Genomic DNA, 144179 nt, shown 5'->3' on the forward strand with positions numbered 1-144179 from the left:
TAGCAAAAAATCTGTTCATGTTTTATATGGCTTCATTTATTGGCTCAACATGGAACAGATCTACATGGCAGTTGCTGCGACCCCTCTAGAAAGTGAAAGTTAAGCTTGTGTGTGACAGACTGGCATGAGTTATGAGGTATCTGTTTTGCAACTCTTGTTGTGCTATGTGAGTGGAGGGTGTCATGAAAGCATTTCTACGGGAACACAAAGTGCCTGTGTTTTTCTGTGTTTGCGAAAGCCTTCCCTTCCTCCCTCTTCCGCTTCGTGCCGACACACACGGCACCACACAGTTTGGTCGACCCCGTGCAGCTTGAACAGAAATACATTTTTAAAAAAAGAGGAAAAAATGGCTGCTTCTCATCGAAATCACACATGACAGGAAGGAGAAAGTGAGAGCGTGCAGAAGGTTGCACGTTGTACGGAAATTTTAACGCATGCACACGCGCGCACGCACGCACACATAGTTCAGTTCCAAATGAGAAAATTGTAATTAGTTCATGGTTTTATATTTGTAAATAAATTGTTATTTTGATGTGAAATAACCCCTTTTTGTGTTGTTTATGTTGGTTTAGTTGTTTCGATATTTGTGTCCAAGTGAAAGTTGCTTGAAATGTATCTTTTCACAAAAAGATGGTTTTCTCCCCTTTTTAGTTGGGAACTGATATTTTCCTGAAACTTACCTATGTTCGACTGCTGATTACTACAGAACCCAAAAAGGTAGAAACAAACCTTTTTTTCTGATGAAAGACAAGAGTCTAATGTTTCTTTTGGTAGGTTCCATGTTTATAGAACCACAGAAAACAGATCAGTGTTCATCTAAAGTGGCTGGTACTGAAAAGTGGCTGGGATTGAAGGAGTTCATAATTAGTCATTTTTTAATTATTATTTATATTTTACTTGTTTTTTGATTAATTCTGTTTATTTTCCAACTTACATCTCGCTGTGACTTCCCTTGCGCCTTCTTCCATACCTGCCGCCGTCGCTTTTCACCGCAGCGGTACGAAGCGACGTGGCACCCGTTGCAAAATCTCGCCGTGACAGAGCCACCGTGCGCGCTCGCCCGCCACTTTTCATTCCCCCTCGCCCGGCGCGCTCAATCGCTTCGCCTTCGCTTCCCATCAGCGTTTGGCAGGCGGCTCTAAACACTTCAACACAATTTCACCGCCTGCCTCGCATGCCGGGTTGCTCCCGGAACGGGCAGCGTTCCAGCGCGTGTGACAGGATGCTGCAAACGCACGTCGGATACCGACGGTCACTGAGACCGGTGACACGGCTAATAGTCTAACAGCAATTGGTCTTCTTCCTTGTCAAGCCCTTTTCCCAAATACGTCATTTTAAAACGGATGCCAGGAACAAGGAAGGAGCTGCTGCCTATAACGGTGTCGCTAATAAAGTGCTGGACGGTATCGTAAGAAAGCCAACATCGAGAAGCAGTCGTACAAAGTCAAAAAGATGTGTGATCTCGCCAATACAAGACGGCTGCTGCCTCTTGTGAACATTCTGTCTCACGAAAGCTTCCTCTAACTGTGTCGTCCAGGCTCTTCGGAACCGTGTCTGTCTTAGAACCGACGCGCTGAGCTTGATGTGGGCTGGCTGCGGCCCAGCAGGGATCCACAATGCAGCAGAACTCGGTGACGGAGCAGCTCAGGTCCGTTAAAAATGCAACACAGGCACTTTTTTCAGTCGTAGGGAGGAGGGAAAAAAACTGTCCCTGTACTCTGAGTGAACTTGCAGTCTGCAGAGGGATTTATGGAGATGAGACCATCCCAGAAGCTCCTCCCGTAGCCGCCGGGTCAACAGCAGAAACTCTGCACAGTCCCGAGTGTGGCGACTGTTTGTTGATTTGTGCCAGCGTTTAACTTTGGCTCCGTTTGCTTGACACTCGACATATTGATTAGTTTGGACCTGACAGCACGCTGGAGAACCTCAGTTACACTTTGATCAGGGCTTGTCTGGCAACTCCCTGGCTGCCTTTTTCCACCTATCACAGGACAAATCCTGTCATGTGGAAGAAATACTTCATGCTTTTGGGACCTCTGGCCTGGATCGCTGGAACAGTCAGGCGATATCAAGTCTCTCGTTGGTCCTGCTGCACGAGTGCTGACGAGAACTAGGACAAGAGATAATGCGAGTCAGGGTGAGGCTGGGCCACATCAAATATTCCACAAAAAAGGGTTTCAAGAACGGTAATCGCTCGTTTCGCGGCTAATCGGTTCCAGACCCGACCACGATGAGTTAATTAGGATTTCTTACTTACAAATGGAATATTTTGGTAGATAGAGCACAGAAAACCTGTGTTACGACCTTCTAAATATGCGTTTTAACATTATTAGAGACACAAAAAAACACCCTTTTAGTCACCTTTACTCTCCTATTATCCAAAATAGTAGACATATAAGGATAAAATTTGACATAAATAAGACATAATAGAGACTCACACACATTAGTGTTGTCGGAGTTCCTTGCTGTTGTTCTTTTTGTACTTCCTGTTCTGTGCAGGACTGTCTGTGTTGGCTGTTGTCTCAATGTAGCATTACTGACACCTAGCGACCAGTGTAGAATACTACATATCATCACAACGTCTTTGAATGCATCTTCTGAATGCCTTATATTTGTATTTTAGTGCATTTAGTCATTGTTATGCTTGGAAATGCTTTATTTAGGCCAAAAAAGACCCAACATTTGCTTCAATGTGCATATTTTTGGACTAATAAAAGGCTGTGTGGCTGATCCAATCTTCTCAGTCTTTATAGTGAACAGATCAGAACGTGAACATAGGCTTCTGTCATGCCTACATGGCTTCCTCTTCGACGGCGTCACAACTGTTTTGTTGCTCAAGCTGCTCACGTTACGTGTTAGGATTTAACGTAGCTGTCGTCCCCGTAGTAGAAGTCACCGTATGCGTGTTGTGCTGTCATTTCTGTGTTGTCGCTGCAGCTTCTTCCTCCGACCGTCTCTTGAGGGACTCATTTGGCCACAGTGCGTATAATATTCATATAGAACACACACTAACACTAAACTTTGATGTCAAGCAGGGGGGCCACACCTCAAGGGTCGCAGTTTTGAGACCCCTGATTGAACGTATTGTGGTCAAAGCCATCAAACAAGCGTCAGCACCCTCTCCAGTCCACAAAGGTGAAGCCCTTGCGCCGTGCGGATCAAAGCGGGATTATTAAACGCGAGGAAGGCGGCGGCGGCAGCTCAAAGCTGACACTGACATCAAGGCGTTGTGAGGGGGAGGACTCCACACGCTGGAAGTGCTACCAACTTCTCAATCGCAGCTCTGGAGAAACAGCCACCCCCACCCCCGTTACCTTTGCAGCATCAAGAATTTAAAAAAAGCTTTTTAATCTTCTGTGCGCGGAATAATAGCGTGTGTGTCTCCAGCTGTCTGCTGGCATAACCTCGCTGACGTCCTTTGTAAGCAAGCGTCAGCAACAACAAAGCGTGGCTTTTAAATGAAAAGTAACCTTTTTGCGGGGCGACGGCTTAGACAGAATATCCATAGCCCAGCGATCATCCTTATATACCGGTATAAATTCTTCCAGTGATAAGAGAATACAGTAACTTATACGGGTATAAATGATCAGCGGAAACGAGCCGAGTTGATGACAGCATGTAGGGCCCTGTGATTTCCATCTTAACGGGATCGCGCAATCGCACAATAAAAACGGGATTCATTGTTAAACGTGACATTTCACGGAAATGCTGTCATCGTGAGGAGAAGGAACGTTTGTGTGGGGAAGTATTTAACCAGCGGACCGCTCAATCTTGGCACAATCATTAATCACTTAATCCTTAATCACAAGCACAGGCAAAATGACTGTACTGGGCAGTACTGGACAAAATAGTCCACTGATGTATTGCATCAATAATTATAAGGATTTTTGCATTTCAGTAACGGACATTTTATTCACCAACCCATGAAGCAAAAATAAGTGTAAAATGAGCAGATGTGGAGCAAGAGACCATAATATGCAAAGCTTGCAAAGCAATGCTGATGGCAAAAGGTGGGAACACGGCAAATTTATTCTACCACCTCAAGCGCAAACACAGAGCTGAGTAGGAAGAGTGAAGCGTGAGACAGAGTCAGCGAGTCAGCGAGTCAGCGAGTCAGCGAGTCAGCGAGCACGTCCACGCTTGCTCAGTCAAAAATACAAAACACTTAGTTTGGTAGACACTGAATGCACTTGCTGTACTGCAGCTTGTTACCAATACATCAATAAATGTGCTTTACAATTTGAGACAAGTGTGTTTACTTAAATGGGTTAAGGTTTGACTTCGCTGAATTGAATTATATCGTCATATTGCGATACATCCCAAAAACATTGTGATAAATGCTAATGTCCATATCCCCCAACCCTCTGAAACCTACCAAAAGAAAGATTAGACTCTCGTCTTTCATCAGGAAAAAAGTGTATTTCTTCCTTTTTCCATTCTTTAGGAATCAGCAGTAGAAGTTTCAGGAAAATATCAGTTCCCGACTAAAAGAGGGAGAAAACCAGCTTACATTTCAAGCCTAACTTTCACTTTCACATATCTTTTACATCAAAATGACAAATTATTTACAAATGTAACACCATGAACTATTTTCACATTTGGAACTAAACTGTGTGTGTGCACGCGGGCGTGTGCGTGTGCATGAAAATGTCCCTACAATGTGGAACCTCCTGCACTCTACACTCCACGCTCTCTCACGTCCTCCTTGCTGTGGAGCGTGTTAATGCATGCAAAAGAGCCATGCCGAGCTCCTATCAAATGCACTTTTGTGTGCACGCGTGTGCGCGCTTGCACACACGCACGCGTGCACACACGCAGTTCCAAATTAGCTCCAAATGGAAAAATTGTAAATAGTTTATGGTGTTATATTTGCAAATAAATGGTCACTGTGATGTAAAACAACCCCTCTTTTGTGTTGTTTATGTTGTGGTATAGTTGTTATTTGAGCTGTCACAAAAGCAACAAATATTTGTGTCAGAGTGAAAGTTATGCTTCAAATGTATCTCTTCCCTGTTTTAGTCGGGAACTGATATTTTCGATACAGTCCGATTTGATTCGATACGATTCAACAGTTACATTCGTTGATGCAGCCATGAATCTCACATGATAAAATAAAAAAGACAATTGTAGAAAAGTGTCATTCTTACAGTATTTTCAAATGTGTAAAGGAGCACATCATGTCTGCAGGCATGCTGTGAGGCAGGGGGTCCCCAACCACCCAAACTTTAAGGCATAATCATTTGAAAAAAACAAACGGTGAAAATAAAATACTTTGTAAATAACTGCATCAAATTTTATGTACATGGATATCAATTCTGGAAATATGGGCCATCATTTTGTTCCAAAAATAATATACAGTTAGAAATCCCCTAGTTTTTGCATGTTTAAGTTGTGAGCGCCGTCTTGTCCCACTGTTTGACGGTCCTTGAACGCACCTTCTACGTTCTTCCACGATGCACTATACAGTATTTTTTCCCTTTTTCTTTCACCTCATGCGTGCTCCCAAACACTGATACTATGTGGGAATGCATAAAGGTAAGATTAGATGAGACCTTATTAAGTGCTAATGTGCATACTTGTTCTGTGTAAAACAAAGTCCAGGCCGGAACTGGTGGATGGTGGCTGTGTATTCCTTTACAGCTTTTAATTTGATGTTGTTGCTGTCATAGTTTTACACAATACATCACAAATAAGATCAATGAGATGGCTATAATGGACGTATTTTTTGCTGATGTGTTGAAAATCTTTCCCGGTGACCAGCTAGCGCGCTGCTAACGCTAGTTACATCCATTCTGCTAAGCTACAGAGAAAGCGTGACAATCCTTTCGCCGGCAGCCCAGACGGCCTGTCAAGCGACTGCTAGTCTTGCGATACCCGGTGCATGTCTCTACAATCGTAAGAATTAATGGCTGCCGCCCCCCAGCAGCAGCTGTGTTTTTGTGTTTCCCGCATGTTTGACTTTAGATGCTTTCAGCGCCTGGAGGTGGGACCTGGCGAGACGTGTCCTACGTCCCCCGTTGACCTGTTAAGTTTGTTAATGGATATTTGAAAGGCTATGTCAAAGATCGGGAAATAAAGTGTGTCCAGAGGTAAGAGCACCCCCCTCCTGATGAAAACCTGATGAACACCTGATGAAACGTGCATTAAACACATCTCGCTCCACGCCGCCGCCGCCGCCGCCGCCGTCGCCCTTTTCAATACAATCCACTCGTCTGCCTTCCGCACACCACCTCTAATATCTTATGGAATTAAAGCGCTGACAGGTTATCATAATCCAATTTCAGAGACAATGTCGGCGAGCACCTCGCGGCGCTCCGAGGGGGCCGCGTCGGAATGGAATATGCACCCGGCGGATTAAATTACGCAGGGAGAAATAATTAGGAGCGACATTAGAAAATATCTTTTTGTGTTATTGTGAGTGTCGCACTGCATTGTGCACTCGTCAACAGCCAGGTTGGGGGTGGGGGGTCGGTTGTTGTGTTGTTGTAGGCATTCTGCAAAATGTGCACTCAAAATAACGTTACTCTCTGATGGAGTAAGCCCCCTTTTTGTTTATTTCCTGTCAGGGAGGGCACGCCGCCATGATGACTCCACACCGCCTTCAAGCATCGCACGGGAATCGGAACGTGATTTCTCATCAAACATTCGCCAAGGCTAATCGACAACATTGTATACATTTGCACAAAGCTATGCTACCTTCACTATTACTGCGGCACCTCGCTTTTCCTCATCAATTCTTTCCAAAAAGTCAGACGGACACCCAAAAATATGAAGAAAAAAGGGAATCTATATGAAAAGAGTGTTGTGACGGTTTAAGAACCTACTGCAAAAAAAAAACACTAGTCAAAGATCCTCAGGTGCAGGACATGCAGTTGACAGCTCTGGCTTTTTGATCGATGGCTAGCGTGGTGGGCTCTCACTCGGGGGGTGGTGGTTGGAGCCCAGGGGAGGACGGGACGGGTGACACTCACTCACTGGCCACTTTAGTACGTGCAAGCAAGATGGCGGTGTTCTTTGTTGAAATAGAAGAGCGCAGGTCACTTCCTGTTCCCTTCCTCTTGCTCTTTATTGACGTGTTTGTTCTAATTATTCCCCGCTCGCCATCTCCGGCCGCTCCGTGGGCTAGCACAGGCATCTCTTTGATTAGCAGCCGGCGCGCCGCTCGCCGCCGATAACAACGCCGCCCCCGCCCCCTGCGAGATGCAGCAAATTGTTGCTCTTTGGTTAGCCGTCTTTAAATATTTTACAACACGAGGCTTTGAAAGATCCACAAAGGGCCAACGCTGGGAATTTCAACGACAGGACATGAATAAAGATTCTCCGCTTCGCCGCTTTCATCAGCCGGGGGCCGGGAGGGACGCCGACGACGCCGGTCATAAATATGGTTTTGATTTTCAGAGCGGCGCGAAGCACGAGGCGACGACGGCGGTGGCAGTGGCGAGGACATTAGCCGCATCGATTCCGTCTGCTCGATGCAAGAAAACGGGCGGTGACCTTTCGCTCGTTTGCAGGCGTTAAAGTTCCTCTGCGGCGGTCTTGGCCGGGTAGGGGGAGCATTAACACAAATTACCTGCCGCCATTAAAGGCCCGCATCAATTCCAGCTTGTGCTGCCATTACTGACCGCACGTTAAAACGCTGCAAAGCCATTGTCACACACACACACACACACACACACACACACACACATAAAAGATATGTGTGGCGGCTAAAGCACGCAAGGGAGCAGCGTGACGGCTATTACACTCGCTCTGATTTACAGCCGTGGCCATCAAGACACCAACCTTCTGTCACAGTCCAACAGATATATCTGACCCCCCCGCTGTGCCTCAGACAGGTGATTACACGCCTACCTGCGTGTGCTGTCACACTAAACATGTCATTGTTTGCCTGAGAAATGGACAAAAGTCTCGGGACACAGTCCTGGATCACACGTCCTTACATCATCGCTAACCAAGATCCCATGTATCGTTCGAGACTCCTCATCAACCGTCTACGTCAGCCTCATCAAGCATCCACTGCTTCCATGTTCGGTCCGATCGCCCACGCCCGTGTTCGTCTTCCAATCAATGTCACGGAATGAGTTCTATTCCCGGCGCGCGATAATAAAGGATCCGTCACATTACGTGCGCTCCAATTCAGCGCCTAATCTCATTAGAATTACAACCACATTCTGACAGCAACGCCTGAGTGAAGTGTGAAAGAGAAAGGAGGATAAATAAAATAAACGCCCCGCGCTGACGCCTGACGAGCTGCAGGCTCTCATTGTGGGAACATTCTGCTGGATCGCATCTAATTGGAGTCCTTTATTCTGGGACATCTTCAGCTGAACCTGCATACTCGCGGTTCAGCATTCGCAACCCCCGCAAAAATAGCTAAGATAACCAAGGATGTTAAAAAAAAAGGTGAGAATTCCCTTACTGTGAAGGTGAGCAAATCAACCTCCTGCCTGTGACGTTAACGGCCTGTCGTAACTTCCCCCGGGCTCACGTGAAGACACCTGAAACGCAAAGTGCAAAAGGTTTGTCGGATACAGCGGCTGCTCGGAGCGTGTGCCCGACTACAGTGCACCTTGCTGGGCCACGCCAGGTGGCGCCTCCTGCTCTATACTTCGGTTCTCCTGACCTCCGTAGCGGCACACCGGTTACTCGTAGCATGTGTCCGAATACAGTGCACCTTGCTGGGCCACAGCAGGTGGCTCCCTCCGCTCTATACTCTGGTTCTCCTGATAGTCATGATGTGCTAGTAATGTCATATTTGATTAGGACAAATCAACAGGTACAGTTGGTCAAACCCTAATTTGTTCCAGTCCTTCTTACCCCAAGGTGCACAAACTACACTTAAATCTAAATTGTATTTAAAAAGTTATTGTACAAAAAAGATATTGTGCATTGTCATTTATTTTATTTGTGCGAAAATTCTAAATTTTCTGATTAACATCTCCATAATCAGGCCATTCACTGGTAGAACACACTCATATGCAAAGCAACACTATTTTATAGGCATGTATAGCCCGTAAGGCATGCTGGGAAGCCCATGTGCACACTTCCCCAACAGGAAGTTAGCCAGCATACCTTGCGGGTTATAAATTGGCATGACATAGCATTGTTCTGCTTTGCGTGTTCTTGTTATTCTTGAGTGAGGGAGGCGTTTTTTTTCTGAGAAGGCAACAACCAGCGTAACAGGCTAAGAGGCTGGAAGACACGAGCATCCATTGCTAACAGGCAAATCGTTGATTAGGCTCCTCATGGTCCCTAAAACCTGCTTCCGGGGGGCGTCTGTAATCGAGCAAAGCTGGTGCTGAGCTGTATGCCGTGCTTTTCTACCTTCAAGGTACTCAAAGTCAGCACATTTACGTACTGATGACGCAGCATCAGGAGCAAGCGGGTGTTCGGTATGTTGCCCAAGGGTACTTCTACATGGCCACGGGACGGCAGAGGATCGAAGTAGCAACCGACCACTCAACCGCCTGAGTTTATTTATCCAAGAAAGGCAAACTTGGGTGCGTTTCTGAGAAAGGAAAGACGAGTTATTATGGCGGACGGTGTCAGCGTCAGCAACCTCCCACCATCGGGCTTGGCAAGGCGGGCCGGCGTCGCCCTGGCAACCGTGCGGCGCAGCAGCACCGCCGCGGGGACGGGCCGGGTGGGCGTCACGCCTCCGCCGCTGAAGCAGGAGGTGATAATTGTCTTGGCAACTGCTGTCAGGGCGCCTCGCGTCGCGTCATCATCATCATCAGCTGGGCGTCGCTCGCCCCGTCATGAGGCCTCTGCGTTGGGCATCGCTTTAACGAGAACTGAGAGCACGCAACTGTTTTCGTTCGCTCCCAAGGAAATGTTGTCAGCGTCAGTTTGTCGGATGTTTTGGCAAGGGAAGTGAACCTTCCCCATCCTTCCATCGTCTCTGAACTGGTTTCCGACGGTTTTGCCCCCAACCCCAACCAACCAGTTTGCCCTGCTTCTCAGCCAATCACAGTCGTGGGTGTCATTGGCGCGAGTTGCCCCAGCATATGGCTCCCTGAAGGCGTCATCGGGTCGTCCTACCCCCTCAGAGGCCGTCCATCTGCAGAGCTCCCAGGGATGACTGGTTAGGAGGCCCCCTGGTTAGGAGTGTTGGGAAAGCAGGTCCATTGTCCTCGGGGTGGCATGTTGGCATGGTAACATGAAGGTTGCTGGTTCGATCCCCCCTCCCATTTACCTCGGAGTCCAGCCATTCCCCCTGGTGGAGTGCATTAGGGTCAGCTGACATGGACTCCTACTGTACTTGTATTTCTGACAGCGTTTGTCAGAAGAAGTTTGCAAGTTGTTGCAGAGGCGTTTGTGGAGGAGAGAGAGAGAGAGAGAGAGAGAGAGAGAGAGAGCGGCGAGTCGGACGTTCCGTCTGTCAGACTGCGGCTTCATTCCCCCCGCGGAACAACACACAACAAACATGATCTGGCTTGTTTCTTCTAAACGAACAAAAAGTGAAGAGGAGAGAAGGCGAAGAAAACAATGCCCGCCACCTCCCTATCCCCCCCTCCCACAACTTTGTGCCGGATGCTAATTTTCGTTTTAATTGCGTCAGGCCTCCTTTTGTCACATGTGAGAAACGTGTACGTGTGAGGGTGTTGATTAGAGGAAGTAAAAATACAGCATGTAGGATTTTTATGCTAATTACCCTTTAAACCTCGCTCACGTCAGCCGCCTTGCCTAATTAGCATGTTTCCGACAGCGGCGAGGAGAAGTGAGAGGATGGCGCGATCGGGCCGCTCTACGGCTGAATTAGCCGCGGTTTTTTTTCTTCTTCTTCTTCTTCTCGCCGGGTTCCCGCTTCCTCTCCCAGCCAGCCGCCTCCGCTCGCTATCAAGCCTGCGTGAGTTGGAAGGAACTCTCTCCTCCTCGCCATCAATCCATCTGCGGCGCCCCGACCATCCGTCTCCGCTGTCTGTCAGCCGCTTTCTAGCACTTTCCTCCTCTGCCATCCCTCGCCCCCCACCCTCCCATCTGCCGCCATCGACACCCTCCTCACGCTTCCCACATCTGTGTCGGTCCAATTACCACGAAATATTAATGGCGGAACTCGGCCTCATCCATCTTTGTTCAATTAGACACACCGGACAAATATTAGGAACACCAGCGCAGCCTCTGGCGCCAAAGTGCGTGCTCGTGTGGGGTGACGAGTACAAAACTGACATTTTCCACATCATCGCCTTAAAACAATAACCCACAAATGTAGCGCAGTTATGATGGTACAGTCAAACCTCCTCCAAAAAGTCAGAACACAACTCAAATGTAGAAAAAAAACTGCAGCTGAGTTTTTTTAATTGTAAAAATGTAATCTGTTAACACAACTTTTTTGTTTCCTGATATCAGAATCATATAGGCTCCAAAAAATCCATATCGGTCGGGTCCTACTCATCAAAAGCAGGTACAGTGGTCCCTTGTTTATCGAGGGGTTACGTTCCAAAAGTGTTTGCCCCCTTCCTGATTTCTTATTTTTTTGCATGTTTGTCCCACTTCAATGTTTCAGATCATCAAACAAATGTAAATATTAGTCAATGACAACACAACTCAACACAAAATGCAGTTTTTTAATGAAACTTTTTATTATTGAGGGAGAAAAAAATCCAAAGCTACATGGCCCTGTGTGAAAAAGTGATTGCCCCCCCCCCTTTTAAAACTTAAATGAGATGAATTGAGATCTATCAGTGTGGAAAAGGTTATAAAGCCTTTTCTAAAACTTTAGGACTCCAGCTAACCACAGTGAGAGCCATTATCCACAAATGTACAAAACATGGAACAATGGTGAACCTTCCCAGGAGTGGCCGGCCAACCAAAATGACCCCAAGAGCGCAGCCACGACTCATCCGAGAGGTCACAAAAGACCCCACAACAACATCCAAAGAACTGCAGGCCTCACTTGCCTCAGTTAAGGTCAGTGTTCATGACTCCACCATAAGAAAGACACTGGGCAAAAACGGCCTGCATGGCAGAGTTCCAAGACCAAAACCACTGCTGAACAAGAACAACATTAAGGCTCGTCTCAGTTTTTGCCTGCTGAGATAGGCTCCAGCATACCCGCAACCCTAATGAGGAGAAGCGTTATAGAAAATGGATGGATAGATGGACATCTTGATGATCCCAAGACCTTTGGGGAAATACTCAAAAGTCTAACTTTTTGGAAGGTGTGTGTCCCATTACATCTGGCGTGAAAGTAACGCCGCATTTCAGAAAAAGAACATCATAGCAACAGTAAAACATGCTGGTGGTAGTGTGATGGTCTTCAGGACCTGGAAGACTTGCTGTGATAAATGGAAGCATGAATTGTGCTGAAGGAGAATGTTGGTGACCTCAAGCTGAAAGCAACTTGGGTTCTGCAGCAGGACAATGATCCAAAACACACCAGCAAGTCCACAGACTTTGGAGTGGTCTAGTCCAAGTCCTGACCTGAATCCTATTGAGATGCTGTGGCATGACCTTAAAAAGGAAAAGCCTCCAATGTGGCTGAATGACAACAATTCTGCTAAATTCCTCCCCAGCGCTGGAAGAGACTCATTGCAAGTTATCACAAACGCTTGATTGCAGTTGTTGCTGCTAAGGGGGGCCCAACCACTTATTAGCTTTAGGGGGCAATCACTTTTTCACACAGGACCATGTAGCTTTGGATTGTTTTTCTCCCTTAATAATAAAAAGTTTCATTTAAAAAGTGCATTTTGTGTTGAGTTGTGTTGTCATTGACTAATATTTACATTTGTTGGATGATCTGAAACATTGAAGTGGGACAAACATGCAAAAAAAAAGAAATCAGGGAGCGGGGCACCACTGTATCTGTTATTGGAATTTTCATTCTCTAAAATTGGAATGGGCCTACTGAATTAAAAAAAAAGCACACTGAGTCACCAACGTGTGGGCTGCTTTGTTTGGACGCTCAATTCCGCAGAATGATACGGCCGAGTTTGTTACATGCGATTTTTGGTCTGGGACGACATTTTGGCAAATTTTTTTTGTCCAAAACATGATCTTACGGAAACCTGAGGTTTTGAGTGTGTTTGTGTGATGTGTTTGGTGAGAAATGAAGAACACTTTAAAGGAGTGTGTTTGCTTTGTGGCTATTCCAACACATGTTAGCGTGAAGCGGACGTTAGCGTTGACGGCGGGCTGCGTGGTCGTGCACGCACACGTTTGTAGGAGTTAAAAACGGACAGCGGGCCTGAAAGCGAGACAGTATTGGAGACAGATAGAACAGCCGTCTCCCATGGCAACCTTGGTGTAGGCGCATGTGTGGGCTGAAGTTATTTCCTCTCCTCCTCGCTGCTCTGTTTACTTGCTCTCGGTTCCGGGCGGACTCTCAAGTTCACGCTGTACTCTGCGCTGCGTTTACTTTTCTTTTTTTTTGGCTTAACACCTAGACTGACCGCTGCAGACGCCATATCTGCCGTCAAGGTTGCGGCTAAAAGCCGGCAGCGTTCGGACTGTCAATTTACAGCTTGAGTGCCTCCAAGGTTAGCTCGCTGCCAGCGTGGGACTTGTCGGGTTCCACCTGGCTGATGGAGGCGCCAGCAGCGGGTCAGGACTCCACATCGCACGCGCACACACACGGCTTCACATCCTGAGAAGCTTTCCTGAATGAACGGAACCGGCGGACTGCGTTCATTTGTCGCCTACCTCGCAAAGACAAAGAGATTTGTTTCGGCCTCAATGGGCATAATTGCCTCTAATTGCCTTCCGCCGGCTGAATGTATGCTGGCAATTTGGAAACAGACGCGAAAAGTGATGGAGTGATGAAGCGCGAGATGAAATTGCTACCAAACACAAAATTACCAACAATAAATTTGTTCAAGTGAATACATCACAGAAACAAAACCATTAGCATGTTGCTTCCTATACATGACTGTGGATCCTTGCATATTCACCTGTCAGCATTCACTACCCCGCACATTGGTGGATTTCTAACAAAACCTGTCTTTATTTATGGGAAAACTATGCTTAATCGCCATGATTAGGCCGTTTATTGACGGAAAGCCGTCTACATTGGAAAAGCTCGAGCTGCACAGAAAGTACAGTAATCCCTCGCCACCGTCCACTTGAAATTCCTCAACTTCACTCTATCCCGGTTTGTAAAATATAGTACTTAACAAATCTTGTTGTTTTGTGTTTAAATACGGCCTATCTTTATTCCAAAAATATGCATATTTCAGCAAATGTTATGTAGATGATGTGATGATATGTAGTAGTAGCATACTGTATGTAGTGCAGCATATGTAGTATGCTGCACTGGTCACCAGGTGTCAGTAATGTTATATTGTTGAGACAACAGCCAGTGCAGGAAGTACTGTACAGAACAGGAAGTAAAAAAAGGAACAAGAAGAAGAAACTCTCTCGATGCTAACGTGTGTAAGTCCATGTTATGTCAACTATATTGGGTAAAGGAATGAAAAAGGCAACAATAGGGCTGTTATTTCATGTCTACAGGGCTCTAACAATTAAAAAAACTGTATTTAGAAGGTTTTAAACACGTTTTTTATGTCTTATATGTCTTACTTTATCTTATTATGTCGACTATATTAGGTAATAGGAGTGTAAAGGTGACTATAGGGATGTTATTTCATGTCTAGAGGGCACTAATAATGTTAAAAACTGCATTTATAAGGTTGTAAATCTTTTTTGTGTGCTCTAACTACCAAATTATTCCATTTATAAATAAGGAATCCTACTTTGCGGAGATTCACTTATCACGGTCAGGTTGTGGAACCAATTAACCGCCATAAAATGAGGGATTAGTGTCGTCAGAGGCAAACGTGACATTAATACCAGTTTGATATTTACACCTCACTGACACTTGACAAACCAACAGCAGCTTCAAGATTCAAGAGAGTTTTATTGTCATGTGCATGGTAAACAGCAGTTATACCATGCAATGAAAATCTTATTCTGTTCATTCTCCCAAGGAAAAGAAAGAAAAACACAAGAAAGAATAAGAACATAAGAAACATAAACACATATACATAAATACCAAGAAATTAAGCAACAACAGAAGAGACATTAATGCAAGTAAATAATACAAATAAATAAATAAGTAAATAAAGTGCTATGAGTGTGTGTTGCGTGTGGCGTGTCTGAGTGCTTCATTGAGAAGCCTGATGGCCTGTGGGTAAAAGCTGTTTGCCAGCCTTGTGGTCCTGGACTTCAAACTCCTGTAGCGTCTGCCTGACGGTAGGAGTGTGAATAATGAGTGTTGTGGATGTGTGCTGTCCTTGATGAGGTTGTGTGTTCTGCGTAGGACTCTAGTTTTATAAATGTCTTGCAGTGAGGGGAGGGCTGCCCCAACAATGTTCTGTGAGGTCTTGATCACCCGCTGGAGTGCCTTCCTATCACGTGTTGTACAGTTACCGTACCAAACAGTGATGGAGGCGGTAAGGACACTTTCGATGGTGCATCTGTAGAAGCAACTCAGGATTGTGGTGGACATGCCAAATTTCCTCAGTCTTCTCAGGAAGTACAGTCTCCTTTGGGACTTCTTCAGAATTTGTTGGGTGTTGTGAGACCAGGTGAGGTCCTCGCTGATGTGTGTGCCAAGGAACTTGAAGGTTTTCACCCTCTCCACCTCAGTCTCACCAATAAACAGGGGTCTATGTGGCTCCTTTTCCCTTGTTCTTGGGTCGATGATCATCTCTTTAGTCTTATCTGTATTGAGAAGGAGATTGTTATCACGACACCAAGCTATGAGGTCCGCCACCTCTCTTCTGTATGATGTTTCAACACCACCAGTGATCAGTCCGATGACTGTAGTGTCATCCGCAAATTTAATGATGCTGGTGTTGTTCTGGGAGGCCACGCAATCGTAGGTGAAGAGCGTGTAGAGGAGTGGACTCAGCACACACCCCTGTGGGGTCCCAGTGCTCACAATTCTTGAGCTGGATGTGCGGTTGAGGACTCTGACTGACTGGGGTCTGCCTGTGAGAAAGTTAAACACCCAGTTACAGAGGGAGGGAGACAGGCCAAGTGTGAGGAGCTTATTTGTGAGTTTGTGGGGGCAGACTGTATTAAAAGCAGAGCTATAGTCTATAAATAGCATTCTGACGTATGTGTCCTGGCCCTGTAGGTGAGAAAGGGCTGTGTGGATGGCAGTGTTGACTGCATCATCCGTGGACCGGTTCTGGCGATATGCAAACTGTAGAGGGTCCACAGTTGCCGCCGGGATGCTCTTTTTGATGTGGGTCATGACTATTCTTTCAAAGCACTTCATAACAATAGGAGTGAGTGCTATAGGGCGATAGTCATTCAAGCAGGTCACGTTGCTCTTCTTGGGTACGGGCACTATGGTGGTGGACTTAAAGCAGGTCGGTACAGATGCTTGTGCAAGCGACAGGTTAAATATGTCAGCAAGCACATCAGCTAGCTCTGATGAGCAAACCCGAAGTGCACGTCCTGAGATGTTGTCTGGGCCTGCTGCTTTTCGTGGGTTTGTTTTGTTTAGAACCCTGCGCACATCAGCTGATGTCACCATGAGAGGTGCGTCCTGTGTGCTCCCCAGGTTCAGCCACCCTCTCTGCTCATCAGAAGTTTGGGTGTCAAAGCGGGCATAGAACTCGTTCAGCTCATCTGGAAGTGTGGTTTGGCTGGACGTGGCTACGCTACTCTGCTGTCGATAGTCTGTGATGTGCTGGAGCCCCGCCCACATGCGCCGAGGGTCTGAGGTGGAATAGTAGCCCTCCAGCTTCTGTCTGTACTGTCTTTTGGCCTCTCGTATGGACCTCCTCAGGTCATATCTGGCCTTTTTGTAGTCATCAGCGGTGCCCATGACAAATGCGGTCGAACGAGCACGTAGCTTAGCCCTTACATCACAGTTCATCCACTGTTTTTGGTTAGGGTATTTTCTGTAATACTTGGTGGTGGTAACAGTCTCTATACATGTGCTAATGTAGCCAGTAACAGCAGAAGCATATTCATCCAAATCAACAGTACAATCTTCCCTCCCCGCTGCAGTTTTAAACACATCCCAGTTTGTGCAGCCAAAGCAGTCCTGAAGTACTTGATCAGTTTCTTCATTCCATACTTTAACTGCTGTACTTACAGGGGGAGCTTTTTTGAGAAGTTGTCTGTACGTTGGATAAAGGAATATAGAGATGTGGTCAGCCTTTCCAAAGTGGGGTCTTGGAACAGCCTTCAAAGCACCTTTCATGTTGCAGTAGACTTGGTCCAGGATGTTATTTTCCCTTGTGGGAAAGCTCACATGCTGGTAATATTTGGGGAGGACAGTCCTGAGGTTACAGTGGTTGAAATCGCCAGATATAATGAATACAGCGTCTGGGTGTTTGGTCTCGTGTTTATCGATGATGTCATGCAGGAGGCCTAGTGCATTAGCAGTGTTAGCTCGTGGTGGGATGTAAACAGCAGTTAAATACACAGCGCTAAACTCACGAGGTAAATAAAAAGGTCTGCATTTCACCATCAGCAGCTCAATGTCCTGCGAGCAGTGCTTTTCCATCGTCTGTACGTCTGTGCACCACCGTTTGTTTACGTAAACACAGACGCCGCCACCTCTGTGTTTACCAGACGCTAAAGTCCGATCTCCCCGGTAAGCAGCAAATGATTCCAACTGGATCGCCGAGTCCGGTATATCCTCCGTCAGCCAGGTTTCTGTGAAGGTGAGGACACAGCATTCCCTGATCTCACATTGAGCTGTAATCCTTGCTCGTAGTTCGTCCATCTTGTTTTCAAGAGAGCGGACGTTGGCTAGCAGCAAGCTTGGTAGCGGTGGCCTAGTCGCTCTAGCTTTTAGCCTAGCATGCAGGCCGGCTCGCTTGCCTCGTTTACGCCTCGGATGCTTTGCTCGCCGGGTATTCAGCTCACCGGGGCCGCAGGCTGCTGCGTTCTCCCGGCGCAGAAGAAAGGCAAAGTCTGAGAGGCTAAATGAAAGTTCATGGTGAACCCTGCCGATGTTCAAAAGTGTCTCCCTGTTGTAATGTACTGCGTGAGTGTGTTGAATGTCCAAAATGAACAATAAAATAGCAAAAAATAGAAAAACACGGGAGAGTGTCACAGAGACGTCTGCCACGGAGGGCGCCATCTTTTTTTGAAAGTCAAGTCAACTGACTACCTCGCTCACAGTGCAACCAAAACAACACAACAAGTGACACGTGGAATACACAATGGAAGTGTATCACGCCGACTATTAGTGTGTAATCGTTTATTGTGATACCTGCATCGTGGCGCTGTTACATTGTGTGGTATTTTTCTGCGCTGGTTTGTGCCACAGACGTTGGCACCAGGCTTGATTAGAGTGTCAAAAACAGACATTTTTTTGGGCGCTTCAATTACTTGTGCTTTTTCTTCATTCACTGAGGAGGCAAACAACGGGGATTTACTGTATTTAAAAATGATTCCATGTTATTGAGACCATTTAAATGGATTTTTAGAATAACACATAACAGTTGAGTCACATTTGAAAATCTTAATTTCCATCAAGAGACTTTATTATTTATTCATTTCTCTTTGCAAGAAGACAGAAATAAATCATCTGTTCTTTTTATTATTGACTCAAGTGAAGTCAAATTGCTTCTCAAAGGTGTTCATGAAAGCCTTGAAATAGACTTTCCTGTATTGGCATCTAAATTGGCTGCTAAAAGCTGCTACTTAATATTATCCAAAAAAAATGCAGATTGATTGGAGGAATTATTTTAGGCTACGTCCACACCGATACGGATATTTGAAAAAGGCATATTTTTCATACGTTTTGGCCACACGCAAATGTAGGTTGTTGTTTGGAAAGCTTTTTGGTATGTCCATCCATCCATCTTCTACCGCTTAAGCGAGGTGGGGTCGCGGGGGCAGCAGCCTAAGCAGGGAAGCTCAGACTGCCCTCTCCCCGGCCGCTTCGTCCAGGTCCTTCCGGCAGATCCCAAGGTGTTCCCGGGCCAGTTGAGAGACACAGACTCTCCAACGTGTTCTGGATCTTCCCGGAGGTCTCCTACCAGACGGACGTGCCCTGAACACCTTCCCAGGGAGGCGTCCGGGAGGCATCCTGACCAGACGGCCGAGCCAGCTCACCTGGCTCCTCTCAATGTGGAGGAAGTGTCTCCCGGATGTCAGTGCTTCTCACCTTATCTCTAAGGGAGAGCCCAGCCACCCTCCCAAGAAAACTCAATTCGGCCGCTTGTACCTGCCATTTTGTCCTTACGGTCACTACCCAAAGCTCCTGACCATAGGTGAAGGTAGGAACCAAGTTCAACCGGTAAATTGAGAGCTTTGCCTTTCAGCATCAGAGTCCGCATCACTGCAGACGCTGCACCATTGCGCCTGCCCATCTCGTGTTCCATCCTTCCCTCACTCGTGAACAAAACCCAGAGGTACTTAAACTCCTCCACTTGGGGCAGGATCTCATCCCTGACCCGGAGATGGCATTCCACCCGGATGTCGTTCTCCATGGCTTCACCGAACTCCTCCCGTGTCCACGTTTTTGCCTCAGCGACCGCCAGAGCCGAAGACCGCTTGGCCTGCCGGTACCTGTCAGCTGCCTACGGAGGCCCATGAGCCAGAAAGGCCTGATAGGACTCCTCCTTCAGCTTGACGGCATCCCTGACCACTGGTCTTTTTGGTTTGTGTCATAAGTGTATGCTCCATTATCTGCCTAGCTTCTGGTCTCTCCTAATGTGGCGTTTTAGCACAGTGGCATTTTGTTTTTTGCTCATTCAATACCAAAGACGTATTTATACGTTTTTTTAAAACCCGAACACTCGCTCATAAGAGGTGATGACGCAACTTCACACTAATAGAAGTTACTGTCACTGCAGTTCTAAGCCATAAAAACGGTCACAAGGTGGCAGAAGTGTATGGATAAGAGCTCGGCATGGATCTTTTGCATGTACAGTATTTACACACTCAACAGCACAGAAGAGCGTGGAGGAGTGTGGCGTGCAGAAGGTTACGCATTGTAGGGAAACTGTAATGTATGCACAGGCACACACGCGCGTGCACACACACAGTTTAGTTCCAAATGTGAAAATTGTAAATAGTACATGTTATATTTGTAAATAAACTGGTATTTTGATGGAAAACAACCTCTTTCTGAGCTGTCACAAAAGCAAAAAAATAATTGTGTCAAAGTGAAACTTATGCTTGAAATGTATCTTTTCACAAAAAGCCGGTTTTCTCCCTTTTTGTAGTCAGGAACTGATATTTCCCTGAAACTTACCTATGTTCTACTGCTGACTACTAAAGAACACAAAAAGGTAGAAACAAGGAATTGTCTCAAGGGGACCCTGGCCAATACCTTAAATTCCTGTTGTTTCTGTAAAGGTTGTGCGTGGAACCATTCGGAGACATCACAGAAAACGATCGTCAGCCGCCGTGATCCCGAAGTCACGTGACCTCGCTTGGGGTGTAGGCTGACGTCAGGTACTCGCATGCGGCGGCCATGTTGGGCTATTTTGAGCTCTGCCTTTAACCTTTCCACGCAGGTGCTGAGATTTGTGACCTTTCTGGTGCCCGTACAAAAACACCACCCCCCCAGCAGTACCCCACCCCCACTCTGCTTCTGCTCGTTGTCGTTAGCGAGCGCCGCTGAGCGCCGTGTGCCTGCTGCTGTCCTGACGGCGTGCAGGAAACAGGATTTGACAGACGCGCTGGTGAAGATTAGCCGTGTGTGGACAGTTATTGCCTCACGCGCAATAAGAGGCGCCATCACTCACTTTTAAAGGTCAGTGTGCTGAAACAAGGGGGCGCCGGCGGGCCGCAAATCACCGTACAAAAGAGCCACGGGGGACTGGTGGTGTGGAGGGGAGGGCGAAAGAGGGACAGGGATGGACACGCCGGGTGCCCATCCACCTGCTGACCTCTCCTGCACCAGCCTCAGCAGTATGGCCTGCGCTGTCTTCACCCCCTGTGATGCGTTCACTGTCTTGCTATTTCTAACCACGCCAGTGCAGCAGTGACAGTGATGATGACGGTTTCATTGAAGAGGAAGTGAATGGAAGTGTCAGGAAAGTAACTTACATATTGTGTGAATGTTGACAGCAGCGACAATGCCGCATGGTCACTCCCCTGCAGATGTGTAAAATGATATACAATCATTTCTCAATCACTACCCTCGCATGCACACATCCTGTATTAGCGCAATACAGTCAGCGTGAACACTGTTCACAAACGGGAAACAACTTCTTCCACATCAAGGTCATTTCTCGGTTCTTAAATAGCCGACTGGCAGCCCCGGCATATGCCTGCTTCACCCAGACCCTGCAACTTAGCAGCTTTTTTTCCTCTGAAAATAGACCGCTTTTTCCACAGAAAACACATCTCCTTCTGTCTTGGAGTGTTGCGATCTGCTCAAAGACACGTCTGCAGTTTGAGGGAGAAAGTGCTCCGCTCGTCTTTCTCTTTTCTGTGCGTTCTAAAGATATAAATGCAGCTAAAAAGAGGCAGCTAAGAATGCACGTGGAGGGACGCACCTACTCCGCTTATAAAGCCTTCTGAAAAAACCTCCAAAATGCGCCGACAATGCTCCATTTCCATAAGGTGACTGCATATTAATCAAGCTACAGCAACATTGTTATTATTATCATTAAAAGTTAAGTATTAAATGATTACAAATTTAAAATGGAAAAATATACTTAAGTATGTAGTTTGTGCACATCTGTACATAAGAAGGACTGGAACAAATTAGGATTGGACCAAGTGTACCTGTTGATTTATCCTAATGAAATATGATGACATTACTAGTAGCACATCACTACTACCAGGAGAACCAGAGTATAGAGGGGAGGGAACCACCTGCTGTGCCCCAGCAAGGTGCACTGTATTTGGGCACACGCTACGAGCGGGCGGTGTGACACCGAGGAGGTCTCTGGCAAACCTTTTTCACTTTTCAAACGCTGCAGCGCTGGCGTTTCAGGTGGCTGACAAGGTTTTTTATGTGCTCAATGTTTTTTTTTCCCCTTTATCGCAGAGTATTTGGTACAACAAAATGCCTTTCTCTGAAAGTGAACGTTTGTTTACAAGTGAGCTCCGAGGAAGTTATGACAGGCCATTGACATCACAGGCAGTAGAAAAAAGGAGCACTTGATTTGCTCACCCGCACAGTAAAGGTGGGTAATCTCGCCTCATTGGAGTGTTTTTTTGTAATTATTGGAGCTAATTTGAATGTGAAGGGATTTATCGGTATGACATCATAATTCCCTCATATGGACCCAATAATGACGGTGCACCCTAGACATTAGCTTACATGACATTACCTTAACACTGCATGAAGTCATGAAGTCAGCCATGGCATCATAGCGTGAAAAAAAAGTTATCCTCCCATTCCGTGTGGAAGTGGTAAGTTTTTGGCCAGAAGAAATAAATTCAAGGCTAACTGGTTAGCTCCCTAGCTGGCTAGCTAGCGGCCGTCTCGAGTTCTTGCAGCATAAGAGTTGGGCAACGCATTGTAAACAAAGAATAATAGGAGTGTAAAGGTGACTATAGGGGTGTTATTTCATGTCTACAGGGCTGTAATAATGTTAAAAAGCGTATTAAGAAAGTCGTAAAAAGGTTTTCTATGCTCTAACTACAAAAATATTCCATTTATTAACATTGAATCCTATATCGTGGAAATTCATTTGGCGCAATCGGGTCTGGAACCAATTAACCGCTACAAACAAGGGACAAGTTTACTTGTACTACTGTTATTAAAAGCCCACAGTTTTTACATGTTTATGACTTTATACTTCACTTATTATGTTTTTCCATCCAGACTTGAGGTGTTGCACTTTGTTGGGCGGTCCTTGAACGCGCCGTAGTTGCAGTGAGACGTCGAGTGAGTCATGCATTAGTGGCGAGTAGCTGCACATTTTATACTCTGAAAGTGTTTACTACATGGGCGAGGCATATTTAGGGCCTACATCTGACCTATGTCAACTGAAGGGAGAAGGGTTCTGGAGCGGAATCTCATGTAATATCTAATTTCCGAATGAGTGGAATGGTTGGAGTCGGTTGAGAAATGTGCCAATCGTCGTGCAAAATGAGATGAGCGTTTATTCGTTATTTATGCAGCCCATACGGAAACATTGCAACACTTCCCGAATCTCTTTTTCTTCAAAGCCTTCTTCACCCACACACCACACCACACACAACCAGGCTTGTAACCATTACTGCCCTCCGCAGCATACGCCCTGAATTGCAGCTCAGGAGTCTCACCTGAGTGGATCTTCGAAGCAAACTCCCACACCGCACAGCAAAGACTAAAATGACCTGAAAATATAAATAGTTACAAATGATTTGAGCACTTTGTCTATGACATGGTTCAAATGGGTTGAGAAATGTGAGAAATACGCAACGTTGCAAAATGAAGCATTCATTTTCAATGGGAAAAATGTTGTGGAAATTTGTGGAAATCTGGGAATGTTTTGAAATATCTGAACGATGCTTAAGCATGCTTTTATTGGAAATGTTGATTTGAAATCTCTAAGTCAGGCTAGCAGGAGGGTTTTGAGGGGGAGGAGCGAGCCGTGTGTCAAAAAGAGACATCTTTAGGGGCGTATCAATTACTCACAGTTTTTCGCCACTTGCTAGTGGCCCAGGAATGTAACCCACATGAAAATCGTGGATCTACTGCAAGGTGTCCAAACTACTGCCAGAGGGACATTTGCACCCCGCAGCTCGTTTTCTACTGGCCCGCAGCACATTGCAGAAATTAAATTAACCAAAACAATTTCAACAATGAACGAAATCTACATGGCCCTGCCCTGTCTAAAGCTTTGGGACTCCACCTAAGAGGTCACAAAAGACCCCACAACAACATCCAAAGAACTGCAGGCCTCACTTGCCTCAGTTAAGGTCAGTGTTCATGTCTTGGAAAGTTTGTGTCCCATTACATCTGGTGTAAAAGTAACGCAGAGTTTCAGAAAAAGATCATCATAGCAACAGTAAAACATGCTGGTGGTAGTGTGATGGTCTTCAGGACCTGGAAGACTTGCTGTGATAAATGGAAGCATGAATTGTGCTGAAGGAGAATGTCGGTGACCTCAAGCTGAAAGCAGCTTGGGTTCTGCAGCAGGACAATGATCCAAAACACACCAGCAAGTCCACCTCTGAATGGATGAACACTTTGGAGTGGTCTAGTCCAAGTCCTGACCTGAATCCTATTGAGATGCTGTGGCATGACCTTAAAAAGGAAAAGCCTCCAATGTGGCTGAATGACAACAATTCTGCTAAATTCCTCCCCAGCGCTGGAAGAGACTCATTGCAAGTTGATTGCAGTTGTTGCTGCTAAGGGGGGGCCCACCAAGGTTTGGGGGTTTAAGTTACTAATTCATACGTGTAATTGGCTCCATCAGTAACTAAGTTACAATTATTGTCAACATTTTTGGAGACCAAATAAACCACTGTTTTGATAACATATAATATTATTAATAATATTATAATGCAGTATTTCCTTTAATATGTTTTTTTTCCATTGTTGTAAAGTTGTAGAATTGCCATTTGTGACATGTATTTTCTGATACGCAATTTGTACTGGTTAACATTTGCAGCATATCTTGAAATGCTGGCTTTTCAGCCGTATTAAAGAGCAGCGTTTCTTTTGCCACGACTTTCTGTGAACTCACACTGTTTTGCGTCGTTCCGTTTGTATTTACATTTTTGACCAAACGTCTCAGTGGGTGTTGACTTGATACGTATTTTTTATTTTTTCCCCCAGATGGGGTGGGTTGGATGTGTTTGAGGTGGGCTGATGATGAATACATGATTAATTAATGTATTTATTTATATTTTAAAAAGCCTATATAGTGTTCTTGCTCTCCTAATGAAATCATCTTGATGTTATGAAGTCTTCTGACGTACTGCGCACACATGCGTAAAAAAATAAATAAATCAATACGTCTTCCAGCAGGTCGCCACAACCTGAATGTGAATAAACAGTCGTACATTTCAGCTGAGAATCGATGCGAGCAGCAGGATGAATGACACACTGAGGCACCTGAACACACCGCAGTTCGTGTGTGTGTGTGTGTGCGTGTGTGCGTCTCAGTGGATCAATATGTGTGATGGATTAGTGACGGCTGCGGCACACTGGAGACACGCGCTATCAAACAACGACACTTCCTATTCAGACCGGCCTCCATCACCCTCTGACAGTCACAGCTTGTTTTTTCTCGCCGCCTTCGGGGGGGGGGGGGGGGGGGGGGGGGGGGGGAAGCAGACGCTCGGCTCGGCGCTCCCGCTGACCCGCTGACATTTGAGTGTGTTTTTTGTGGCGCTCTGCCCCGAAAGCGATGCCTGGCACAATGGTCGTCACGGCTAATCGATGACATGCGGCGTGCGGGGCTGCGGAGGTGCAAAGGTCTGGACCCCTCGCCGTGTCCTCAGGTGATATTGATGATGAAGACAGTTTAAGAGATGAAAGCATCGCTCTTTGTTGGTAAATGATACACAATCCTAGTCACCAAGTGTTCTTTCAAACCTTTATTAACACCACAAACTACACACCGTGTACCGCCTGGCCCAAATTCACTAGCACTCAAGTACAGAACTTTCCAAAAGTCACACAGAGGGGAGGTCCAGCCTGAAGGAGCTCATTAAATGCAAGTGTGGCTGGGAGATATTCCACATTCATACATTTGTCACCAACTCCCATAAGACGTTTTTACATTGGAAATCAGCTGAAGCCGTCGAAGAGGAAGGTGACAGCCGGCTCCCAACAGGAAGTGGCAGCCAGATGAAGGCCCTGGGAAACATCAGCTGTGTTTAGGCTGCAGAGATTTTACCCTTAAGTCTCTCTTTTTTTTGCAGCTGACAACAAAATGCCGAGAAGACTGAAGAACAAAAATAACCGCCCGTGACCCGAACGGAGCGAGACGCGGCAAACGTTCGTTCGGCTGAAGTGTTTTTAAAAGTTATATGATAAACCCACGCAACGGCTGCCAAGAATATTTAAATATGAAGATGATCTGTGGCGACAAGCAGTTCCACCTTTCCAAAGTGACATTGGCAACTACTGGCCTGGAGGGATGCGTACAGAAACTTGGTGTCATGATGAGACCACTGCATATGTAAGCGGTAGTAAACGAACTGAAGAACTAAGTACCGTAAATTGCGGTGTATAAGCCGCACACACTAAATTTTGAGAAAAAAATGATTTTGTTCTTGTATAAGTGGCACCGGTGTATAAGCCGCCCTTGTCCACGTCATAAAATGGCATATTGTGGTGCGCAAAAGTCCGTGAGGACCAGTCATCACTTCATTTTACTGGAGCCAATCATGAGCTATAAATAAACTCACAACGAGCTTGTCAACCCCATGGAAATTGCAAGAGGTCATTACTCAATATAACAGCCTGACTCACGGTGTCATCTTACAAACAGCATTATATTCATCACACAGCAACTTAACACTCTAATGTTATACCTCAGAAATATACAAACATTTTAAAGTTTTCCCATAATGCATTTCGTTTGAGAAAACCATTTCATCGGAGAAGCATAAAAAATAATCTCTGGCTCCCTCCACCAGAGCCCAAAGCCCAGAGGGAAGCTGGCGTCATTGGAGCGCCCCAATGCATGCATTGCTCAGATGCAATGCCTTATGGGAAAACTTTAAAATGTTGTTTTTTTGTTTTTACTCATATTAGGACATGTTTGTATATTTGTATATATATGCCTTTTGAGTGTTAAGTCACTGTGTGATGAATCTCGTGTTGTTAGTAAAGTGTTCTCAGTAAGATGACACCGTGAGTCAGACTGTTATGTTGTTATACTGTTACATATAATGACCTCCTGCGTTTTCCAATGGGTCGACAAGCTTGTTGTGAGTGCACTGATAGCTCGTGATTGGCTTCTGCCACATAAAGAGCTACCATTTCCTCATTGACTAGCAAGCGAACAGTATTTCAACAATTAGTAGTAGTTGTGAAGAAAGGAGATGTCAGGGGTTAAAAGTTAAAGAAAAAAGCAGCAATTTATGCAGTAGCGGAATTTACGGTAAATATGAGGTACAATCATTGCCTCCTAATTCCAGCTTTGTTTGTTTTTTGTTTCTGTTGTGAATTTACATTACATGAAATTGAAAAAAATACATAAAATTAAATTATGAGCTGTTAAAAACCTACGAGTTACCAGCAGCAACTAAATTATTTAATTTGCTGCGTTAAAGTTTTTCATGTGGATTGAACTTAAATTACGTGGTGTCTTTAAACGTAAATGGATACCGTATAATCTTGCCCTGTAACTTATGTTTCTGTCAATAAAATATAGTAAAAAATGGGCATATTTCAGACACAGATGCAAAGAGTGATTAACTCATTCAATCCCAGCCATCTTTCAAAAGACAAGCCCTTCAGTAGCGGCCATTTTAGACCATTTGGACTGATCTTCAAGGCACAGAATATTGTGTTGTATGGCTATATAAACATGGAACCTAGCAAAAGAAACATTAGACTCCCGTTTTTCATCAGGAAAAAAATGCTTGTTTCTATCTTTTTGCATTCTTTAGTAATCAGCAGGAGAACATAGGTAAGTTTCAGGAAAATATCAGTTCCCAACTAAAAAAGGAGAAAAGCAGCTTTTTGTGAAAAGATACATTTGAAGCATAACTTTCACTTTGACACATTTTTTTTTGTTTTTGTGACAGCTCACATATCTAAACAACTATACCAACATAAACAACACACGAAAGGGGTTGTTTTACATCAAAATAACAATTTATTTACAAATATAACACCATCAACTATTTACAGTTTTCACATTTGGAACTGAACTGTGTGTACATGTGCGCTTGTGTGTGCATGTGCGCATTAAAATTTCCCTACAATGCGTAACCTTCTGCACGCTACACTCCTCCGCGCTCTCTCACTTCCTCCTTCCTGTCATGTGTCTTTTTTTCCATTAAAATTCACATGCCGAGCTCTTATCAAATGCACTTCTGTGGCGGCCTTGTGGCCGTTTTTTATGGCTTGAAACTGCTCTAAAAGTGACATCTTTCAGTGTGCACTTACATTATCACCTCTCTTTGCCTCTGGCGCAAAAAAACGTTCTTTGGTACTGAATGACTTTTGACAGCCTAAATGTAATTATTTAATGAAATCAAATATTTACATTCCGCATTGTTGCTGGATAGTTGTCTTTTTTTTTTAAAGAACCGATTCAAAAGGTACCGATTTGGCGCCGTTATCATACAATATCAAAACGATACCAACCCTACTCCAGCGTTGTCAGTGGTGTAGTTTGTCGGTTGGGTTTGTGAGTTTAGGCTGTTGACCTCAGCTCTTCCGGTGCGCGTCCAACATGCCCTCCGTCCACCGGATGAAAGAATTCAGTCACCCTGGTAGCAGGTGTGAGATGTGAGCGGTTCAGAGCAGATGCTTCCCGCCTTAATTAGCCGAGACAAGGCTAACTGGTCTGTGATGGAGGAGCCGGGCGCCGCAGCTGGGACCCGACAAGCGGCGGCGTCCAAAAGAGCGCGCTTTGATGTATTCAAATATATTCATAGCTAAGTCTGTCAAATGTCAAGTGAGCTAATCTGGAAGATGGAAGGTGCCGGATGAGAGAGGAGCGGCGTCCAGGAGCATGGTTGTCAAGGCAGCCAATCAGGTGACAGAGTCCAAAGCAGGGTGGGATATCAGACACAGGAGCAATGACTGATGAGTCGTGTTGGATCTGGTCAACCAGGAAGGCCATTTTGTAAACACAAAGCTGAGCTTTCTTGTTGTTTTGAGGCCACCCTGAGGTGGGAAAAAGATTTAAAATGCCTGACGTTGTTTTTTTCAGGACGTGCTGGCCAACTTCCCTGTGGCCTCCTCACATTCCGTCATCGCTCCTTCCCTCCTCCAGCGCCACTTTCATCTCTGCGGCTGCTTTTCCGCAGCGTTCTCTTGAATCGATGGGACGCCCCGGCGCACTTTCTCTGAGCCAACGCGCACCCCCCCCCATCCCCAAACCACCGTCGACCCCGTAACCCCGCCCTCGGGCGTAGTCACGTGAACTCTCTGACTCAACACTCTCGGGAGGTCCTCCTCTCAGCAGGCCGCCGCCCACTTCCTGCTCAGCTGGCGGTTAGCAAGGTGAAGCATCATGGTGGGCGACGGGCCAAAAGAGGGGGCGGATGGAGAGGGGGAGGGGGTGAGTCAGGGAGGGATGTGAAAAGAGGCGCCAAGGGGGCACGGAAATCGATGAAGCCGTGCAACGGCTTTGTAGCTCATGTTCCCACACACACACACACACACACACACACACACACACACACACACACACACACACACACACACACACGCCTGGCATTCACAGCTGTCCGTGCATGTCACAAGTTAAATGTTTCCTGTGTTAGCCAGGGGTGGGCGAGCGCAAAATGAATCTCATGGCCCCACGCTGACGTGCTTCCGAGTCTTAACTTCAACTCTGTCGTAATTAAAGCGGCCGTTTAACGCTCGGCGCGGGAGATTTCTAAAGGAGATCCTTCTCTTATTTCGACGGGCGCGTGTCGCCAAAGGTCTCGTGTTGCTTTTAAAATGTCATCCCGCTAGAAAAGCGGCGGTGATATTTAAAAAGGAGAGCCGTGAAGAGGCTGCGAGAACACTCTGCTCGCCTGCTTGTTGGGCTTTGATTTCAACAACAATCGTAAAGGAGGGCCACGTTCTGAATGGCTGGCCACTAAAATGACGAGGATACCAAAATGTGTTCAATTATTTCCCCAAAGGAAATCATGTAAGTCCAATTAATCCATGCAGACACCCAAAAATATGATTAAAAAAATACAGTTATAGAGGAAACAATGTGAAATAATTAGAAAGGATGAATGAAATCACTTTTGCCTTCAATGAGGAGACACTTGTTGGTGAATACGCGAGGAGCGGCCAGTGAGGAGGGGAGAATCTTAGTTATAGTTAAGTTCGAGCTAACAAGTCCTCCGCACGCTTATCCCCTGATGGGTGTCTGGCATGCGAGTCCGCCGTGATCGTCTCTGTCCCTCGCGTACGTGGTTTCCTACATGAACGAACATTGTAGCTCGTGCGTACCCCCTGTTTCAAATGATGCCAACCTCTCTTTGTTTGGTGGCCCCTCCCCTTCTGCTACGCAGCCAAGATGGCGACTATTGAATGTGACAAGTGAACTAACATCCGGGTACTGACAAGGCACTGCATTTCCAAAGGTGCTTAGGCACTCAAAATTAGGGTGACCAAAGGTCCTGTTTCCCCAGGACATGTCCTGTCTTCACATCCTGATTTTCATTGTTGTTCAAATGAAAATAAATATATTTTTTGTTTGTTGATGTAATATCTTTACCACGGACATCATTACACTGAAAAGCTTGAGACAGCTATATTTGTTAAAGCTGGATTTAGCTACTATTATTCATTTGTATTTTTATGATTTTTTTGTATTAATCATTTGTCCAGTAAGACTTGAAATGACAGCTGTGATTTTCTTACATTTTTCTTTTTCCTCCTCTGTCTCTCTTTTTTTTAATTCCAGAGAGTTTTAAGTTATTTTTGCACCCTAAAAACATATAAAAAATATTTTATTTTTGTAGGGCATTTCAATATGTATTATTTAAACATGAACTATTTTATATATGTATAGAACAGTATATAATTTAAATTAATTATTTAAAATAAATTACTTAATGGAAATATTTAACTCATTCAATCCCAACCATTTTTCCAAAAACAAGCCCTTCAGTGGCGGCCATTTTAGACCATTTGGACTGATCTTTGAAGGCACACAGAATATTGTGTTGTATGGTTATATAAACATGGAACCTACCAAAAGAAACATTAGACTCCCATCTTTCATCAGGAATAAAAGTTTGTTTCTACCTTTTTCCATTCTTTAGTAATCAGCAGGAGAACATAGGTAAGTTTCAGGAAAATATCAGTTCCCAACTAAAAAGGGAGAAAAACAGCTTTTTGTTAAAAGATACATTTAAAGCATAACTTCCACTCTGACACAAATATTTTTTGCTCTTGTGACAGCTCAAATATCTAAACAACTATACCAACATAAACAACACAAAAAGGGTTGTTTTACATCAAAATAACAATTTAGTTACAAATATAACACCATCAACTATTTACAATTTTCACATTTGGAATGTGTGTGCATGCGTGTGTGCGTGTGCATGCGTAAAAATGTCCCTACAATGCATAACCTTCTGCACGCTCCACTCCTCCACTCTCTCTCACTTCCTCCTTCCTGTCATGTGCGTTTTTTTCCACTCAAATTCACACGTGGAGCTCTTATCAAATGCACTTCTGCCACCTTGTGGCCGTTTTTATGGCTTAAAACTGCAGTGACGGAGACACCTATTATTGTGCAGTTGCGTCATCACATCTTTTTGCCTCTCGCGTAAAAAAAAAAAAAATTCAAAGATATATAAATAACTCTTTGCGATCGGGCGTTAGGGTTTAAAAAAAAGTATAGACTAAATACTTCCTTGGTATTGAATGAGTTAATACACTGAATGATTCCAACTGTGTTCTTCAAGCATGACATGATTAATCAACTTTGCTTAAATATAAGCAAAAAACATAAATCAGTGTATTTGTCATCAAAATAGTAGCCATGCCAAAATGTTGTGTTGCTGCCGGATGTTTACAGTTTCCAAGTGATGCTGTAAGTTTATTTTCTTTTCCAAAAAAACGAAGGTTTAAGGCAACAATGGATGAAGCGAGTGCAGAGAAGGACAGACCGACTCGAGTTCTGTCCTTTGCAGTGATCATTTCTTCAAAGGAACACCTTTACAAGAAGCGTTTGGCTTGAAAGTACGCTATAAACGCATTTTGAAAAAGGGATGCTCTACAAGTGACATCTATTAGTGTGCATTTATTTGCGTCATCACCTATTTTTGACTCGCGCAAAAAAACGTAAAAGACGTATAAATACTCTTTACATACGTTGTTGGTATTGAAAGAGTTGATTATTGTAATCAGAAAAAAAATGTGTAAACTGTGAGAAGCTTATGTAAATGTGTCTTTGGTTACAGATTATTTGTATTTTATTAATATTATATTGTTGTTTTATAATGATATGAAATGAATATAAAAATGGAACATAAAATACAAATTAAATAACAACTAATTACATTCTACAAAATATGTATATATGATATGAAATACTTAATAATTACATGTTTTCATTTTTGTTGCATCCGTACTTTAAATGTATTAAAATGATAAAGCATCTTTATCTATCCCCTTGCATTCACCCAACTCAAAAGTCTGCAAGTGCTCGTGTACAAAAATAAAAGTTTGTGGGCATAATGAAGAGTAGGGTTATAATATTAATATATTGTTACTATGACAATGACTACTTAAAAAACGGAATGAATTAATGGGGGTGGGGACACCACTGGACTGTCATGCACACCCACGCTCACATGCACTTTCTCTGACGAGCAACCTCCGCACACTTCACCGGCCGCAGAGCGCCACGAGGGCCCTCCGCTCTGCAGCCATGATGATGATGGCGCCACCCCATCATCTCTGCCGTGTGTGTGTGTGCGGGCGCGTGCACGCGCACACAAGAGCCTCCATTAGGGCTTGCGCACGAGGGCCTTGGTGGGGTCTCTTAGTCGTTGCAATCTGACTATGTGAGCGCCAGGCCTCGCCGTGACGGCTCCCACGCGGCGAACGCATGCCGAAAAGCGCTCAATGAGGATTACCCCTCCCCCCCACCTTTTCCCCGACTTGTGTAGTTGTGAAGCGTGCGAGGGCTCTTAGATGTAATGGCTTCTAATGGAATCTAGTCAGCGAGCGGCGATGGAGAGCCAGAATGCAGACTAATGTCTGTGTGCACTTCGCCCTTAATTCTGTCAACGCAATTACCTGCCTCAGTAGCGCTTTGTGTGACATCTATATGCATATGTTTTAGTCCGCACGCTACGCGGATATTAAAAAGGTTTACCCTCCTTCTTGGCGCCGACATAAAGAGAAGTCGTGGGAGGTTTTATTTTGCTGCTGAAAGCGATTCACGCTCACCTAACACAGCTTCTCCCGCTGCTCCGCACCTATACCATGTCAGCACATAACATCCTTGCCCGCAGCTCATTCCTCTTTAGGAGGAACTTTCTTTTTTTAACGCGGGAAGCTGTTGGTGGCTCGTAAATGGCGGCCGCGAAGGAGACGACCCAGCAGGCGGCTCTGTAACTGAGCTGTCCTGAAAAGGGGTGGGGGCGGGGTGGGGCGGACAAGTCCGGAAAAAGCGTCTCCTTCGCCCTGACGTATGCAGCCTATAAATAACGGGCGAGAAAACATCAGCAGAGACAAAATAACGTGGAGCCTAGTGTATGACACCGGCCAACACTGCATGTGCATACAGCAGTTAAAAATGAACGGTGAAAAACGATTACCACGTATCCCACCTGGCATGCTTTCTAGCGCATTCCAATACACCGGTGGTTAAAAGCAGAATTACAGTGCAGCTTAGTGTTTGATAAATGTCAAAATCACTCATCAAGGGCTCTTTATATATACAGTAATCCCTCGTTAATCACACTTAATTGGTTCCAGACCCAACTGTGATAAGTGAACTTCCGCAAAGTTGGGTTCTTTACTTATGAAAGGCATTTTTTGGTATTTAAGGAAAAGAAAAGCTGTTTACGACCTTCTAAAAACACTTTTTAACATCATTAGAGCCCTCTACAGATGAAATAACACCCCCATAGTCACCTTACTACTCCTATTACCTAATATAGTAGACATAATAAGAGAAAATAAGAGACGTTTGGCATAGAAAATCTGTTCACGACCTTCTAAATACACTTTTTAACATTATTAGAGCCATCTAGACATGAAATAACATCCTTGTAGTCACCTTTACACTCCTATTACCAATATAGTAGACATAAGAGAAAATAAGACATAAATAAGACCTGTACAGTAACATTGCTGACACCTAGTGGCCAGTGTAGAATACTACATATCATCACAAGGTCTTTGAATGCATCTGTACAGCATAGCCCACAATTGTTACACGTTTATGTCTTTGTGCTTCACTCATAATGCTTTTTCGTCAAGCGTTGAAGATTTTGCACTTTGTTCGGCAGTCCTTCAACGCAGCTTGTGTGGCGTGACATGTCGATCCGGCCTCAAAACATGCAGAGAGGCCAACACAAGTTCATATATGATTCCAAATGGTTACTGGAATGACAACAGGCAAGCGGTGTGGGTTATGTAGACGCGGCTTCTAAGCTAAAGTCTACACTGTGACTCCCAATCCATGTGTTCATCCATCATCTTATTTTATCATTCATTAGGTGAGTAGCTAGAAATTTTATTATCCACGATATCTTTTTGTAGAAAGTCACGTATATGTAAAAAGGAAGCTGAGTCATGTTGTTCATGTTGGGGGAGGGGGGAAAGCCAAGTGCACAAGCTTCCACGAGCTGCGGCCATGTGATCCACACTGGCTAAGATGGCACAGGTCGGTGGAGAGGGCGCTCCTCATCACCTGTTTACTAGAGGATGAATGACTTTTATTCCTTATTTGCCGTGCAGGCAAAGCGACAGCGCGGTATTTGGCATTAAATGCACGTTAGGAGGAGGAGGAGGAAGATCACAAGTTGACACATTGACAGATGTCTTTGATTCACCTGATAGCCTCCGCACCAGCGCTCCAAGCCACCACCGACAATCAACTCTCTTTACTTTGTCAAGCCTTTTATTCAATTATTAATCTACTTATTTATTCATCTTCACGGCTCAGCGTCGCTCCATTGAGCCAGCAGATGCTTGTTGTGGGGGTTAATTAGCGACTTCAAACAGCAATAACTGCAGAGATGGCCAAATGCTATGACACACACACACACACACACACACACACAACTGTAGTCTAATTCTCCACTGAGATGCCTGTAATACCTGATCCTGCCTGGATGATAGACGGGGGCGCTGTTTGGGCATTGTCAAAAGTCACATTGTCAAAACGGGATCATAATTATGATGGAGTATTATTAGGGGCACATTTAAAAAAAAAAATGAAAATTTGAGATTACGAGAAGAAAGTCGTTCATTTACAAGAATAATGCTGCAAATACGAGATATAAATATGAGGAAAAAAAGTAGTAATATTATGTGAATAAAGACGTAAATTTACGACTTTTCTTCTGGTAAATTTGAAAGAAAGAAAACTCTGAGATTGCGAGAAAAAAATTGAAACTTTACAAGAAAAATGTTAAATTTATGACAATATAGTTGTAAATTTATGAGAAAAAAATTGTAAATTTACGAGAATAAAGTCATAAATTTACCAGAAAAAAAGTTGTACATTTACAAAAACGAAGCTGTAAATGTACAACTTTTTTCTCATTAATGTATGATTTTATTAGGAAAAAAAGTCACAAAGTACAAGAAAAATGTCATAAATTTATGAGAATTAAGTCGTACATTTACGAGAAAAAATGTTGTAAATTTACAACAAAAAAGTTGAAAAATAAAGTTTTTTTCTCTAAATGTATAACTTTATTCGGGCCACATTGGAAAAAAAATCGGAGACTACGAGAAATAAAGTTGTAAATTTACGAGGAAAAAAGTTGTAAATTGATGAGAATAAAGTGTTAATATGAGGTGTGATGGTGTCACACGTGTGAGGGAAAATAGAGCACCGCTCTTCAGGAAGGAAGGAAACTTTCCTCTTGCTTCTGGCAAGCTTTTATTCATGACGTGGCAGCAAAACAGAGCAGCTGAACACAAGCAGATTAGCATGTCTAGCCTTTCTTGCTTCCGCCTTCCTTACCCCGCCCCCTCCACATGCCCAACGCCAAATGTCACACAAGTCCCCCCTTTCATAGCCGTCTGAGGCAATGCCTGTTACGATGGAGTATTAAAATCTTTTACAGGCTGAACTAAAGCTCTCGGAACTCATCCCTTTTGGAGCCTTTCGGTCCTTGCTGTTGGACAAAGAGCGTGAGACCACAGAACAGTGCCTTTGTTTTAAATAGCTTTTTATGGATTTTATTACTAATCACTTGCATTTTACAAAGTATGTGTGTTAATATACATTGTATGTAATCTTTTAGATTTGTATATTTTATCCCTTGTGACGTGTGCTGCTGACCTCTTGGCCAGGTCACCCTTGTAAAAGAGATCCTGATCTCAATGGGTTTTTTCTATCTGGTTAAATAAAGGTTAAAAAAAAATAATAATAATAATCTGAGATTTTGAGATAAAAGTCATAATATTATGAGAATAAAGTCGCAATTTTACGAGAAAATTTACGAGAAAATATGTTATAATAATACGAGAAAAAAGTCGTAATATTACGAGAATAAAGTTACAGTTTTACAAAAAAAGTCGTAATATTACGTGAATAAAGTCGTGAAATTATGAGAAAAAAGTCTGAATATTACAATAAAGTTGTACATTTCCGAGAATAAGGTCATAAATTTACAAGAAAAAAAGCTGTAAATTTACGAGAATAAAGTCAAAAATGTCGTAAATAGTCGTAAATTTGAGAAAAAAAAAGTCGTAATATTATGAGAATTTCTAAATTTATGAGAAAAAAGCCGTAATATTATGAGAGAAAGTCGCAATTTCACGAGAATATATGTCGTAAAATAAGTGAGAAAAAAGTTGTAATATTACGAGAATGAAGTCGTACATTTACGAGTAAAAAAGTCATAATGCAGTAATATGAAAAAGTTTAGGCACCCCTGCTAATTTTCAAGCTTTTCCTTTATAAATCACTGGTTGTTCGGATCAGCAATTTCAGTTAAATATATCACATAGCAGACATGTGAGAATTTAAATGAAGTTTATAGGATTTACAGAAAGTGTGCTATAATTATTTAAACAAACGTAGGATGCATAAATTTGGGCACCACAAGAGAAAAATGACATTAATATATAGTAGATCCTGATTTTGCAGAAATAACAGCCTTTAAACGCTTCCTAAAGCTTCCAATGAGGATCTGGGTTCCGGTTGAAGGTATTTTGGACCGTTCTTCTTTACAAAACATCTCCAGTTGAGTCAGGTTCGATGGTTTCCAAGCATGGACAGCCCGCTTTAAATCACACCACAGATTTTCAATGATATTCAGGTCTGGGGACTGAGATGGCCATTCCAGAACGTTGTACTTGTTCCTCTGCATGAATGCCTTTATGGAATTTGAGCAGTGTCAATGCAGGGTCAGGGTCAATGTCTCGTTGAAGGATCCAGCCCCGGCCCAACTTCAACTTTGTCACTGATTCCTGAACATTGTTTGCAGGAATCTGATGATACTGACTGGAATCCATGCGACTTCAACTTGAACAAGATTGCCAGTACCTGCACTGGCCACACAGCTCCACAGCATGATGGAACCACTTCCAAATGTTACTGTTTGTCTTGGAATGCTGTGTTCTTCATCCGCCATGCATACCGCCCCTTGTTATGTCCACATAACGCCATTTTAGTTTCATCAGTCCACAGGTCAGTTTCATTATTCCAAAATGAAGCTGGCTTGTCCAAATGTGCTTTAGCAAACCTCAAGCCACTCCGTTTGTGGCATGTGTGCAGAAAAGGCTTCTTCCGCATTATTCTCCCATGCAGCATCCCCTTGAGCAAAGTGCGTTGAATAGTTGAACAGTGACACCATCTGCAGCAAGATCATGTTGCAGGTCTTTGGAGCTGGTCTGTGGGTTGAGTTGGACTTTTCTCAGCTGTTGAAAGCTGGGATCTCTGAGCTAGCTTTTTGTATCCTTCCCCTAAATCATCATGTTGAACAATCTTTGCATTCGGGTCATTGGACGGTTGTTTTGAGGCTCCCATGTTGCTCTTCAGAGAAGATGCAGAGAGGAGAACAACTTGCAATTGGCCACCTTAAATACCCTTTCTCGTGACTGGCTTCACCTGTGTATGTAGGTCAAGGGTCAATGAGCTTACCAAACACATTTTGTGTTCCAATAATTAGTGCTAAAGGTATCCAAATCCGCATAGTGGTCTAGTGGTTAGCACGTTGGCCAATACAGGAACAGCCTGGAGATCGGGAAGACCTGGGTTCGATTCTCCCCCGTGTGCGTGTGCGCGTGGGTTTTCTCCGGGCACTCCGGCTTCCTCCCACATTCCAAAAACATACAGGTGAGGTTAATTGACGACTCTAAACTGTCCATAGGTATGAATGTGAGTGTGAATGGTTGTTTGTCTATATGTGCCCTGCCATTGGCTGGCGACCAGTCCAGGGTGTACCCCGCCTGTCGCCCGAAGTCAGCTGAGGATGAAGCGGTATAGAAAATAGATGGATGGTATCCAAATCGCAAATCTACGCACCTGCCTACTTTTGTTTAAATAATTATTGCAAACTTTCTGTAAATCCTATAAACTTCATTTCACTTCTCACATATCACTGTGTTCGTCGGCTGTGTGATATATTTAACTTTAAATTGCTGATCCGAACAACCAGTGATTTACAAAGCAAAATCTTGAAAATTATCAGGGGTGCCCAAAATTTTTCATAGCACTGTATTACAAGAAAAAAGTTGTAATATTACAAGAATAAAGTCGTACATTTACGCGTAAAAAAGTCGTAACGTTACAAGAATAAAGTTGTAGTATTCCAAGAATTAAGTCGTAAATTTACGAGTAAAATATTCGTAATAATACAAGAAGAAAGTCATAATATTATGAGAATAGAGTCGTAAATTTACCATTTAAAAAAGACGTAATATTACAAGAATAAAGTTGTAAGTTTACGAGTAAAAAAGTTGTAATATTACAAAAATAAAGTGATAATATTATGAGAATATAGTCATAATATTACAAGAATAAAAAATGTCATATTATGAGATTAAAGTCAGAAATTTACGAGTAAAAAAGTCGTAATATTACAAGTTGTATATCTATGAGAATAATGTCGTAAATTAACGAGAAAATAAGTCGACTTTATTCTTGAAATGTCTTTTTTTTTATTTGCAACGTTTTTTACTCAGTAAATACTGAGTACAGTACTGATAAATACTAAATACTGATAAACACTGAGTAAATATCAGTATTTACTCCGCCGTAAATACTGATATTGGTCCGATTGATATCGGCTTGGCAAGATGGTGCCCTCTGTGGCAGACGTCTCTGTTTCATTCTTTGTTTTTTTTCCTATTTATTGTTATTTTATTGTTCATATTGGACATTCAACGCACTCACGCTGGGGCAGCCCTCCCCCCACTGCCAGACATTTATAAATCTAGAGTCCTACGAATAACAAGCAACCTCATCAAGGAGTTTGAAGTCCAGGACCACAAGGCTGGCAAACAGCTTTTACCCACAGGCCATCAGGCTTCTCAACGAAGCACTCACAGACTCAGAGCACTTTATTTATTTTTTTATTCATTTATTGGTATACAGTAAATGTCTCTTCTGTCTTGTTGCTTAATTTTTTGCTATTAATGTTTCTTTTGTTCTTATTCTTTTTCTTGTGTTTTCTTTCTTTTCTTGGGAGAATGAACAGAACAAGAATTTCATTGCATAGTATAACTGCCTGTTTTACTGTGCATATGACAATAAAACTCTTGAATCTTGAATCTAAGATGCCTGTAATACCTGATCCTGCCTGTATGATAGACGGGGGCGGTGTTTGGGCATTGTCAAAAGCCATCAAAGGTACCATAATAACGATTCACACTTGTCGCATACCTAAAGGGGCGCAGCTAGAGGCTTCCGCACTGTGATGTCTCGTTGTTTACAAAACTGACACCATCCTGTTATTTATTCGTGGCGACCCAATTATTTATTGATATGAAATCACATCGTAATAAGAGTGTCTGGATGGCACTTCAACTTTCATTTTAGGGGTGTGCCAATTTGATATTAGTATCGGTCCGATATCAGCAAAAAAAACAAAAAACAAACAAACAAACAAAAGAGAATTGTATTACATCGGCCTACATCTAAAATCTCCGATATCGGCACTCCAATAGAAGCAGCCCATTCCAGGCTCCGCCCCCCAGCACTTCTAGCATGTGGATCCAGCATGCAGTGCTCCAGAATTAGCAAGGAGCAGCAGCGGCCATCCAGCCATGCACAAGTCCCCTGCAGTGGCACAGAGGCAGGGAATCAGTCATCAGTCTTACTCACGGTGCAAAGCAAAACATAAACAAGGAGCAGGTAAGCTAACTACATGCCATGTGGGTAACAACTACAAGCACTACCAACAAACACGTAACTTTAAGTGTTATTTAAAAGGTGCACGCAAGGCATGCGGGGTACTCTAGTGGCAACTCCTTCAACTTGACTGTGCCACTCGGTGGATGAGGGTGGAATTACAACCCCGAGTCCCAGCAAACCTTCGGGAAGATCACGAGATGTGTGTTCGCTTGTAACAAGATGGTTCTGATGGCATTAGCATGATGCTCCCACAAGCTGCAACGCCCCCCGAGGCAGGGAGGTCTCAAGAAGGTTCACGCAGTTGACTGACCTCGTCCTGGAGCGCTAACATTGGGAAGTTGCAAACTGACGACGGCGCCCTCACGCTTCTCAGCGGTTTGTCATATGAAATGGCAAAGCAGGGGTGTCCAAACCTTTTCACATGGTGAGAAACGAAAGGATATTTTGTAAAGCAACACATGTAGATATGCTAACAGGTTCTATATATATATATATATATATATATATATATATATGAAGAAACTGATCAAGTACTTCAGGACTGCTTTGGCTGCACAAACTGGGATGTGTTTAAAACTGCAGCGGGGAGGGAAGATTGTACTGTTGATTTGGATGAATATGCTTCTGCTGTTACTGGCTACATTAGCACATGCATAGAGACTGTTAGCACCACCAAGTATTACAGAAAATACCCTAACCAAAAACAGTGGATGAACTGTGATGTAAGGGCTAAGCTACGTGCTCGTTCGACTGCATTTGTCATGGGCACCGCTGATGACTACAAAAAGGCCAGATATGACCTGAGGAGGTCCATACGAGAGGCCAAAAGACAGTACAGACAGAAGCTGGAGGGCTACTATTCCACCTCAGACCCTCGGCGCATGTGGGCGGGGCTCCAGCACATCACAGACTATCGACAGCGGAGTAGCGTAGCCACGTCCAGCCAAACCACACTTCCAGATGAGCTGAATGAGTTCTATGCCCGCTTTGACACCCAAACTCCTGATGAGCAGAGAGGGTGGCTGAACCTGGGGAGCACACAGGACTCACCTCTCATGGTGACATCAGCTGATGTGCGCAGGGTTCTAAACAAAACAAATCCACGAAAAGCAGCAGGGCCAGACAACATCCCAGGACGTGCACTTCGGGTTTGCTCATCAGAGCTAGATGATGTGCTTGCTGACATATTTAACCTGTCGCTTGCACAAGCATCTGTACCGACCTGCTTTAAGTCCACCACCATAGTGCCCGTACCCAAGAAGAGCAACGTGACCTGCTTGAATGGCTATCGCCCTATAGCACTCACTCCTATTGTTATGAAGTGCTTTGAAAGAATAGTCATGACCCACATCAAAAAGAGCATCCCAGCGGCAACTGTGGACCCTCTACAGTTTGCATATCGCCAGAACCGGTCCACGGATGATGCAGTCAACACTGCCATCCACACAGCCCTTTCTCACCTACAGGGCCAGGACACATACGTCAGAATGCTATTTATAGACTATAGCTCTGCTTTTAATACAGTCAGCCCCCACAAACTCACAAATAAGCTCCTCACACTTGGCCTGTCTCCCTCCCTCTGTAACTGGGTGTTTAACTTTCTCACAGGCAGACCCCAGTCAGTCAGAGTCCACAATCGCACATCCAGCTCAAGAATTGTGAGCACTGGGACCCCACAGGGGTGTGTGCTGAGTCCACTCCTCTACACGCTCTTCACCTACGATTGCGTGGCCTCCCAGAACAACACCAGCATCATTAAATTTGCGGATGACACTACAGTCATCGGACTGATCACTGGTGGTGTTGAAACATCATACGGAAGAGAGGTGGAGGACCTCATAGCTTGGTGTCGTGCTAACAATCTCCTTCTCAATACAGATAAGACTAAAGAGATGATCATCGACCCAAGAACAAGGGAAAAGGAGCCGCATAGACCCCTGTTTATTGATGAGACTGAGGTGGAGAGGGTGAAAACCTTCAAGTTCCTTGGCACACACATCAGCGAGGACCTCACCTGGTCTCACAACACCCAACAAATTCTGAAGAAGTCCCAAAGGAGACTGTACTTCCTGAGAAGACTGAGGAAATTTGGCATGCCCGCCACAATCCTGAGTTGCTTCTACAGATGCACTACCGAAAGTGTCCTTACCGCCTCCATCACTGTTTGGTACGGTAACTGTACAACACGTGATAGGAAGGCACTCCAGCGGGTGATCAAGACCTCACAGAACATTGTTGGGGCAGCCCTCCCCTCACTGCAAGACATTTATAAAACTAGAGTCCTACGCAGAACACACAACCTCATCAAGGACAGCACACATCCACAACACTCATTATTCACACTCCTACCGTCAGGCAGACGCTACAGGAGTTTGAAGTCCAGGACCACAAGGCTGGCAAACAGCTTTTACCCACAGGCCATCAGGCTCCTCAACGAAGCACTCGCACACGCCGCACGCAACACACGCACACACTCATAGCACTTTATTTATTTATTTATTTATTTGCATTATTTACTTGTATTAATGTCTCTTCTGTTGTTGTTGCTTAATTTATTGGTATATATGTTTATGTTTTTGTTTGTTTATGTGTTTATGTTTCTTATGTTCTTATTCTTTCTTGTGTTTTCTTTCTTTTCTTGGGAGAATGAACAGGATAAGATTTTCATTGCATGGTATAACTGCTGTTTTACTATGCACATGACAATAAACTCTCTTGAATCTTGAATCTTGAATATAGTGGTGTAAAAAGTGATTTCCCCCTAAAGCTAATAAGTGGTTGGCCCCCCTTAGCAGCAACAACTGCAATCAGGCATTTGTGATAACTTGCAATGAGTCTCTTCCAGTGCAGAATTTAGCAGAATTGTTGTCATTCAGCCACATTGGAGGCTTTTCCTTTTTAAGGTCATGCCACAGCATCTCAATAGGATTCAGGTCAGGACTTGGACTAGACCACTCCAAAGTGTTCATCCATTCAGAGGTGGACTTGCTGGTGTGTTTTGGATCATTGTCCTGCTGCAGAACCCAAGTTGCTTTCAGCTTGAGGTCACCAACATTCTCCTTCAGCAGAATTCATGCTTCCATTTATCACAGCAAGTCTTCCAGGTCCTGAAGACCATCACACTACCACCACCACATTTTACTGTTGCTATGATGTTCTTTTTCTGAAATGCGGCGTTACTTTCACGCCAGATGTAATGGGACACACACCTTCCAAAAAGTTCAGCTTTTGAGTATTTTCCCAAAGGTCTTGGGGATCATCAAGATGTTTTCTGTCAAAATTGAGACGAGCCTTAATGTTGTTTTTGTTCAGCAGTGGTTTTGGTCTTGGAACTCTGCCATGCAGGCCGTTTTTGCCCAGCGTCTTTCTTATGAGGCAAGTGAGGCCTGCAGTTCCTTGGATGTTGTTGTGGGGTCTTTTGTGACCTTTTGGGGTCATTTTGGTTGGCCGGCCGATCCTGGGAAGGTTCACCACTGTTCCGTCTTTTGGCCATTTGTGGATAATGGCTGGAGTCCCAAAGTTTTAGATTCAAGATTCAAGATGCACAATGAAACAGGCAGTTATACTATGCAATGAAATTCTTATTTTGTTCATTCTCCCAAAAAAGAAAGAAAACACAAGAAAATGAACAAGAACAGAAGAAACATTAATACCAATAAAAGAAGAAACATTAATAACAATAAATTAAGCAACAACAACAGAAGAGACATTAATACAAATAAATAATACAAACAAATAAATAAATAAATAAATAAATAAATAAATAATAAATAATAAAAACACTTTAACTGCTGTACTTACAGGGGGAGCTTGTTTAAGAAGTTGTCTGTATGTTGGATAAAGGAATATAGAGATGTGGTCAGCCTTTCCAAAGTGGGGTCTTGGAACAGCCTTCAAAGCACCTTTCATGTTGCAGTAGACTTGGTCCAGGATGTTATTTTCCCTTGTGGGAAAGCTCACATGCTGGTAATATTTGGGGAGGACAGTCCTGAGGTTACAGTGGTTGAAATCGCCAGATATAATGAATACAGCGTCCGGGTGTTTGGTCTCGTGTTTATCAATGATGTCATGCAGGAGGCCTAGTGCGTTAGCGGTGTTAGCTCGTGGTGGGATGTAAACAGCAGTTAAATACACAGCGCTAAACTCACGAGGCAAATAAAAAGGTCTGCATTTCACCATCAGCAGCTCAATGTCCTGCGAGCAGTGCTTTTCCATCGTCTGTACGTCTGTGCACCACCGTTTGTTCAAGTAAACACAGACGCCGCCGCCTCTGTGTTTACCAGACGCCGACGTGCGATCTCCCAGGTAAGCAGCAAATGTTTCCAACTGGATCGCCGAGTCCGGTATATCCTCCGTCAGCCAGGTTTCTGTGAAGCTGAGGACACAGCATTCCCTGATCTCACGTTGAGCTGTAATCCTTGCTTTTAGTTCATCCATTTTATTTTCAAGAGAGCGAACGTTAGCTAGCAGCAGGCTTGGTAGCGGTGGCCTAGTCGCTCTAGCTTTTAGCCTAGCATGCAGGCCGCCCCTCTTGCCTCGTTTCCGCCTCGGATGCTTTGCTCGCCGGGTATTCAGCTCACCAGGCCCGCAGGCTGCTGCGTTCTCCCGACGTAGAAGAAAGCCAAAGTCGGAGAGGCTAAATGAAAGTTCATGCCGATGTTCAAAAGTGTCTCTCTGTTGTAGGTTACAGCGTGAGTGTGTTGAATGTTCAATATGAACAGTAAAATAACAACAAATAGAGAAAAACAGGAGAGTGAAACAGAGACGTCTGCCACGGTGGGCGCCATCTTGGTTACTTGGTTAGAAATGGCTTTATAACCTTTTCCACACTTCCATCTCAATTCGTCTCAGTTAAGTTCCGTTTTAACAGAGGGGTGCAATCACTTCTTCACAAAGGGGCTTGTAGGTTTGGACTTTTTTCTCCCTTAAAAACTGCATTGTGTGTTGAGTTGTGTTGTCATTGACTAATATTGACATCCACTGTAGGTGAAAAAGACAGTATTATTGCTGTTGTTTTTGCAAAAATTGTAAACTTTTTTCTTAAATAATCTTTGTAAATTTCTTCTCATAAAATTACAACTTTACTGCCATAATATTATAACTTTTTTCCCGAGCTAATTTTCCAAAAATGACACCTTTATTTTATTTTCTTTGTTTCTCACATTACAACTTTTTCCTTCATATTTCATCTCTATGCTACTAAAATGACATTATTTGTCCTCATAATAAAGTTTATTCTTGTAAAATTACAGCTTTTCTCATTTCTGCTCATTTCTCATTTTCCTCATATCACAAGTTTATTTTCGAAAAATTGTAGTTTTTTTTCCCCTGGTAGAATATGAGTTTTTCTCTTAATATGTTGACTTTATTCTCCTAAAATTACATCTTTTTTTCCCCTTTTTGCTGTTTTTTTTAACTTTTTTCTTGTAAATTCACTTCTAATTATGATTTTATTCCCGTAATATTTTGACTATATTTTCGTAACATAAGAACTTTTGTCATACGCTAATTTTCCAAAATGTACAACTTTTATTCGTTATTTTATTTGTATAATATTCTGGCTTTAAAAACTATTTTTCCTCATAATATCACAAATGTATTCTTTTTTCTCGTAATATTTTGACTTTATTTTTGTAAAATTGATGCTGATTCTTCCATTTTTTTTAGTTTTCTTGTTAAAATTATATTTTTCGGATGTGCCACAGGCCTTAAAAAAAAACATCCACGGGCCACCAGTGGACACCCCTGGGGTAAAAGGAAAAAGAAAAGCAAGACAAAAGCAGGAAAGTGAACAAACAAGTGCACAAAAGGAGAGGGAGAATGACAAGCGGACCTCCTCCGAGTGCTTTTCACCAGCCTGCCAAAAGCGAGACTCATCCGAACGGCCTGAATCCCAGAAACTGGCACTCCGACTGAGCACTAACAGAAGCAGCCAAACAGGAGCTGCCGGAGAACTTAAAAAATAAAAAGACATAGCTTTCCTTTAGGACTAAAATAAATAGTCGACCATCAAGCTGATGCCAACAAATTCAATCAGCAGCCCGATCTCCTAAAAGGACACGTTAGGAAATAAAAAGCGCGAGACAGCGTTCATATTTCCAGGCTGTCACGCGGAGTGTGTGCAGGGTAAACAAGACAACGAGCATCCGTGGATCAATGTGGCTCCTGCTGCAAATGTCACTCCAGCGCCATCATTAATCTTTGGCCACCAAACACAACAAAGAACTTCGGGAGATATCGGCTGCAGATGAATAGTGCCCCTCCCCTTGCCTCAAAACAAAAGCAAGTTGCTTCCGTCGCCACAGCTCGACTCCAAGACTGCCGTCACACCTCCCCCTGCAGGCCAGCGTGAGCACGGCACAGCGGGAATGTCACACGTGCCAAAGTTAAAGAAAGCAATTAGCCGACAGTTGGCACGTCCCGCTACAGGATGACTAATGGCCGGCGGGGCGGGGCGGGGCAGGGCAGGTGGCGAGTGTCGAGCGCTGATAAATTCCACGCTCCCTTATTGGCACAATGGCTAACTCCTAAAGGAGGGGACGGGGGGGCATGTTTCCGAGGAGAGGCGACGGCCCATAGGAGGTGTCAAAGATAAACGCGGATTGACAGCCGAGCGTGGCGGCTAAATGCTAATGCGCTGGCTGACATTTGCCATGGCGGCCTCGGTTAGCTTAGATGCTGCCAAGTAGCCAAAAATACCAGAAGCGCCGCCCCCTCACCTCCTACCTTCAGTCCTTACGATGAAGGAGAGCTGGAGGAGGAGGAGAAGATGTCTTCATCAGGCGACACTAACAGGCAACGCTGCAAATAAACCTGCAATACAGTCCAGCACGAGGGGCTCGCTCCTCCCACCTCCAAACCCTCCTGCTCGCTTGACATTCTTTTCAGTTTAAGGATCAACATTTGCAATAAAAGTCATTTTGCCGTTGTTGTTTAATCCCTAAACAAGCCTCAGACGCTTCTTAAAAAGCTCTCCTGTTGCTGATAACCCCCACCCCCTCAACTTGGCCACCCCCAGGCTGATTCCAATCTCCATCCTCCATTTCCTCAAGCTGCCCAACCATCACATCCATGCCTGACTTTTCCGGCTGGAGTCATGCGCCTCAGCCTCTTTCCGCTCGCTCGCTCGGGCGTGCTGCGTCTAATTTGCGGTATTTTTAAGCACCGAGGGCCACCTTGGATGGAATCTAATTAGCGGGCGAGTGTGCCGAGCAGGAAGTCAGTGAGCTGCACGAGCTGGAGAAGAAGAGCGTGCGCACGTGTGTGACGCCTAATGCGTTGTGACGCGCTTGCACACACATTTGTGCACATCTACACCTTCCTTCGTAGCGAGTGAACGACGGCGATTAACTCTTTCAATACCAAAGACGCACTTATCTGTTTTTAGAATCCCAAAAGCCCGATCCCAACAACGTATTTATACGTCTTTTTTTGCACGAGAGGCAAAAAGAGGTGATGATGCAACTCTGCACTAATGTGTTCACATTTCAGAGAACACAAGCCACAAAAACGGCCACGAGGGGGCAGAAGTGATCTGATAAGTGATTGGATCTCACACATGACAGGGAGGAGGAAAATGAGAGAGAGTGGAGGAGCGCAGCTATAGAAGGTTACGCATTGTAGGGAAATTTTAAGGCATGTGCACGCGCGCACACGCGTGTACACACGTAGTTCAGTTCAGTGAAAATTGCAAATGGTGTTATATTTGGAAATAAAATGTTATTTTGATGTAAAAAAAAAAACAACTTTTTGCGTTATGTTGGTTTAGTGCTTTTTGATATTTGAGATGCCACAAAAGCAAAACATTGTTGTGTCAAGGTGAAAGTTATGCTTTTCACAAAAAGCTGTTTTTCTCCGTTTTTGAGTCGGGAACTGATATTTTCCTGAAACCTACCTATGTTATTGCAGCTGGAACTCATTGATGCGTTACCGCACTCATTTTTATTGCAGACGTTGATCTGAAATGGGAGAGTTGGGAATGAGTCGTATACAAAAGACAGGTTCTACGAGCGGTGGAGGAGTTTCCATGCAGAGATAATTGTCAGTATCTGGCATCATCTGGCCTTGGTGGAGGCCTGTAGTGTAGCTGCGGTGTATGGAGGTATTATGGGGTGTGAGCGCGTCGGGTGTGTGACCCCAGTTAGCAGAGAGCAGTATTGTTTTGGGAATTAGCTGAAGACACATTGAGAAGAGATTAGCCCTCTCAGGCGACATAATCAGATTTTGGACCCCCGAGCGCTGATCTCATCTGCTGAACGCCGCCGCCTCCGCCTCGCCTTCTCTTCCCCTTCCCCCCACTTTCGCCTGTCCGTCCTTCCTTCCTTCCTTGCTTCCTTCCGTCCTTCTCTTTGGACTTTTGCTAAACGAGCTGTTGTTGCTCGTTAGCGCCTTGGAGGGGGCATGACAATGAGTCCACATTAAAGGCCTGCGAGTCGCTCGGCAGGTTTGTTGTGATGCCTCCCCCCTCCCCCACACCCACTACCGACTTTACACACACACACACACACACCAACACGTAATGATGGAGTGTGGGTGTTGCTTTTATGACGCGCCGCCGTAATTAAAAACGCCACTCTGTTTGACAGGCTGGCGATATTGGGGGGTGGGGGAGGGGGGGTGTAATGGGAGGTGGACGGAGGAGAGGGCATGGAGGGGAAGGCCAGTCTGGTGCGGCGGACCTTTCTTTAATGAGGATCCTAATCAACCCTGCAGAAGCTGCCCTGAGACCCCCCCTGCTTCATTAGACCAGGAAAACCTGACGGCCAGTCGTGTTGGGGGCTGGGGGCTTTGTAAGGGAGGGGGTGGGGCTGAGTCAGAGGAGGAAAGAAAAGTTTTTACCCTTTCAGGCTTTCATTTTCCAAACACGGAAGCATAGCTAGCCGTCGTTCATCAGTGGTTCCATTCACAGCTAACATTATAAGGGGGGGTGTAACAATACGCCTTTAAACATCAAATTAGAGCATCTAGTGGGTCATTTGTATGAAAAATGGCTCATTTACGTCAACATGTGTTATTTAGTGCCCGCAAGGCATGCTGGGTACTCCAGACACTACAATGCAGCGAGATAGTAGACGTTAGCGCCATCATTACGCCGCGTTAAAACACGCATGTGTGACTTCCTGTTCAGTGCAAAGTAAGCTTCAAAATAAAAGCATGGCACAGTTAACCTGGGTTCTACCACAGCAACTAAGAGAATGCACCCATTGATTGTTAGTACATGTACAAAACCCCCAATAAAACAGAACATAAAACGTAAGTATTGCACACAAAAGAGGAACAGAGAGTTTTTTGGAGACTATAAGAGGAGAGAGGGCAGACTAAAAATTCCATCAATACGCTTCCCACACCAAGAAAAAAGGTAGCGGTACTGATCGGCTCATAGGCCAAGTCACGGCTGCCATCAATCCTCTGATTGGCTGTCTCCATGGCTCAACGCGGCTGCCAGACCCTTTGATACAGCTGTGCGAGTGTGCAACACTGGCATGTTAGCAAGCGCTGCAGCATCTTCCGGTGGGCTACAAAAAGAGTCCCACGACTAGACTGTGATGTGCCTTTTCCCCTGCGCTAGTCGACGATACACGAGATTGGGTCTACGAGAACGAGATGAGATTTTAACACGACTTTTAAGAAAAGTGCAATGAAAAAATATACTGCAACATACTGCAATCTACTCATTTGATTGCTACGACATTACCTTGCATCGCTCCTAAGGAGGCTACACTCTTCTGCACCCTGTGTGGATGCTACCGGCCCCACCTGACAAGAGGGCTCACTCCGTTCATGCCGTTGTTCTATGCAACAAACGCGCCATGGTGCTGAAAGCACAGTTGACTACTCTCCCTGCACATTTGAGGCAAGAGACGGGGAAAACAGACACGCATGCACCTGGCAATGTCTTCTTTACCCACTTCACTTTCATCGATTGTGTCATTCTGGTGTCCACGAGAAATCTTGGCATGTTTTAAACTCGCGAGATCTTGGGATCTTGTATGAGCGCCACATCCACACAAAAAATAATCTGAGATTTAACCAAAAAAAAAAAGTCGTAAATGTATGAGAAACAAACTCTTAATATTACGAGAATAATATTAGTAAGTTATTAGTAGTATTAGTAAGAGTTTTTCTCATGAATTTACGACTTTATTCTCGTAATATTAAGAGTTTATTCTTGGAAATTTACGACTATATTCTTGTAAAATGAGTTTTTTTCTTGAAAACTTACAACTTTTTTTTCTTGTAATACTACGAGTTTTTCTCATAAATTTACAACTTTATTCTCATAAATTTACTACTTTGTTCTCATAAATTTACAACTTTATCGTCGTAATATTGCGAGTTTTTTCTCGTACATTTCGACATTATGAATTTCCGACTTCATTCTCGTAATATTTAGAGGTTTTTCTTGTGAATTTACGTATTTGTTCTCAGAAATTTAATACTTTATTTTCGTAGTATTACGAGTTTTTTCCCGTAAATTTCCGACTTTATTCTCGTAATATTAAGAGTTTTTTCTTGTCAATATACGACTATATTCTTGTAATTTCTTGAAAATGTACGACTTTTTTTCTTGTATTATGAGTTTTTTCTCATAAATGTACAACTTTATAAATTTACAAATTTATTCTTGTAAATTTAGTATTTTATTCTCGTAGTATTACGAGTTTTTTCTCATGAATTTATGAGTTTATGCTCGTAATATTAAGACTTTATTCTTGTAAATTTACGACTATATTCTCGTAATATGAGTTTTTTTTTTTTTTAATTACTACTTTTATTCTTGTAATATTATGAGTTTTTTCTCATAAATTTACGACTTTATTCTCGTAAATTTACTACGGTACTTTATTTTCGTGATATTGCAAGTTTTTTCTTGTTCATTTACGACATTATAAATTTACAACTTTATTCTTGTAATTTTACTACTTTATTCTCGTAGTATGACGAATTTTTTCTCAAGAATTTACGTCTTTATTCTCATAATATTAAGACTTTATCCTTGTAAATTTACGACTTTATTCTTGTAGTATCGTAAGGTTTTTCTCGTAAATGTATTACTTTATTCTCGCCAATTTACGACTTTATTTTCAAAATCTCAGATTATCTTAATACTCCGTCATAACAGGCATTGCCTGAGACGGAGGGGGCGGGGGTTAAGGAAGGCGGAAGTGAGAAGGGCTAGCCATGCTAATCTGTTTGTGCTCAACTGCTGTGTTTTACTGCCATGTTATAAATAAAAGCTTGCCTGAAGCAAGAGGAAAGCTTCCTTCCCTCCTGAAGAGCTATGCTCTATTTTCCCTCTGACACGTATGACCAGTCCAGGGTGTACCCCGCCTCTCGCCCAAAGTCAGCTGGGATAGGCTCCAGCATACCTGCGACCCTAGTGAGGATAAGCGCCATAGAAGATGGATGGATGGATGGACGTACGACACCATCACACCTAATATTAACACTTTATTCTTATACATTGAACACTTTATTCTCCTAAATGTACCACTTTTTTTCTCGTAAATTTTCGACTTTATTCTCGAAATCTGAGATTTTTTGTTTCAATGTGAAACTAATACTTTGTCGTAACACCTCTAGCAGTGTTTATGGACCAAAATTCCCTTTTTAAATAATTTACGGCAGCACATTTTCATCAAGATGTGTTTGCTTTTTAGTGAGCGGAATAAAAAAAAATAAGACAACACAACTGACATCTACATGGCCTTCCATTGCATTTTGGTAAAGATCTGGGTAAAGTGCACATTTTCATCCCGGTCTGCTTGATTTTTTAAACTCTACTTTTATTCCTTTACAAGTGACGCTCTGGTTTGATGAGAAAAAGAGTGTTTCACAGCGGTTATTTGCATGGCATTAATGCATAATAAGAATATTTTGGTGGTGTATTCTGTCGGCTCCACTTGGCCTCTGCCCACGGCAAACACTCCTCACGGTGCGCATCATTTAAATTCCGCTCCTCTAAATAAACATCGGCGCTCGGAGGTCGTCGTCGCCACATTAAAATACTCACCTGTTTTATTGAACTAAATTATGAAGTGCAAACAGCTATTTTTAATCCCAAACGTGGCAGCGCTCCACCGCCAAAAATCGATGCAAAAAAAAATTGCCGCCTAATAAGATTTGTGCATTTAATAAGCAAATGATTCTCAATCATAAAGCGCTTGCCAAAGCAATTAGTGATGCATTAGAACTTTGTGATACATTATCTTCTGTTGCCAGCCTGCGGGGGAGCTGTGCAATCAAACATTAATTATTCATTGGGTAATTAAGTTCATAGGTGTTTCTCTCTGACCTACCGTCAAAAGATGCCATGTCTTGCAATACCACGTATGTCCACAAGCGGCGACAGTGAGTTACAAGACAAATGCTGCTGCACATTGGTGGATTTTTCATCCAAAAAACTTTTTTCTTTTCCCCCTCTGACAATATCATTTTAGATCATAAAAATTAACTTTTGACAACAAGAAGATCATTCATTCGGGCTGTCAATGAAGACAGGAGCTGAGACAATAAACGTCAAGCTTTTGACAGCATCACTTCAAGTTTGAGGAATCTTTTCTCTTCCTCTTTAAAACACGACACGAGGGAGGACTGAAAGCATCGGTGAAATAATGAGCTCTAAATGTACCTCTCCTCTCTATGTCAGCCATCTTTGACGCCGTCGTGGCACGCTGCTGCCACCTGAAGGCCAACGACCGCCCTGCAGCACCTCAAGTAGTAACTCTGCCAAGGCTTCTTGCCTAGTAAATAATACAAAATAATAACTTTAATAACTAGATTTACTTAATTAATTAATTATAATTACTATATTTTTTTATTAATTCAGCTAAATACATTTGTTTCATATAATTTTATTAAATAAATAAATAGAATAAATAAATAATATAACAAATAAATAATAATAAATATTATAACAAGAACAGGAAAAATAATAAGTAGCTTCCCCATCCAAAAAAAAAAAGGTTGGCATAAACAATAGAGGAAGCTTGTCTCATCTTTAATTCAAAGTTGTGGACCAGAACCAGAACGGCGTGTTGGTCTTTTCTGTGCCACACGGGACTGGAAGGTCTTTGATGGGATGAGTTGCAAAAAGCAGCGAGCAAAGCGGGAATCTTTTGTGCTGCGAGCGAGCGACTTGATCATCACAAACATCAGCAGCGAGCTGCTGCAAGCCGACATCAAGAAGCAGAAGAACGTTCAGGATCAAAAGTGCAATGAACCCGCCCAACAACAACACCACCCACAGCTTCTCTAACCAGAAGAACAGCAACACCGTGCTATGCTGCTGCGCAAGAATATTCCGCATGATTCACTGAGAATTCAAGGCAAATACATGTGAGGCTGTGATTGTCACCTTATTAGTCGTGTTGGAAGCATACAAGCCCACCAGCTGAGGCCAAGAGGGGAAGAGGAGCACAGGGAGGGAGGAGCCTGTTATGTCCAGCGTCCATCCATCCATCAGCTGGACCCTGTGCCGCCCCCTCGTCTCGTCTCGTCTCGTCTAATGAGGCGCCTTTTTCACCCCACGCAGTGCAAGGGTCACTGAACACCTCGCCAACTCTGTCCATTGTTTTCTTACTGAAAGCAATTACAACATTAAGACCACGATGTAAACAATTAGCTTGGCCTTCTTTTTCTTTATAATTATCTTTATAATCTGTATGACTGCATTAAATCATTCAACAAGAAAAACGTCATTTTTTATTGTAATTATTTTTATTCTTTTAATTATTAAGTTCATTATTAGTTTTATTTAGAATTTTTTTATATATATAATAATTAAATACAAATATTAAAAAAAACTTTAAGCACATGAAAATGTGGACTATTATCAGTATTAGCGTGGTAATTTTCATTGCTAGTGAAAAAAACGAAAGTCGGCCACAATAAAATGGGAAATGTAGAAAAACCGTGCTCCAACTGGCTACTTAAAACACGCCAGTGATGACAATAATCAGTGTCAATAGCTTATTATTTAAAATAAATGTACTGAGCTTGAGAAATGTGAGATAACATACGTAAGGAAACAAACAGCAGACATACTTAATTGTTCATGCTAATTTTACCTGTTTGCTAGGTCCAATGAATCGAAACGACAACAATCAAGTCCGGTTTAAAATCGTTAACGACTACCTGACAAATTTAACAGATGAAACGCTGTCAAAATGTAAACATTCTGAGTCACTAATCACCTGTAGGGGCGCAGCTATCTGCTAACGAGCAAACTGGAAGTTAGCAACTCAATGACCTACAATAATCGGACAAACCGGAAGTAAAGTTGGCTTTGTCGGTGTAAGGCCAAAAAGTATCGTCCGTAAAGGCAAACCTCCACAATAAAGTATGAAATTCAGAAAACCCCGGAAGTATAACTCGACATCGTCGTGTAAGGGAAAATTTCACATATAAAACGGAACTGGAGGAAAATACTAAACCGTGACTGTCACTGCTTACTTCTAATACATCCGCGATGAAAATTATCAGTGAGTATATCTTATTATTTAAATAAATGTACTGGGTTTGAGATGTGTGAGCTAAATTACGGAAGGAAAAATTATTTGTGGTGTCACGCTGCCCTCTTATGGATGGAGTGACACACTTCGTGTGCCAGACCCCAAGCAAACTTGTTTTGTGCATAGAATTCAGTACCGATGCGTTTAAATGTTTTTTTAATTAATTCCATCTGACAGCTGCTTTGTTTTTACAAGGTTGTAAAAAAAAGCACACAAATGCAATAAAACACACTCCTACTCGCAAATCGCTTGGTGTCTCAAAGTATTTCATGTTTACGGTCACGGCAACACAAAACACTCGTGTGTTGCGTTGCTGATAATGGACCCCCACTTCCTGTGTGAAGGTCAAACAACCCTTCCCTGAGGATGATATTTTCTCACTCTGCTCACACACGACGCCATGTGTTTCCACAGCCTTTGTGCAATATGGAGACTATATTAGACTATTCATTTTGACAAAATGGAATCCTCATCTGGTCACACGAAAGTCATCATTTATACTGTACGTGGAGGAGGAAGAGTATTTGTGACAGCCAGGGGAGAGTGTGTGTGTGTGTGTGTGTGTGTGTGTGTGTGTGCGTGTGCGTGTGTTTTCAACATACATAACCACACACTGTTTTGTAGGCCAATATTTTTAATCCGGTAAAGGGCGCCCTCCTCCGGTTGATACCGGTACAACACGTTTCATGAATAAAATGCATATTTTAAAAAATAAATACAATACAATAAAATAAACGTGATACTTGATGCTCAAGTCTTCTTAACACGTAATGATATATCAATATTCATACAATATAAATATATCCATCTCCTTTTATGAATTTATTTCTATATTAATAGTAATATTCATTTCCTCCAATACACGATCTTTGGTGTTGCAAGGTGTCCTACATTTCCTGCCGCGCTATGTGAGATTAGAGCGTTCCGAACCCGAACCAAAATCAGTGTCATGTGTAATGGGTACGTGAACGCAATCTATGGCTATTTGGCTATTTCCGGTGCTGGTCCCCACAATGAGAGGACACGCAACACCTTTAAGACGTCGAAGCCCACCACTGCTGCACTTGCGAGCACCCACCACTTGTGTCAGAGATCGGGTAAGTGTTGGGGGGGGGGGTCGTCCCAGGTTGTCCAAGTGTCTATGTCCAAATGCATTCGAACCTCAATCCATGTGACGTGAACGCACACAAACCGCAAATTGTCAATACCAGACTCCATAGACTAAAGCAACCATACAAAGTTGCGTCGTATTTACTTTAAAATAGATGCTTCAATCGACACACAAACAACATATGTAAGCCACCAGAAGACGTCGTTGTACTCGGCATCAAAATAAGCCCTTTTTAAAGAACGCTTATGTCCAAAATATGAATATGTTTGAGGCTTCTCTCTTGTTTTGGCGGACGGATGTGGTGTGTGTAGCAAAGCGGGGCAATTGAAAATGTAAACATGTTCCATCAAAGCGCACCTCCTAGCTTGGTGTTTGTGCTTGCCGAATGGAAAGGTTACACAAAGTGGTGTGTTATACTTGGGTAGCTTTTGTGTTGTAATCGTGTACTCATTTACGGGCATAAACATATTTAAATTGATTACTATCACAAAGGAGTTTGGACATTCCGCGAGCTTATCGGACCAAGACGTCAAGCGCAAGATGCACGATGTTGTCACAGATACAACTACAAGATGCATCGTGTCCTGACAAAATTATCCTCTGATTATGTTTTTTGGTGATGATATTTAATATGCACCCCCGCGCGCCGCACCCGCTGCAAGCAGGGTCTCAACCAAGCCCCCCTCCCATTTTTTATGCCAAGCAAAGCAAAATATGTCACAAGTGAGTCTGCTTAACATTCACTAACCTGGTCGTGACAATGTGATACTATAATAATAATAATAATAATAATAATAATAATAATAATAATAATAATAATAGCGGAATGTTATTAGTATTCATGCTTGAGAAATAACAGCAAACACTGGCTTGTTGATGCTGTCAAATTGTTATTTTTTTATTAAGAGTGTGGTTTTAAGAGTTATTTGTTGCTGACATGCAGGTTTCCTAGTAAGTTAGAAGGTTTACAATTATGAACTGTTATGAAAAGTTAAAGTGCTTCAATTTTGGAAATTTGATAGGAGAGTATGTGTCAAGTTAGCCAAAGTCAAAGCCACACTCACCGGAAGCTTTTAATTACTGCCGTCAGAATAAATTGACGACATCCCACCAGTTAATAGAAGGTTAACTAGCGTGCAGTAAAGAAACCAAGAATGATCAAGAATCATGGCTGGTATACGTCTTCGTATTTAACCTTATAGGTCGATCTTTCTTGTTTCGTACAATCCTTGAGTCCGACGCTAACCGGAAGCACTTGGTGTGTATTTGCTCTGACTGAATGCGATCAGAATGCGGAGCAGCTGATCTTCGAGCGCGTCTAAAAATAATCAACTTTTCTCTCCTCTCTGTTCGCTCCATAATTGAACTTTTTGTCGTCTTTGTGTTGTTTGTTTTACCGCACCTTTTTCGGCAGGAATGAAAGTGTTCCCGTGAGGATTTACAATCACCTTACCGAGGTAAGAAAAGCTGTACTTAAATTTCCAATTTGTACTTTCGAGCAAAGACTTCGTGACTTAGTGTTTTTTCTTATGGACTACTTGTGAGTCCATCTTTTGCAAAGACTTAAATGTGACAGTTGTGGTCTTACTGGAGATTTATTTTGTTTGCCTTGTTTGATACATTTGCAGTGTGTGTAGATATTTTAGAATGGAGGGTGTCAAGTGTCAACGACAGCGCAACAGTCACTCACGTTGCTTTTCCCATAAAACAACACTTTACCGATTTTTTTCATATAAAGTCTCCTTTTCATTGTCTTTATATAACTTTTTTTTTTTACCTGTATAGGTACATTAAGTACCTTTTTATAACAGCGAGAAGTTTAATTAAATGGCGTAGAAAGTAATTAATTTGACCTCATCAAATATGGCCGCCAGTTACCAGACGCCATATTTGTTTACATTCTAGATGTTTTTTGTTGAATCAGAATAAAAAACGTTGTCATTGTACAGAGTACAACAAAAACTATGTACAAAACCTATTCAGTGTAACATAAAAGACTAAAGACAAATAATAAAGAAATAATACTTTTTTTTTTTTTTAAAGGGACTATAAAAACTGTTCAAGCGTTCCTGAACTTGTATGCTAAAATTAGCTGACAGCTTCACTTTGCTGCTGCTGGTTCTGGTGTGATCCGAGTTTAACGTTTCCCTTCTTTCAGACCGAGCCGAGGCCCACGTGGCGGAGTCCGGCGGCGCCATGGCCTTGTCGTTTTGCGGCAACGATGAAAACGCCAGCAGCTACAGCGTGGACGACGGCATGCTGAACAACGGCTGCTTCGTGGACGCGCTCAACCTGGTGCCTCACGTCTTCCTGCTCTTCATCACCTTCCCCATCCTCTTCATCGGTAAGAGGACTTGGACCAGAACTTATCAGTTCATATTCCCCCTGTAGTGCTTTTATGGAGTGCATCCGGTGAGGTGGTTGTGGTCCATTAAGTTAATGAATGATGCTGAAGCAAAGAGGTCTCACAGGAACACAGTGAAGCGTGTGTGCGTGTGTGTGTCTGTGTCTCAGGATGGGGCAGTCAAAGCTCCAAGGTCCAAATCCATCACAACACATGGCTCCACTTCCCGGGCCACAACCTGAGGTGGATCCTCACCTTCTCGCTGCTCTTTGTCCACGTGTGCGAGTTTGCCGAAGGCATCGTCTCCAACAAGTGAGACCCCCAACCCCAGGAAGGACCCTCTGGTTCTGTGTGGTCCGGCAGTAAACAAGATTCTGCCTGTGTTTGTGCCTCACTGCAGGATGATGGACACCAACCACCTGCACCTCTTCATGCCCGCCTTCATGGGCTTTGTGGCAGCCACGACATCGGTGGTCTACTACCACAACATAGAGACCTCCAACTTCCCCAAACTTCTCCTTGGTGAGCTCCAAGCCTCATCTCATTGGTGGACAAGCTTCTTTTGCTCATGGTCGGCTTGTTGTTCTTTCCAGTCCTCTTCATCTACTGGGTGCTGGCTTTCATCACCAAGTCCATCAAGCTGTGGAAGTTTGTGGAGTACAAGGTGGGCCTGCAGCAGCTGAGGTTCTGCATCACGGCCCTGCTCGTGATCCTGTACGGCCTGCTCATGGCCGTGGAGGTCAACGTCATTCGGATCAGGGTGGGAGCACAAAGCTCTGGAAAGTTCTTAGACCCGTTGAATGCATTTTACTCCTCTTTCTTTTGCTCGCGCCTCTTGCAGAAGTACGTCTTCTTTGCCAACCCCCAGAAGGTGAAACCTCCAGAAGACTTGCAAGATCTAGGAGTTCGTTTCCTGCAGCCCTTTGTCAACCTGCTGTCTAAGGTGAGCTGGAGGATCAAACTTGTGAGAAAGCAGGTGTGACCTGTGACCTTGCTGCCAGGCGACATACTGGTGGATGAACCCTCTCATCATCGGTGCCCACAAGAGGCCCATCGAGCTGAAGAAGATTGGCAAGCTGCCCATCGCCATGAGAGCGCTCACCAACTACCTCCGCCTCAAAGACGCCTATGAGGACCAGAAGGTGAGTCCTAGCATCTCATTGGTGCTCCCTTTAGTGTCCGTGATTGTGAGATATTTATGCCCACGCAGACGGCCGAGAACCCCGACCGAGCCCCTTCCATCTGGCGCTCCATGTACCGAGCGTTTGGCCGGCCCATCTTGCTCAGCAGCACCTTCCGCTACCTGGCGGACCTGCTGGGCTTCGCCGGGCCGCTCTGCATCTCAGGCATCGTCAGGAACTTGACTCTGGAAGGAGGTGGCGCCACTCAGGACAAGATAAGGGTGGGTCAGAACCATACATATGTTACTTAGTTTCACTGATAATGTTTTCCATCAAGCATTAAGAGTTTGCACTTTTTCGGCGGTCCTTGAACGCTTATACAGTAATCCCTGAAAAATGCATCTAATAATGTTAAAAATTGTACTTAGAAGGCCGTATACAGTTATTATAATTTTCTCTTTCATGTGTCTATTATATTAGGTAATAGGGTGTGAAGGTGACTATAGGGGTGTTATTTCATATCATAATAGGGTGAAAAACTGTTAGGTCGTAAACAGGTTTTCTGTGCTCTGACTACCAAAATATTACATTTACAAATAAGGAATCCTACTTTGCGGAAATTCACTTATCACAGTCAGGTCTGGAACCAGTGAATAACTTTCTCAACACGGCCGCAGCTTAGTAAATCCACCAAGTAGAAGATCAAACTGCCATGTTCCTGAACCTGAACACGCACATCTATGCCTTTACCACTCTAAACTACTTCATTGATGTGATACCATGAGGCGTTAGGACGAGAAATATAGTTTGAGCGTCCCTTAAAGGACTCGTGTGTTGCTCATATTTGAAGACCGTCATAAGTTTATTGGTACAAAACGAGGGTGAAGCGTGAAGGTCAGCGTGTTGACAGAAACCCTCCGAGCGGCTGCTTGTTGTCACAGCTGAACGCCAGCTGTCCGGGCGTCAAGTGGCGCTGTCGGGCGGCGGCGATAGCGAGGAGAGCCGGGGCGCGTGTTTTGGAGTGACGTGGCAAATTCCGCACTCGCTCGCGGTGCCAACGGGAGCTACAGGTGCCAGTTTGGGGAGGTATTGATTTGACGGGAGCTTTCATTCAAAGTGATGGTGTTGTTGCAGGAAACCTACTTTGGCGTTCACTTCATGTTGTCCACGGAGCTGCTGCAGAACACCTCGGTTCTGGCCGTCCTTCTCTTCCTGGCTTTAGTCCTGCAAAGAACCTTCCTGCAGGCCTCCTACTATGTCACCATAGAGACGGGCATCAACCTACGGGGCGCCCTGCTGGTGAGTGCGCATCATTTAACGACTGTGGCGTCCCAAGTCATGTCTTATATCTTCTACCAGGCGATGATTTACAACAAAATCCTGCGCCTGTCCACGTCCAACATGTCCATGGGTGAAATGACGCTGGGTCAGATCAACAACCTAGTCGCCATAGAGACCAACCAGCTCATGTGGTTCCTCTTCCTCTGCCCAAACCTGTGGGCCATGCCTGTGCAGGTGATATCATAACCATCAACAGCACGCAAAATGTCAAATTCCATGATATCTCCTTGTCTTGACAGATCGTGATGGGAGTTATTCTTCTCTACTACCTGCTTGGCTGGAGCGCCTTGATTGGAGCATCTGTCATAGTTCTACTGGCTCCTGTCCAGTACCTCATCGCCACCAAACTGGCCGACACGCAGAAGAGCACACTGGTGAGTGTCATAGCGGATCCTGAAACGCTCCTGTACGGCCTCCGACGATAAACCCTGAGCATTGTCTTGCAGGAGCACTCCACAGATCGCCTGAAGAAGACCACAGAGATCCTGAAGGGCATCAAGCTACTGAAGCTGTACGCCTGGGAGAACATCTTCTGTGGCAGCGTGGAGGAGACACGAGGCAAAGAGCTGACGAGCCTCAAGACGTTTGCCTTCTACACGTCCATGTCCAGTGAGAAGACGACAAAATGACTGCACTTGTCACGATGTTCTCACAAATGATGATGGGTTTCCTCCTACTTGTAGTTTTCATGAATGCTGCTATTCCCATCGCCGCTGTGCTGGTGGTAAGCCGCTCTTCACAGCCACAGTGCTGCTGCAGACGTTCTGCATGAAGTCTAACGCCTCCATCGACTCTTCACAGACCTTTGTCATGCATCACATCATCACCAAAAGTAGTCCAAGTCCTTCTGAGGCCTTCGCCGCTTTGGCCTTGTTCAACATCCTGGTCACGCCGCTCTTCCTGCTTTCCACCGTCGTCAGGTTCGCCGTCAAGGCGCTCGTCAGGTCAGTCTGCCTTCCGCTATGCTTTCATTTTACACGTGCTTAACAAATGACATTAAGGAACATGACGGGGTTGCATTTCCACGCGTCAACGTGCAGCTTATTTCACCTTATCCCCTTCTCCATATCTATTACTAATCATCCATTCTCATGGTTAGGAATGCGATATTTTCCCTCTGCTATCAACAAGACTTCAACATGTTTTGTTCAAAGCAGAGGGAAAATATTCCATTCCTAACAACCCCACAACGTTTACATTTTGACACTTACAATATTTTGCTTACTTACATTTTGTCATTTAAATTGTGTTCACTTCCTGTATGAAAAGAAAGGGGGCAAAGGAAGTAGAAAACAAAAGATAAAAATAAGATTACAATTTAATAAAATTGATCAAATATGAATAATAATAATAAATATACAGTATATACATAATAAATCACAAACATAAATGATAAATATGAAAATACAGGGGTAAAAATTGTATCTGAATTGCACAATGTATAAGTAATTTTTATATATGAATTAAACGATAACTAATTGGTGATAATCAGTCAATAAAATGTGTTTCTGAATACAGTAATCCCTCATTTATCACAGTTAATTTGTTTCAGACCCCATCTGTGATAAGTGAATTTCCACAAATATTTCTCTAGTTACAGCATATAAACCTCTTTACAACCTTCTAAATATTATTTTTAACATCATTAGAACCCTCTTGACATGAAATAACACCGCTATAGTCACTTTTACACTCCTATTACCCAATACAGTAGGCATAATAAGAGAAATATGACATATGAGACATAGAAAACCTGTTTACATTTTAAATACGATTTTTAACATTGTTAGAGCCCTCCAGACATGAAATAACACCTCTAATGTCAACTTTACACTACTATTACCCAATATGGTAACATTTTGTTAGAGCCCTCCAGACATGAAATAACACCTCTAATGTCAACTTTACACTACTATTACCCAATATGGTAACATTGTTATAGCCCTCTAGACATGAAATAACACCCCTATAGTCACCTTTATACTTCTATTACTCAATATAGTAGACATAATAAGAGAAAATAAGACATATAAGACATACATAAGACATGATATAGACTCACAGCTGTTAGCCTTTGGAGAGTTCCTTGTTGTTCCTTTTTTACTTCCTGTTTGTAGACGGTACTTCAGTACTGTTTGTAGACAGTACTGGCTATTCTGTCATCAATGTAACATTACTGACACCTAGTGACCAGTGTATCCATCCATCTTCTTCCACTTATCCGAGGTGGGGTTGCGGGGGCAGCAGCCTAAGCAGGGAAGTCCAGACTTCCCTCTCCCCGGCCACTTTGTCCAGCTCCTCCAGGTGGATCCCGACGCGTTCCCAGGTCGGTTGAGAGACATAGACTCGCCAACGTGTCCTGGGTCTTCCCCGAGGCCTACTACCGGTTGGACGTGCCCTGAACACCTCCCCTGGGAGGCATCCGGGAGGCATCCTGACCAGATGCCCAAGCCACCTCATCTGGCTCCTCTCAATGCGGAGGAACAGCGGTTCTACTCTGAGCTTCTCCCGGATGACAGTGCTTCTCACCTTATCTCTAAGGGAGAGCCCAGCCACCTTACAGAGAAAACAAATTTCAGCCGCTTGTACTTGCGATCTTGTCCTTACGGTCACTACCCAAAGTTCACGACCAAAGGTGGGGGTAGAAACGTAGCTCGACCGGTAAATTGAGAGCTTTGCCTTTCGGCTCAGCTCCCTCTTCACCACAACAGACCGATGTAGAGTCTGCAACACTGCAGACGCCACACCAATCCGCATGTGGATCTTGTGTTCCATCCTTCCCTCACTCGTGAACAAGACCCTAAGATACTTAAACTCCTCCATTTGGGGCAGGATCTCATCCCCGACCCAAAGATGGCACCCCACCCTTTTCCGAGTGAGAACCATGGACTCAGATTTGGAGGAGCTGATTCTCATCCTAGCCGCTTCACACTCAGCTGCGAACCGATCTACTGAGCGTTTAAGGTCGTGGCTCGATGAAGCCAGCAGAACCACATCAACTGCAAAAAGAGGAGACCCAATCCTGCAACCATCAAACCGGAACCCCTCAACGCCCTGTCTGCGCCTAGAAATTCTGTCCATAAAAGTGATGAACAGAATCGGCAAAGGGCAGCCTCACTGGAAACAGGTCCGACTTATTGCAATACGAATCAAACTCTGACACCGGTCATACAGAGAACGAACCGGCCGAATTAGGTGGTCCAGTATCCTATACTCCCGGGGTACTCGCCACAGAATTCCTCGAGGAGTCCACAAAACACATGTAGACTGGTAGGCCAAACTCTCAGACACCGTCAAGGACTCTGCTGAGAGTGTAGAGCTGGTACACAGTTCCACGGCCAGGACGAAAACCACACTGCTCCTCCTGGATCCGAGATTCAACTATTCGATGGATCCTCCTCTCCAGAACCCGTGAATAAACCTTACCAGGAAGGCTGAGAAGTGTGATCCCACAATAACTGGAACACACCCTCCGGTCCCCCTTTTTAAAAAGGGGGACTACCACCCCGGTCTGCCAATCCAGAGGCACTGCCCCCGATGTCTGTGCGGCGCTGCAGAGTCGTGTCAACCAAGAAACCCCCACAGCATCCAGGGCCTTAAGGAAGTCCGGGTAGATCTCATCCACCCCCAGGGCCCTGCCACCAAGGAGTTTTTCAACCAACCTCAGCCCCAGAGATCGGAGAGCCCACCGCGGAGTCCCCAGGCACTGCTTCCTCATTGGAAGACGTGTCGGTGGGATTGAGGAGGTCTTGAAAGTATTCCTTCCACCGGTCCACAACATCTCGAGTCAAGGTCAGCAGCACACCATCCCCACCCTACACGGTGTTGACCATGCACTGCTTTCCCTTCCTGAGACGGGGGTCCAGAATCTCTTTGATGCCGTCTGAAAGTCGTTCTCCATGGCATCTGCGAACTCCTCCCATGTCTGAGTTTTTGCCTCAGTGACCGCCAGAGCCGCAGACCGCTTGGCCTGCCGGTACCCATCAGCTGCCTCTGGTGTCCTATGGGCCTAAAAGGCCTGATAGTACTACTTCTTCAGCTTGACGGTATCCCTCACCACTGGTGTCCACCAACCGGTTCTGGGATTACCGCCACGACAGGCACCAACCACCTTACGGCCACAGCTCCGATCAGCCGCCTCAACAATTGAGGCACGGAACATGGCCCACTCGGATTAAATGTCCGCTGCCTCCCTCGGAACATGGTTGGAACTCTCTCGGGAGTGGGAGTTGCCAGACGTTCCCAGCAGACCCTCACAATACATTTAGGTCTGCCAGGTCTGACCGTCATCGTCCCCCACCAGGTGGTGATCGGTTCGCCCCTCTCTTCATCCGAGTGTCCAAAACATTTGGCCACAAGTCCAACCGCACAACCACAAAGTCGATCATACAACTGCGGCCAAGGGTGCCAGGTGCACATATGAACACCTTCTTCTGCTGGGGGACTTCAACGCTCACGTTGGCGGCGACAGTGAGACCTGGAGAGGTGTGATTGGGAGGAACGGACCCCCTGAGCTGAACCTGAGCGGTGTTTTGTTTTTGGACTTCTGTGCTCGTCACAGATTGTCTATAACGAACACCATGTTCAAGCATATGGGAATCCCTTGAGGGAGCACTCTCCAGTACCCCCTCTAAGGACTCCAAAAAGGGTGGGTATTCTGAACTGCTGTTTGGTGCATAAGCACAAATAAGTCAGGATCTGTCCCCCCACCCAAAGACGAAGGGAAACTACCCTCTCGTTCACTGGGTTAAACTCCAACGTACAGGCCCTGAGCCGGGGGGGGCAACAATAAATGCCACCCCTGCCTGTCGCCTCTCGCTGCTGGCAACACCAGAGTGCAATAAAGACCAAAAAGAGACCAACTTCTCCACCTCACGCACCGACTCAGGCTCCTTCCCCACCAGAGAGGTGACATTCCACGTACCAAGAGCTAGCTTCTGCAACCGAGGATCGGACCGCCAAGGCTCCCACCTTTGGCCGCCACCCAGCTCACACTGCACCCGACCCCTTTAGCCTCTCCCACGAGTGGTGAGCTCATGTGAGGGGGGACCCATATTACCTCTTCGGGCTGTGCCCGGCCGGACCCCATGGGTGAAAGCCCGGCCACCAGACACTCACCATCGTGCCCCACCTCCAGGCCTGGCTCCAGAGGGGGACTCGTTGACCCGCGTCCGGGCGAGGGAAATCTCTGTCCAAAATTTTGTATCTTCATTGGGGTCTGCTGAGGCGCTCTTTGTCTGGTCCCTCCACTAGGACCTGTTTGTCATGGGGGACCCTACCAGGGGCGTGAAAGCCCCCGACAACTTAGCTCCTATAGGATCATCGGGACACGCAAACTCCTTCACCACGATAAGGGGGTAGCCCAGGAAGGAGGTGAGCAGTGTAGAATACTACATATCATCACAACGTCTTTGAATGCGTCTTCTGAATGCCTTATACAGTATGTGTATTTTACCTCAATTGGCCATTTTTATGCTTGAAAATGCTTCATTTAGGCCAAAAATACTTTAGCTCAAAAATGCATTTTCTTCAATATGCTTATTTGGTGACTAATAATAGGCCAAATTCAACCATAAAACATCATGATTTTTGAATTCATGTATTTTTGAAATTGGAAGCACAAGGTGGCGAGGGATGACTGTATTTTGGTGTCCTCTATTTAACTTGATGCAGATGTTGCAGTTTGTGGTCCACATGTCTTGAATTTTCCCCTGCATCCTTAAGTCACGTGCTGTCGTGGCGATGTCAGTGTTGAGTGTTGTTGTCAGATGCTCATCAATGTAGACGTTTATTACTTTCACCATTCTACTCTGCCTTGTTTGTTTTTTTTATTGGTGACCTTTATGTCCTCCTCTGGCATAAGACCAGCGTGTAATGTGGAGCCCAGTCACAATCACATTGTTTATGTGCCAAATCATCAATTCTGCACATTATTTGCGATTTAATGCAATCCTTTTCATCATTTTGCTTTTCCGTTCAGCCCATCAATTTGTTAAAAATTAGACATCAGTGTGTGTTTGCCACAAGCGTGCAGAAGCTGGGCGAGTTCCTCCAGAGCGACGAGATTGGAGACGACAGCTGGAGGAACGGGGATATGTCCGTTCCCTCGGAGGCTGCCAAGAAGCACCCCGGGGCGGTGAGTGTGCACTCTGCGCTCACGCGACTGATGCATCCCTGCATTCGAGGTGCACCTAATGAAGGGGCCAGTATATGAACTAAATCTCCTGTCTCCAAAATCCCCTCCCTGGTGCCGTGTGGTCCTGTCCTGAAGACCAAAGCCATCAACAGGAAGCAGCCCTTGCGCTACCAAATGGACAACTACGAGCAGCCATCCAGGCGACAGATGAGGCCCAGCGAGACGGAGGATGTGGCCGTAAAGGTCAGAGGTTATTTAAAATTGTGTGACAGGAAGTAGACATGCTTTAGATTAGCGTTAATGCAGCATGCATGCAAGGTGCACCAATGCGGCCTCATTCCAACACTGTCTACTTCGTCCTAGCCGCAAACGAAGCGAAGCTCATCAACAGCTGTTTCCTATCAGGGGGGGCTGCGTGCATGTGACCTTACATGTGCACGTACGCACCCGCTTCTCAGGATTCACATGAGAACGTCTTGCCCCGCGCGCGGCCCCAGCGAAGGCGGCTCTTCCTGTCTCATCCCTGCGGGGCGACGGCCCGCTCATTAGGAGAATGAGTCAGGAAGGGGTGGTGGGGGTGTATGTCTGCTGATCACATGATCTCAGTGCATGACCTCGTCTTCACGGGAGCATCCTGTGGCGTCTTGGTTTGGAGGGTCTCGCTACAGGCCGGACCGTTCCAGCTCAGTCCCCGAGGTACCGACCCGGGTCCAGGTCAGAACACTGGGAAAGGCATCTCTCAGCGGATCACGTAGGGGGCCGGCCCGACGCTGTCGAGGGTCACTTCCTGTTCTTGCTATTTCTTGAGCCGGAACGTGACCCCCTTAATTTCATGTCTCGCTTCCGTTGTTGTTTATCTATTCTCCGCTTCCTCCCTCCTATTCCCGCTTTTGGACCCAAACTGATTTCACTGGTGGTCTCATGTCACGTCCAAACGGCTGACAACACATGGACAAAAGTATTGGGACAAGCCCTCATCCATCGATAAAGAGCTGCATCCCAATACTTTTCTTCATTGTCCTGTAGCTTTAAGTGCTTTTATTTTGGATAATGGAGATGCCTTTGAGGGTCAGTGTCATGTGGAGAAAGCGAGTGGGGAGGATAAAACAAACCTAATGGGAACAAATAAACCCAAGAGATGAGGAATGTGACAGCAGGGAAGCTACGTGACACAAGCGACACTCTGTAACTCTGCTTTTATTTTGTTCGCCGGCTGCAAATGTTGTATTTTATTTGTGTGTCCAGGTGAGCAACGGATGCTTCACGTGGGGAAGCAACCTGTCCACGCTGTCCGACATCAATATCCGCATCCCGACAGGTGCGGACAATTCAAGGCACGACAAGCTAAGTTTCATCCGGGCGTCTCAACGTCTACTTCCTGTGTGCTCTCAGGTCAGCTGACCATGATCGTGGGCCAGGTGGGCTGCGGGAAGTCGTCGCTGCTGCTGGCCATGCTGGGCGAGATGCAGACAATCACTGGGCGTGTCCACTGGAGCAAGTAAGTCCCGCACGGCCGTGACCCTGCCCCCTCCCCCGCGCTTTCCCCTTCCGTTTGCATGCGAGCGTGCACGTGTGTTAACACCAGCTTCTGACCTCCTGCCTTCTTGCCGCGTCAGGCTGCCTGATTGCGAGACGCTCCTCCACCAGGGGACGTTCAGGTACTTCCTCCCTCCCTAGCGTTCATCCTCATCTCACTTCATGCGTCCCGCTCCTCTGACTTAGCTTTTCTTAAAGCCACGCCTCTCTATGACTTCCGTGTGACCTCCAAGTTGGACGTGATGGTCAAAGACGGAACCTAATTATCAGAGGCGGACAATGACGGCATCGCTTACACGGTGTCTCCTTTCTGGGTGGAAAGTCTATTAACACAAAGTTTGCTGGTCGCCATGGAGGCGCATCCGTCGTCTCCTTCCCCCCCCCCCACATCACAAATTCAGCATTGCTTCACGTTGCGATGGGAGTGGCGTTATTTGTGTGCTTTTACGCATCCCGTCCAAGTGTTAGCGCAGGTGTTAGCGTCAGGCCGGGCTCAGTGTGTACTCACGCTAAGGTGCTGCCTTTGACAGCTGCTCAGAGGCGGAGGAGGAGGCCCATGGCCACACCATGAGGTACCACACCTTCTTCCCCTGCGTTCTAAGCATCTTCATCCTCATCTTCCTCTGTGTGCATGCTACTCTTTGAACTGTAAACGTGAACATTTAGCTCCTTATGCTTGAATAATGCACGAGGCGTCATGACATAAATCATACAGAGCGTGTGTATCCGTAAAGATGTACTGTTTGGGTTGTTGGGCCTTGGCGGAGGCCATCGTCTGTGGTTGTGTCCCATGATGTGTCCTTCACCCTGCAGTGGATTTGTCTTGTTTATGAAGCTGATTTGTATCAAATCTGAGCTGCCCTCCATGATGCGCTCCCCTCGCTGTGTTTGTGCGTGTGTGTGTGTTCTCACTGTTCTCACTAGGGATGTCCTGATCCCATCTTCAGGATCGGGATCGCCTGCCGATCCGCTGTATTGTGAAGATCGGATAATATCGGCTTCCGCCACGAGATCGTGCCGATTCGGTTGCCGTATAACGTTCGTACTCTGAGCCACAAACCTGGTTGCCACTCGACTCCCTCCACACGCATGAAGAAGAAAAGGCAACACCACCATGCAGACATGTCCGCGGTGTACTGTGGTGAAGTTAGTTTCACGTTGGACGTCGGATATTTGGCTGTGTAGCTACAGCGGTAGTTCCCCCTCACTGTGGCTGGACTGCTGTGTCATGGTGCGGGTAGCTCGCACGGGAAGTGCTGCTCTAACCGCTGGTTGTTTATACTAGGGACCGTCAATAAATTATTATTGCATTGAAGGGAGTTGTTTTATATATATATATATATATATATATATATATATATATATATATACTGCTCAAAAAAATTAAAGGAACACTTCGAAAACACATCAGATCTAAACTGGGGGGAAAATGATCTTGAATATCTTTCCTGATAATAAGTGGGTGATGTATTAGTAACAAAATGATGCCACATCATTTGATAGAAATGAAAATGATCACCCTATAGAGGGGGGAAATCAAAGACACCCCAAAAATGAAAGTGAAAAAATGATGCAGCACACTGGTCCATTTAGCTAAAATGTCATTGTAGCAACTCAAAATGATTCTCAGTAGTTTGTGTGGCCCCCACGTGCTTGTACGCATGCCTGACAACGTGGGGGCATGCTCCTAATGAGACTACGGATGGTGTCCTGGGGGATCTCCTCCCAGATCTGGACCAGGGCATCAATGAGCTCCTGGACAGTCTGAGGAGCAACCTGGCGGCGCCGGATGGACCTAAACATAATGTCCCAGAGGTGTTCTATTGGGTTTAGGTCAGGTGAACGTGGGGGCCAGTCAATGGTATCAATTCCTTCATCCTCCAGGAACTACCTGCATACACTAGCCACATGAGGCCGGGCATTGTCGTGGACCAGGAGGAACCCAGGTCCCACTGCACCAGCGTAGGTTCTGACAATGGGTCCAAGGATTTCATCCCGATACCTAATAGCAGTCAGGGTGCCGTTATCTAACCTGTAGAGGTCTGTACGTCCTTCCAGGGATATGCCTCCCCAGACCATCACTGACCCACCACCAAACCGGTCATGCTGAATGATGTTGCAGGCAGCATAACGTTCTCCACGGCATCTCCAGACCCTTTCACGTCTGTCGCATGTGCTCAGGTTGAACTTGCTCTCATCAGGGAAGAGCACAGGGCACCAGTGGTGTAGTTGCCAATTCTGGTGGTCTATGGCAAATGCCAATGAAGCTCTACGGTGCTGGGCAGTGAGCACAGGGCCCACTACAGGACGTCGGGCCCTCAGGCCACCCTCATGGAGCCTGTTTCTGATTGTTTGGTCAGAAACATTCACACCAGTGGCCTGCTGGAGGTCATTTTGTAGGGCTCTGGCAGTACTCATCCTGTTCCTCCTTGCACAAAGGAGCAGATACCGATCCTGCTGAGGGTTGAAGGACCTTCTACGGCCCTGTCCAGCTCTCCTGGAGTAACTACCTGTCTCCTGGAATCTCCTCCATGCGTCCAGGTACCGCAGTGATGCCCTGGTCCAGATCTGGGAGGAGATCCCCCAGGACACCATCCGTAGTCTCATTAGGAGCATGCCCCCACGTTGTCAGGCATGCGTACAAGCACGTGGGGGCCACACAAACTACTGAGAATCATTTTGAGTTGCTACAATGACATTTTAGCCAAATGGACCAGTGTGCTGCATCATTTTTTCACTTTCATTTTTGGGGTGTCTTTGATTTCCCCCCTCTATAGGGTGATCATTTTCATTTCTATCAAATGATGTGGCATCATTTTGTTACTAATACATCACCCACTTATTATCAGGAAACATATTCAACATCATTTTCCCCCCACTTTAGATCTGATGTGTTTTCGAAGTGTTCCTTTAATTTTTTTGAGCAGTGTATATATATATATATATATATATATATATATATATATATATATATATATATATATATATAATGTTATATTGTAAATCGCACCACAAATTGATCTATAATCTTGTCAAATGATTAGTCCTACCCTAAAAGTATTTTGCACGCCCATTTCATTTATTGGATTAGGGCCCTGACTCACAGGTTTGCTCCAAAAGCCAAACAATATTGTTGGTCATGCTGTGGAATAAAAATTGAATTCAGCAATACTTTCGTTGACGAGCTGTTTTTGTAACCATATTCAATTCCACAAATTCATGTTTGTAGCAATAGCTTATTCGCTACCGGATCGGACTGGATCGGCAAGACAATTTTAAAAAATCGGATTGGAAGCCAAACAATGTGGATCGGGACATCCCTAGTTCTCACTCCCCCATCCTGCATTCAGCAAGAACAGGTACTCTGTGGCCTACGCGACCCAGAAGTCCTGGTTGCTCAACGCCACCGTGGAGGAAAACATCACCTTTGGAAGCCCCTTCAACAAGCAGAGGTGTTTCCCTGTCGCTCCCTTCCTTGCTTCCATGGTAACGCAGCATCACACTCGCCTTCATGCGCGTATGTTGCCAGGTACAAGGCGGTGATCGACGCCTGTTCTTTGCAACTGGACATTGACCTTCTTCCCTTTGGAGACCAGACGGAGATAGGAGAGCGGGTAAGCGGCAGGTTCGGTGCACACGTTGCGTTGTGTCATTCGTACTCATGACCAGCGTTGCGCTTCCTCGCCAGGGCATCAACCTGAGTGGCGGACAGCGTCAGAGGATCTGCGTGGCCCGAGCGCTCTACCAGAACACCAACATCGTCTTCTTGGTCAGCTGAAGTGTTGCTAATGCAAGGAAACTCAATCATTGGATTAGATTAGCGTGCATCAGGGGGAGACGCCCTCTGCTTGCTGGATGACATGTTTATGTTTGGAGGTCTTAGTGCTTGCATCATTCCCTGTTGCCGTGACGACATCAGCTTCACTTGCACAGATAGTGATCGAGTTGTTTGTCACGTCATTTGCCGTGAGAAGGGCAGCGGACCTCACGTTAAACATCAATGTCTGCCTTGTGCCTCTCAGGACGACCCCTTCTCCGCTCTGGACATCCACCTGAGCGACCACCTGATGCAGGAAGGAATCCTCAAGTTCCTGCAGGACGATAAACGAACGGTAGTCCTCGTCACACACAAGCTGCAGTACCTCATCCACGCCGACTGGGTGAGAACTTTGGCGTCTTTTGATGTCGATGTTTGCGCCTGGAGGTGTTTGACCTGTGCATGTTCAGATCATAGCGATGAAGGGCGGCTCCGTGCTGAGGGAAGGAACTCTGAAGGACATCCAGACTCATGACGTGGAGCTCTACGACCACTGGAAGACGCTCATGAACCGGCAGGACCAGGAGCTGGAGAAGGTCAGCGTCTACCTTGCAGAGTTTCTTCTTCTGGGCTTCTCCTGATTTGTCTGCACCTGCAGGACATCGAGCAGGACAGCCAAACCACGCTGGAGAGGAAGACTCTCCGCAGGGCCTTCTACTCCCGAGAGGCCAAGAACCAAATGGATGACGAGGATGAAGGTAAAAGTCTTCGTGAGGATTGCTTTGCATCACGTCCTCCTCAATCTCACTTGCAATCCCTTCAGAGGAAGAAGAGGAGGAGGAAGATGACGACAACTTGTCCATGACCACAAACAGAAGGTCAAAGGTGCCGTGGAAGGTGATGCTCGCACACGTGAGATGTTACTGCTAAACTTGCTCTCCATCCATTGACTCAAGAACCTCCTCTTCTTTTTCTCAGGTGTGCTGGTGCTACATGTCCTCTGGTGGCTTCTTCATGGTCTTCCTCATGGTGTCCTCCAAGCTCCTCAAGCACTCGGTCATCGTTGCCATCGACTACTGGTTGGCCATGTGGAGCTCCAAGTCCAATCAGACCATTGTGGCGGGACCAAACGGAACGTGCCAGGTCCAAGAGATCCACAGGAACGCCACTTTCCCGGGAACCTCCGACTATGAGGTCCAGTATCACAGCTGTCGTTTTTTGAAAGCTCAGACCAGCACCCCTTTGGACTTTGGACCTCCTGTGTGTGTGCAGGACTCCCTCTACCTGACCGTCTTTATCATCCTGTGTGCGGCCGGGATCACCTTGTGCCTCATCACCTCCCTCACTGTGGAGTTTTTGGGTCTTTCTGCGGCCACCAACCTTCATCACAACCTGCTCAACAAGATCATCCACGCTCCCCTCAGGTGGAACCTCACTGTGACCTGACATCGGCATATGTTGATGGTCCCAACCTCTCTGGTCTGCACCTCTCTCTCTCCTCAGGTTTTTTGATGTCACACCTCTGGGGCAGATCCTCAACAGGTTCTCAGCTGACACCAACATCATCGACCAGGTAACATGCATCCAGAATGAGTGCACATGAATGAATGAATGATGCCCCTCGTCCTCCAGCACATCCCCCCTACGCTGGAGTCTTTGACCCGATCCACCTTGCTGTGTTTGTCTGCCATCGGGGTCATCTCCCGCATCACACCCAGCTTCGTCATCGCCCTGGTTCCCCTGGCAGTGGCCTTCTACTTCATACAGAAGTACTTCCGGGTCGCCTCCAAGTGAGTGCAAACCTCAAAGCTCGGACCTTTTGTGTGCGCCTCGCTCAAAGGACCACTTCCTGTGCGGCCAACAGAGACCTGCAGGACCTGGATGACTCCACCCAGCTTCCTCTGCTGTGCCACTTCTCCGAGACCGCTGAAGGTCTCACCACCATCAGAGCCTTTAGGTAACACTCTTGTGTCTTAACCCACGGGGGTTATGCGGAAATAGTGAAGTTCAAGCCAGAGGAGAGAGTGGGAGGAGCCTCAACCACGCCACATGTGGTGTTTTTTTGTTTTTTTGCTTTAACCAGAGGCTTCTTTCCCATCAGAGCTGTGATGCAACTCCAAACAAGTCTCATGCTTTACTCCCCATCGTTCCCCTGAGGATCTCCTACACACGCACACACACGCACACACACATTACAGTACACTGACGGGAAAGTTCCTGCCATCATCCTCCAGAGGAGTCTGGTTTAGACAGCAGTAATTCTCTCCTCTTGACCACCACCAAGATGATGATGAACTACTGTGTGTGTGCGAGTGCATGTGTGTGTGTGTGTGTGTGTGTGTGTGTGTATTTACATGCTTAACAAATTACAAAGAAATACACGATATAAATACCCTTACCTCTAAATGAAATGCTGTAAATAAGCCAATCAATTATCAATACAGCAATCAACATCAAAACAATTTAACAACTGCACACAATACACAGTAACTGAAATATGTACAGTGGTGTGAAAAAGTGCACGTTTTGCATGTTTGTCATACTTTATGTTTCAGATTAAATGTTTCAAATGTAAATATTAGTCAATGACAACACAACTGAACACAAAATGCAGTTTTTAAATGAAACTTTTTATTATTAAGGAAGAAAAGAATCCCAAGCTACATGGCCCTAATAACTGGTAATAAGTGGTTGGGCCCCCCTTAGCAGCAAACAACTGCAATCAACTTGCAGTGAGTCTCTTCCACCGCTGTGGAGGAATTTTGCACAATTGTTGTCATTCAGTCACACTGGAGGCTTTTCCAGCATGGATCTGAAACATTGAAGTGTGACAAACATGCAAAAGAATAAGAAATCAGGAAGGGGTAAACACTTTTCACACCACCGTAAGCCACATACAAAAATATAAATGATATATCTAAAAAAAAATCTCTGTGCAACTATATGCAAAACTCTGTGCAAAAAAAGAGCACTTCCAAATCATTCAGCCTTTAAGGTTGCACACTAATCCCTCCTTTATCGCGGTGAATTGGTTCCAGACCCAAACGATGATAAGTGAATGCCCGCCACGTATTCCTCGTTACTTCCGCCAAGCGCAGCGCGGAGGTTGATTTTGCCGGCATATCTGTTTTTTGTTTGTGTTTGAAAAGTTCTAAATGGATTTGGATGAAATTTTCAGGAGTTGTCGGAAATGGGATATGGAAGAACTGATTAAATTTTGGGGGTGATCCGGATCACCATCTGGACTTTTTAAAAATGATTCTTTAACATTGCCAGATAGGACCATTTTCGGCATTTGTGCATATATTGTAATTCCACAAAAAATGGTCATAGCACTTGTTTGGGGCATTTAGCCTTCCTGATACATTGCGCTATCATGCTAGGTGTTAGCATGCTAACGTTAGCATGTTAGCATTGCTAGCATGCTAATGCTAACATTTTTGCTATTTTCTTGGGTAGACACATATAAACATTTACCACTATCATGTAGGTGATAGCATGCTAACTTTGGCATGTTAGCATTGGTAGCATGATAAAATTAGCATAGTGGCATTTGTACCCATTTTCATAGGTAAACACTATAATGCTAGGTGTTAGCATTTTAGCATTGCCAAAATTATTTTAAAAAATTAGATTTTCATGAATGTGAATTTAAGCACTTACTAGGTGTTAGCATGCTAACGTTAGCATAATTATATTTACATTTTTATCATTTTCAAAAGCAAGCACTTATACAAGCAGTTAACGCTATTATGCTAGGTGTTAGCATTCTAAGTTTAGCATTATTTAAGTCATTCAAACCGTTCCATGTTTTCATAGTCAAGGAATGTAAATACAGTCAAACTTGTCTATAGCGGCCACTAGAGGGAGTCTGCAAAAGTGGCCGCTAGACAGGTGGCCTCTATAGACAGGTTGGCGTCCAGTTTGAATGTTGGCTAGTAGAAGAAAAAAAAGAGAAAAAAGGGGGCGGGGGGAATAATAATGTTGACCAGTAGAGGGCACTGTGGGACTGCGGATAAAAGTTGTACAGCACTACTAGGCTTGTTATTATCCACGACCCACAGAACAAAGCTGTGCTAGTAATGTCTTACGCTTGTTTTTAATATTTTACTTTTTATACGGCAGAGTGTCATTACAGCTTTATGCGGTAATGTTTTGGTGCAAATGCTCTTAAAATTACATGTTTGACCAGGAAATAGCAAGCTCAAAAGAAGACGGCTTTTTTATGTGGAACAACTGACAGTTTGTGTGGATCTTGTGAATGATTGTGACTGAGCTAGGACTCAGTAATTAAAGTCTACACACACATTGAAAAACAAAACTTTTTCGTGCATGAAGCTTCTACTTGAGTCGGTAATTTGGCCGCTATATGCGGTCAGATATTGACCAAGGGAGACAAAATGGTGGCAGGTGGCCCTTCTATAAAGGTGGCCACTAAGACAGGTTTGACTGTATGTAGAAAAAGTAAATGTAGGAGTAATATTTATGGTGTAAATCACAATATGGGGGGGAAGTATGGCACTTGGCGGAGGTTTGCACTCTCAGAGTGCTTTTCTAGTTTATAAATGGAATATTTTTTTAGAACCTTCTAAATATGTTTTTTTAACATTATTAGCGCTCTCAAGACAGGAAATAACACATTACTGACACCTAGTGACCAGTGTAGGATACTACATAGCATACTACATCATGTCTTGGAATGCTTCTTCTGAATGTTTAGTCATTTTTATGCTTGAAAATACCTAATTTAGGCAAAAAATATGTCAAATTTGCTTAAATATGCATCTTTTTCACGAATATTATGCCGTATTCAAACATGGAACAGTATGATTTATGAATATATTTTTGACAAACAGTGATAGAGAAGCGTGAAGTCGCTTTTACTGACTCGAGTCTCTCACCAAAGTGTATCAGGTTGAATCAAAATCTCCCATGTGCGTCACAGGTTTGTGTGTGTGTGTGTGTGTGTGTGTGTGCGTGTGCATGCGTGAATGTGTGTTTTGCGTATTGAAAAAGTCAACTTTTGTTCCAGACACGAGGCTCGTTTCAAACAACGCATGCTGGAGTTGACCGACACCAACAACACGGCCTACTTGTTCCTCTCTGCTGCCAACCGCTGGCTGGAGGTCCGCACGGTGAGGCACCTCCCCGTTATTACAGGCAGGAATGTGAATGAAAGACATACTGGGCCCCCTGGGCAGGTGTTGGTACCGCATCTCTGTTATTTTGGTGCGCCTGTCATTCAGGTGTTACGTGTGTGAATGGTTTGTGTGACTTTAAGTTGCGGTCTTCTCCGAGCAGGACTACCTGGGAGCTGTGATTGTGCTGGCGGCGGCCGGCACGTCCATCTGGGGTTTGCATTGTGGTGAACCGTCTGGAGGTCTGGTGGGCCTCGCTCTCACCTACGCCCTCACCGTGAGTTAACCTGGACTCAACCGCGTGGACAAACAGAACCTGAGGTAGAAATTGTGGGTTTGGTGCAGGTCACCAACTACCTGAACTGGGTGGTGAGGAACCTGGCAGACCTGGAGGTCCAGATGGCGGCGGTGAAAAAGGTCAACAGCTTCCTGAGTACGGAGTCTGAGAACTACGAGGGATCCATGGGTATGTTTGACTTTTATTCCACCCCCTCACTGGAGGACCAAACGGGTCTTTTTGTCTTCAGACTCCTCTCAGGTCCCAGAGAACTGGCCCCAAGATGGAGGGATCAAGATCCAGGACCTGTGCGTGCGCTATGACCCCATGCTGAAGCCCGTGCTCAAACACGTCAACGCGTACGTCCAGCCGGGCCAGAAGGTAATTAGCACGGCGCTGTCAGGAGCCGCGTCCACCCAAAGGCGGCCGGTTCCGTGGAAGTCGCAAGCACATGGCGTGCGTGAGGGCGCACATGCTCTTATTATCACACGCGTGACCCATGTCTCACCTCCTTGCCACCTCTCTGCTTTCCACCAGGTGGGAATCTGCGGCCGCACGGGCAGCGGCAAGTCCTCGCTGTCCCTGGCCTTCTTCAACATGGTGGACATTTTTGAAGGTGAGTCACAGTCATGTTTACGCCTCCTTAAAACAAGACTTTCCAAGCTTCCCTTTTTTGGGGAAAGTGTGGTGCCAGTATGAGCAAACTGATCTCAGAACTGCAGAAGAAGAATAAACAGTGAATATCTTTACATGCGTAAAACACAGCTGTTAACTTCCTCCGATACACGCTGCCATTATTAATAATCATCACTTCAAAAATCCTAACACTTCTACTCAACTCAAATGTTTGTCGTCCCTTTAAACATGTTTCATCTTCATTTTATGTCTGAGAGGAGCCAGGACGCCTGGACTACAGTACTTTTATTATTTTCTTTAGCCATAAAGGTCTGATTTCAGTGGATATAAATAACCCACAAAGGCATGCTGGATGGGTTTGGTGCGGAAGAACCACTTACTGAGCTGTTCTTGAGTGTTTATGTTTGAATGTGTGTGTTTATTGCAGCAGCCACACTTTACTTCCAAGTCATTCAGCCTTTAAGGGTGCACACCAATCCCTCGTTTATGGCGGTTAATTGGTTTGGTTTGTTTGGTTTGGTTTGGTTTAGTTTATTTGAACATGAAGGTTACAATGGAATACATCTCGTGAATCATTCTTTGACAGTTCCACATGTCCAAAAGGAGTAGGAAGAAGCAAAGCTTATTTAATCCTACCCCCCATCCATTCTACATCTAGTACAGTACATGTAGTTCACTTCCTGGATTCCATGTCATGTTTTCAGTGATAGTCAGGATAACACATAATAGATAACGGTGAGACCCAGACCAGGATTAGTGATTTTTTTAAAAATTGAATATTTTTGTAGTTAGAGCAAAGAAAACCTGTTTACAACCTTCTAAATACAGTTTTTAATATTATTATAGCCCTCCAGACACAAAATAACACCCCTATAGTCACCTTAACACGCCTATGACCCAATATAGTAAACATAATAGAAGAAAATAAGACATAGAAAACCAGTTTACGACCTTCTAAATGGGGTTTATAACACTATTAGAGCCCTCTAGACATGAAATAACACCCCTATAGTCACCTTAACACGCCTATGACCCAATATAGTAAACATAATAGAAGAAAATAAGACATAGAAAACCAGTTTACGACCTTCTAAATGGGGTTTATAACACTATTAGAGCCCTCTAGACATGAAATAACACATAACTATACAGGTATGTAGAGTGATACACAACTTCACAACGTCTTTGAATGTGTGTTCTGAATGCTGTATATTTGTATTTTGCTTAATTTAGGCAGTTTGTGCTTGAAAATACTTAGTTTTGAAAAGAAATGCGGAAAATGTGCATAAATATGCATTTTTTAACAATTGATTGGCCATATTCAACAACGAAACATCATGATTTATTAATGTATATTTGAAAAACTGTGAGAGTGAAGTGCAAAACTCCAAGTGTGACGTGGCGAGGGATTACTGTACTCACACTAAGGCAGCGGTGTCAAAACCTGCGGCCCGCAGCTGATTTTTATAATTGGTCTTTGGCATATTCTAAAAATACAGTAAAAAAAAAAAAAAAAAAAACAACGGCAAAAATGCAAAAAAGAAGAGTGGTTTTATGAGAATAAAGTCATAATGTAAAGAGAATAAACTTGTAATCACACAAAAAAACTTGTAATTTCATGAAAATAAATTTGTATTGGGGGTGTCATTTTCAAAGCACAATATAAAAATATTAAAGAAAAAATGTTATTGTTATTTTGAGGAACAAAACAAAGAATAAAGTTACCATTTTTTGGTAAATTAGGTTAGGAAAAAAGCTGTAATATTATGAAAATAAAGTTGTATTATGGGGGAAAAGGGTAATTATAGAAGCATAATATCGAAATGTGAAAGAAAAAAAAAGATTTGTATTTTTGTATTTACAGGAACAAAACAAAGAATAAAGGTAATTTTTGGGTGGGAAAATTAGGTTGGAAAAAAGCTGTAATATTACGAAAATGAAGTTGCATCATGGGGGGGGGGTCATTTTAGAAGCATAATGTTGAAATATTAAAGGAAAAAAAAGATTTTTATTTTGAGGACCAAAACAAAGAATAAAGTTACTATTTTTTGAAAAATTAGGTTGGAAAAAAGTTGTAATATTGTGAAAATAAAGTTGTAGTCCGGGGGAAGTAATTTTAGAAGAATAATATAGAAATATGAAAGAAAAAATATTATTTTTATTTATAGAAACAAAAGAAAGAATAAAGTTAGAGGGGGATAATAGAATAGAATAGAACTTTATTGTCTGTTCTATAGAACAGAAATTTGTCTTCCAACACGGCTTATAACAATTCACTCACAATGAAGTACAATATAAAACACACAACAAAAACATACTACAATACAAGAACAACAGTGCTACCGGGCGCTGGTTAAGATAGTTACTGCAACTGGAATGAAGGATTTCTTGTAGGTGTTTTTGCAGGCCAGTGAGGTTCTGTATCGTCTGCCTGACGGCAGCAGAGGTGCAGGGGGTGTGTGGCATCCTCTGTGATGAGAGTGGCTTTTCTCAGCACTGGTCGCCTATCCAATTCACAGAGGGGAGTCTGAGGTGTTTGAGTGATTTTACTGGCCTGGTTTATGATTCTTGAGAGTTTTGTTTTATGTTTGAGTGTGAGAAAATTGTACCAGGAAGAGATATTATACAGTATGTGAGGATGGATTCTATGAGTGAAGTGTACACAAGAGTTAGAATGTCTTTGTTAACATTAATTTGTTTGGAAAAAAGATGGCATAGTATGGAAATAATGTCAATAATATTACAAGAACAAAAATATGAGAAGAAAGCTGAATTATTTGTGAAATGGAAAAAACAAATCAACATCAATAATGTAAAAAAGACCAAAATGTGTAACGTCACCTCTCTGACACAAACCTGAAATGTATTCATGAAAACCAACACAATTCATCATAAAAGTAAAAGCCAAAGTGATCCAAACCCCCCCAGGGTCCACCCAAAGGAGCCTCGGGTGGACCCCGTCGTGCCTGCTGTGCCTCGACAAGCGCGTCAAGTGATTTGTGTCCCTGATCTTTGCGCTGCCGTCTCGTTCCCTTGCAGGAAAGATCGTCATTGACGGGATTGACATCTGCAAACTCCCTCTGCAGACTCTCAGGTCTCGGCTGTCCATCATCCTGCAGGACCCTGTCTTGTTTAGCGGCTCCATTCGGTACACACACACACACACACACACTTCCCAGCTGCTCTCCTCACTTTCTCTCTGCACACACAAATAGCGACAACTTCCTGTTTATATTCCAGCGTCAGCAAGCGTGAGTGTTTTACTGAAGTTGTACGGAGAGGATGCTCTCTTAACAAGCTGCCACTAAATCTTGTCCAAAGCTCAAGAGGCCGCTGGAGAGGTCGTGTGGAGTGCACACAGTCTGCTACACACTTTCACATATCTGGTAGACGCTCCTTATTTTCTAATAATAATAATATTTGATCCTAATGAGAGCGTGGAAGCATTAGAACAACAGAGGAGCAGGAGGCGAGCCCTGTGGAGCGCAACACGGGGCCGAGAGCGTCTCCTGACGTGAACCGAGAGCTTTGCGTGTCACGTGACCACACTTGATTGCCATCTGTGTGAGGTTAGTGGTGGGAAACGCCGCAGGAAGTCGGCCTTAGACCTCATCTGACGTTTGTCTCCGCTGTCGCACGTCCTCGCCACCTCCGTGTGTTTGTTTGGACTTTGTGTGTGTGTGTGTGTGTGTGTGTGTGTGTGTGTGTGTGTGTGTGTGTGTGCTGACAGGGGTGAACGGTCGAGTGTTTCACACTGTCCCGATAAAGCATTCCCACTTTGTGACGCACTCTGACGGCCTGTGCCAGAGCCATCGCCCACAGTAAACCCAAACACAGTGTTGGTTTTGGGTTTGAAGTGCTGGAGCCTTTCACCCCCTGCAGGTTCAATCTAGATCCCGAGCGGACGTGCAACGATGAGCGCCTGTGGGAGGCGCTAGAGATCGCTCAGCTGAAGAACATGGTCCAGGCGCTGCCCGGAGGACTTGGTATACACACACACACACACATAATATGAGTTGGTGCTCTCTGATTGGCTGCGTCGCGTGATCAGATGCGGTGGTGACGGAGGGCGGAGAGAACTTCAGTGTGGGTCAGCGCCAGCTCTTCTGCTTGGCTCGAGCTTTTGTACGCAAGAGCAGCATCCTCATCATGGACGAGGCCACCGCCTCCATCGACATGGCAACGGTGCGTGTGCGCGCACGTTGCGTACTTATACTTAGTCTTTTCAGTGCATAAGTGGACACTTGTGTACTTAACAATAATAATAATAATGGATTAGATTTTCTATAGTATAGCACCCAAAGTGCTTTACAGTGAAGTGAACCCAATATCCATTTGGCTCTTCAGTCACACACTGGTGGTGGTTATCTACATCTGTAGTCACAGCTGCCCTGAGGTAGGCTGCAGTGGCTGTCAATTCTCCGACCACCACCAAGCATTCATTTGCATTCATACACCAGCGTGGGCAGCACTGGAGGCAAGGTGTGTGAAGCATCTTGCCCAGGGACACAACAACAGTACGACAGTGACTGGGTGGAGGGAGCGAGGCCACTGCCGCCCAACAGTATAGCATTAGTCTTTTGAGTGCAACCGTGTGTACTTAAGTGCATACGCATGAATGCACACGTGTAGTTCTACACTCTTTTGTGTGCATAAGTGCACATTTGCATACTTACTCTTTTGAGTGTACAAGTGTGCACTTGCGTACTTACACCGAGTCTTTTGACTGCATAAGTGCAGATTTGCATACTTACTCTTTTGAGTGTACAAGTATGCACTTGCATACTTACACCGAGTCTTTTGAGTGCATAAGTGTACATTTGCATACTTACTTTTTTCAGTGTACAAGTATGCACTTGCGTACTTACACCAAGTCTTTTGGGTGCATAAGAGTACATTTGAATACTTACTCTTTTGAGTGTACAAGTATTCAATTGTGTACTTGCACTTAGGCTTTTGGGTGAATATTATGTGCTTACACGTAGCATTTTGAGTGCATAGGTCCAAGTACGCACTTGCGTACTTGCATGTCGTCTTTTGAGTGCATAAGTGAACATTTGCATACATACTCTTTTGACTGTGTAAGGTCCACACTTATGTGCTTACACGTAGCATTTTGAGTGCGCAGGTAAGTACGCACTTGCGTACTTGCACTTAGTCTTTTGAGTACATATGTGCACACTTAGCTACTCACACTGAGTCTTTTTAGTGCATGCTTGCACACTTGTGTACTTATTCGTAGCATTTACTTGCACAAGCGCACTTGCATACTCACACTTAGTCTTTTGAGAGCACAAGTGGACAGTCCCATACTGACACTTAGTCCTTTGATATCTAATTGCACACGAGCATACTTAACACTTAGTCTTTTGAGTGCATGTTGTACATGCATACTTGTGTACTTGTGCACTTGCATACTTAGTCTTTTGAGTGTGTATGTGCACACTTGGCTACTTACACGGAGTGTTTTTAGTGCATACGTGCACACTTAGTAGTAGCATTTTGCATGCACAAGAACAAGTGTGTACTTGTACTGAGTCCTTTGAGTGCATACTGTGTGTGTACTTACACGTACACACCTCAAGTGCTACATCTCAACAGCGTGATGTAAAAGTCTGAAATTGGTTCATTTGAGTGTTGCGGAATGCTCGTGTCTCCTGATGGCGACAAAGACACAAGGAAACATTTGGAACGTGACCGCACGGCACATTTACTGGGAGACCTTCCCCGGCATAAGGACGCATTTCCTGCTTTGTGTGTAAGTAACGCCACAGTGGTGGCGTGGAATATTACCAAGTATAAATAGAGCTGTAAACAACGGCAGAAGAATAGAATAAAGACGAAAAGGAAGTGCTCAGGGACGTGTACTGATGCAAGTGTTCCATTTGGGACACAAGCTGCGTGCTGATATTTGCTTTGTGTGCAGGAGAACATCTTACAAAAAGTCGTGATGACGGCGTTCGCAGATCGGACGGTGGTCACCATCGCTGTGAGTTGGAAAGACGTTTCCAAGTTTCACGCGTCTCCTTTTTCCTTCTTTCCTTTGCACACTTTTAACGCCAAGAGTTCATCACTTCAATTCTGTCGCCTCCTTCCTTTCCTTTCCTTTCCTGTCCTGTCTCCTCTTCCCTGGCCCCGCCCTCAGCATCGTGTGTCCTCCATCCTGGATGCGGGGCAGGTGTTGGTGTTCTCCTCAGGGATTTTGGTGGAGAGTGACTCGGGTCCTAACCTGCTGGCACAGGAGGAGAGCCTCTTCAGTGTGCTAGTGAGGACTCACAAGTAGACCCGGGTTGGACCCGGCCTCGGCCCCTCCGACTCTCTTCCTGTGTCCTCCTCTTGTCTATTCTTCTTCTCACTTACCGGTCGGGTCGGGGCTGGAGGTCTGGTTCCGGGTCTGCTGCAGAGAGCCTGGTTGGTACCAAAGAACTCGGAGGGGGGAGGGGGGCCAGCTCGCCGTTCGTCCTTGTGTGTTCTACGTGCTCACCAATGCGTCCTCTGCCCACACAGCACCGAGTCCACACCATCCTCACGGCGGACCTGGTCATTGTCATGAAGCGGGGGAACATTCTGGAGTACGACAAGCCCGAGACTCTTCTGGAGCAGGAGGACGGCATGTTTGCGTCTTTCGTCAAGGCCGACATGTAGACGGCAAGAAGGTGGAGGACGAGCCCAGAACCGCCTCCAGTCAGCACCCGACGATTCTTCATTAGTTTTATTCCTAGTTTCACTTTGATGGGATCTTTTTTGTTTTGTTTTTTTTTACGTTTGATTCCGATTGAGCACTTGTATGATGACGCAATTAAAGCCTTTTATAATCTTTCAATCGTGACTGTGGCCCATCTTTAAAGTCCAAACTCATCCACCGCTAATGATGTCCCGATACGATCTACAGTCTCCGTAGCTACAGCGGTGGTTCCCCCTCAATGCGCCTGGACTGCTGTGTCATGGTGCGGGGAGCTCGCTTGGCAAGTGCCGCTGTAACCGCTGGTTGTTTATACTAGGGACCGTCAATAAATTTGTAAATAACAAAGTGCACACAACAATATTGTTGGTCATGCTGTGTAATAAAAAAGGCAATTTAGCAATACTTTGTTTGCATTATTTTTAATGCTTTAAAGAGCTATTTTCAAAACCATATTCAATTCCACAAATTCAAGTTTTTATTTTAAAAAAAAGGATTGGCAAGACTGCGGCACATTCTGCTATTACTGTAATTTAACAAAAAAAAGTTTTTAAAAAAAGAGAAAATCAGTATTTTTTACGAGAATTAAGTCAAAATAGTAAGAGAAAAAAATTATCTAACAACAAAATTGGAATTTTACAAAAATAATGTATATGAGGAAAGAAGTCATTTTAGTAGCATAAAGATGATTTTTTTTAAATTTTATTTTCAAGTCTGAATATTATGAAAAACAAAAGAATGAATAAAGATGTAATTTTCAGAAAATTGAGTTGCTAATGTAATATAATGAAAAATAATGTCATTTGCGTAGCATCAAGTTGAAATACTTTTTTTATTTTTTAAAGTCCTAATATTGTGAAAAAAATTTATAAAGTTGTAATTTTATGAAAATTAGGTTGTGGAAAAAGTTAGTATGTTATGAGACTAGAGTCAATTTTGAGATTAAAATTTACAAGAAGAAAGTTGAAATAGTTAGAAAAAGTACATTTAAAAAAAAAGCAGCTGTAGGTTTTGGGGAATGGGAATAAAATCAAAATGAAAAAAATAGTAATCTATCGAGAAAAAGTCCTGACTTTATGAGAATAATGTAATATGATGAAAAATGACGTCATTTTCGTAGCATAAAGTAGAAATATAATTTTCTGAAAATTAGGTTGTGGAAAATTTTTTAATGTTATGAGAATATAGTCAAAATATTAAGAGAAAAAAAATGTTAATCTATCGAGAAATGTAATTTTATGAGAATAATGCAATATGAGGAAAAATAACGTCATTTTAGGAGCATAACATTTTTGGGTTTTTTTTGCAATTTTTAAGTCCTAATATTAAGAAAAACAAAACATTGAATAAAGTTGTAATTTTCTGAAAATTAGGTTGCAGAAAAACTTAGTGACAATAGAGTCAAAATATTATGGGAATAAAGTCAATTTTGAGATGAAAATTTACAAGAAGAAAGTTGAAATAGTTGGAGACTTTAAGTTAAAAAACAGCTTTAATTTCCTGGGAATAAAGTCAAAATATGGAGAGAAAAAAATCTTAATTTTATGAGAATAATGTAATATGAGAAAAAAGTAACGTCACCTCGGGAGTTTAAAGTTGAAATATGTTTGGACACCCCTGGTCTAAAGTGCCTTTCAGTCCCCTGTTGATGTGCCAGGTAAGATTTTGAGTGCGAAAACTGCTGAATGGCGCCACCTGTTGGCGTGAAGTCGTCACGTGAATGTTTTGGATCAGTTTTGAGAAAGCGAAGTTGTTCCATACTTGACGTGGAGGGGGTTTTGCACACTCCTGAGAAACGCTGGTGGCCGACTGACGACTGTGGCGGTTCTCGAAGGCAGCAGAAGCGGGTCCGGGCTCAGGAGTTCGGAGGGCCGTCCCAGAACCTCCTCCTCGTAAAGTGTGCGCTCTCACGCAGCGTAAGTGCGTCAAGGGCGCACTGAAGCCTGACCGGGAGGCGCGCGAACATGCTGGCGAGGAAGAGCATCATCCCGGAGGAGTTCGGCCTGCCGGGGCTGGTGTCCCGCATGCCCCGCAAGCCGGTGTTCCGGGACCGCGTCAACAAGGCGCGCTTCATCGCCAAGAACGGCTCGTGCAACCTGGCCCACAAGAACATCCGCGAGCAGGGCCGCTTCCTGCAGGACGTCTTCACCACGCTCGTGGACCTCAAGTGGCGCTTTACCCTCGTCATCTTCACCACCACCTTCGTCAGCAGCTGGCTCCTGTTCGCCATGAGCTGGTGGCTCGTGGCCTTCGCGCACGGAGACCTGGACCCGGAGCTCCTCAACGGGACTCACTGCGTCACTGACGTCAAGTAAGAACATCTTTATCATCTTTTCACACACAACACATCACATTTTATCGTCGTGTTTCCTTCATTGCCAAGCCCCCCCCCCCCTCCTCTCTGATTGGTGGCTGTCTTTCTAATGACTTTTGACCTCTGCAGGTCGTTCACCTCGGCCTTCCTGTTCTCCATCGAGGTCCAGGTGACCATTGGCTTCGGTGGGCGGATGATCACGGAGCAATGTCCTGCCGCCATCACCGTCCTCATCCTGCAGAACATCGTGGGCCTCATCATCAACGCCGTCATGCTGGGTAAGACCCAAGTCACGTGACGACGGCGTGGAAATATGTGTTTCGCTCACGTGTGGCCAGCCGCTCCCGTGGTTAGGTTCATAAGAGGCGCCCGTCACACAAGCGCTCTCCTCCGTTCAAAAACGTGGAGTTGCCAAGTGACAGCCTCAAAACATTCAGGATCTGGAGAGTATCTGTAAAGATTATTTATACAGTTTCATTCATTAATTCAAAGTATGCATTTATTATTATTATTATCTACAAATAAAAAAATCCCCAAAATATAAAAAATGATTAACATCAAATAAAACTCTTTTTTAACGTATTACTAAAAATACTAATACTTATTTCACTCGCTCAAATACAAATTAATTTACAGTATCACACTGTATTTATAAAATCTAGTTTTAATTGTAATTATTATTTATATTATTATTATGATTATTTGTATAATGTATATTATTATGGATGTATTTTATGACATTACCGGTAATTCAATTTTTTATCAATAAAAAATATATTTTAAAAAAGAGTTATTTTGTTTCTTCTTCTCTTGAGATCAAATCTTTTTTTCACTCCATCAAATACAAATTAATTTCTAAAAAAATTAGAAAAAACATTTTAAGACATGTTAATTTGTTAATGTATATATTTATTTATAAACATAAATATATTTATAAAAAATATTTATAAATTTTAATTTGTTTATGTAGGTATTTAAAAATATAAATATTTTTATAAAAAAAATATTTACAAATGTGAATTTGTTAATGTATTTATTCATTTATGTATAAATAGAAATATATTTATTAAAAATATTTATACATTTTAATTTGTCGTATGTTTTAATTTATATTATTTATATATTATTATTATTTATATTGTCTATAGATTTATATTATTATTTATGTATTTTATTATTATTATTATTATTATTTTAAAAAAATTAAAATGTTTCTTGGGATCAAATACTTTAATTTCACTCCATCAAATACAAATAAATGTATTTTAAACATTTTAATTATAAATTAATTTTAATTGATTAATGCATTTACTGTATCTAATTATTTATATTACTTATATATATATGAACATATGAATAATAATATTTACCATCATATTAATAACAAATATGTGATTTGTATACTGTATGATATATAGAGTGTATACGGTATTATTGTGGATAGATGCAAGCATGGGGTCAAAGGTAAGCCTGCTAACCTCCTGCAGGGTGCATCTTCATGAAGACGGCGCAGTCCAACCGGCGGGCGGAGACACTCATCTTCAGCCGCCACGCCGTCATCGCCGTGCGGAACAACCGCCTGTGCTTCATGATCCGCATCGGAGATCTGAGGAAGAGTATGATCATCGGGGCGACCGTGCGGCTGCAGGTGTGTGTGTGTGTGTGTGGATGCTAACGTGGCTAACGGGGTAAGGCCAGGGCCCACGCAGTCAGCACGAGAAGGGGAATGTTTGTAGCTTCTCCAGGTCCCCTAAAGACGATGACAATGTTCAGGTAGTGAGGAAGACGACCACCCCGGAGGGCGAGGTCATCCCCATCCATCAGATCGACGTCCAGACGGAGAGCGCTGTGGCCAGCAACAGCTTGTTCCTGCTGGCCCCGCTCATCATCTGCCACATCATCGACAAGAGCAGGTCTGACCTCCTCCGAGGTGCGGCGGAAGCACCCGCCAGTTTGCCACTTGATGTGTTGTCGTGTGCCACGGCAGTCCGCTGTACGAGCTGTCGGCCATGGAGTTGCAGTGCAGCGACCTGGAGGTCATCGTCATCCTGGAGGGGGTGGTGGAGACCACGGGCATCACCACGCAGGCCCGTACCTCCTACGTGTCCGAGGAGATCCAGTGGGGCCATCGCTTTGTTCCCATAGTGACAGAGGAGGAGGGGGTCTACTCCGTGGACTACTCCAAGTTTGGAAACACAGTGCGGGTCAGTCTCAAAGCTCAGTGGAGGCGCCATGTTTGTAGTCTTTAAAGCAGGTTGCATTGTTGCCGCCACATCAGGTAGCCACGCCGCGCTGCAGCGCCAGAGAACTGGACGAAAAGCCGTCCATCTTGATCCAGACGCTGCAGAAAAGTGAGCTGTCTCAGCAGAACTCGCTGCGGAAGAGGAACTCCATGCGCCGGAACAACTCCATGCGGAAAGGCGCCGGAAGCAGCGGGAGTCTGCGGCGGAACAACTCCAGCCTGCAGGCTTTGCCCAAAGTCCAGTTCTTCACCCCCGCCGAGAGCGGCCAGAGCATCAACGCCGTCACCTGACATGAGGCCCGCCTCCTGCTAGCGGCCATGATCCTCCTCCTGGTGGGGAGGAGGGTTGTGGACGTGACCTCCGCCCACGTAGAACTTCTTCTTTGGCTTTTCCCTGCTTTGTCCCGACTTCTCTCCCAGTATTTCTACAGCTAGCATTTAATTTGTGGAAATAACAACTCATAGTAGTGTTTTTGTGAGACAAAGTTCCATTTATTATCCAGCCCTGACAATACATCACCATTTTTAAAATGATCACTTGAATAAACGCAATCACAATCACTTCCTGTTTGTTGAGACAAAGCTACAATGTATGTTTTCTTGTTGTATAACAAACAAATACACTCTAAAACACTTGATTACCTAAATAATTCATTTAAAAAGTTATGTGTTATTCTCGTAACTTCAAAAAAAGAATAATAAAGATGACTTTTCCAGCTAACGTGGATGTAAACACAAACAGGGACTCTTTACGTCCAATGCGTAATGACGTCACCGACCCGGAAGTGTTACAGTTAGCGCTTCAGAGTCAAACATGGCTGGTAGGTTACTGTGCAGGACTACAAGCCTTCTGAGCAGGTCTCAGCTGCCTGTTGGACCTTGCTTCTTCTCTCAGAGAGAAAAGGAACCGCTGACTCTCCGCAGGCAGACCGACGGAATCAGGTGACCTCTGTTTTGAGTTGTATAGCGCCCAAGTGGCGAACTCGCTTGACAAAAGCAGCGAAAACTTTTATTTTACCAGAAAGTCACTGCTGCCTGTTTTAAAAAAATAACACAATAAATTAAAGTATTCTCGCGAATTCGGCCAAAGTTTGCGTGACGTTTTCTGTACGTGAATATATTTTGTCCTAGGCCAGTTTAATAGGTACAGCTGCTGTGCACGTGTGTTCGTTTTGTAGGAGAATAACGCTCAACAATCCCAAAAAGCGAAATGCACTGTCTCTGTCCATGCTGGAGTCCCTCCGGGAGGACATCCTGACGGATGTGGACAGCCAAGATCTGAGAGTCATCATCATTTCAGGTCTGCACACAGGTGCCATGTCTGATGGCTTAAACATATGACTTATTGTGTGTGTGTCAGCTGAAGGGCCGGTGTTTTCCTCTGGGCACGACTTGAATGAGCTGACATCAGCGCAGGGTCGAGACCATCACACGCGAGTGTTTCACACCTGTGCAGAGGTGTGTCCCTTCTCTCGCCGCTCCTTTTTTGCCGGATGACTTCCTGTTTCGTGTCCCAGGTCATGAGGCTGATACAGGACGTTCCTGTTCCGGTGATCGCCATGGTGAACGGCGTGGCCACGGCGGCAGGCTGCCAGCTGGTGGCCAGCTGTGACGTGGCGGTGGCGTCGGAGAAGTCCACCTTCGCCACCCCGGGCGTCAATGTGGGTCTGTTCTGTTCCACGCCGGCTGTGGCGATCGGCCGAGCCGTGCCCCGGAAGGTACGCTGGCACAACAACAACTCTTGTTAGAAGTATTGATGGCATTGTATGCTTCTCTGCCAGGTTGCCATGGAGATGCTTTTCACAGGCACCCCCCTGACAGCCCATGATGCTTTGCTGCATGGGCTGCTCAGCAAGGTGGTGGCAGAGGAGCGACTGGAGGCAGAGACGCTAGCCATCGCCCAGCGGGTGTGCCAGGCGAGCCGACCCGTGGTGGCTCTTGGCAAGGCTACCTTCCAAAGGTGTTTGAACGCAACATTTACTCGTTTCTCATCACAGTCGCTATCGCATTTTGACGCGCGCTTGTCTTTCCCTAAGGCAAATGTCTCAAGGTCGAGATGCGGCGTACGCCACGGCCTCCAAGGTGATGGTGGACAACCTGGCTCTGAGAGACGGCCAGGAGGGAATACGGGCGTTCATCGAGAAACGCAAGCCGGTGTGGAGCCATCTAGCTGAGAAAGCCTGCGACTGATGGACTCAAAAGCTGAAGAATAATAACGCATTCTCAGATTTCTCTCCTTTTGAAAAGATGTAATTAAGTGATTTTGTTGTCATAATATATGGCCGTTATTAAATAGTTATTTTATATCAAACAGTAAGAATACAAGAAGTCTTTATTTAATAAGTATACAAAAGTCATTTCCGTTGTAATATATGCATATAACATACACACATATACAGTATATTATACATAAAAAACAGAATTTAATTACTTATAAATAAATAAAAACATAAAAATGTTTATTTTAAGATAATGTAAACAGTATTATCTAAGTCATTTATAAATCTATTTAAAAACATAAGTTAAGCATTTTTAATTAATCATATAATAGTTAAACTGTTAAAGTTTATTATATATGTATGTATTTGTATCTGATTATTGAGGAATAAATAATGATTTCAGTTTAAACACTTTAAATTCATAAAATGTAGAGTATAAATAAATGTATAATTTATTAATTTAATTCTAAAATATTTCAAATTATTTTATATCACGCAGTAAGGATACAAGTGGCTTTTCTTTGTTTAATAAGTATACAAAAGTCATTTCCGTTCTGGAGGACCTGAAGCCGCTTCGTCTGATTTTGCACCAGTCAGTGAATGCACCGTTCGGCCATTTTGCCGGCACTGTGCGCATGCGTAGTCCTGTGTGTCTGACCTTCATAGAGTAACCATGTTCGCCAGGACCAGCTTGTTGGTGTTCTCCCCACAATGGTAAAACTCTACTTCTTTAACTGTTTTATCGCGGATTACTGTACTGTACTGTGCCGGGTCATAGCTACGTGTTGCTAGCAAGGAGGTGGTATAATATATATAGCATGAGTGTTATCGGAAGCTTTAAAGGACGTGCTAACGTGGAGGCCGCGGCTAATGAATGACAGTGACGTTGGCACGGAGGCTAACAGCTAATGCTCAATAAATAAGCCTTTTGACATTGTGCTACTAAAAACGCTTCCAATGTCAATAATGTCAAACAGTTTCCTAAGCTTCGTCACGAGTGGCAGACATTAGCATGTCTCCAGCGTTAGCATTAGCGCGCATTGCTTGCCGCGAACTTCATCCGTTTTCCGTGTGACTTTTTGTTATATTTCGCAATGTAACGATGCTGTGAGCGTTTATCTGCACGGTGGAGCCTAGTGGTGATGTAGAATGTGCGCTAACATTGTTTGTTTTGACAGTGGGCAGGTCAGGAGCATGGCTACCTTGAAGGACAGTAAGTTCTTGCAGAGAAAGACATGAAACTTGCATCCCGGCCGCATTCATGCGTTGATCTTGAGCATTTAAAGTGTAAGAAGAGATAACAAAGTTTTCTGCCCGCAGTCACCATCCGTCTGAAGTCCATCAAGAACATCCAGAAGATCACAAAGTCCATGAAAATGGTGGCCGCCGCCAAGTACGCGCGGGCCGAGAGGCAGCTGAAACCCGCCCGAGTCTACGGCACCGGAGCCCTCTGTACGCCCCCCCCCACAGTTTTTACTAACAAAACAAACCAAGGAGATGCTAATTGGTGTTTGTCCTGCAGCGCTGTACGACAAGGCGGAGATTAAGGCGCCCGAGGACAAGGCCACCAAGCACCTGATCATTGGTGTGACCTCTGACCGCGGCCTCTGTGGCGCCATCCACTCGGGCGTGGCCAAAACCATCAAGAATGAGATCGCCGCCCTGACGGGCAGCGGCAAGGAGGTGATGGTGGTCAACGTGGGCGACAAGCTGAGAGGTCTGCTGCACAGGTACGCCATGGCCCCTGCCGTCGCCCCCCTCCTCGCCGCCGCTTGTTATTGTGTCGTCACGCTTGCTTCTCCTCCTCAGAACTCACGGGAAGCACATCATGCTCAACTGTAAGGAGGTGGGCCGCAAGCCCCCCACCTTTGGAGACGCCTCCATCATTGCCGGAGAGCTTTTGAACTCTGGATACGAGTTTGACCAGGGCGCCGTCATCTACAACCGCTTCAGGTAACCCGCACTTGGATTTGTTTAGTCAAACTCTCATTAAACCCCCCAACCCCGACCCCCGTCCGTCCCCCTCGTGCAGGTCCGTCATCTCCTACAAGACGGATCAGAAGCCCGTCTTCTCCACAGACGTGGTCGCAAACGCAGGTACCGTCTTGAAAGTGTCACGTGACCCCACTCCATGACTGAACCGCCCCCTCCCTCCCTCCCTCCCTCAACAGAGACCATGGGCGTCTATGACGACATCGACGCTGACGTGTTGAGGAACTACCAGGAGTTTGCTCTGGTCAACATCATCTACTTGGCCCTCAAGGAGTCGTCCACCAGCGAGCAGAGCGCCAGGATGACGGCCATGGACAGCGCCAGCAAGAACGCTTGTAAGTGGATGCCGCGCCACAGGGGCTCCACATCATATGTGATGGCCGCCACAAATACGTTTGGACCATCACCAATGTTGTGTATTTCTAAGGAACCATTCTATGCATGTAACGCATACGTTATACCTAAACGCGTCATTTAAGTGCTAATTAATGAATAACGAGTTTTGAAAAAAACAACTAATTTCAACATTTTAATTAAATATATTTTTACTTGAATTTATATATATAGCTATAGGTCTATATATAGATATAGATCTATATATAGATCTATATAGATCTATGTATATATATCTATATAGCTCTCTCTCTCTCTCTCTCTCTCTCTCTCTATATATATATATATATATATATATATATATATACACAGACCCTTTCCAAAAAATGAGAATGTCATGGAAAAGTTGTTTAATTTCCATAATTCCATTTAAAAAGTTAAACTTCCATAGATTATAGATTCAGGGCCCACAATTTAAACAATTTCAAGTATTTATTTGTTTATTTTTACGTAATTTGGGTTTCCAGCTCATAAAACCCACGAAAACAGGAATTCAAAAAATTAGAATACTGTGAAGAAATCACCATTTACTTCTCAGTTTTTGCAGGAAAAAAAAGAAAGAAATTACGATCAAATCAATCAAAATATGGTACTTTCAAAACGATATGTCAATCTTCAATACTTGGTTGGGAATCCCTTTGCCTTAATCACTGCCTCGATGCCACGTGGCATTGAAGCAATCAGCCTGTGGCATTGCCTGGGAGTTCCAGATTTCCTTGATGCTTGCTGTCAGCTCTTCTTTGTTGTTGGGTCTGGTGCCCCTCATTTTCCTCTTGAGAATACCCCATAGATTCTCAATGGGGTTTAGGTCCGCTGAGTTTGGCATGGGCATCAAACCAGGTTTTGGTGCTTCTGGCGGTATGGGCAGGGGCCAGGTCCTGCTGGAAGATGAAATCTGCATCTCCATACAGATCCTCAGCAGAAGGAATCATGAAGTCCTCTAAAACATTCTGGTAGACTGTTGCGGTGACCTTGGATTTAAGAAAGCAGAGTTTACCAACACCTGCACCGGACATTGCACCCCAAATCATGACGGACTGTGGATATTTCACACTGGACCTCAGGCAGCTTGGGTTCTGTTCCTCACCCGTCTTCCCCCAAACCCTTGGACCTTGATTCCCAAATGAAAGGCACACTTTACTTTCATCGGAAAAGAGGACCTTGGACCACTGGCCAACAGTCCAGTTCTGCTCCTTGGCCCAGTGGAGACGCTTCCTACGTTGGCTCAGGTTCAGAAGTGGCTTGACCCGAGGAACCCGACAGTTGTAGCCGGATGCGTCTGAATGTGGTGGTTTCTGAAGCTGTGACTCCCGCCTCATTCCACTCTTTCTGGATCTCTGCCAGATTCTTGAATCTTCCCTGTTTGATAATCCGCTGAAGCCCAAGGTCATCTCTTTTGCTGGTGCATCTTCTCCTGCCACATTTTGCCCTTCCTCTAGACTTTCCATTGATATGCTTGGACACAGCACTCTGTGAACAACCAGCCTCCTTAGCTATGAACTTTTGTGGCTTACCCATCCTATGGAGGGCATCAATGATGGTCTTCTGGCCAGTTGTCATGTCTGCAGTCTTCCCCATATTGAACCCAACTGAGACAATTGAACCAAACTGAAGCAATTTAATGACACCTGGGGAAGCCTGTGCAGGTGATTTGAGTTTAGTAGATGATTAGTGTGTGACACTCAGTTTAAAACATTCATGCCCTGCAAAATTTGGGCTGATTTCTTCTCCATGCGTCCAGGTACCGCAGTGATGCCCTGGTCCAGATCTGGGAGGAGATCCCCCAGGACACCATCCGTGCATTTTTTCACTTTCATTTTTGGGGTGTCTTTGATTTCCCCCCTCTATAGGGTGATCATTTTCATTTCTATCAAATGATGTGGCATCATTTTGTTACTAATACATCACCCACTTATTATCAGGAAACATATTCAACATCATTTTTCCCCCAGTTTAGATCTGATGTGTTTTCCAAGTGTTCATTTTTTTAGCAGTATATATAATGAATAAATACAAGTATAGTTAATTTAAAAATATGTATTATACATTTATGAATAAATAAAGTCAAATCAAGACAAGTCAAGTTAATTAAATTCAAACTCAATGCCAATTTCAATTAAATCAATTCCAGTCAAATCAAATCACAAATCTAATGGTTTTCCTATGAGTCAAGTATTGAATTCCTATTTAGCTTATTTAATTTATGAATCAATAATTATTTAAAAAATATATAAGTTCATTATTTTAAAGAAATAAAATGTATATCAATAAATAGTAAAATAGATGACGTGTGTGTATGTATGTCTTTTAAACTATTTATGAATCAATTACTGAATAGTTTAAACACTTAATATTCATTACAGATATAGCATAAATATACTTTAATTGTATTGTAAAATTATATGTATTTTTGTTGAATTTTATTTTTGATTTAAATTAATGTCAATTCATAATTGAAATGTATCAAATATATATATATATATATATATATATATATATATATTTGAATTAAAAAATATTTACTGCCAATTATTTCAAATTTTATTTTATTTATTTTTAAATGAATAAATATTTTAATTGTACAACCGGAGCAGGAGCCTGGTTGGCATTGCCAGCAGGAAGTCCAGCCTGTTTCCCGTGAACGTTGGCCTCCGCCAAGGCTGCCCTTTGTCACCGATTCTGTTCATAATTTTCATGGACAGAATTTCTAGGCGCAGCCAAGGTGTTGAGGGAGTCCAGTTCGGGGGCACTAGGATCTCATCTCTGCTATTTGCAGACGATGTGGTCCTGATGGCCTCATCGAGCTGTGACCTGCAGCGTTTACTGGGACGGTTTGCATCTGAGTGTGAAGCTTCTGGGATGAGACTCAGCATCTCCAAATCCGAGGCCATGGTTCTCAGTCGGAAAAGGGTGGATTGCTCCCTCCGGGTTGGGAATGAGGTCCCACCCCAGGTGGAGGAGTTCAAGTATCTCGGGGTCTTGTTCACGAGTGAGGGAAGGTTGGAGCGTGAGGTCGATAGGCGGATCGGCGCAGCGTCTGCAGTAATGCGGTCGCTGTACCGGACCGTCGTGGTGAAGAGAGAGCTGAGCCGGAAGGCAAAGCTCTCAATTTACCGTTGGATCTATGTTCCCACCCTCACCTATGGTCATGAGCTTTGGGTCATGACCGAAAGAACGAGATCGCGGATACAAGCGGCTGAAATGAGTTTTCTTTGTAGGGTAGCGGGACTCACCCTAAGAGACAGGGTGAGGAGCTCGGTTATCCAGGAGGGGCTCAGAGTAGAGCCGCTGCTCCTTCACATCGAGAGGAGCCAGCTGAGGTGGCTCGGGCATCTAGTCCGGATGCCTCCCGGACGCCTCCCTGGTGAGGTGTTTCGGGCATGCCCAGCCGGGAGAAGGCCCCGGGGAAGACCGAGGACACGCTGGAGGGATTATGTCTCACAGCTGGCCTGGGAACGCCTTGGTGTCCTCCCGGTGGAGCTGGAGGAGGTGGTCGGGGACCGGGAAGTCTGGGCTTCCCTACTGAGACTGCTGCCCCCGCGACCCGGACCCGGATAAGCGGAGGAAAATGGAATGGAATGGAATATTTTAATTATAATTAAATAATAATCGTAATTATTTATTATGATTGTGTGAATATAAAAATACTGACTGTTGATTATTTTTCACGAATGAAGGAATTTGACCACAATAGATATTTTCTTCCAAGCCTGCTGATGCCAGACTAGCACTGCTGATGTGTCGCTATGGCAACAAGCTCATAACAAAAAGTTATTTGACGCAAAGTGGGGGCGGTGGGTCAGGGGGGTGGAAATGTGGTGGACTTTGATTGACACGTGCCTCCTCCTCAGCTGAAATGATTGACAAGCTGACCTTGACCTTCAACCGCACCAGACAGGCCGTCATCACCAAGGAGCTGATTGAGATCATCTCTGGAGCCGCTGCCCTGTGAGTCTCCTCCATCAACATATGTTATGTTAACAGAGAAAGGAAGAAATGAATGTATTCTTTTGTAAAACGCAATCTGACGCTCGCTCAGGAACTGAGGAGGTAACCTAGTAGAGGGTAGATCCTCCCACGTAGACTCCCTCTCTTAACTCTAGCTGTAGCTGTAGCGTTAGAAGAAGCTGGTTAGCTGAAGGATGTTTTTTACTTTTGTGTCTTTGCAGATAAGCGGAGCAGATGGACGTTCAGATGTGAAACAGCCCTCGTCCTCAGTTACAGTCGTTAATAAACGCTTGTGTTTGTAAAAAGATACGCAAAGAATAAAACTCTACCTGACAACCTCATCGCTGTCATGTGCATCCTTGCATCGCCTCCTTTGCTCCTCTTAGGATGGTTATTTATTGTACAAGCTGGCCCAAAAGCCTGCACACATTTATGACGTAATTATTTTAAGATGAATATCAGCACATCAGTGCTAATGTTTATGTGCGTGTAATTGGACATTTACCAAATATAAAAAATCTCAAATATTCATTTCAAGATGTATTGTTACGTCAACGTTTTTGTTGCATTGGAAATCCCCAATTTGACCTCACTTTACCTCATTTCTGTAAAAAAAAAAAAAATTAAACCCTGATTTCCCCTCATTTTTGAAAAAAAAATCACAGATTTTCCTTCAAAACCATCCTTGATTTTACCTAATTATTTTCTCATTTTTGGAATTTTTGTTTTTTTTAAATCCATTTAAAAAAATCTGATTTCCCCTCACCCCTGTTTAATCCCTGTTTTCCCCTCGTTTTCAGGAAAAACAATCTTAGATTTTCCCTCATTTTATCGTGTTTCTGTAAAATAAAATCTCTTTAAAAAAAAAAAAAATCCCTTATTTTTCCTTGTTTTTTTTTCTTTTTTTAACCCAGAATTTCCCTCATTTTCAGAAACAAAATTCAGAAATAAATTTACTCCAAAAAAATCCCTGATTTTCCTTCAAAAACATTGTTGATTTTACCTATTTTTTTCTTGTTTTCAGAAAGGAAATCCCTGATTTTATCCCAGAACCCCCCCCTAAAATTTTCCGTAATGAAAAAACAACCTGATTTTCCCTCATTTTTTCCCTAAAAAGGGATTTTACCAAAAAATAATTTTGTTTTCAGAAACAAAAAAATCCCAGATTTTCACTCATTTTGGGGGATGGGGCATCCCTCATTCTCCCTGGTTTTCAGAAAAAAAAAATCTGATTTGCCCTCAGAATCCCCCCAAGATTTTCCCTTGTTTTTGAGAAAAAAACCCTGATTTTTCCTAAAAAAAAAAAAAAAATCCCTGTTTGACCTTCAGTTTACCTTTTTTTAATCCCTATTTTTCCCTCGTTTTCAGGGGGAAAAAAATTCTGATTTTCCCTCATTTTATTGCATTTCTGTAAAAAAAAAAAAAAATCTGCCTAACCTAACAGGTAGAATGAAGACTTCATGTTAGCTTCATTGGAGACTCTAGATGGTGTTTGTCTATATGTGCCCTGCCATTGGCTGGACACCAGTCCAGGGTGTACCCCGCCTGTTGCCCCAAGTCAGCTGGGATAGGCTCCAGCATGCTCCCGCAACCCTAATGAGGAGAAGCGGCATAGAAAATGGATGGATGGAATTCTTCATTCTCCCCTGGTTTTCAGAAAAAAAAACATCCGTGTTTCCCCTCAGAACTCCCCCACCCCTGAGATATCCCCTCATTTTCCCCCATTTTTGGAAAAAATAAATCAGATTTTCCCTCCAAAAAGTCCTTGACTTACGTCATTTTCGCTGGTTTGATATGAATTGAAATGGTGTATTATTTGTGTATTATGAGGTCCGCACGTGTGTTCCATTGGAAGTGTTTGGATTGTGTCCTTGTCGCCAATGATGTGGCCAGCAGGAGCGCCCCTTGGCGGCCATCATGGACAGTGACATGCTGTTATGATTGCGTCCGCCAGGAGGTGCTGTCGGATGAGAAATGGGCGAAGACCGACCGAACCCTACAAAGAGAAGTTTGTAGAGCGTGAGTAAACTCATGTTTTTATTCATGATTTATTGTGTTAAGGTGACAGGTTGAGATATTTCACTGACGGTTCAGGTTGTGGTTGTTCTTTGTGGCGGAAACAAAAAGTATTTTGGACGTCCCGAGCCAATTAGTCAAATTAGAGCTTCACCTGGTCACCTGACGTGCTTTTTTTAATCCACGCTAAGACGTGAACGTAAGAAAAGTGCTTCTAAGATGACTTTGTTTAACTGCTTTAAGAGCTTTGTCTTTATTATGTCTGCCTTTTTTAACTAAATGCTTCAGTCAGGTCTTCCTAACCAAGCTAGCTAGTATAGCATCTTCTCTGCTCTTTGGGTGAGTTCCTTTGACTTTTCTTTTCCTCCTTTGGTTTCTTTAACGTTTTATTTCGTTTTTTTTATTTGAGGACACGACACACAGAGGAGAGATAGGAAAAGGGAGAAGGAGAGAAGTGGGAGAAGAAAAAGTGTCCTACAAAAGAGCTTTAAAAAGGTGGCGGCCATCTTTCCACCCTACAAAGAAGAAGAGGCACCACTCCTCCTCATTTTTGGATGAAGGAAGGAGGCTGTCTCCCATGACGACGCTGTTGTATCTCAACCCCCCCAACCCTGTATCCGTCACCCCCCTACAAAGCTATCAGCGTGGACTTTCTTGGCTATTTATGTCGGACAAGGTCAGCGTCGTTTAGAGCTTCTCTCTGTAGAGGTAGCCATCCATTTATTGACCCCGCCCCCTGCTTGCTACGCCTTCAGGGGCGCCACCAGCTGGTGAACAGCACAGTTTCACTGGGGTGTCATGGGACAACCCAATCGTAAACCTATGCCTTATTTCCCCTCGTGTTCACAAAAGCAATCCCTGCTTTTTCTCATTTTCTTTTGTTTTTGGAAAAAAAAAATCCCAGATTTGTCCTTCCTTCCCTCGTTAAAAAAACCCAGCGAATTTCCCTCATCTTATCTTGTTTTTGGGGGGAAAAGGCCCGGATTTTCCCTTCAAAAATCTTGTATTTTCCCAGGTTTCCAGAAAAACAATCCCTGCTTTCCCCTCATTTTCTCTTGTTTTTGGAAAAAAAAATCCCAGATTTTTCCTACCTCCCCTCGCTTAAAAAAAAAAAAAATCTGTGAATTTCCCTCATTTTATCTTGTTTTTTGGGTAAAAAAAAAAAGGACCAGATTTTCCCTCAGAAAATCCCTATTTTTCATTTTCTGTTGCTTGTAGAAAAAAATCCCTAATTTTCCCTATATTTTTGCTTGTTTTTGGGAGAAAAAATGCAAGATTTCCCCTCCAAAAAACCCTTATTTTCCCCTCATTTCCCCACATTTTCAGAAAAACAATCCCTGCTTTTTCCTAATTTGTTCTAGTTTTCAGAAAAAATCCCAGATTTTTGCTTAAAAAACGATGTTTCTTTTTTCCAATTCCCCTGTTTATTCCCTTGTTTTCAGAAACATTTCCTTTATTTTCTCTCATTTTCCTTTTTTCCCTAAAAGATTCTCTTTTTCCCTACTTCTCACTTCTGTTCAGACATTTTTTAAATTTTATTTCCCCTCCTTGTCAGAAAGAAAATCTCCCTGATTTTTCTTTTTTTCTCCAGAAAAAAAAAATCCCCCGTATTTTGCCTCAGATTTCAGAAAGAAATGTAAACCATTCTTTGATTTTTCCTTGTTTTGAAAAAAAAGACCTTGATTTTCCCTAATTTTTTACCCCCCCAATTTTCCCTCATTGTAACAAAAAACCCCTGATTTTCCCTCATTTTCCTGTATTTTTATAAACAAATCTTTGTTTTTTTCTTGTTTTTGAAAAAAAATTCATGATTTTCCCTCATTTTTGAAAAAAAATTACTGATATTCCCTTATTTAAAAAAAAATCCCTAATTTGCACGAAAAAGTTCTCCCTCATTTTTGAAAAAAAAATCCTCACATTCATGTATTTTTGAGTGAAAACCCTAAATTTTTCCCTATTTTCACAAAAAATCCCTCATTTTCCGTCATTTTTCCTTGTTTTCACAAAAAATCCCTGATTTTGCTTTGTTTTTGAGAAAAAATTCCCCCACTTTCCCTAATTTTAACCCCAAAATTCTTGATTTTCCCTTGTTTTCAAGAAAAAAATAAATTTTCCCCAAAAATTCCAGATTTTTTCTGATTGTCCCTCCTTTTTAAAACAAACAAACAAATCTTTTATTTGCCCTCATTTAAAAAAAAACAATCCGTGATTTTCCGTGGTTTCATATTGATTTGAAGAAGAGTTTATTATTTTTGTATCATTCCGTCCACATTTGCATTGCATTGGTCAGCTGCTGTACGAAGGCCGCCGAAACCCAAAATGGCCACCGTCACTTCCTGTTTCTTCAGCTCACTTCCTGTTGCTGTGTTTCCCAAAAGGCTTCAAAGAGGCGCTCTGTGTGGCGAAGAAGGAAGGGAAAAAGACGTCAAATCTGCTTTTCTTCTTCTTCTTCTTCTTCTTCTGCTGGCGCGTGGTCTTCCTGGCGTATCTGCCAGCAGACATTGTCATGTTTGTGTGATGTTTCTGGGTGTTTCCGTGGCGTTTGCGGCCGTGCGGGAGATTAGAGCGGGAGTGACAAGCGCGGCGTGTGATGGCGCATCCGCTCTGAATTACAGATCCGCCTTTTTAAAAAGCATATTCTAAATAGCCGCCGCGGGCCGCCACTTCTCATTGTTATGACACTGCTAGCATCTTTGGGCTGGAGGAGCGGCGTATTTAAATCACGCACACACACGCGCGCGCACACACACTTGGGAATGAAAAAGGAATCTCGTGAAAAGGACAAAAGAGAAAAAGGACAAATTGTAATTAGTTTGATTTTGCATTAAGCGGTTCCATTCCCGCGCGGAGCATCGAGGCCAGCCTTTGATTGCCTCGCTCATTTTGATCGCTGAATTAAAAATAAAAAGGTTTTCCTCCTGACAGACATGTCAGCCAGGGAGGAAGAGGGCCACGGGGGCGTGGGGCGCGTGCAGTGAGGAGGACGTGTGCTGGGTGGCGCTGTTGCTCCGGCGATGCCGCGTCTCCTGGGATGAAAAGCTTCCCGAGCGTCTTTGTGCTTTCATGACGGGATTCTCTGGAGAGGACGACTTCCCTCTTCCTCTCCTCCTCTTCATCTCCTCGCCAACCTTCACGCACACACACGCACGCACGCACGCACGCTTGTTGACGCCAATAACACCCTTTTCGTGTGTGTGTGTGTGTGTGTGAGACCAGCAACCAGACACCGTTGCCAGATATGAAATGTAACATTTGTGTGTGTGTGTGTGTGTGTGTGTGTGAAGAGCTGGGAACCACACACACGCGCGCACACACGCACACGCACACACGAGAAGAACAACATTAAATGCACGCGTACACACAAGCATCATCTTTTGCGCGCTCGGCAGCAGCCCATCCTCACACCCAATCGCCGCCGGCCCTCCCGTTTTCACCCGGAAGCTCCCGTGTTTTCCTCGTCATTTATGACCCCCCCCCCCTTTTAACTTCCTTTCAAAAGGTAAAACCCGATGCGAACGCTGCGCTAACCCTTTCCACCTCCCGCTTCTGCCACGTGTCCATACTGGCATCAGTGCACTTCACTAAGTATACTGTGTGTCTACACCGTCTACTTCCTTCTGAAAGCAAAGGAAAATCAGGGATTTCTTTCCAAAAACAGGGGAAAATGAGAGAATTTCTTCTTAAACCAAGAGAGAATTGAGGAAAAATTAGGGCATTTTTTGGGGGACAAGCGAGGAAAATAAGAACATTGATTAAAACAAAAATAAGTAAGTGTTTTATTCTGAAAAAAGGGATTTTTTTCTGAAAACAAGAGAAAATTAAGGGAAAATAAATGAAATCATGAAAAATCGTTAAAAATAAAGACAATAGTTTTCTTTTCTATAAACAACAAAAAATAGAGAAAAAATAAGGTATATTTTAAAGATGAAAACAATCTTATTTTCCCTTGTTTTCAGAAAAAATACCTATTTTGCTTTGTTTTAAGAAAATTTTAATTATTTTCCCCGTTTTTCCCCAAATTTCTCTTGTTTTCAAAAAATCCCAAATTTTCCATCATTTTTCCATAGTTTTCAGAAAAAAATCTGTGATGTTTCCCTTGTTTTCAGAATAAATCATCAATTTTACCTTGTTTTCCCCTCATTTTCTCTTGTTTTCAGAAAAAAAATCCCTTATTTTCCCTAATTATTCCATAGTTTTCAGAAAAATATATAACATATAATATAATGTATATAAAAAAAAACACCTATTTGCTCTTGTTTTATGAAACATTTTCTTATTTTTCCTTATTTTTCTTTATTTTAAGAAAAAAATCCATTATTTTTCCCTTGTTTTCAGAAAAAAATCCCTATTCAACATTGTTTTAAGAATACTTTCATTACTTTCCTCATTTTACCCATTTTCCCCCCTAATTTTTTCCTTGTTTTCAGAAAAAACATCCCTTATTTTTCACTTGTTTTCAGAATAAAACACATATTTGCTCTTGTTCCATCAAACACTTCCTTATTTTCCCCTTGTTTTAAGAAAAAGTTAATTATTTTCCTCACTTTCCCCTTATTTTTTTCCTTGTTTTGATTTTGAAAAAATCCTTATTTTGTCACATTTTCAGAAAAAAAAATTTCCCCTCATTTTCTTTTGTTTTCAGAAAAAAAAACTGATTTTGCCCTTCTTTTCACATATTTTCCTTTATTTTATGAAACATTTCCTTATTTTCCTAATTTTTCCCTCGTTTTAAGAGAAAAAAATCTATATTTTCCCTTTTTTCCAGAAAAAACTATTTTGCATTGTTTTTCGTTCAATTTTCATTATTTTTCACATTTTCCCTGTTTAAAAAATATCCCTTATTTTTTCCACATTTTTCCCTTGTTTTCAGAAAAAAATCAAGTATTTTCCTTTGTTTAAAAAAAAGACCAATTTTACATTGTTTTAAGAAAATTGTCTTTATTTTCCCCTTGTTTAAAAAAATCCCTTATTTTTCTTACGTTTCCCCTGACAAAGTTTTCTGAAAAAAAATCCCTGAAATCCCCTTTTCCCCTCATTTTCACTTGTTTTCAGAAAAAAAATCCCTGATTTGTTCCTTGTTTTCAGAATAAAACACCTATTTGCCCTTGTTTTATGAAACATTTCCTTATTTTCCTCATTTTTACCTCGTTTTAATTAGCGATTTTTCTGAGAATGAGGGTAAAAGAGGGGATTTTTTTCCCTACAAATGTGAGGAAATAAGGGATTTTTTTTTCTGAAAACAAGGGAAAAATAGGGTATTTTTTTGGAAAACAGGGAAAATGAGGAAAATAATGACATTTTTCTTAGAACAAAGTAAAATAGGTATTTTAATAATTGTAATTTTTATATTTGAATATGTATTTTTTTCTGGAAACATGGGGAAAATGAGGGCAATAGGGGTGTTTTTGTTGTAAAAACAAGAGAAAATACGTATTTTTTAAATTTTGAAAACAAGGCAGCCACCATGATTTGAACTTAGCTCCTCCCCAAGATGGCGACTCGTGAGGGTGGCAAGTGTACATTTTGTGCACTTACACACTCAAAAGACAAAGTATAAGTATGCAAGTGCACCAACTGAAAGACAGCCTTCCTTTCCTAGCCTGTTTCCTTTCTTATTTCCTTTCCTAGCCTGTCATTTCCTTGTGTTTACCTTTCTTACCTCCTCTTTTCATTTCCTTCACCCTCTTTCCGATGTCCTTTCATTTCCTTTCCTATGCAGATAAGAGCACGTCCAGCGCTCTAGCAGTGATGAAATAAACACGCTAACATCTCCTGGAGGCGGAGGAAGAAGAAGAAGACGAAGAAGAAGAAGAAGAAGAAGAAGAAGAAGAAGAGGCATTAAATGTGACATTTTTCACCTTGGCGTGCACGTTGTCACGCATGACAGGGAAGAAGAGAACGACTCCATGGCGAGGGCGTGGAAAGAAAGATCATTTCACGTCACTCAGTGTCCTTTTTGACGCTGTCATGCTAAAATGTGCTGCCGCGTTAGCATGTCAAGTAGGTCATGTTAGCGCCTCATGCTAACAGCGCGCTAGCACGCATCAAAGAACACAAGAAGGAGTGCGGTTCCCACGCTTAACGAGACATTCAAAGACACTTTTTCTGCTTTTCCCAGCCGGACAAACATATTCATGGCTGCCCCCCAGTACCACTGCCCCCCCTCATTCAATTAGCCACTCTGTGTGTGTGTGTGTGTGTGTGTGTGTGTGTGTTTCCAAACCAGTTGAGTTTGCCATGATGTCACGGGCAGTGTGTACACTTTTAATGATTTTTTTTTTTTTTGCGTTGTTGGTTCTTTGGTCGTGTCTTTCAGTGGCGTGACTGTTTGCACAGTTGGACAGGAAGTGTGCATGCACAAGGTGTAGCAGGTGTTTCATTAACGGGCATCAATCACAGCTGACATCCCATAATGCTACAAAACAAAAGTTTAAAACTACGCTTGCATCCTTGCCTTTTAAAGCATCACCCCCAGTCCAATTTTATGTCATTTTTTTATTTCCTCTTTATTTCCCATGGAATGTCTTTATGAGTAAGGTCAAACAGATAGCGCCAAATCTACCTGTAGTGGTCCAATTTTATTTTATTTTTTTTACATTTATTTCCCATTTTAATGTGAACAGGTAGTGCCAAATCTAACAAAAAGATAGCGCCAATTTTTTTTTTTCACATTTATTTTGCATTATAATGGGTTTATGAGCAAGGGCAAACAGGAAGCACCAAATCTAAAGTAAACAAAACAAACATGGCGGCAAATCTATGTTTGTTGGCTTCTTTTTGACATTGATTTGCCATTCTAATGTGCTTATGAGCAAAATGTAACAGAGAGCGCCAAATCTTTCTGTGGCGGTCCAATTTGATTTTTTTAACATAAAAAAAAGATAGCGCTTATTTTATTTTAAGGCCAAACAGGTAGCACCAAATTTAAATTAACCAAAAACATTATTTTACATTTATTTCCTATTCTAATGTGCTTATGCAAGTTAGCGCCAGGTAGCGCCAAATAATCATTTAAAAAAAAGAAAGCACCAAATCTATTTCTGGTGGTCCAAAATTACTTATTACATTTTTTAGTTTTATTTCCCATTTTAATGTGATTGTGCAAGCTCGAACAGGTAGCGCCAATTTTTTCTTAAAATCCGCAAAAGATAGAGCCAAATCTTTCTGTTGTGCTCCAATTTATTGATTTATTTTTTACATTGACTTCCCATTCTGTGCTTCTGAGCAAACAGGCAGCACCAAAAAAGAGAAAAAGATGATTTGACATGAATTTTCCATTAGAATGTGTCGATGAGCAAGGGTAGTCAGGCAGCGCCAAATTAAAAAAAAAAAAAACAGATAGCGCCAAATTTCTGTGGTGGTTGAATTGTATTTTATTGGATTTAGAAGTAAGTGAAAGTGTGGGGAACCCTGTCCAGACCATAGTTTTTGGCAGCCTTCTGTTTTGCGTAACACGCACATTAGTAGGGTTGCAAAAGGGGCGGGGCTAGACACGGTGCAGTGTATTGATTGGAGGACAGAGAAAGCTCTCTCCCAGGAGAACGCTGCGATGTCCCACTCTGGGCATCAGCATTCACCTAAGCAAAACCCCCAGGACGCCGCGTGTCCATCTTGCCGCGCGTTTCCGCCACATTCTATTAGCGGCAGGCCGGCTTCCTCTTCCTTCCCGAGGCCTTTTCCCGCCACCAGAGTGGCGTGTCATTCCCAAAGTTGACGGAGTGTGACGCCACGTAATTGCTTCACCAAAACCTAACGGGGTTGATATGAATAATCTGTCAGCAGGAGGGGGCCGCCCTGCCAATCACCGCCGTGTCCCCGAGTGGCGGCGCGGGGGCCCCAGCCATCACCGGCTGGCTGACCATCCGAAAAAAACATATTTGTAGCGTGGTTTTCCACCTTGGCAACTCTTATCAGCGTGTGTGCGCATGTGTCACATGATCAGCTGCTATCAGATGGAGAAGTCTGCGGCGGCCATATTGGTCCAGGCAGAGGTGAAAGTGTGTGATAGTTGTGTGTGTTTTTATCAGAGATCTCCGAGCCGGCTCGTGTGTTGTTGCCTAACGTTTCATCATCCTGCTCGCTTATCTGCCGCTTCTACGCACAACTGCTGCAATCGTCTCAGCAAAACACGCAAACACGCTCACCCCGAAGTGAACTTAACGAGCAGAAATGTCCACTCATGTCATCAAAAACGCCGACTTCCTGTTTGAGCATCTTCCTGTTTGTGTCCCATATTCCCATGTGACTGGCGGGAGCCCATTGGATGATGAGCCTAATGGCGGCGGAGGAGGCGGGGGCGGCCACATAATGGTTTCCGCTTTGAGGGAGGAAAGCGAATGTAAATAAGGCAATTATGTGTGCTAACGAGGCCCAAACGCCGTTGACATTCTGGCCGTGCTAACGCGTCTATTTATAGCCCTTAACGACCTTAAGTGGCGTTGGCTGGAACGCTGTCATGGGAATCGGAGCTGCCGAGACGCAGTTGCTCTTCTGGAATCTTCCATCAGCATGACTGCATGCTCTCTGCAAGTCCACTTGTAGCTGTAATCTAAACGTTTACATTCATTTGCTATTAAAACGGGTTTAAGAGCAGGGGCCAACAGGTGGAGCCAAATCTAAAAAAAAACAACAACCCAAAAAAGATCCCAGAACCCCAGAAAATCCCAGAAAAGAACCCAAATCCATCTGTGGCGGTCCAATTTGATTTGATTTTTTTACATTTATTTCCCATTATAAGATGTTTATGAGCAAAAAAGAAAGTGCCATATCCATTTGTGGTCCGAACTTATTGTATTTTTTTTTTTTTTACATTTTCTATTGTAATGTGTTTATGAGCAGGTAGCGACAAAACTAAAAAAAAACAAATGCAAAAATCTGCCCAAATCTGGCCATCCAAATTTATTGTATTTTTAAAAATTAATTTTCATTTCAATGTGCTTATGAGCAAGGATGAACGGATGGCGCTAAATTAAACAAACAAAAAAAGATAGCGCCAAATCCATCTGTGGTGGTCCAGTATTATTGTACTTATTTCCCATTATAACGTGTTTAGGAGCAAAAGTGAACAGCAAGCGCCAAATCTATCTGTGGTGGTCCAGTTTTTGAATGATTATTTTTACATTTACTTTTTCCATTATAATGTGTTCATGAGCACGGGTAGTGTCACGTCTAAAAAAAAAAAAAAAAAAAGATAGTGACAAATCTATCTGTGGCGGTCCAATTTTATTCAATTTTTTTTACATTTACACTCAACAAAATGTAAACGCAACACTTTTGTTTTTGCTCCCATTATCTATGGTGGCTCACTTCTATTTATTTTCCATGATGATTTGTTTATGAACAAGGGCGAACAGGTCACGCCAAAAAACAACAAAAAAAACAAGACAGCTGCAGATCTGTCTGTGGCAGTCCAATTTGATTTTATTTTGTAACATTCATATCCTTTTACAATGTGTGCAAGTGCAGCCAGGTAGCGCCAAATCTAAAAAAAAAAAAAGAAAAAAGACGGCACCAAATCTATTTGTGGTGCTCCATTTTGATTTTTTTTTTTTCCATTCATTTCCTATTATAATGTGTTTATATGCGAGCGTGAGCAGGTAGCGCCAAATTAAAAAAACAAAAAGACAGTGCCAAATTTGCCTTCAGGGGTCCACTTGTGATTATTTGTTTCCATTTTTAACCCATTATAATGAGTCTGGGGGCGAACACGTAGCGGAAAATAATTTTTCAAAAGACTGTGCCAAATATATCTGTGGCGGTCCAATTTTGTTTTCTTTTCCTGCATTTGTTTGCCATTATAACGTGTTTATGCACAAGGGCCAAAAAGATGGCGCCAAATTGAAAAAAACCTAAAAAGACATGGGGGTGAGAAAGAACTTCACATAGACGTGAGGTGTTGTTTTAATGTTGCCCCCCCTCCTCATCTCACCTGAAAGCCTTTACCTGTCGCCCACCCCTCGCCTCCTCGCCACTCCCAGCCGGCTCCTCTTTCCGATGGCACTCAGCCGTTACGTTCTCAAGGGAAGGGCAGACTGCTGGCGCCGCGCTCCATCTCCGCACACGCACACGCACATGCACACACACACGCACACACACACACACACACACGCACGCACACACACACACACACACACACACACACGCACACACGCACACACGCACACACGCACACACACACACACACGCACACACACACACACACACGCACACACACACACACACACACACATTCTCGTTTCCATGTTTTTTGAGGACCATATTTTTTATCGTCACTTGTGAGTACCACCCTTTCTAAAGGTGCTACAAGGATGAAAAAAATCAGGTACTCTAACCACATTTTTATAAGCTTATACACGACTTCAAATATCTAAATTGTTGATGTAATGAATTTTCTCGTGCTATGTGGGGACATAAGAAAAATCGAGAAAACACGGTTAATGGGGACCTCATTAACATAATATTTGCATACTTCACACCAAGTCCAATGTGATTAGTGGGGACTTTGCAACAAGTATATTACCAATGTGATTTGAAGGGACTTTGCAACAAATATATTACCAATGACATGTTCAGAATGTCACATATGTTAAAAAGGTTTCTGATCAAGAGATCAAGAAAGCAACTATTACTATCACATTTCAGATTTCAGATTTAAACGTTTAATGGACAATAATGCAACAACTATGCATTCATTTGTGCTCTGATGTCAGCAGTGTAAGTGTTTTGCTCCAGCAACTTCAGATGTAGGATGTACTGGTCACAGGTCATATTGTCTGTGGATGAAAACTGTGGATAAAACTGATTCTCCAATATTTTCACAAAGAGTGTGTACCCAGACTCTGGTGGAAGGTGTGTTGTGGGGACCCCGTAAATGTCCAAAATACCCTGTTTATTAACAAGGAAAAAATATTCCTGTGAAGTTTAAATTATGCTCCAAGTATTGCACGATCACTAAATTTCTACATATATTACATTTACAATCTTTGTGTACTTGTTCGCAGTAGATTGGGGGCACACACTGGTGAAATGTCTTCTAAACGTTTGTTATGTGGGAAAATGTTTGTTGTGCTGACAATGTACTTGCACCCTAAGGTGTTTAACATACTACATTTAGAAGTTTACTGCATGTGCAGTACTTGAGCAGAATTTTAAACTTCACAGGGATTTTTTTCTTGGTTTATCATCAATGTAGTCTGGGCCTTGACGGCGTCCCCACAACACACCTTCGACAAGAGTTTGACCCGACCCTGTGTGTGAAACCTGTGGATGAAACTGATTCTCCAATTTTTCACAAAGAGTGTGTACCCAGACTCTGGTGGAAGGTGTGTTGTGGGGACCCCGTAAATGTCCAAAATACCCTGTTTATTAACAAGGAAAAAATATTCCTGTGAAGTTTAAATTATGCTCCAAGTATTGCACGATCACTACATTTCTACATATATTACATTTACAATCTTTGTGTACTTGTACGCAGTAGATTGGGGGCACACACTGGTGAAATGTCTTCTAAACGTTTGTTGTGTGGGAAAATGTTTGTTGTTCTGACAATGTACTTGCACCCTAAAGTGTTTAACATACTACATTTAGAAGTTTAGTGCAAGTGCAGTACTTGAGCAGAATTTTAAACCCAACAGGGATTTTTTTCTTGGTTTATTATCAATGTAGTCTGGGCCTTGACGGCGTCCCCACAACACACCTTTGACAAGAGTTTGATCTGACCCTGTGTGTGAAACCTATGGATGAAACTGATTCTCCAATTTTTCACAAAGAGTGTGTACCCAGACTCTGGTGGAAGGTGTGTTGTGGGGACCCCGTAAATGTCCAAAATACACTGTTTATAAACAAGGAAAAAATATTCCTGTGAAGTTTAAATTATGCTACAAGTATTGCACGATCACTACATTTCTACATATATTACATTTACAATCTTTGTGTACTTGTTCGCAGTAGATTGGGGGCACACACTGGTGAAATGTCTTCTAAACGTTTGTTATGTGGGAAAATGTTTGTTGTGCTGACAATGTACTTGCATCCTAAGGTGTTTAACATACTACATTTAGAAGTTTAGTGCAAGTGCAGTACTTGAGCAGAATTTTAAACCCAACAGGGATTTTTTTCTTGGTTTATCATCAATGTAGTCTGGGCCTTGACGGCGTCCCCACAACACACCTTTGACAAGAGTTTGACCCGACCCTGTGTGTGAAACCTGTGGAAGAAACTGATTCTCCAATTTTTCACAAAGAGTGTGTACCCAGACTCTGGTGGAAGGTGTGTTGTGGGGACCCCGTAAATGTCCAAAATACCCTGTTTATTAACAAGGAAAAAATATTCCTGTGAAGTTTAAATTATGCTCCAAGTATTGCACGATCACTAAATTTCTACATATATTACATTTACAATCTTTGTGTACTTGTTCGCAGTAGATTGGGGGCACACACTGGTGAAATGTCTTCTAAACGTTTGTTATGTGGGAAAATGTTTGTTGTGCTGACAATGTACTTGCACCCTAAGGTGTTTAACATACTACATTTAGAAGTTTACTGCATGTGCAGTACTTGAGCAGAATTTTAAACTTCACAGGGATTTTTTTCTTGGTTTATCATCAATGTAGTCTGGGCCTTGACGGCGTCCCCACAACACACCTTTGACAAGAGTTTGATCTGACCCTGTGTGTGAAACCTATGGATGAAACTGATTCTCCAATTTTTCACAAAGAGTGTGTACCCAGACTCTGGTGGAAGGTGTGTTGTGGGGACCCCGTAAATGTCCAAAATACACTGTTTATTAACAAGGAAAAAATATTCCTGTGAAGTTTAAATTACGCTACAAGTATTGCACGATCACTACATTTCTACATATATTACATTTACAATCTTTGTGTACTTGTACGCAGTAGATTGGGGGCACACACTGGTGAAATGTCTTGTAAACGTTTGTTATGTGGGAAAACGTTTGTTGTGCTGACAATGTACTTGCATCCTAAGGTGTTTAACATACTACATTTAGAAGTTTAGTGCAAGTGCAGTACTTGAGCAGAATTTTAAACCCAACAGGGATTTTTTTCTTGGTTTATCATCAATGTAGTCTGGGCCTTGACGGCGTCCCCACAACACACCTTCGACAAGAGTTTGACCTGACCCTGTGTGTGAAACCTGTGGATGAAACTGATTCTCCAATATTTCACAAAGAGTGTTTACCCAGACTCTGGTGGAAGGTGTGTTGTGGGGACCCCGTAAATGTCCAAAATACACTGTTTATAAACAAGGAAAAAATATTCCTGTGAAGTTTAAATTATGCTCCAAGTATTGCACGATCACTACATTTCTACATATATTACATTTACAATCTTTGTGTACTTGTTCGCAGTAGATTGGGGGCACACACTGGTGAAATGTCTTCTAAACGTTTGTTATGTGGGAAAATGTTTGTTGTGCTGACAATGTACTTGCACCCTAAGGTGTTTAACATACTACATTTAGAAGTTTAGTGCAAGTGCAGTACTTGAGCAGAATTTTAAACTTCACAGGGATTTTTTTCTTGGTTTATCATCAATGTAGTCTGGGCCTTGACGGCGTCCCCACAACACACCTTCGACAAGAGTTTGACCCGACCCTGTGTGTGAAACCTGTGGATGAAACTGATTCTCCAATTTTTCACAAAGAGTGTGTACCCAGACTCTGGTGGAAGGTGTGTTGTGGGGACCCCGTAAATGTCCAAAATACCCTGTTTATTAACAAGGAAAAAATATTCCTGTGAAGTTTAAATTATGCTCCAAGTATTGCACGATCACTAAATTTCTACATATATTACATTTACAATCTTTGTGTACTTGTTCGCAGTAGATTGGGGGCACACACTGGTGAAATGTCTTCTAAACGTTTGTTATGTGGGAAAACGTTTGTTGTGCTGACAATGTACTTGCATCCTAAGGTGTTTAACATACTACATTTAGAAATTTAGTGCAAGTGCAGTACTTGAGCAGAATTTTAAACCCAACAGGGATTTTTTCTTGGTTTATCATCAATGTAGTCTGGGCCTTGACGGCGTCCCCACAACACACCTTTGACAAGAGTTTGACCTGACCCTGTGTGTGAAACCTGTGGATGAAACTGATTCTCCAATTTTTCACAAAGAGTGTGTACCCAGACTCTGGTGGAAGGTGTGTTGTGGGGACCCCGTAAATGTCCAAAATACACTGTTTATTAACAAGGAAAAAATATTCCTGTGAAGTTTAAATTATGCTACAAGTATTGCACGATCACTACATTTCTACATATATTACATTTACAATCTTTGTGTACTTGTACGCAGTAGATTGGGGCACACACTGGTGAAATGTCTTCTAAACGTTTGTTATGTGGGAAAATGTTTGTTGTTCTGACAATGTACTTGCACCCTAAGGTGTTTAACATACTATATTTAGAAGTTTAGTGCAAGTGCAGTACTTGAGCAGAATTTTAAACCCAACAGGGATTTTTTTCTTGGTTTATCATCAATGTAGTCTGGGCCTTGACGGCGTCCCCACAACACACCTTTGACAAGAGTTTGACCTGACCCTGTGTGTGAAACCTGTGGATGAAACTGATTCTCCAATTTTTCACAAAGAGTGTGTACCCGGACTCTGGTGGAAGGTGTGTTGTGGGGACCCCGTAAATGTCCAAAATACACTGATAATTAACAAGGAAAAAATATTCCTGTGGAGTTTAAATTATGCTCCAAGTATTGCACGATCACTACATTTCTTCATATATTACATTTACAATCTTTGTGTACTTGTTCGCAGTAGATTGGGGGCACACACTGGTGAAATGTCTTTTAAACGTTTGTTATGTGGGAAAATGTTTGTTGTGCTGACAATGTACTTGCACCCTAAGGTGTTTAACATACTACATTTAGAAGTTTAGTGCAAGTGCAGTACTTGAGCAGAATTTTAAACTTCACAGGGATTTTTTTTTTCGGTTTGTCATCAATGTAGTCTGGGCCTTGACGGCGTCCCCACAACACACATTCAACACACCGAGTGCATATATTATTCGATATATTACATTGAACCTCTTTGTGCACTTGTCTTAAACTGGCTATGAAATCTAGTTTTAAACTGTTGTAAAGTTGGAGTGCATAATCTTGAGAAGTATCTATTTTTGGCCCTCATGTGTTTGTTTTTTTAACAGTCTATCAACATACAGGAGAAGGCCAAAAGCATACACACCTCTCAAGATTATGCACTCCCCTGCTGCAGCAAACTAGCTGCACTAACTATAACTTTCCTCTCAGTTGAATGACAGTTGAACACTTATTCAGGTAATTCTAATTTGTCACACAAATGCACTTACCTTGTGTCACACAAATTCTTTACTTTAAATTGTCACACACCTTCAATTATCCTTTTTTCTTCTTCTATAATCATTCCTTATGGGGACCAGGAAGTGGGCGGCACCCAACCATTTATGGAAAAGTGTGTGTGGAGAGCGAGTGTGTGCAGTACCAACCACAAACTACTGGGGGAGCTTGTGGGCATGCCACACACACACACAGCCATTGAAAACCATGGGTTGTGGGCCAATGCTAAAAACCACACGGGCACCTTCAGAACAGCTTCTGGGTTAATTTAATACCATTTTCTTTATGGGGACCTGATTTTTGGTCCCCATACCGAAATCGGTCCCCATGACGTGACTGTGTAAACAGATCTTTGTCCCCACAAAGATATGATTACAAACACACGCACACACACACACACACACACACACACACACACACACGCACGCACACACACACACACACACACACACACACGCACACACGCACACACACACACACGCACACACACACACACACGCACACGCACACACACACACACACACACACACACACACACACACGCACACACACACACACACGCACACGCACACACACACACACACACACACACACACACACACACGCACACACACACACACGCACACACACACACACACACACACGCACACACACGCACACACACACACACACACACACGCACACACACACACACACCTCCGCTCACATAGCAAATTAAGTGTATTGTTGCGTCGGCGTCGAGCGGGCGAAAAGGCACATGGAGGTTTTGTCCCACATGAGGGCTCGGGCCACCATGAGTTCTGAGGAGGCGTGGCCAACAAGTGCACTTCCTGGTTTTATGGTGAAATGTGTTGACTATAAGATGACACATGAAGACTTGAGGAAGGTGTGTGAGGAGAAGTGCCTTGAAGGAGGTCAGTATTCCCTGGACTGGCGCTGACCTTCATGTGAGTTGGCACTTTGCTGTTTTTGTGGCTTTTCAAGCTTATTTGACTTTTGACAATAAGTATAAAGTGGCGTGTTTAGCGGGCCCACGCTGGATTATTTTTACAGCCTAATTTGAAGCAGTCGGCTTTTCCCCCCCTCCTCCATTTTCCCTCCGTCGGCCCCCCTCCCCTCCCTCGTAATCCAGTCATCTTGATCAGAGGCAGACGCTGGCATTGGATGGAAAATTAAACAAATAAACTCCAATAGCGTGCCCCTCTGACTGACCCCACCCTGTGACCTCGCAGGCATTCTGGCCCGGGGTCAGGGGGCCCTCCGTGTGTTGCTTTGGACCCTGGGGCAAAACATACTAAAGCCCCCCAGGCCATATTAGACCTCCAACACGAGCAGTCACAGCACTGCTCCTGCATACAGTAGTACTACTAGTACTAGTAGTACTAGTAGTGCTACTAGTACTAGTAGTGGTAATTCATGGCGTCCAAGGTCACATAAACATCAGTACAGACGTTGCTTATTAAGAATTCATCAACCCAATCAAACACCACCAAAGTGCCGCAGCTGCCACTGAAATGCCACTTTGGTGCCACACCTACCCCAAAGATGCCACACTGATGTCACAGCGTCCACTAATGCGCCTCCCTTTTTGCTGACGTGACACCCAGGTGCCAGCTCAGGTGCCACAGGTGCCCCAAAGATGCCGCAGTTGCTTCTCATGAGCCACTCAGGTGTCACAGCACCCAACATTGTGCCACCTTTACCACCGAAGTGACACTCAGGTGCCAGCTGAGCTGCCACAGGAACCATGAAGGTGCCAGATTTTCCCCTAAGGTGCCACAGATGCCAACTGAGGTGCCACAGTAGCCCCTAAGATGCTGCAGGTGTTTCTCGTGAGCCAGGTGTTACTCAGGTGAACTCAGGCGTGACCGCATCCAACATTGTGCCACCTTTACCACTGAAATGACACTCGGGTGCCAGAGGAGGTGCCACATTTGCATATAACGTGCCACCAATATGCCAGTGAGGTGCCACAGGTGTAGATTTGACATGTGTAGTAGTAGTAGTAAACTAGTAGTAGTAGTATACTAGTAGTAGTAGTATAGTAGTAGTAGTAGCAGGAGTATACTAGTTTTGGCGCTGGTGCTGTAAGTTCCAGTAGGTGTCACTGAGTGTTTGTGTGCGTGTTCCCGTGCTGCACGTGTGAAATGCCGCCTTTCAGGAATGCGGCGGGGCACGGGTCACGGCGTGGGCGAGGACAAAGCTGTAGATGCGCCCCGGCGATGGCGGCGAGGTGACGCGAGCGGCAAAGTCGCCAGGAATGACAACATGTCCGTCACGCTCCAGGACGACTTTTATCCGCCGCAGGCCGAGCGTGGCTCGACGACGCCGTCGTATCGTTAGCGGCGATCACACGACCTCGCAAGGACACCCGGAGGTCAGGGGTCAGGCAGCGTGTGGCGACCATCTCGCTTGCTGTGATATTGCGAACGTTGTTGGCGCCCCCCGCCTTATCTTGTTTACATGACGGAACAAACATTTTCTTTGCGGGCTGATAAGCATCCATTTAGACTTAAATAGATGCCATTAAAGTGGGCGGGGCTCTTCCGCGTCCTTGCCGGTCCCCATGTGGGACGAAGGAGACAAAGCGATGCTTTCATCCGAGCAGGAAGTCCTTCAACTTGAGGGGGAATTTCTCTCTTCACTTTTTGAGACAGACGGGAAAAAAGAAAGTTGTGCGAGTTCTGCACAGCCTTTATGGGATTTGTGCATCTCCGGGGGCGTTCTCCCTGGCCGCCCGGCACCGAGCCGGCATTCCTTCATGGGTTCACTGGGAATGCTCAAGTGGCCCCCTCTTAACGGCCCCCCTAATCACTGTGGGACGCAATCACCGGCCACTTTGAAGTGATAGACAATTTGCTACGAGTCCACCGTGTAACAGAACCGCCAGCCGGGCCGAGACAGATCCAAAGATAGGGGAAAGTGGGGGTGGGGTGGGGTGGGGGGCCTGGAGGTTGCATGGGAGCTTTTTAACGCCGAAGGTGCTAAAAAAAAACAAAGCAAAAAAACACCTTGTTGACGCGCTGGTGGAGTCAAGCAGATCCGAGCGGGGCGGGCGTCACTCAGCGGTGACCCATAATGCGCCAGCCACCGCCACAACACCGCCGGGGACGCGCGCACGCCGCCTTGCAAACCGGCACGTACGCAACATGCGTGTTTATTGTTGGCGCTGCTGCGGGTGGCGCCAGGCCCTGAAAAAACCCTTTTGTGTGCCAGCGACTGCGCTTTTGTGAGCCTATCGCGCGCCCTCATTGCCCAACTCGGGGTGGCGGGGTGGGGTATAAAAGGTATGTTATTCTGCGCCCCGCACAAAGAACTCCACGACATGGGGGTGCCCGTTGGAATATGTAAGCAAAAGTATTGGGACAGCGTTGTGAAAGCGCCGAAAAGCCAAAGAAAAAGCGTCACGGACAGAAGTCTCCACGCCTCGTTTACTTTACCCCGCGGAGGCTCTTCATTCATTCGCCAGGCGACATTAGCGAGTAATGAGTCATGAACGCACACGCACACGCACACGCACACGCACACGCAGGTGTAGTACATCATCAAGTGATGAAGACTATTATTCTGTTAAATGGATTCTCCTTCCTGCGCCGTCATGGCGACGTGACCATCAACAACCTTTTTGAGAATTGTGAAGAAGAAAAATGAGCCGGGCCTTTTTAAATTACATTTTTTTTTACAGCCTCCCCATGCCCGCCCCCCGTTATCATGAAATGTTAGCGATTATCTTCATATGTGAAGCGCTTCAATTGAATTCCTTCTTCTGTCATTTAATTGAGTCGACATTTGGGAGCACTTCAAAGGCGGCGGGGCCTTCAGGCGGCCTGGTAAATTACAGTATCAAGCCGAGGATTTGCTATTAGCGCGGTGTCAAGTGTACGCTAGCCGCCCCTCCCCGTCATCTTCATCAGCTTCCTCATGCTAACGTCTTCTTCTCGCCGTCTCGCACCTCAGCAGCCGCCATCATTTACGTGTGTGTGTGACACGTTTCATTGTAACGCCGCAAAGTTTGACTTCCTCCTCGTTTCCTGTGCGGGTCCATGTTTGGTGTGTCAGTAAATCCACACACACTGGCCACTTCATTGGGCACACCCAATACTGTGGATCCCCACAAATTTGTGGATTTTTGGTGAAAAAAAAGAAAATTCTGCAAAAATAGGGTGTAACAAATACAATGTCTACTTACAAATTTTCACATTTTTTTCTCTCCGAAAATGGGCTACACCTAAAACACTGGATCCCCACAAATTTGTGGATGTTGGTAAAAAAAAAAAAAAGAAAATCAGCAAAAAGCATTCCAAAAATAGGTTACACCTAATATAGTGGATCCACGCAAAGTTGCGGATTTCTGGTTTAAAAAAAAAAGAAAATCTGCAAAATTAGATGCACACAAATTCACCAATATTGGGGAAAAAATGAAAATTCTGCAAAACAAAAATTTCTCTAAAAATAGGTTGCAGATTTTTGGTAAAAAAAAAAAATCTGCAAACATTTCTTGGACAACTCTCCAAAAATATGGTATATCTAAAACAGTGGATCCCCACAAATTTGTGTATTTTTGGTTTTAAAAAATCAGCAAAAAAAGTTGAACAATTCTGCAAAAATATAGTACATCTAATACAGTGAATCCCCTGCAAGTTTGTGGAATTTTGGTAAAACAAATGTTTTTCTCCAAAAACTGGGTATACCTAATAAAGTGGATCCATGCAAGTTTGCCGATTTTTGGTTAATTAAAAAAAAAACCACAAAAATGTTGCTTAAAAAAACCCAAAATAAAATAAAATACAGTGCAAAAATACGGTACACTGAATAAAGTGGATCCCCTGCAAATGTGCACTTTTTCGGTTAAGAAAAATGAGCAAAATGTTTTTCTTTGAAAATAGCACGGTTGTTTTTCTCATTCACCAAAGGCGAGTAATCATTTCTAAGTCCATGGTAATCCAGGTAAAATGTACCACTGTTTTATGTCTCACGTTTATGTCTTCATGCTGCACTGATCATGTTTTCTCCTCAAGCGTTGAGATTTTGCACTTTGTTCGGCTGTCCTTGAACGCACCATAGTTGTGTGCTGGATTAGCTTCTTGATTGTCACCTGAGTCCTCAGTGAGCTGGAGGTGACATACATTGTCTTTTAGCTGTGAATTAATGTCACTGTAAATATGCACCCCCCCACGCCACCCCCAGCTCCTTCCTGTTAAGTTATTCATAGAAGTGCTGATTGCAGGCGCTCGTCGCCGCTAAATGAGCGCTTTTGTTATTGTTGAGTAATTAGGACAGCCATCACGGCACTCCGAGATGACAGGGTCACTTAAATAGTTTTCTCCCCTCGCTCTCGCTCGCCGTAAAGTCGGAATTACGGACGGCGAGGCGTGCCTGGGAAGGAGCTGCACAAACGGGAGGAGTCCTTATCTCAGGCAATTAATCAGAGACGCTCATATTGTGGCACAATTATTCAAAGCTGCTGCACAAGTCAGCCCAAAGTTCCGCTGGGCTCGTTCCATACATCCTCCATCCTGAGCTGGAAGGTCAAGCCAGTGTGTACCCGTGTCTTAGGAGTGTGTGCTAGCGTGTGCTAGTGTGTACTAGTGTGTGCTAGTGTGTACTAGTGTGTGCTAGTGTGTGCTAGTGTGTACTAGTGTGTGCTAGCGTGTGCTAGCGTGTGCTAGTGTGTACTAGTGTGTGCTAGTGTGTACTAGCGTGTGATAGCGTGTACTAGTGTGTGCTAGCGTGTGCTAGTGTGTGCTAGTGTGTGCTAGTGTGTGCTAGCGTGTGCTAGCGTGTGCTAGTGTGTACTAGTGTGTGCTAGTGTGTACTAGTGTGTGCTAGTGTGTACTAGTGTGTGCTAGTGTGTGCTAGCATGTGATAGCGTGTACTAGTGTGTGCTAGCGTGTGCTAGCGTGTGCTAGCGTGTGCTAGCGTGTGCTAGTGTGTACTAGTGTGTACTAGTGTGTACTAGTGTGTGCTAGTGTGTACTAGTGTGTGCTAGTGTGTGCAAAAAGACAAGCGGGGTTGAAGTCAGTCTGAAAGTCTGCAGGCGCTTCTTGTTTACTTGCTGCCATGTTTACGAGTCGCTGGTACATCATGGCCGCTATCCTCTCTCTCCCTCTGTGCGTGCGTGTGCGTGCGTGTGCATGCGTGCGCGTGCGTGCGTGTGCGTGCGTGTGCGTGCGCCCAAGGCCAGCACAAGCAGCAGACACAACATGGAGGACAGCGTGGTCACATGTCACACCGCACCCCTTTGGGTTACGCTTACAGTGCACTTGTGCTGTGTCTCAATTGGTGCACTTGCATACTTGCTCTTTTGGGTGCATACAGTAAGCGTGGTTCACGAATGCAGCACTCGGATGTTGCACTGCAAATTGTGAGTTTGCGCTGCTCATTCCTGTCAACATCTAAAATTAAGGGCCATTTTCTCGAAAATGAGAGAAAATAAGGGAAATTCTGGACTGTCCAGCAGAGTTCCCAGCACGGGGGGATGTGTTGTGTTCAGGATGCCCGAGAGGATTTTTCTTCACGAAACTTAAAATATGAGAGACATTCTCCAAAAATAGGGTACACCTAAACCAGTGGATGCCTGCACATTTGTGTATTTTTGTTAACAAAAATCTGCAAAAAAGGTTAAAAAAAACAAACAGGGTACACCTACTACAGTGAATCCCCACAAATTTGTGGATTTTTGGTTTTAAAAAATATGCAAGAAAACATATATTCCAAAAATACAATAGAGCCTCACAAATTTGCGCGTTTTTGTAAAAAAACATTTTAAAAAATAAGGGTACACTTAATATGGGGCATCCTCACAATTTTAAAGATTTTTGGTTGAAAAAAATCCCTAACAAAAAAAAATCTGAAAATAGGGTACACCTAAACCAGTGGATGCCTGCAAATTTGCATATTTTGGGTAACAAAAATCAATAAAAAGCAGGCTACACCGAATACAGTGAATACCCACAATTTTGTGGATTTTAGGTTTTAAAAATGGCACAATTTTTTTTCCAAAAATAAGGTACACCTAATGCAATGGAGCCTCAAAAATGTGTACATTTTTGTAAAAAAAAAAAAAAAAAAAATCAGCAAAACTATTTTTTTCTCTAAAAATAGCGTACACCTAATACAGTGGATCCCCGCAATGTTGCAGATTTTTGGTTTAAAAGAAATCCAAACATAGAGTACACCTAAAACAGTGGATGCCTGCAATTTTGCTAATTTTGGGTACAAAATACTAAATTCTGCAAAAAAATAATAAATTGTCCAAAAACAGGTTCCAACTAATACAATGAAGCCTTGCAAATTTGCGCATTTTTGAACCCCCCCCAACAAATCAGCAAAAATGTTTTTTCTCTAAAAATAGCTTACACCTAATACTGTGGGTCCCCACAATTTAGCAGATGTTTGAATAAAAATCTGTTAAAAAAAAGTTGATTCCAGGAAATTTGTAATGAAAAAAAATCTGCACATTTAAAAAAAAAATCTCCAAAGGTGTATAAGGTCAGCTTATATACTGTAGTGATTTTTGGTTTTAAAAAATCAGCAAAAAAAACTTTCTACAAAAATAGGGTATAACTAATATACGGTAGTTGATCCTCGCAAATTTGCACATTGTTGTTAAAAAAAATCAGCAAAACACATTTTTTCCTCAAAACATTGGGTACACCTAATACAGTGGGTCCCCATTGTTGTTTTTTAAAAAATCAGCAAAAAAAAAATACAAAAATAGGGTACACCTAAAACGGGGTATTCCTGCAAATTTGCATATTTTTGTTCATAAAAATTTGCAAAAAAAAGTCCAAAATAGAGTGTACCAAATACAGTGAATTTGTGAAATTTTTGGGGGGATTTTTGGTTTTAAAAAAATCCACAAAAAAATGTTTTCTTCCAAAAAGTAGGGTACTCCTAAAACAGTGGACCTTTTAAGGAGGTTGGATTTGTGGTTTGTGAAGAAATGTTTTTAAAAAATCAAAAATTAGGGTACACCTGAAACATTGGATACCAGCAGATTTCCACATTATTGGTAAAAAAAAGAAAGAAAAAGCAAAACAATTTATTTATGGTGGATTTTTGGTAAAAAAAAACAAAAAAACATTTAAAAAATCCAAAAATAGGGTACACCTAAAAGAGTGGATGACTGCAAATTTGCATATTTTTGTTAATTAAAAAAAGTCCAAAAATAGGGTGCACCAAACACAGTGAATCCCAACAAATTTGTGGATTTTTTGTTTTAAAAAATCAGCAAAAAATGTTTTCTATTTTCCAAAAAATAGGGGATGCCTAAAACCCTCTTTGTAATGTAAATGAAAATTTAAATTTGCACCTTGTTGGTAAAAAAAAACAAAAAATCAAAACACATTTTGGGGGCGGAGGTGAAAATGAAGAAATTATTTTTAAAAACAAAAAAATTGGGGTACACTTGAAACAGTGGATCCAAGCAGATTTCCACATTATTTGTAAAAAAAAAAAAAAAAAAAAGCAAAACTATTTGTTTGTGGTGGATTTTTGGTAAAAAAAAATTTTTTTTTTAAATCGCAAAATAGGGTACACCTAACACAGCGGATCCCAGCTCATTTGCACATTGTTGGTAAAAAAAAATAATCAGCAAAACAATTTCTTAGGGTGGATTTTGATTTGGTTTGGTTTGGTTTAGTTTATTTGAACATGAAGGTTCCAATGGAATACATCTCATGAATCATCCTTTCACATTTCACATGTCCAAAAGGAGTAGGAAGAAGCAAAGCTTATTTAATCCTACCCCCCATCCATTCTACATCTAGTACAGTACATGTAGTTCACTTCCTGGATTCCATGTCATGTTTCCTATGGTAATCAGAATAATAATACATCATAAATAACAGTAAGAGGACAAAAAAATGAATATATATATATATATATATATGTAAAATAAATATAAATAAAAAAACAAAACTTAAAAAAAATAAAAATAACAAAAAACACAAAAAAAAATGAACCTGACAAAACAATCATTGTGATGATCAAGACTCTGATTTTGGTAAAATAAAAAATAAAAACAAAAACAAAATTATTAAAAATAAATTGTCCAAAATACAGTGATGATCCCTGCAAATTTGTAGATTTTTTAATATTTGAATCCCCCCCCCAACTTTATAGAAAGTTCAAATATGGGCGATGGAAGGAGGGTGCCGAGAAAGAAGGGCAACATACATGAAAACCACCCTGGAGTGACGGCAATGGTGAAGTGTGGGCCAGCAATGCCAGCCCATATTTGAGAAGTGGGTAACTCATGTTTCGTGGGAAGTGCGTAACAACAGTCATGGATTTGGGACAGTAAGACAGGCAGTTCACCCTGTTCACCCTTGCTTATAAATAAACACATTATAACGGGACTTTTGCTCGGCATTCCCACTCTGTACAGCAGATTGTAACATTGTAGCTAACACTTTGTAAAACACACCACATGTGGGCACCTGCTGTGCCAGAGAAGAAGAAGATGTTGCAGGAGGGATCAGTGTTAGCGCACTTTTTAGCAAGTATTCAGATTCTGCCAAAATCAAGCACATTTTCTTCTCTTATCGGACACTTTTGGAGACTAACACGAAAGCATGTATCGCTGTTCCCATGTAAAAGCACTGGCACGTGGCTCAGTCTTGCTTGTGACATAAAAAAGCCCAAATAGAAGCCACAAAGTGTACTTATGATGGAAGTATTAGACAGTGCGCGTGTGCTGGACCATTCCCAAGGTGTTAAGCATCCTGGAAAGAGTCCTGATGTCGGCGAGGATAAGAGTTACGTAAAGCGAAGCGCGGCGTGCCAGAAGGACTAAATTTGCTCGTCTGTGTCGGCGAGCGGAGTGTGTAAACTCTGGCCGACATTCCCGGGGGCCTCAGCCTCGCTTCCAGCCTGATCCGCAAACCTGAGTGGGGGCGAGGAGGGAAACGAGACCCCCCCCCATGCAAATGAGGCGGACGTCCACAAATGAAACGTCAGGACATAAAATATTGTCACTTTCATTTTGCCGGCAAATCCATATTCCTCCTTAAATAAAAGTGTCATGGCGGCCGAGGGTAATGACGGCAGAACAAAGCGGCGTGATTAACGATAGCAATTTATTGTATCTGGCGGCCGGCGGGGAGGCGGCGGCGGCGGCGCTGGGCGACACGGCGGTTATCATAATTCATATCGTAAATAAGGCTGGCCGGCCAATCAGGAGGAGGCGATGTCATCCCAAATAACCTTTGATAACAATTACCATACAAGTCACAATGTTATCTTCTCCCTATTCTCCCCTTGTAGAATACAACACTATTACCATATAGATTAGACTATTTATAATGCTGGTGTCATTCTCTAGCCAAGGTGTGTGTGGGGGGGGGGCTACAGCCTGTCGTTAAGACTAGATTATTATGGTCTGCTCTTTATGACGAGCGTTCTGTATCACACAGAAGCACATTGCCGACGCACCGCGTGCGTGCGTGTGCGTGTGTGTTCTTGTAGGGTCATGTGGGCGGGGGCTTTAAGAGAGCTGGGGGGGGGGCAGGCGAAGGAGGAGATATTAGCAGGGAAACCTTGATAAGTGTTGCAGATTAGCTAAGGCGTATCTTGTCCGAGGTGTTGTTCTTCCCTCTTTTTATCTGCTGATAGGAATTCTCTGATGGAGCGTACCGATACCAACACACACACACACACACACACACACACACACACACAGGCCCACCCACCGTCATGGCCGCCCACCTTGCAATTTCAAACGGAAAATTCAAGTTTTGATGTTGAATTTGGAAAAATACATCCGTGCATTCAGCATATACAAAATGGAAATGTATTTTTATTATTTTATATTATTCTAGTTATTACGAAATAATTATTTGATATTTTTTATTTTCTATATAATTTTTACAAATATTTTTCGTTATAATATATTTATTAGATTTAAATTATTTGCAATATTTTTTTTTTCGGCGGGGGGGGTGTCATTAACTGAGAGGGATGTGGAATCATGGCAAAGTTGTTGCCTTCAGGGAGCGTAGGAACTAAAACAAGTCAACGCTTGATGTAGGCTACGTGTTGATGAGTGTGCATGGTGTGTTGGATAAAGACGTGACCTGAAAACAAAGCTTGTCTATATGTGCCCTGCCATTGGCTGGCCACCAGTCCAGGGTGTACCCCGCCTGTCGCCTGAAGTCAGCTGGGATAGGCTCCAGCATGCCCCCGTGACCCTAATGAGGAGAAGCGGCATAGAAAAAGGATGGATGGATGAAAACAAAACACATGCTGAGGTACTTTTCAAAAAGTAAACCTCAAAACCTGAATATTGCGTTTCAAATTGTATTTTTTTTCTCGTGGCCCGAAATATAATAGCTTTATATATTCCGCCAGCTCGTTAAAATGTCACGTGCACGAGCGAGCTTCAACTTTTCATGATAAAAAAAAGACAGCGTAATCCCCCCCCCCCCCCAAAAAAAAGATAAAATAAAACTTCACTTTCTGCTAAAAAAAGACACGTTAGGTAAACGTGGGTACAGTGAAAACTTGATTTTCATATGCCGTACTTTTTATTTTTTTTTATTTTTAACTAAATTTAATCGCAGTTTTCATCCACATTGAGGTCTTCCCCCAGCACCCCACTTCTCCCTGGCACATGACAAATGTATTGCGATTGATTTCTCATTGTTTTCTGCACGTAAAACTGTAATTGTTCTCTACAAAGTGTTTTTTTGTTCATATTTTCTTTTGCTGGAATGGATGAATTAGCTTTACATGACTTCCTTTGGGGAAAACAGTGCTTCGATTTTTGTACATTTCAGTTTTCGGCAGACTTTTTGGGATGCACTACTTTAAATCTTCCAAAACTGTAAGCTAAAAGCTGGACGTTAGCTCCAGCTTCAGTAAAGGTCCAATTAGCTTAGCTTTAGCGCAACCTTTTTATCGTCTTTGAAAGTCCTCACAAATCCAGTGTTCTGATGGTTCTGGTCTAAACCGCAACGTTTGAAAAAGGACGTCTACACAGACAGAAAAGGACGAGGAGGGTGTAGGACGGCAGAAGAAGAAAAGAAGACAAATTCCGCAGTGTGACGCCTGACGAGCCACTCGGCGATCGCACCGGGCGCCAACATGGCCGCCTAAGCCGGTGGCTAGATTAGGAGGCGATAGAGACAATGTAGGACGTTTTTGAAAGAAGAGGAGGGACACGAGGAGTCAGCGCTACGAGACGTGTACTTTTTGGCAAGAACATCCCCGTGTGGGCCGCTGAGCACTTAATCTGCCTTGACAGCATCTTCATTGGAATAAAGATGCTGTCAGCGAGACACTTCCCACCTGAGCTGCTGCTGCTGCTGGAACACCTCAGCTTCCTGATTCACAATCACAAGCATCTGAGGGGGACCGACGCGTCCCGGAGACGTTAGACAGGATTAAAGGACAGATTAGGCTTGTAGGAAAAACCCTGGCCTTCCTTTTGGATCGTTGCTTTTGCAGTGCGGTGCAAGCAAGGAGTGTGATGACCTCTACATCGGAGAGACCGAGCTACCCTTAAACAAACACCTGGCACGACATCGGACCACATTGTCCGCCGGTTTACATCAAACTAGAAAGGCACTTGACAATGTCCTAACATCCCTCCCCCAAAGATTGTCTCATTCCACGCACCAGACTTATTGTGATGCAACGGTTCACACGGAGGCCTTCCGTGTGGTTTATTTTTGGTCTACGGTGAAACCTCAGTTGCTGTACGGCCTATTTTTCGGATTATTTGCTTTTCTACGACAATTTGCGTCCCAGTTTCCATACAACCAAACGTTGCGTGTGACAAACTAGCCAGTCTGCCGAATCAAGCGCCCAAACAATGCATCTCATTCGGTTTTCGACGACGGTGTGTGACGAAATTTCGTCCGTTTTTGGAAACCTTGTCAGTTTTCCCGCACCCAAGCACTGCGTCTTCCACCAACAAGAAAAGTCCATTTGCCTTTCCGTTTGGATTGCTCTCATCTACAGCGAAACCTCGGTTTTCGTACGCCCTTCATGCAAGTTCCTCGCAGTCCTCGTACCTTTTTGCAGTTTTTGTACAACCAAGCACTTCACAAACTAGTCATTTTGGCTGTGTATCATTCAAGCGCCCAAACAAAGAATCCCACGCATGGGCGACTCTGTCTCTGTGCTTTTTGTAGAGGACACACCCACCAGTGACATAAATAGGGAGACTCCACACTTTACAACTGAAGCCTTTTGGGGGTGAAATGTCTACACTGAACAAGAAGAGTCCAGTTGCCTCCATTCAGACTTTGCAGGGGGCTTTCCTTTTGGATTTTTGCGCCTAGTGACTCCTCGGTTTTCGTACGATCAAACTGGTAACAAACTGGTCAGTTTGTCCTCGTATCATTCCGGGCAATCGAGCGCCCAAGCAAAGCATCCCACACGTTGGTGACTCAAGTTTTTGTGCTTTTCCAGTGGACGCACCCACCAGGGACTTAAACAGGGAGACTCCTTACCTATAAAAATGTAAACGGAAGAACGGTTCACCTTTAATCCAAAAGGTCAGTTGTTTTCAACCAACAAGAGTTATCCAGTCGCCTCCATTCAGAGGCTTTCCTTTAGGTTTTTCACGTGAATGTCAGTCCTTTGAGGACAAAGTTGACATAGTTTCATCATCGGGGGGACCTGCATGGTCCAGTCCAATATGTGTCCCTCCCTCCCTCCACTGCTTTCTCATCTCCTGGGCAAAGATGGAATCCACAAAGTGATTTTCTCCTCTAAATCTCTTGATCACTTTAATTTTTTGCTAGGCTGCTCCACGGCGGTGGTGTGGGAGTCGAGGGGGAGGCGAGGGAGAGCGGTGAAGAGTCGAGGCGTTATCAGCGGCCGTCCTGAGGTCTGCGAGGACGCCGCTGAATCCGGAGAGATTAGGACAAAATGCAGCACATGGCAGTAAGGGGCTTACGCCACAGCTTGTATTAGTTCAGGTGAAAGGAGGAGTGCTTTTACATAAAACTGGACAAATCCAGCCACAATACGTTTCCCCCTGGACCACAATGGGGGCCGCTATCTGTGGACCTCACCTCCTGTCCCCCGACTTCCCCGCAGCGCCTCTATCTAAACAGCAGAGCGAGGACGTGAGGAGAGCGGGGAGGCAGCGGGAGATACGAGGGCCAATCAAAGCGTGTTTGCTGAGATTGAACAAGCCGGAGACGGCCGTGGTCTCGTTTCCACGGCCGGCGAGGAAAGTTCACGGCCTCCCGTCGTATTTTTGTGTCATTTCTAAAACTCACTTTTACAACTTTGTTTACAGCCTGCTAAGCGTGGTAAGCTAGCTTCACAACAATGGACAGAACTGAGTCATAGTCATTGCTGAAATATCGACTATAACAAAAATAAATGAGGGAACTTACTTTTGGCGTTCCCGTGGCCTGCAGATGATCTGAATGATGCAACTTCCTGTCCTGGGGACCACTTGCCGAGGGGGTCATGGTTAGGGTAACAGGAGTGAATACCTAGGGACACCACCAGAGTGTGAATTTGGACTACATTTTTTTTCTTTTTTAAAGAAAATAAACTTGAAGTTTAGTTTTATTATTTGCTGGGGATGCAAATGGCTCCTTTTCGGATTGGGTCGGCTAAGGTGAACATATGTTTAGGTGGTGTGTCTTGCTCAAGGACACAACACCAGTGACCGGAAGCGGGGTTTGAACCGCCAACCCTCCGGTTACTGGACGACCCGCTTTACCTCCTAAGCCGCCGCCCTCTAATTTCCAGCAATTCCAACATGAATTAATTAATAGCTAGCTTACGCGTTGCGTCCATAAAGGGTACATTTTAAGCTAGCTAGCATTTCCTAGCTTCCCCGTTTAAAACAGCTCCAGGTGATCAAAGATAACTGAAAGAAAAAACGTCTTAAATCTTCTGTTGGTGACGTGACGTCCTCACCTTCGGGGGAAAAAAAAAAAAAAAGGTCAGGCTTCTCGGTTATCTCACGCCCAACAATGGCGTCTTACATTTCTTTACACGTTCTCCACATCCAAAGAGCTCGCCATTATTGGCCGAACAATACCTTCAAAAAGCGCCCGAAAAAAAGAGGAGTGATAGCAGCGATGGCTCTTAACATCAATTTGTGACACGATTAATCAATTCACCCCCCCCCCTTTCCGGTCCCTCGTTAAATGAGGGCCAAACGAGCTCATCGCGATACGGCGCAGGTTAAGTAGGAGATGCATGTTTTAGGATGACGCCCCTGAAACACTTAGCTGTGATTAGCATAAGCTGATAGCGCTATCAGGAGTGGGCTGACCCTGGAGGCCCCCCACCAGCCCCCGTACACCAAGCAGCTCCTCCTCCCAGGGAGGAGGTCTTATCTGGGAAGAACAGGGCCTGGGCCGCCTCCTGGGTAGGGGCGGAGGGAGGGAGGGAGGTTGGTTGGTGTCATTGGACGTGTCCTCTAATGTTTCACGCAATCAAACTTTACTCCTGCCGTCAAGGCACAAACATTTTTTTCGGCTGTACCTGTGTGTGCACAAAGTCCGAAATCAAAACGCTTGATGAAAAACATTATCTCTCTAAGCTCCGCCATCCGGTAGAAACTCAGTAGAACCACTGCTCCTCTGCATTGAGAGAAGCCAGACGAGGTGGCTCGGGCATCTGGTCAGGACGCCCCGCTGACGCCTCCCTGGGGTGGTGTTCGGGGCTCGTCCGACCGGTAGGAGGCCGTGGGGAAGACCCAGGACACATAGGAGAGACTATGTCTCTCAGCTGGCCCTTGGAACGCCTCAGGATCCGCTAGGAGGAGCTGGACAAAATAGCCGGGGAGAGGGAGGTGGGTGTCATTGGACATGTCCTCTTAACATTTCATGCAATCAAACTTTACTCCTGCCACCAAAGCACAAACATTTTTTTCAGCTCTACCTATGGACCAGGATGCAAAGTCTGAAATCGATACGCTTGACGAAAAGCATTATCTCTCTGAAGTCTGCCTTCCGGTAGAAACTCGGAGTAGAGCCGCTGCTCTTCCACGTTGGCATCTGGGCAGGATGCTTCCTTAGAGAGGTGTTCAGGCCACATCCGACTGGTAGTTGGCCGCCGGGAAGACCCAGGACATGTTGGAGAGACTATGTCTCTCAGCTGGCCTCGGAACGCCTCAGGTTCTGCCAGGAGGAACTGGACAAAGTAGCCAGAGAGAGGGAGGCTTCTCGTCTTAGGCTGATGACCCCGCAACCCGACCTCAACTAAGCGGGAGAAGATGGATGGATAGCTAGCAGATGACTTCTGTAGGAGCTTGCGTTTGGTTTGGGGGTTTTTGAACATCCTACTTTTCATACGATTTGGTTTTGGACAGCAATTGGTGACACAATTTCGTCCAAGTTTTCATATGCCGACTAGGTTTTCGTACAAACAAACATTGCACGTAACAAACTAGTCAGTTTGCCTGGATATCCATCCATCCATCCATCCATCCATCCATCCATCCATCCATCATATTCCGGTTATCCGGGTCCGGGTCACAGGGGCAGCAGTCTCAGTAAGTTCAGTAAGTGACTTCCCAGTCACTGGTCACGTCTTCCAGTACCACCGGGAGGACACGGAGGAGTTCCCAGGCCAGCTGTGAGACATAATCCATCCAGCGTGTCCTAGGTCTTTCCCGGGGCCTCCTCTCGACTGGGCATGCCTGGAAACACCTCACCAGAGATTCATTCCGCAAAAATTGAGCGCCCAAGCAAAGCGTCTCTTTAGGTGTCCGATGGCAATTTGTGATGAAATTTCATCCCAGTTTTCCTACGACCAAAGTCAGTTAGTACAACTTCCTTGCGGAACGCGAGCTCAGAAGTTGATTTAAAGTTGGAATGTTGTCGTCATACCGTGTCGCCATGCTCGCAAACTTGCAGCAAACAAAGAAACGCAGGGCTTGTTTTCGTTCACCTGTTCGAGGCGTTGTCCCGCTTTCGCCTCCTACGACAGCCGAGCGAGACGGCGAACAATGGCGGCAGCGTGATGACACATTTCTGGAAGGTAAGCGCGTTGAATTAAGAGCTTAGCGCGCACGTACCACTCGGCCATTATGATGCAAATGATAACGGTGCCGCCGCTTCCTCTGGCTTTGGCCGCTCGCAACACTGCGGCGTTGCGGCCGACGCACACCTACATGGCCCCCATTCTGGTCGGCTCCGTGGCGTATCGCCTTTGTTTGCGCTGATTGGATCTGCGCTGATCACATGTTTACCCGCCGCCTTATCTCTTTGAGAAACCTCCGTCACGGCGAGTGGAGAGTAACGTTTGCCTCCTTTTGTGTTTTCCTTTTATTTTGGAGACGGGCGCGCACACACGCTCTTTATGTATATATGCTAATAGGCCGCTAACGCTGTTTGTTTCGCAAAATGATGCAACTTGCCAGACATCCCCTTTTCTGCTGATGTTCACGTTTCTTTTTTCCCCCCCCTCCTTTCTCAGGGCGGGCAGGAGGAAGATGAGGAGGAGGATGAGGAGGGAGGCGGCTGTTGAAAATCCACAAAGGTTTTGTCGTCAATGCGCGGCTGACAATAGCAACAAAAACATTAAAGGGAGAAAAGATGTGTTTCTGTGTTAAACAATTAGTGCTGCGGCATTAGAGGCGATCAGGGGGGAGACAAAAGCCCGGCAGCGGCGGGGGTTTACCCCCCGACACAAAGACACAAAGACAGATGCTCGGCAGCGCAGCCAAGCTTCAGCACCGCCGTCCGCCGGGACCGCATGGAACCGCAACAATCCGCAGGTCCACCGTCCATCACGTGATCTCCTGCGCCCTCCTTGCTTTCTGGGTCATTCCCTGCCGCAAGGACAGCCTCTGAATGTCTGTGTCTCTCTTTTGGCAGGAGGACGGGGACACCAGCAGGACGTGGACATGCACTAAAACAGCCCCCAAACATTCTTGCGAATAGTCTCAATCATCCACGTCACCGAATTCATCGCAATTGGACCGTTCATGTTGTCTTCGAAGACCATTCGCCTCTCATCCAAGCAGGCTTCATCAGTTCATACTCAATGACTAGATAGGACAGCTCTAGTTTGTCTAGTCTTGTAGTCCTATCTAGTCTAAACTAGAACTGTCTTAGTATTTGAGTGCTATCTAGTCTATCTAATCCAGTCTTGAAGTCCTATTTAGTCCAAGGTACAGCTGCCGTGTCTAGTCTAGACCAGGGCCACCCTATTTTACCTATTCTAGGCCAGAGACATCCTATCAAGTCTTGAAGACCTATATTGTCTCCACCAGAGCTGCCCTATGAAGTATTGTAGTCCTACCTAGTCTAAAATAGCACTGTTCTACCTAGTATTTGAGTTTTATTTACTGTAGTCTATCTAATCTAGTCTTTTAGTACGATCTAATCTAAACTACAGCTGTCCTAGCTAGTGTTTGAGTCCTCTAGGCTATATAATTGAATCTAGTCTTGTAGTACTATGTAGTCTAAACTACAGCGGTCCTATCTAGTATCGGAGTCCTATCTAGTAAATCTATGCTAGTTTCAGTCCTATCTAGTCTATACTAGAGCTGCCCTGTCTGGTTTTTGTGTCCTATGTAGTCTAGGTCAGAGTCGTGCTATCTAGTCCTGTAGTCTCACTAGTCCAAACCAAAGCTATCATATCTAGTCTTCAAGTCCTATCTAGTCTAGGCCTGACCCATCCTATCTAGTCTAGTCCAGAGCTGCTCTTTAATCTTGTAGTCCTATCTAGTCTAAACTAGCACTGTCTTAACTGGTATTTGAGTCCTGTCTAATCCAGTTAATCTAGTCTTGTAGTCCTATCTAGTCTAAAATACAGCTGTCCTTTCTAGTATTTGAGTCCTATCTAGTCTATCTAATGCAGTCTTGTAGTCCTATCTAGTCTAAACTACAGCTGTCCTATCTAGTCTAGACCAGAACCACCATATCTTACCTATTGTAAGACAGAAACATCCTATCTAGTCTTTAAGACCTATATTGTCTACAGCAGAGCTGCCCCATCAAGTGTTGTAGTCTTATCTAGTCTAACATAGCACTGTTCTATCTCGTATTTGAGTCCTATCTAGTCTATCTAATCTAGTCTTGTAGTACTAGCTAGTCTAAACTACAGCTGTCCTAGCTAGTATTTCAGTCCTATCTAGTCCTATCTATCTAAAAAAAGAGCTGTCCTATCTAGTATTTGAATCCTATCTAGTCTAGAGCTGCCCTATCTGGTTTTTACGTCCTATGTAGTTTAGATCAGAGTCATCCTATGTAGTCTAGTAGTCTGACCAGTCTAGACCAGCGCTGTCATATCTAGTCTTCAAGTCCTATCTAGTCTAGGCCTGACACATCCTATCTAGTCTAGAGCAGGGCCACCCTATTTAGTCTTGTAGTCCTATCTAGTCTAAATTAGCACTGTCCTAACTAGTCTTTGAGTTCTATGTAGTCTAGGTCAAGCCACCCTATCTTATCTTGAGTCCTATCTAGTCTATCCTAGAGCTGTCCTATCTGGTCTTTGAGTCCTATCTAGTGTAGACCAGAGCTTTATGTAGTCATGTAGCAAAGAGACAGTATACTCACTGAAGTGTACTGATGCAAGTATTCCATAGCCCTTTTGTTCGGTACCTAAAGGGGTGAAGTTAGACAATGCCGTGTGTTGATTGGTGGACAGAGGGCCACTTCCTGATTAGGAAGCAGAAAGATGTCCTCCATTATTGTCCTTGCAGTGATGGATCATTTATGGAGACGTCAGGGTCTCCGTTTCCAAACTGCAAACTGGACCAGTTGGTGCCCTTTTTAGTCCTCATCACATAAAGTAGTTGAACTCTCATGTCAGCTGGATTAGTGATGCAGAGCTCCATTAGTGCTGTCTGATTGCCTACTGTGCCCCCCACCTCCCAATACATGTGTGCTCCACTGTATATGTGTGAGGAAGCCCCCCCCCCGCCCAGTGGCGTCTCCTGTGAGCGTCCATGTGAAAGGCTCCAGTGTTCATGTGTGTGTGTGCGCCACTTAACCTGCTGACCGCTGCTGCAGTAAGCTCCACAGCAGGGCCGCTCGGCCTCTGGCCCCCCCACCACAGCACCGCGGTGTGCGTTACCTCCCCAGGAGAGGGCCGGGCAGGCGGCGGCCAGCGAACACACAAGCGCTCTCTGTGTGCGCCAAGATGGAGGTGGCGATGGCGCAAAGTGTTTAGACTCACCATCTTTGTCCCCCCCCTCCCACCACCACACACATACACACTCCTGCGCGCCCCCCCGGATGATGCCTCCGCTTACCTGCATGAGGGAGGAAGTGGCCGCTGTTTCCACTTTAAAGCCAGGAAGTGTTTGATTCCCATTTCATCTTTTTTTTTCTTTTCAAGCAAAACCGCTGAGTGACAAGACAGTACCCAACCCCTCACCCCGAAGTAGGACCCCCCCCCTTTCCCACACTCTTTGATTCACATTTCTTTGTGTGCCTCACACTTGTTGCACTAACACAACCCAGTCAGCTGCGCTGCGTGCGTGTTGCAGCAGGCGCTACGATCTACCTTTTATAGTCGCCATTGTTTGCTTCTTTTTACTTCCTGTCCGCACCAACACACGCTACACCTCTTAGGAAGGACTACATAGTTTAAAAAGGCATATTTTTCTATCAGCGTTGGCTTCTCGTCCCCATGCAAATCTAGGTTTTTCACAATTTTAGCTGGATCGGAAAAGATAGTCTAGGGCCCGGTACCATTCCATGCATGTCATATAAATAACGCTCAAAGACTCAAAATAATCCAAAAGTCAAAACCATCCGAATGGTGAAAAACCATGAGTAGTTGCGAAAATGTGTATTTTGGCACTCCAAACCAAAACGCTACCCTCACTCACGGTGCAACGAAAAACAAGTAACACACAATGTAACTGCACCCCACGCTCGGACTGTGCATGTGTGCGTGTGGGCTTCCCAGCATGCCTCGCGGCTTATAAATTAGTATAAAATAGTATGTTTTGCATGTACATTAGTGGGTAAGCGTCTATTTCCATACTGACTATTTTGTGTAGTGCGGTTGCATTGTGTGCTCCAGCGCCTCCCTCACTCACGGTGCGACCAGAAACAAGTGAGGCATAAACAATGTAACTGCACCACATGAGACTATATGCGGGTGTCGAAATCATTGCTTTCATACTAACATGCATGCAAAACAATACTGTTTTTTAACCCGCAAGGCATGCTGGGTCACCTCCTGCTGGGGAAGTCTACGTAGGGGCTTCCCGGCATGCCTTGCGGTTTATCAATTAGCATAACTTGGCAATGTTTCGCATCAGAACAGGTTTGCTTGGTCAGTATTTGTAAGTGAAAAACTTGCCGAACTGCTGATCTGTGCCGGTGACTGTCCGTCCGTGCACGTGCTCATATTCCCCCAACTTTGATGTGACAATTAAGTGCGCACGGGCGGCTAATGAAGCCCAATCTGCTCGCTATCTGCTTGTCTGTTAGCTCTCGACTGACACGTTGTTGCTCCGGGCCCTCGCCCAATTACTTTTATCAAGCCGCCGTCGGGGCGGCGGATGCCCGTGGGGCCTACTTCCTGTTGTTTTTTTATTTTTAACTGTCAATTTGTCAGTCAGCCTGCGAGAGAAGCCGCTGTGTGACGTCACCGCTGCTCAAAGACCTGTACGAGGAAACGGCAAGCAGACGGTAGTGTTTGTCGCTGGGACGCTGGATGCAAAGCGTCCCTGCATGTTGCCAGCGAGGCCAAAACTTTTCCTACCGCCCTCAAATGCATCACATGCGACCTCATTGGACGTCTCATCTGGCACCTGTTGTTTGTGTTGGCGGGACAGAGCGGCCAGCAGCATCATGTGATCTGTTTTCCCAGGAAGACGAGCCGATAAGAAGACCCGCCAATCAATGAATAGGAGCCGAGTGGAAGAATGAAAAGTTTGAAAGTCATTTGAAGCTTTGTTGATGCAAAAGAAGCCTCCGAGTCGTCCTTATCAAACCTTGTCGACATCATCTGAGGGCAGTTGGAATGTTGGGACGAATAAAAATGGGGGTCCGGGGGTGTGGGCCTCCAGCGTCATGTGCAATGACTTTGTCAGATATTTAAATATTCCCTCAAAGACGCCTCACAGGCCGCGTCGGCAACAATGTGCTGTGCCGAGATACCTCGTTAGCCTCATTAGCCTCGTCGGGGCGTCCCCCCATTATCGCGCACACGCAGGCCGCCCAGCTCCGCCCACAAACTCTGGTGGCCGTCTGCTGAGGGACACGGCTGGCGAGGAGCGTCGACACAGGTGCAACGAGAGGCGAAGGATTAATGAGGCCGGCGACGGCGGTGGCGTCGCCTGCGGTTTGCAGGTTTAGCTCCCGCCTGGAATTTATTAGCTTCGCCTGGAGGCGTCAGAACCATGCTGGGAGGACACACAAAGCTCCGCCCCCTTTTTTGTTTTTTCGTAGGGAAGCAGTGCAGGTGCAACCAATAGGAGAGTACCTCATGTCCACACAGTCGCTTTCATTATGACCGTGTCTCAAGCCACACACTTCCGTACTTAATGAGTGCATAAAATTCAGTGCACTTGTCAACGATGCCAGCTGATGCGGCTGTGCGGGAGTATTTTAGTAAACCTCACTCCCTGACACCTTAAGAGCAGCGTCAGACACGGACTTGACAGCTTGGGCTTTTAGCTCGCTGAGTGCATGAGTGCACTAAACGCAGTACACTTGTCACGGATGAAGTTGAAGTGTGCTGACAAGCATTCCGTTTGAGACACAGGCCTGAAGTCACATGGAAGCGACCGGTCTCTGTCCACCAATCAGCAGCCCGCACTGTGTTTAAATCTTTAGGTACCCAACTTCTACAGAAGGGCGCCAAAAAGTATGTCTGGTTCTTGTGGTTGCCCAGGAGGTGCTTTGAGGTCATTCCACTTGCACTGGAGCACTTCTGAGCGCCTGTGAGCGTCAAGTTGACAGTTAAGCGAGCGCTAATCTCTTCCCCGTCTTTGCTCCTAGATGACTTTGCCGCGACCTTTAGCGGCAGAGGCCCCGCCCACCGACGCCGCCCCTCCCCTTTGCAGAAAAATGGAAATGGCTTAGTGCTATCGCCGTCGCCCCGGCAACCATCTGAGTCCCCCATCTCGCGCTGGAGAAATGAGTTCTGAACAGTCTGGAGAGAGGCAGGGATTAAACATGATCCCGCCGACGGCCTGTCAATCAAAACTCGCCTTCCGCTTCCAGCCAGGGGAAAGACTCGCAGCAGAAAGGCAGGTATGCTGGGAGGAAATGTCGAAGAAAACGTTTACACGTTTAATTAGCCTGATGAAGCTTGATAAAAAGCACGACGGCCCAACAGGACACAAACTTTTATCACACAACTCAAAACATCAAGTTCACAAAGTAATGACGAGCCAACAGTCAACAATATTTGCACCCTTAAGGTATATTACTGTATATATATTGAAAATGCTTCATTTTAATATATCATATAAATAAATAAGTCAATATCCATTTGAATGGAATGTATTTGTTTTAACAACACATCTAGAAACAATGAATTGCACTTGTTTGTATCACGCACTGAGAGTATCTCCAATGTGCGTATTAATATCCCTCCTGTAATCATGACAAATATCTGCATCCGAATAAAATCCAAACAAGCACTTTTCTTCTCCCTTTTTGGGGCTCCTTGGCAGATGTTTGTGGTCAGGTTTGTGGTCCCTGCTGTGTTCCAGAAGAAGTAATCCCATTACAGTAACGTGGTTCTGGTGCCAGGCTGACAGAGTGGGTGGGGGGTGGGGTTGCAATGTGATATTTTCCTCCCTGACAGTCTTAAAGCCGATCTGGAGAAACTTACACCCAGCGAAGGCCTGGCTGGGCTTGCTAGGCTACGATGCTGATCATATTCATATCAATATTAGTTATATGATCATTTGGAATACAGTAGCCAAGATGATGCGGTTTCTTTTTGCTTCAGCGTCCATGCCCACTCGTGGATGAATCTGCCCCCCCCGCCCCCCGCACCCCTTACCTTTCCTGACGTTTGGACCTGATAAACATCTGCTGGTGTTGCTAGGATACCAAGCAAGCTGAGGCTGTGAAAGAGACGATAATAACCAGCATCATCATCATCCTAATAAAGATCACGTGCTGTAATACTTACGTAATGAGAGAAAATAGTCATTTACTGAGCAACAGTTGCATTAAAGTGGAAGTCTGCACGCATTAGACCCACAAATATACTGTATAAATGCATCATTCACTTCATTTTAATTCATGTTACGTGTGTTTTATTGATCAACTCTTTTCACTTCCCAAGATTTGATATTGTTTAATACCTCATTATGTAATACGTCTGCATTATCAATACCTAAATATAATACTGTATACATGCAAATACTGTATGTTAGTATAATGTGTGCCTAGCCTTAGAAATAATAAACAAATAAATAAATAATAATGTAAATAAACTGTTTTTGAAATGAAATTCATTCATTTTAATAGATGTTTATTGATGTTATATATATTTGGAATCACCCTTTTTTCATTTTTAATACTTTGTTGTTTTCTTTATTTGGTTTTAATTATTAAGACATAAATACTGTATAGAATGCACACATGGATGTATAACTGTATAACATATTCCTAGCCTGTATATAATATGAATAAATAATCATGGAAATAAACATTTTTCTAATTAAATTCAGTCATTTTAATATATGTTTATTGATGTAATATACATATATTTTAAATTTTAAGCTTTCATAATTTTTAACACTTCTTTATTTAGTTTGCATGACATAAATAGTGTATAAAATACATACAAATATTGATAATAGTATCATGTATTTCTAGCCTGTATACCAGATAAATAAATAATCATGTAAATAAACATGGTTGTTTTTTACATGAAATTCATTCATTTCAACAGATGTTTATTTATATTACAGATTTTATTGTTTTTGTAAAGATATGTTATTATTTTTAATCATAATTTTGCTTTCATTATTAATAAATAAATATAATAGACATTATGTATCATAAATCCGAACAAATATTTAGCCCAAATAAACAGTGCAAAGCAAATCGCCATTTTTAGAATGATTACTGATATGATATATATTTGTATGAATGATGGATAAATGAGATGTTCCGTGTGTGTATGACTGACATGGTCACGTAAAGCCATACCCGAGCTACGTGAGGTGCGTGTGTGCGTGCGTGATGGATGATGTGTTCTTGGTGCAAAATAAACCAGGAGTGTGAGTGCAGGAGATGGCAGGTCGATGCTGTTAATTTCAGGTTGAAATTGACACACTAATTATAACGCTGGAAGACTGGCGGGAGAGATTAGGCCTGCCCCGCCACCCCCTTCTTCTCCCCATCCCCCCCATCCCGCCTCCTCCTTTATCAGATCCCCTCTTCTATTTTAGCAATTAAACATGCTAAAAGCATTTCTTGGCCCGGGGATGAAACTGTGTGCTAACACGGCCATCACTTTCCCCATCAGATTCATTGTGATGTATTAGATGCAATAAATTATCCCATGTAACAAAACATGGCGCGCTGAAAGGCTGATAATCTGCAGAGGCGAGATAAGGATTCATTATTCCAAATCATTATGAATCCAGCCTTGGCTCTCACTTCTTTCTTAATCAGCTTCTGTGATCCTGGAGACGTGCAGCGGCAGATAAGAGCTGCACCCGTTTACGATTCTCCCCACCTCGGCCTAATATTTGCTTTCAAAAATCAAATGGCTGCAGGAGAGGCGGGAGGGAAAAGGCGCGCGTTGGAGGCGTTTTGTCTCCAATTAAGGTCATCTTTGTCGTCACGGTGCAACTGGCACCCCCCACCAGTGGGTGCAAGTGTTTAATTTTTTATTTAAAAAATCCCTAAAATGAATGTGCTTTAATTGAATGTTCCTATCAAAGCATCACCTTGACCAAAAATAAGCACTTTAGCAAGAAATCCTCACTATGTGTTCTTTCCTCTCTCCGCGTGTTTGGATACTGGAATACTAATTCCACAAATGAAAAGCTCAGATTAGCTGGCGCGCGCGCGTGGAAATAGCGAATTATTCATTTGGCGCCACTTTATACAGCCAATTAATTTATGACTTTAATTCAATTTCTCCCTCAAAGATAGATTGGGGTGTGATCACTTTACATTCTCCTTCACAGAGTCAAAGCGGCACCACCACTCATCCCCCCCTCCTCGCAAAGAGCGCCATGCCGGCATCCTTTTTCCCGCCTCCAACATGGCCGCACTCTGCCGCGGGTCACGAGTACGTGGAGAGGAGGCGAGCGTCACGTGAGTTCCCGCTATCACGCCCGAGAAATGCCACAAACACATTTGGACTTTTTTTTCCCATAAAAACAACATATTTCATTTTTAAGGCGTCTATGCAGCGAAAGGCCACAGAAAACCTTAGAATGTGCACGCACTCACACACCAACATGCATCACAGCCAGGATGATATCAATAGCTTCACTTACATTTGGAAGTCAGTACAAAATAAGAGAAGAAAATACAAATCAATATAATCATAGCAAGTTAAATAAATGACTAGGCCTATGTGGTATATAAAATCATAAATTAAATTAAAAAAACAACAACAAAATAATATAGCACTACAAAAATAATATATATGTAGTTTATAAAGTCAATTATGGAATAATATAGTACATTTTGTAAAAAAAAAAATCAATAAAATAACATAAACGTAATGTATAACATAGCTTCAAATAGGTTCTAGGCCTATGACTTCTATAAATGATAACAATAAGCATTCACGAGCAGCATGCGCGTGTATTTACGTGCTGATAAATGCAGTGAGGCGCGTCTGTGACGTCACGCCTCCGGCTTTTAGCCACAGTTTCACTTTGATGTCACGTGTTTAAAAAAATAAAAAGAAAAAATAAATCCTCCTCCAAAAAAGACGGCAAATATCATAAATAACTGCGCTATTTTTGTGCGAAAACCGGAAGAGGCCGAGTGCAGCAACCCTTGGCGTGCACGTGGGCGCGTGCACGTCCCAGTCCTCCGCCTCCCGCTCCTCTCCCCTCCCCTCCCCTCCCCTCCCCGCTCGCTGCTCGTGCACATGGACCTTCAGCCAGCGCGTGCATCTTCAGCGCATTCGCGGGGGGGAAAAAGGGGGCCGAGTGAGCAGGTCAGTAAAACATCATTTGTTGTTCTTATGATTTATTATTATTTTTTTTAATCGCCTTTCACGGCTGCATGTTTTCCTCGCGTGTATGCGCGTGCGTGCGAGTCTTGAACGGAATGCTGCTCGCTCGGTAACTTTTTTTTTCGGGTTGAAATGTTGTCCAGCAAGACCGAATGGATGGGATTATTAGGATTCTTCTTCTTCTTCTTCTTATTCTTATTATTATTATTATGATCAATGATACCGATGACGATGATGAGAGTCATGTCCGATGCAGCGGAGGCTGCGTGTCCATTGTGCACGCAGCCTCGCGCACGGTCGCCATTGTTGCCTCGTCGGGCTTCATTTGCTGCTAAAATAAGAGAAAAGCTACAACTAAAAATCATCAAAATAATAATAATAATAAGTGAAATATAAATAAGACTTTACCTGCTCTGCTTCGTGCACGCCTTCCAGTCTTTTTAGTCCTCCCACACACACGCGCACGCACACACACACCCACACCACATGATAAAATGATTTTTTTTTAAATAACGGCGTTATTTAATTTCATGAGGCCTCCAAAGGACAAAAAGGCTCAAATGCGGAGTTGCGTTGATGTGCTTTCCGGTTGTCTGTCAGGAATTGAGTGCTTCATCACACAAAATGACTTTTATGTGCCTCTTTGCCCATCAATTTTCAGAATGACACAAAAGAGTAGGAACCGTAATTATTCTGGGAATAATAACTCTTGAAAAAAAGAAGACGGTTTCTTACTTTCACGCACGCACACGCGGCAACGTTATTTCACGCCCTCGCTGTTTCCTTCCAAGAAGCCGAGCTGCTTCACACCGTCCTGACAATTCGTCTCTTATTTGACTCACAATCAGTTGGCCTTTTATTCGCGTCTGGGATTCCACGTTCGTTTATTCCTCCGGATAATTCCCCCACGGGTGTGAAATCACATAAATGTAGTTGTGGCGTGTGGACGGAATAATATCTGACGGGGGAAGGAGCATTTCCTCGTCTGGAAAACGCACTTTGAAATTTTTCACTCGTCCACTCCTTGAGCTGCTTCTTTTATTGTCATTTTTGCGCCGTGCTGATGAACTGGCTGCTAAAGGAGCCCCCGCAAGGCCAAGTGCACCCACACACACGCGCGTTATCAGCGCCATTTCATCCCAGGCTGCCAGTGGAATAATCCACGCCGGTCTTAGATTGTCACATATAACACTCCCTATCATGGTGCTAGAATTCAAAGAAAAAAGTCCGATTCAAATCTAAATTGTCCCTTTCACCCTCCTGTTGTTTTTAGATGTTTATTTTACTGACGGGGGGGGGGGAATAATCCTAATCTGGGTTTAAGGCCCCGTTTAATTTGGTGTGCGTGCCTGCACACCTTGGGATCTGCTGGATCATTCTGGATCACAACATGATTGGCTGCTTAGACCGACTCCAAGTGTACCTTTTCATCCTCCTCACTTCCGGGATGTTTACACCGACGTGACGTCACACCCGATGCGCCCCTCCCCTGCGTGACAAATAATCCGATTAATTTCAAACTAGTTGGATGTTTTCCCCCAACAAAGGCACATGATTATGTTTGCAAAGATTTCATCACTTCTATCTGTTGTTTATTCATATTTGATGTGTTTTATTGCTGTTTGCATTCATTTGATTGATGACGTTTAACCACATCTGACGTCACCCCAACCCCCAGTCAAGCCCATTGATCATTTTTGTTGTTATTAATTAAAACTTATTTTTAGTATTCCGAAAAGAGAAGGAAGGAAGAAAAAGAAAGAGGACACGTGAACATAATGGAACTTTTGCCACGGGAGGTGCGCGTGCACTTTAGGAGCCATGCATGCAGGCCGCGAGAGGACGCCGTGGTGCAGCGGAAGACGACAACCCGCACGCCTCAGCTGCACTTTCACAGTAAAAAAAAAAAAAAAAAGACCATAACCTTGTTGAAGAGATTTCAAGCCGCGCATGCGCACTCCAGCCGCTTCCTTTTAAAGCGACGACATCGTATCTTTGTTTTTAAAACGTCCTGAAGTGGCATCGAGACACGTCCCCGCCAGTGTCCC

At 43.9% G+C, this 144179-nt stretch overlaps 5 protein-coding genes and 1 long non-coding RNA gene across 17 annotated transcripts in view; 5 read left to right on the forward strand and 1 right to left on the reverse strand.

Annotated features, from left to right (window-relative positions):
* Positions 1-52497: 52497 nt before the first annotated feature.
* LOC129177876 (uncharacterized) lies at positions 52498-54265 on the reverse strand. The gene is made up of 3 exons (XR_008569691.1): positions 54080-54265; positions 53368-53591; positions 52498-52753 (listed from the first exon to the last, which is right to left on the reverse strand). It is a non-coding gene; the product is annotated as an uncharacterized LOC129177876 (long non-coding RNA).
* Positions 54266-55415: 1150 nt separating this feature from the next.
* On the forward strand, positions 55416-84743 carry abcc9 (ATP-binding cassette, sub-family C (CFTR/MRP), member 9). Of its 7 annotated transcripts, XR_008569510.1 has the most exons (44): positions 55416-55620; positions 57049-57091; positions 57793-57978; positions 58149-58290; positions 58379-58500; positions 58572-58738; positions 58820-58921; positions 58980-59120; positions 59189-59380; positions 60234-60398; positions 60459-60614; positions 60680-60814; positions 60887-61049; positions 61124-61164; positions 61242-61384; positions 66468-66576; positions 66712-66819; positions 67822-67894; positions 67969-68074; positions 68193-68234; positions 68643-68684; positions 71463-71564; positions 71642-71726; positions 71801-71881; positions 72135-72272; positions 72340-72465; positions 72528-72627; positions 72693-72766; positions 72848-73063; positions 73142-73293; positions 73373-73442; positions 73502-73659; positions 73734-73826; positions 76902-77004; positions 77171-77284; positions 77353-77473; positions 77535-77665; positions 77822-77900; positions 80960-81068; positions 81803-81906; positions 81972-82105; positions 83847-83909; positions 84066-84331; positions 84428-84572. XR_008569510.1 is itself a non-coding variant. In XM_054767373.1 (43 exons), the coding sequence occupies exons 3-43, from the start codon at positions 57831-57833 to the stop codon at positions 84563-84565; spliced, it is 4788 nt and encodes a 1595-aa protein (XP_054623348.1). In that variant the 5' UTR covers positions 55416-55620; positions 57049-57091; positions 57793-57830; the 3' UTR covers positions 84566-84743. The 7 variants fall into 7 exon arrangements, 5 of the variants coding, with proteins under 5 accessions (XP_054623348.1, XP_054623345.1, XP_054623347.1 ...); XM_054767373.1 differs by lacking the exon at positions 84066-84331 and having other exon boundaries at positions 84428-84743; XR_008569509.1 differs by lacking the exons at positions 68193-68234; positions 68643-68684.
* Positions 84744-86356: 1613 nt separating this feature from the next.
* kcnj8 (potassium inwardly rectifying channel subfamily J member 8) lies at positions 86357-89471 on the forward strand. Its single transcript, XM_054766614.1, has 6 exons — positions 86357-86913; positions 87046-87194; positions 88404-88564; positions 88690-88829; positions 88904-89120; positions 89195-89471. Exons 1-6 carry the CDS (start codon positions 86567-86569, stop codon positions 89447-89449), a joined length of 1269 nt encoding a protein of 422 aa, XP_054622589.1. The 5' UTR covers positions 86357-86566; the 3' UTR covers positions 89450-89471.
* A 369-nt stretch (positions 89472-89840) lies between these two features.
* Positions 89841-91468, forward strand: echdc3 (enoyl CoA hydratase domain containing 3). The gene is made up of 6 exons (XM_054766615.1): positions 89841-90100; positions 90337-90458; positions 90519-90616; positions 90676-90876; positions 90940-91118; positions 91195-91468. Exons 1-6 carry the CDS (start codon positions 89973-89975, stop codon positions 91346-91348), a joined length of 882 nt encoding a protein of 293 aa, XP_054622590.1. The 5' UTR covers positions 89841-89972; the 3' UTR covers positions 91349-91468.
* A 535-nt stretch (positions 91469-92003) lies between these two features.
* Positions 92004-98051, forward strand: atp5f1c (ATP synthase F1 subunit gamma). 2 transcript variants are annotated; one of them, XM_054769355.1, is made up of 9 exons: positions 92004-92091; positions 92556-92590; positions 92698-92829; positions 92900-93107; positions 93187-93330; positions 93410-93474; positions 93549-93704; positions 97614-97710; positions 97932-98051. In XM_054769355.1, the coding sequence occupies exons 1-9, from the start codon at positions 92051-92053 to the stop codon at positions 97933-97935; spliced, it is 882 nt and encodes a 293-aa protein (XP_054625330.1). In that variant the 5' UTR covers positions 92004-92050; the 3' UTR covers positions 97936-98051. The 2 variants fall into 2 exon arrangements, with proteins under 2 accessions (XP_054625330.1, XP_054625331.1); XM_054769356.1 differs by lacking the exon at positions 97932-98051 and having other exon boundaries at positions 97614-97714.
* A 44068-nt stretch (positions 98052-142119) lies between these two features.
* gata3 (GATA binding protein 3) overlaps positions 142120-144179 on the forward strand; it is a 12197-nt gene continuing 10137 nt past the window's right edge. For all 5 annotated transcript variants that reach the window (XM_054768115.1, XM_054768116.1, XM_054768117.1 and 2 more), the window contains exon 1: positions 142120-144179. This exon is cut by the window's right edge and continues 856 nt beyond it. The gene's annotated coding sequence lies outside the window, so the exon portion shown is untranslated.

Source organism: Dunckerocampus dactyliophorus, chromosome 2 (assembly GCF_027744805.1).
Source record: "Dunckerocampus dactyliophorus isolate RoL2022-P2 chromosome 2, RoL_Ddac_1.1, whole genome shotgun sequence".
NCBI lineage: Eukaryota > Metazoa > Chordata > Actinopteri > Syngnathiformes > Syngnathidae > Dunckerocampus > Dunckerocampus dactyliophorus.

Coding starts and splice junctions, on each gene's coding strand:
- echdc3 (XM_054766615.1), top strand. CDS start 89,973: ATGGCTGGTAGGTTACTGTGCAGGACTACAAGCCTTCTGAGCAGGTCT. Junction 90,617..90,675: donor TGTTTCACACCTGTGCAGAG/GTGTGTCCCTTC, acceptor TTCGTGTCCCAG/GTCATGAGGCTGATACAGGA. Junction 91,119..91,194: donor GGCAAGGCTACCTTCCAAAG/GTGTTTGAACGC, acceptor TCTTTCCCTAAG/GCAAATGTCTCAAGGTCGAG.
- kcnj8 (XM_054766614.1), top strand. CDS start 86,567: ATGCTGGCGAGGAAGAGCATCATCCCGGAGGAGTTCGGCCTGCCGGGG. Junction 87,195..88,403: donor CATCAACGCCGTCATGCTGG/GTAAGACCCAAG, acceptor AACCTCCTGCAG/GGTGCATCTTCATGAAGACG. Junction 89,121..89,194: donor AGTTTGGAAACACAGTGCGG/GTCAGTCTCAAA, acceptor CCGCCACATCAG/GTAGCCACGCCGCGCTGCAG.
- atp5f1c (XM_054769355.1), top strand. CDS start 92,051: ATGTTCGCCAGGACCAGCTTGTTGGTGTTCTCCCCACAATG. Junction 92,591..92,697: donor CATGGCTACCTTGAAGGACA/GTAAGTTCTTGC, acceptor TTCTGCCCGCAG/TCACCATCCGTCTGAAGTCC. Junction 92,830..92,899: donor CTACGGCACCGGAGCCCTCT/GTACGCCCCCCC, acceptor TTTGTCCTGCAG/CGCTGTACGACAAGGCGGAG.
- abcc9 (XM_054767370.1), top strand. CDS start 57,831: ATGGCCTTGTCGTTTTGCGGCAACGATGAAAACGCCAGCAGCTACAGC. Junction 60,615..60,679: donor TGTGGGCCATGCCTGTGCAG/GTGATATCATAA, acceptor TTGTCTTGACAG/ATCGTGATGGGAGTTATTCT. Junction 66,577..66,711: donor CCAAGAAGCACCCCGGGGCG/GTGAGTGTGCAC, acceptor CCTGTCCTGAAG/ACCAAAGCCATCAACAGGAA.